This window comes from Spermophilus citellus (genome assembly GCF_964194105.1).
Source record: "Spermophilus citellus genome assembly, chromosome: 15".
Lineage (NCBI taxonomy): Eukaryota > Metazoa > Chordata > Mammalia > Rodentia > Sciuridae > Spermophilus > Spermophilus citellus.
The window spans coordinates 97,095,545-97,234,952 of NC_138195.1; the positions used below are offsets into that span (position 1 = coordinate 97,095,545).

A 139,408-nucleotide genomic window follows, 5' to 3' on the forward strand; every position below is an offset into this window, starting at 1 on the left:
CAGGGCTCAGGTCAGGCCCACAGTGGTACTCCAGGCAGTTCTGGGCCCAAGGCCTGCAGGGTCAGGTCTGGTCCACAGTGGTACTCCACGCAGTTCTGGGCCCAAGGCCTGCAGGGTTAGGTCTGGTCCACAGTGGTACTCCAGGCAGTTCTGGGCCCAAGGCCTGCAGGGCTCAGGTCAGGCCCACAGTGGTACTCCAGGCAGTTCTGGGCCCAAGGCCTGCAGGGTTAGGTCTGGTCCACAGTGGTACTCCAGGCAGTTCTGGGCCCAAGGCCTGCAGGGCTCAGGTCAGGCCCACAGTGGTACTCCACGCAGTTCTGGGCCCAAGGCCTACAGGGTTAGGTCTGGTCCACAGTGGTACTCCAGGCAGTTCTGGGCCCAAGGCCTGCAGGGCTCAGGTCAGGCCCACAGTGGTACTCCAGGCATTTCTGGGCCCAAGGCCTGCAGGGCTCAGGTCTGGTCCACAGTGGTACTCCAGGCAGTTCTGGGCCCAAGGCCTGCAGGGCTCAGGTCAGGCCCACAGTGGTACTCCAGGCATTTCTGGGCCCAAGGCCTGCAGGGCTCAGGTCAGGCCCACAGTGGTACTCCAGGCAGGTCTGGGCCCAAGGCCTGCAGGGCTCAGGTCAGGCCCACAGTGGTACTCCAGGCAGTTCTGGGCCCAAGGCCTGCAGGGCTCAGGTCAGGCCCACAGTGGTACTCCAGGCATTTCTGGGCCCAAGGCCTGCAGGGCTCAGGTCTGGTCCACAGTAGTACTCCAGGCAGGTCTGGGCCCAAGGCCTGCAGGGCTCAGGTCAGGCCCACAGTGGTACTCCAGGCAGTTCTGGGCCCAAGGCCTGCAGGGCTCAGGTCTGGTCCACAGTGGTACTCCACGCAGTTCTGGGCCCAAGGCCTGCAGGGTTAGGTCTGGTCCACAGTGGTACTCCAGGCAGTTCTGGGCCCAAGGCCTGCAGGGTCAGGTCTGGTCCACAGTGGTACTCCAGGCAGTTCTGGGCCCAAGGCCTGCAGGGCTCAGGTCAGGCCCACAGTGGTACTCCAGGCAGTTCTGGGCCCAAGGCCTGCAGGGCTCAGGTCAGGCCCACAGTGGTACTCCAGGCAGTTCTGGGCCCAAGGCCTGCAGGGCTCAGGTCAGGCCCACAGTGGTACTCCAGGCATTTCTGGGCCCAAGGCCTGCAGGGCTCAGGTCTGGTCCACAGTAGTACTCCAGGCAGGTCTGGGCCCAAGGCCTGCAGGGCTCAGGTCAGGCCCACAGTGGTACTCCAGGCAGTTCTGGGCCCAAGGCCTGCAGGGCTCAGGTCAGGCCCACAGTGGTACTCCAGGCAGTTCTGGGCCCAAGGCCTGCAGGGCTCAGGTCAGGCCCACAGTGGTACTCCAGGCAGGTCTGGGCCCAAGGCCTGCAGGGCTCAGGTCTGGTCCACAGTGGTACTCCAGGCAGTTCTGGGCCCAAGGCCTGCAGGGCTCAGGTCAGGCCCACAGTGGTACTCCAGGCAGTTCTGGGCCCAAGGCCTGCAGGGTCAGGTCTGGTCCACAGTGGTACTCCAGGCAGTTCTGGGCCCAAGGCCTGCAGGGCTCAGGTCAGGCCCACAGTGGTACTCCAGGCAGTTCTGGGCCCAAGGCCTGCAGGGCTCAGGTCTGGTCCACAGTGGTACTCCACGCAGTTCTGGGCCCAAGGCCTGCAGGGTTAGGTCTGGTCCACAGTGGTACTCCAGGCAGTTCTGGGCCCAAGGCCTGCAGGGTCAGGTCTGGTCCACAGTGGTACTCCAGGCAGTTCTGGGCCCAAGGCCTGCAGGGCTCAGGTCAGGCCCACAGTGGTACTCCAGGCAGTTCTGGGCCCAAGGCCTGCAGGGCTCAGGTCAGGCCCACAGTGGTACTCCAGGCAGGTCTGGGCCCAAGGCCTGCAGGGCTCAGGTCAGGCCCACAGTGGTACTCCAGGCAGTTCTGGGCCCAAGGCCTGCAGGGCTCAGGTCAGGCCCACAGTGGTACTCCAGGCATTTCTGGGCCCAAGGCCTGCAGGGCTCAGGTCTGGTCCACAGTAGTACTCCAGGCAGGTCTGGGCCCAAGGCCTGCAGGGCTCAGGTCAGGCCCACAGTGGTACTCCAGGCAGGTCTGGGCCCAAGGCCTGCAGGGCTCAGGTCTGGTCCACAGTAGTACTCCAGGCAGGTCTGGGCCCAAGGCCTGCAGGGCTCAGGTCAGGCCCACAGTGGTACTCCACGCAGTTCTGGGCCCAAGGCCTGCAGGGCTCAGGTCAGGCCCACAGTGGTACTCCAGGCATTTCTGGGCCCAAGGCCTGCAGGGCTCAGGTCTGGTCCACAGTGGTACTCCAGGCAGTTCTGGGCCCAAGGCCTGCAGGGCTCAGGTCAGGCCCACAGTGGTACTCCAGGCAGTTCTGGGCCCAAGGCCTGCAGGGTCAGGTCTGGTCCACAGTGGTACTCCAGGCAGGTCTGGGCCCAAGGCCTGCAGGGCTCAGGTCTGGTCCACAGTGGTACTCCAGGCAGTTCTGGGCCCAAGGCCTGCAGGGTCAGGTCTGGTCCACAGTGGTACTCCAGGCAGGTCTGGGCCCAAGGCCTGCAGGGCTCAGGTCTGGTCCACAGTGGTACTCCAGGCAGTTCTGGGCCCAAGGCCTGCAGGGCTCAGGTCAGGCCCACAGTGGTATCCAGGCAGTTCTGGGCCCAAGGCCTGCAGGGCTCAGGTCAGGCCCACAGTGGTACTCCAGGCATTTCTGGGCCCAAGGCCTGCAGGGCTCAGGTCTGGTCCACAGTAGTACTCCAGGCAGGTCTGGGCCCAAGGCCTGCAGGGCTCAGGTCAGGCCCACAGTGGTACTCCAGGCAGGTCTGGGCCCAAGGCCTGCAGGGCTCAGGTCTGGTCCACAGTAGTACTCCAGGCAGGTCTGGGCCCAAGGCCTGCAGGGCTCAGGTCAGGCCCACAGTGGTACTCCACGCAGTTCTGGGCCCAAGGCCTGCAGGGCTCAGGTCAGGCCCACAGTGGTACTCCAGGCATTTCTGGGCCCAAGGCCTGCAGGGCTCAGGTCTGGTCCACAGTGGTACTCCAGGCAGTTCTGGGCCCAAGGCCTGCAGGGCTCAGGTCAGGCCCACAGTGGTACTCCAGGCAGTTCTGGGCCCAAGGCCTGCAGGGTCAGGTCTGGTCCACAGTGGTACTCCAGGCAGGTCTGGGCCCAAGGCCTGCAGGGCTCAGGTCTGGTCCACAGTGGTACTCCAGGCAGTTCTGGGCCCAAGGCCTGCAGGGTCAGGTCTGGTCCACAGTGGTACTCCAGGCAGGTCTGGGCCCAAGGCCTGCAGGGCTCAGGTCTGGTCCACAGTGGTACTCCAGGCAGTTCTGGGCCCAAGGCCTGCAGGGCTCAGGTCAGGCCCACAGTGGTATCCAGGCAGTTCTGGGCCCAAGGCCTGCAGGGCTCAGGTCAGGCCCACAGTGGTACTCCAGGCAGGTCTGGGCCCAAGGCCTGCAGGGCTCAGGTCAGGCCCACAGTGGTACTCCAGGCAGTTCTGGGCCCAAGGCCTGCAGGGCTCAGGTCAGGCCCACAGTGGTACTCCAGGCATTTCTGGGCCCAAGGCCTGCAGGGCTCAGGTCTGGTCCACAGTAGTACTCCAGGCAGGTCTGGGCCCAAGGCCTGCAGGGCTCAGGTCAGGCCCACAGTGGTACTCCAGGCATTTCTGGGCCCAAGGCCTGCAGGGCTCAGGTCAGGCCCACAGTGGTACTCCAGGCAGTTCTGGGCCCAAGGCCTGCAGGGTCAGGTCTGGTCCACAGTGGTACTCCAGGCAGTTCTGGGCCCAAGGCCTGCAGGGCTCAGGTCAGGCCCACAGTGGTACTCCAGGCAGTTCTGGGCCCAAGGCCTGCAGGGCTCAGGTCTGGTCCACAGTGGTACTCCACGCAGTTCTGGGCCCAAGGCCTGCAGGGTTAGGTCTGGTCCACAGTGGTACTCCAGGCAGTTCTGGGCCCAAGGCCTGCAGGGTCAGGTCTGGTCCACAGTGGTACTCCAGGCAGTTCTGGGCCCAAGGCCTGCAGGGCTCAGGTCAGGCCCACAGTGGTACTCCAGGCAGTTCTGGGCCCAAGGCCTGCAGGGCTCAGGTCAGGCCCACAGTGGTACTCCAGGCAGTTCTGGGCCCAAGGCCTGCAGGGCTCAGGTCAGGCCCACAGTGGTACTCCAGGCAGTTCTGGGCCCAAGGCCTGCAGGGCTCAGGTCAGGTCCACAGTGGTACTCCACGCAGTTCTGGGCCCAAGGCCTGCAGGGCTCAGGTCAGGCCCACAGTGGTACTCCAGGCATTTCTGGGCCCAAGGCCTGCAGGGCTCAGGTCTGGTCCACAGTAGTACTCCAGGCAGGTCTGGGCCCAAGGCCTGCAGGGCTCAGGTCAGGCCCACAGTGGTACTCCAGGCAGTTCTGGGCCCAAGGCCTGCAGGGCTCAGGTCAGGCCCACAGTGGTACTCCAGGCAGTTCTGGGCCCAAGGCCTGCAGGGCTCAGGTCAGGCCCACAGTGGTACTCCAGGCATTTCTGGGCCCAAGGCCTGCAGGGCTCAGGTCTGGTCCACAGTGGTACTCCAGGCAGTTCTGGGCCCAAGGCCTGCAGGGCTCAGGTCAGGCCCACAGTGGTACTCCAGGCAGTTCTGGGCCCAAGGCCTGCAGGGTCAGGTCTGGTCCACAGTGGTACTCCAGGCAGTTCTGGGCCCAAGGCCTGCAGGGCTCAGGTCAGGCCCACAGTGGTACTCCAGGCAGTTCTGGGCCCAAGGCCTGCAGGGCTCAGGTCTGGTCCACAGTGGTACTCCACGCAGTTCTGGGCCCAAGGCCTGCAGGGTTAGGTCTGGTCCACAGTGGTACTCCAGGCAGTTCTGGGCCCAAGGCCTGCAGGGTCAGGTCTGGTCCACAGTGGTACTCCAGGCAGTTCTGGGCCCAAGGCCTGCAGGGTCAGGTCTGGTCCACAGTGGTACTCCAGGCAGTTCTGGGCCCAAGGCCTGCAGGGCTCAGGTCAGGCCCACAGTGGTACTCCAGGCAGTTCTGGGCCCAAGGCCTGCAGGGCTCAGGTCAGGCCCACAGTGGTACTCCAGGCAGGTCTGGGCCCAAGGCCTGCAGGGCTCAGGTCAGGCCCACAGTGGTACTCCAGGCAGTTCTGGGCCCAAGGCCTGCAGGGTTAGGTCTGGTCCACAGTGGTACTCCACGCAGTTCTGGGCCCAAGGCCTGCAGGGTTAGGTCTGGTCCACAGTGGTACTCCAGGCAGTTCTGGGCCCAAGGCCTGCAGGGTCAGGTCTGGTCCACAGTGGTACTCCAGGCAGTTCTGGGCCCAAGGCCTGCAGGGTTAGGTCTGGTCCACAGTGGTACTCCAGGCAGTTCTGGGCCCAAGGCCTGCAGGGTCAGGTCTGGTCCACAGTAGTACTCCAGGCAGGTCTGGGCCCAAGGCCTGCAGTGCTCAGGTCAGGCCCACAGTGGTACTCCACGCAGTTCTGGGCCCAAGGCCTGCAGGGCTCAGGTCAGGTCCACAGTGGTACTCCAGGCAGGTCTGGGCCCAAGGCCTGCAGGGTCAGGTCTGGTCCACAGTGGTACTCCAGGCAGTTCTGGGCCCAAGGCCTGCAGGGTCAGGTCTGGTCCACAGTAGTACTCCAGGCAGGTCTGGGCCCAAGGCCTGCAGGGCTCAGGTCAGGCCCACAGTGGTACTCCACGCAGTTCTGGGCCCAAGGCCTGCAGGGCTCAGGTCAGGCCCACAGTGGTACTCCAGGCATTTCTGGGCCCAAGGCCTGCAGGGCTCAGGTCTGGTCCACAGTGGTACTCCAGGCAGTTCTGGGCCCAAGGCCTGCAGGGCTCAGGTCTGGTCCACAGTGGTACTCCAGGCAGTTCTGGGCCCAAGGCCTGCAGGGTCAGGTCTGGTCCACAGTGGTACTCCAGGCAGGTCTGGGCCCAAGGCCTGCAGGGCTCAGGTCTGGTCCACAGTAGTACTCCAGGCAGTTCTGGGCCCAAGGCCTGCAGGGCTCAGGTCTGGTCCACAGTGGTACTCCACGCAGTTCTGGACCCAAGGCCTGCAGGGCTCAGGTCTGGTCCACAGTGGTACTCCAGGCAGTTCTTGGCCCAAGGCCTGCAGGGCTCAGGTCTGGTCCACAGTGGTACTCCAGGCAATTCTGGGCCCAAGGCCTGCAAGGCTTCAGGAGAGTCAGGGTCTCTGGGTAGGGATGGGTGGCAATCCTGATGGTCCAGGGCCTCTAACCTGGAGACGGGAGCCCCGGGGCTTGGCTGGGTTAGCCGGCCCCCAGGTCTCTGGGTCTTCTTGGTTGAGGTAGCCTGTGATGACTGTGTGTGCTAGCCCCAGCCCCAGGCCCAGTCCCCAGCTCCCAACCTCTAGCCCTTATCCCCAGCCACCCATCCTCAGCTCCCACAGCAGCCTCCCCTGCCAGCAAGGCCAAGAGTGGCTGTCCTTGACTCAGGGAAGCTGACCCAGCCTGTCCAGGGAACTGTCTCCTCCTCCGCACGCCAGGTGTCTTGCTTTGCTTCTCCTGGGAGACCAGAGGATACCCCATCAGCTTGGCAACTAAAACAGGCTCAGAAGGGGTGTCTGCCAGGCTAGGAAGGACCGCAGGAGCCCCTGTGTGTGCCCCCCAGCGTGTGTTCTCCTCAGCGGAAGATCTGCGGGGCCGCCTGGGCCTCCAGCGTGGGCAAAGACCCGTATGGGGCCTGATGGCACTCCACGTGCAGTGCTGGGTCAAGCCAGGGAAGAAGCAGGCTGTTCACACCCCTGCGGGGCAAATGGCGGTGTTCTGGAGTCTGGCTGGGTGGCCGGGAGGGCTCTGAGGGGGGTGCTGTCCTCACTGTCGCTCCCCTTGGCTCCACACAGTGGCCCAGGCCCAGGCCCCAGGCCGTGCACAGGTATGAGGGTCTTCATGTGGTTCCTTCCCTCACAGTGGGGTCAGAGCCAGCAACCTGCCAGGGGTCCCAGAAGGCCCCTGAGGAGGTGACCTGGAGCTGAGCCTCCAGGAGGCAAGGTGGTCTGGAGAGTTCTCTTCCACTTGGGAAGAGGGCCAGAAGAGGGTCCACTCATTGCTGGCTGGTCCTGCAGTGCCATCCCCCCCCCACCCCACAGGACTCCCTCATGCCCTGGGCAAGTGGAGTCCAGCTGCCCAGGAGTGGGAGGCCAGGGCAGAGCCAAGCTGCTTGAGATGTGGCTGGAGGAGATTTGGGCCAGCCATATCCCAGCCCCCTCCTTATTCCCTGGTGCAAAAGCAGAGAGCCAGGGGCCCATGTGGAAATACGTACCCACAGCACTCAGAGAGGGTGCTCCCTCCCAGCCACAGGTCTCCAACACATCTGAGGCTCAAATCAGAAACATGGAGTCCAGTGCTGATGTGCACTCCAGGGGCTCTGCATTCCAGGCGCAGGCACACCCAGAAGCCCACACACTCGGACAGCTGCTCAGGGAGCATGTGTCCTCTCAGGCCATCTGCACATTCAAGTCTCAGCAGCATTTTGGTGGGGGTCAGGTACCACGGATTGAACTCAGGGGCACTTGACCACTGAACTACATCTGCAGCCCTATTTTGTATTTCTTATATAGAGAGAGGGTCTCGCTGAGCTGCTTAGTGCCTTGCTTTTGCTGAGGCTGACTTTGAACTCTCCATCCTCCTGCCTCGGCCTCCTGAGCCACTGGGATTTCAGGCATGTGCTACAGTGCCTGGCCAAGTCTCAGTAGCTTTTGGATCCAAAATAATAAATGGAAAACTTGAGAAATAAGCATTTAATAAGTTTTAAGTTGCATGATGATCTGCAGTGTGATGGAATCTCTTGCTGCCCTGCTCTGTCTCCTGAGACCTGACTTGTTCCTTTTAATGGATCCATGCTGTATATGCAGCCCCCCTGGTAGTCACTTAGCACTTGTATCACTTTCAGATTGCGTGTTGAAGTTGGGCAGTGTTATGTTCAGGTAACGCTTATTTTACTTCCCAATGGCCCGAAAGCACAAGAGTAGTGTTGCTGGTAATTCAGATACACCAAAGAGAAGCTGTAAAGTCCTTCTGTTAAGTGAGAAGGTGAAGGTTCTCAAAACCACATGTTGAGGTAGCTGAGAGCTGTGGTGAGAATGCATTGAGTTATCCCTTGGTATCTGTGGGGGAGCCATTCTGGGGCCGCTCAGGGGCCCCGGAGTCTGTGATACTCAAGTCCTTGTAGATTCACCCACAGAGACTTGGGACAGACCCCCGTGGGTAAGGGGAGCAACTGTATCTGGAAGTGGGGCCTTTGCAGAGGTAAGTAAGTCGAGATGAGACCATACTAGGGATACAGTGCAGCACAGGCAGCCTCGTAAGGCAAGGGAACGCGGACAGGCCTGGAGAGTGCTTGAGAAGACGGAGGCAGGGGACGACCCGAGGCCACTAGTGCTGCAGAAGCTGAGGAGAGGGAAGGTCTTTCCCAGGCCTCCCGAGGAAGCAGGGCTCTGGCAACACCTTGATTTTGGACTTCTGGGCTCCAGGACCATGTGAGTATATATGTCTATTATTTAAAGCCACCCACTTGGTGGCACCATCTAGTTGGTGGCACTTTGTGACACTGAAGATGGACACCAGTGAGCAGATGGCATTGAGCTGCTGACAGTTTCAGTGCCCCGTGCTGTGGAGGGCAGACCTCCCTGAGGGGTGCTGTCCATCTCCCATGTCATGGGCCATACCATAGGTGTCTACACCCAGGCGGAGGAGGGAGAGGGCTCAGAGGACTAGCATGATGGGAAACTTCATTCCCAAAGTGACATCTGTGTCAGCCACTGCAGAGAGAAGAGCCGACGCTGCTGACTGTGGTTGCAGGCTGAGGACGTGCTGTGAAGGCACAGGGCAGGAGGGCCACCACGTGCCCAGAGAGGGGTGGAAAACAAGCCAGAGTCGGCTCTGCTCTTCTCTCTCAATTGTTTTTTTTTTTTTTATTGTTGTTAAAAGTTTGGTACTGGGGTATTTGCTCTCTGAGCTACATTTCCAGCACTTTCTATTCTATTTTGAGACAGGGTTTTGCCAAGTTGTTGAGGCTGGCCTCAAATTTGCCATCCTCCTGCCTCAGCCTCCTGGGTCTCTGGGATTACAGATGTGCACACCACACCTAGAATTTGATGTATCTTGTCTAGCTGTGGAAGAATCAAGCAGACCACAGACAGGCCTATTAATAATATGTTGGTGTAGTTTCCAGAAATAATCTTGATTTGAAAGCACTGATGGGCATGCAGAGGACGAAGGTGTTCTTTAAGAAGCTCTCCTGGTCAATTCTGAGATGTCCTTCTCTCTCAAGCTATCCTTGAGGAAAGGTGTGGCTGTGGCTTGGCTGTGCCCATGGTCACGAGGTCACAAGACGAGGAGCAAAACACCCTAAATGTCCTCTACTGGCTACCGCCATTTGTCAGAGGTGACAGCTGGTGGAGTGCCCTGTGATGGGCACACTGAAGTGCGGGCAAGGGGACCCCACAGCCTCCCTGGGGGCAGGGCTCCTGCAGCCCCCTCTGGCAAGTTCAATCTGGTTTGTCACAAGCTCTGGGAGCTGTGGGCACAGAGTCTCCCTCATCCTGGCCTTGGCCACTGACCAGGCCCTACTCTGGGTGAACAGAGACTGTCCACACCTGTGGCTACTGACCAGGCCCTGCTCTGGGTGAACAGAGACTGTCCACACCTGTGGCCACTGACCAGGCCCTGCTCTGGGTGAACAGAGACTGTCCACACCTGTGGCCACTGACCAGGCCCTGCTCTGGGTGAACAGAGACTGTCCACACCTGTGGCCACTGACCAGCGGCCTCAGCGAGGCCCCGCTCAGCGGCTTGTTGAGGTGGAAACTGGCCAGCTCCTCAGCTTAGGACTTCGGAGAGTTCTCCTGGAGGTTGGACTTGACTCCTTCACTGGGACCAGACGCTGCCCCCTGCAGCTGTCACCCTCTGTCCTGGGACCTGACTGCCATCCCACATTCTCTCCCCAGCAGCCAGCTCTGCTGCCTAGGCCCAGGTTTCCTCAGCCTCCATCCAGAGCCTGAGTCTGTCCAGGTGCAGCAGCCCCTGCAGGACAGCCAGCACCTGGAGAGCCCACTGCCCCAGGCCCAGCTGAGTCCTGGGTGCCCGGACCTGCCCAGATGAGCCTCTGGCAGGGTCCCCGCACTGATGCCAGGCACAGAAGGGAGGGCGCAGAGTTTCGACTCTTAAACATGAACATCAGTGAGACAAGTCCTTAGTCGAGCCTGCACAGCTTCAGGACGGGAAGATCCCCGAGCAGGGCTGCTCTCCATCCTGGGCGTCCCGCTGGGGACGCTGGGTGGAGCCCCTGTGCCCTGGGCATGGTGACCTGGGGCAGGCCCTGTCCTCACCTGCTTCGTCAAGGGTCAAGGGACTTGCAGCCGGCTGCGCAGTTTGGAGAGGCAGCTCCCGCGCAGTCTGAACCTGGAGTCGTCTCTCCTACAGCTCCCGTGGGAAGACTTCGCGGTGAGCAGATCTAACAGTGAACGGCAAGCCGCGTCTCAGACAGAAGAGAGTCGGTGCCAGAATCACCCCAAAGATGGGGACTGATTTTGAAGAAGCCAGCGATCCAAACTGACAGAGGAAAAGGACCAGCCACAGAGCAGGAGTCCCGCTGGCCTCCAGGGGCGGAGGCTCACTAGCTGACACCCTGAGGTCTTCCGGTGCGCTCCCTGGGAGGCAGGACCAGCGCCCACGGAGGCTGGATTTCTTTGGGAATCCAACAGATGAATTCTAAATTTTACATGAAAAAATTGAAGTCTCTCAGAGCTGAAGTTTGAAAAACAAGTACAAAAGGGATCGGTTAGATAGACTTTACGGCGTGTTGCCAAGCCATGATCAAACTCGTACAGAGTTGGGTCCAGTCCAGGAGGAAACACATACAAAGGGACCCCAGTGACAGATGTGGAGGGGATAGAGGTGGCCCCACAGCCTGCAGGAGCCAGGGATGGAGCAGGAAGTGGTGCTGCGAATCTTGGCTGGGGAGTAAGGAAAGCGGGTCACTCTCTGGTTCTCACCAACAGTGTCCCCCAAGGCCTCCTCTCAGATGCCCTGTCTGAGCAGGAAGAGAGGCAAATTTGAGGGTTCCCCAGGCCCCCGCCCTTAGCTTCCTGTACAGGGTTAGGTTCTGAGGAGTGGGCCAAGCAGGACGATGGCTCCCTCGGGAGTCCTGAGGAGAGCTGCTCGGGAAGGGCACTGTGAGCCCACGGGCATCAAGGGCTCAGGCTCCTCCCAACTGTGGCTGTCCCCCTGACACGTGGTCCTCCCATGTAGAGGAGGTGGCTGGGAGGAGGCGCTCCGCCCCTCCTTTCATGGGCTTTCCTCTGCCCGTGACTTAGTAAATGGCACACCTCTTGCAGGAGGGCTGGGAGGGTGGTCTCTGTACAGGATGGCTATGCACTTAGCCCAAAATGGAAGGCTCTGCTGCTGAGATAGTCAGTTCCCTTCAGTGCCCTCAATAGGCCAGGGCACGGCCCAGGGAGGGGACAGGGATTGTGAGCTGTCTGCAGCTCTGCCGGCCCACTGCCGGATCCCCACAGTCCCGCGTCAGCCCAGTTGCCTTGGGCCATGGGGCTCTTCCTCTCAGGGACAGGAAGAGAGGCATCCCGGTGAGCAGCCTGGGTCACCTCAGCTCACGGTGGGGCACCAGGGTCTTGGGGGTGGGTCTCCAAGTTCGTCAAGGGTGGCAGGACATGCAGGGCTGGGCTCCCCAGGAAAAGTCCCCCTGAGCCATCTGAAATGTCCACCCACCCCGACAGCCTGGTGGCCTGCTGCTGCAGCGCTTGGAGTGGGCCCAGCTGTCTATGCTCTTGGGGGACAGTCCTGAGCCCAAAGAGCAGAGCCCAAAGGCCTGTGTCCAGGCAGGGTCCACCTGGTCTCTGCTGGATGTCTGAGCCCCCGCCCCTCCCCTCCCTACCCCAGTGTTCCTCAGCCTGGGGCCTGGCTCAGAGCAGGTGCCCAGGGAGAGGGAGGACCAGGAACACTAGAGAGGACAGTGTATCCACCTTGTTACCTTAACACCATCTCTTGCCTCCTGTCACAAAGAATTAGAATCCGTAATAAGAGCATTTAAGGGGTCCCCTGTAATTTGGCCCATCAGCTCCATCCCGCCCATTAGCCAACTGTGTGGCGGAATTAATCGAGTCATTTCTCTCTGGCCTGGGTGAATTGTGATAAAAATGTCAAACGATTAGATTATATTGGCCGCAGTGCTGGTGTGATTGAGTGGCGAGGTGGGCACGTCCCCTGAATCACCCTGACAGAGGAGCCGGGCTCCCGGGACTCGGGGCAGATCCCAGAAGCCAGGGCGTCATCCTGGGAGGACTTGCGGTGGGTGAGCCGGGCTGCTCCTCAGGACACTCGTGGCCCTGGGCCCCTCAGAAGGGGCCGTGGAGACCCTGGGTTCACGCTGAGCCCCCAGCTCCACCCAGGAGGGTGGCCTCGGGTGGGGCCCAGTGCCTGTGTGCGCTCTCCCTGGGCCCTGGGACTAGGGTTGGCAGTGGCCGCTGGCTGCAGCCTCCCTGGCTTGCCCTTCCCAGGGACCATGGCTGCTTCTTTTTCAGGGGTGAAGACATATTGCAAATTGATCTCACAGTTGGAAACAGGATAATTAAGGCCGTTGTTTCTCTCTTCATCATCGTCATGATAAAATGAGGGCACAGAGGCTTGTGACGGCATGGAGCCGGGTGCGTCTTAATGCAGGGAATCTTAATTGAATACAGATGGCTAGGCTTGAAGTTGCTGAGCTCTATTCCAGAGATATGGGATAACGATGCCATTTAATCATCTTTACAAGATATAAAATTACTGGCTTCTCCAGGAAGATCATTAAGGAAAACAATTGCTCACAGAAATTGAAAATAGGGTTTTAATTATTTAATACAGAAGTTAAACTATTACAGACCAGGTTGGACAAGGCAGCTTAATGGGAATTTATGGACAAGTGTCTGTGAGCATTTTAGTTTTATTAACCTCCCTAATTCCTTAATCCAGAGCAATCCAAAGGCTGACCGGCCAGGTGGGTGAGCGCTGGGGTGTGGACTCGCTTCCCTGAGGGCCTGAGAGTGCCAGTGGTCATCCAGGGAAGCCCAGGAGCACCCCCTTCCGGGGAGAGGTTCCGGAGCCCAGAGAGATTCCCAGAGGGAGTACAGACAGGCAGGAGGCCACGTGGGGAGGGCGGCCCTGGAGCCCTGGGACCGGCAGACGAGGCCCGGCCTCCCATGCTGCGGAGGAGGCAGTGGAGGCTGGGAAGGTGGGTAGAGAGCTGGGCCTCAGGCACTGGTCTTAAGGTGGAGCTGCCAAGGACGTGCCCAGGGCTGCCCCTCAGGACTGAAGAGGAGGTGCTCTGGCGCCGGTGGTCAGCTCTCCCCTAATCCCCGGAGGCAGCGACTTCAGTGGCACCCGTCAGGTCTCAGGTGTGGTTGGGGCCAGGGCTGGCAGAGCAGAGCCCTGACCTGGGGGCCTGGTGCTGATTTGGGTTGGCAGGGTTGCAGCGCACCCCTCACCCTCCCTGAGGACCTGGACTGGGGCCTGCAGCTGGACACGGGCTTTGCCTCATTCCTGCCTGGCTGCAGGCGCTTTGGGCCAGCTTGAGGGCTAGGGCTGTTGGGATGGGTGGGACCCGGGCTAGAACCTTGATGTGGGAAGTCCTCCCCACGGTCAGTGAGGATACTGTTGCTGCTGGTGCCAGGGAGAGGCCTGGTCCTGGCCCGGACGAGGCCTCACACTTGCCCATGAGGGAGGCTTTCCCCTCTTACCTACTCTTTTTTTTTTTTCGTATTTTCCAAATTTCCTATAATAAAACCTTTTGTTAATAAAAGCCTTTGTTTTAAAAGTATGGAAAATTTCAAGAGAAAAACTAAGGACATTAATGGTGGAGGTCTAGGTGGGGGGTCAGGCCTCAGGCCCTGCTCCTCCCCGCCCTGCCCAGGGGCACCTCTCACCTCCCAGGAGGCACAGCAGGTGCCCGCTCAGTCTCCAGGAGAGAAGCTGGGCTCTGGAGTGGCCTGCTGGAGGCCGTGAGCCCAGCAGGGTCTAGCTTGGTCCAGGTCCCTAATGTCCATCCAAGGTGCATCCCTCAGCTTTGATTCCAGGAGGTGACTCCTCTCCTCCCTGCTGCCCCAACCCACGAGGGTCACTGGCAGTGGACAGCCCAAGGCTGGGCCTGCTGGGGAGGTCGTCTTCTGGAGGCCAGGCCCTTGAGCCCAGCGCCCTTTGCTGACCTGGTCTCTCTGCTGTGTTCAGAACCCTCAGAGCCGGGCGCTGTGTCTCAGGCCATCCACCATTCGAATTGCCTCCTGTCTCCCATTATTACCAATAAATCCCTTGAGATCTTTTTTCTTCTTATAGTTTTAGGGTTACATAAATTTCACCTATACAATTTTTTCATGCGTGAATATATTACAGAAAGCCACTTCTGCTGTAGAAGCTAATTGATAATGTGATTTGTTATGTTGCCGGCACATAATTCAGAAAGTTATTTTAGGGCTCTGATGCGTGGAGAGCACTTGTGGTCCATATTTCTCACTCGGGGTGGACGCGGCCTGCGGAAACAGATGTGCTGCTGCAGGTGAAATATTCTCAGAAGCTTTTACCCTTGTTGTTTGGGTGGGTGCCAGCGTTTCCCTGGAGAAAGCTCATATTTCCAGGGCGTCTTTGATTTGAATTTATTCCCTGGTCATTAGTTAGGTATTTCATAAAAGCCAGAACAAGTATGTGTAGATGTTTGAAAAAAAGGGAAATCCACCAAAGAAGAGTCGCACATAGGATGGGGAATGAGTCCCTGCAGGACGGGGAAGATGTGCGTTTGACACATTTTTATGTCAATCAATGATTGACCCCAGGAAGCTGCAAAAGCAGTGCTCAGCCCCTGCCCTGTTCCATGTTGTGGCTTCAGTGACTTGTGGTCCACCCTGCTGGAAAATAAGTGGAGAAAGCCTCAAAGAACCAAATGGCTCCTCGTCCTCCATGTCAGGGTGCTGTGGCAGCACAGGGAGCCTGGCACTGCCCCGGTACAGCGCAAGTCAGCCCCGGCTGTGGGTCCTGCTCCATGGCTGCCCGTACCCCAGGTCAGTGCCACCCCCTGGTGTCCCAGCACTGGTGTGGACCCTTGATGTGCCCACCAGAGGCCCAATACAAAGATGGTGCTACAAAGGAGGCACCAGCCCATAGACACAGACGGCGGGCCGACCGACGGCGGGCCAATTGCGTGCTGCCGTCCACACTGAGGGCACTGGGAGGAGAGCACAGGGTCCCCCTGCTGCAGGCAGGGCACCTGGCCCCTCCACCTCCCTGGGGGAGGCTTTTGCACAGCTGCAGGAAGTGGCAAAATCAGGACCTGACCTTGACTCAAGTTGCTGCAGAGCCTCATGAGACCTTCCGTCCGCCTAGTGTAGAGCTGACACTGCCACAATCAAGACCCAGAACTGGTGGTCACAGGCTGCCTCCTGCCACCCCCTCCCATCCCTGCCCAGGGCAGCCCTAGTCTGTCCATCACGACGCTTTCATGGCTCTGCGAGTAACTTTGTGAGGTACAGTTGACACTGGAACCCTCGTGGCCTCCCTGGCTGTGGGCCCAGTGGCTCATTGGGTGATGACTGCTCTGGTTGGGGTCTGGAATGTCCCCAGAGGCCCATCTCCCCAGGGTGGTACTTTGGGGGGTGAAACCTTTGGGGGGCCCAGTGGAGGGTCTTCAGGTTAGTGGCCTCGAGGACCATGAAGTCAGCTCTGCTCTGGCATCCGCTGCCCACCACAATGGGCCTGGCCCCCCACTGAGGCACAGTGGGGCCTCCGAAATGGGAGCCAGAACACCCATCTCCTCACAGTGAAGGCAGGGACAGGCCGGCTAATGCGGTGCCTCCAGGACGGGCAGGCTCAGCTCACCTTTTGCCCGCCGGGTGAGGTTGGGTTTCCGGCTCCTGATGCTAGGACCGTCCTGCTGGGTGTTGGTGCAGCAGGGCAGCAGCAGGTTTAGTCTTGTAGGACCAGCTCGCTCCCCAGAGGGCCCGAGCCTCCCTGTGCCCGACAGGGGCTGGGCGCCCCTTGCCGGCCTCTTCTCTGGCAACGGCACTGTCCCCTCGGCTACTTCAACGTCACCGTATCCTGGTGTCTCGTCCCAGTGGTGATTCACTTGGGCTTTGGAGGCTGGTTTTTGATCCCATGTCCTGACCCAGGAAGTCTCAGCATTGCACCTCAGTGTCATGTGCCATAGGGGACCAGGTGGGGGCTGGCCAGCAGGTCCAGTCTTGAGGGATGCCTCCTGAAGGTGGGAATGTCCCCAGGGCATGGGCCCTGCAGACACTTCCTCCCCTCCCTGCGCACGGGGAGGGCCCACCCTGAGCTCTGCCCTGCCTGCTTCTGCATTTTCAGCCCCAGAATGGAGAACAGCTCCACTGTGGGGTTGAGATATGACCTGACTGTCCCCAAGGCCCATGTGCTGGAATGTGTCCGCACAGTGAGGCACTCAGAGGGCGGGAGCTCGTCGGCCTGTGGTGTTTGGCCATGGGCCAGGATCTGGTGCAGGCCAGATGCAGTGATGGGGTACAGCCCACGACCCTGTGGCTTTAAGAGAAGAGGGACCAGAGGAGACACAGGACCTCTCTCTCCTCCTGCCAGCAAGGAGCCAGCACCAGGCTGGTCCACTGAACCTCCAGAACTGTGAGCCCAGACTCTGAGCCACCCAGCCTGTGACATAAAGTCATTAGCCATAGAAAGGGCCAATAGGCCCCCTGGACCCTGGCGGACCTCCAGCAGGAAGCTGGAGGGACAGTGGGGGTGCAAACTTGGCCTGGGGGCTGTCCTGCCTTCTCTCTCCTCGGTGGAGAGCCCTCGAGGAAGGCAGGCAGCGGGCCTCCTCAGCCCCATGGGAAGGGGCCGCCCAGTGCTCCTGCCGGCCTCGCTGGCCCAGCCAACAACATCAAAACGTGTTGGGACTTTAAAAAGGCCACTCAAGGGGCTCCCCACCCGGAGCCACAGCCCCCGGGCGCTAAGATGAGCACAGCCCGGGCACAGCTGCTACCAAAAGGCAGGAACAGTGCCCCCTTTCAGTTCTGCTGGTGTCTGCGCCCAGGGCCATGGCAGGAGGCAAGCGCCCCACGGTGGGGCTCCCATGGTGGGCTGACCCTCAAGGGCTGGGGTCTGGAACCACACTGCAAGCTTGTTTTTACTGTTTATTTAAACACCAAACCAAAACCCAGCTTGTGGTCTGACCACTTCTGTTGTCTGAGAGGTGGAGCAGGAGCTGGGGGAGTGGCCCTGATGGTGGTGGTCTCTGGGGCTTGTCATGGGCAGAGGCCTGTCCAGGGCTGGGGGAGCCTCAGGTGGAGGCCAGGCCAAGGAGTCTGGGGCGGGGGCAGAGCCCAGGTGGTGGCTTCAGAGGAAAGTGGGACAACCTGGAGCACTGTCACACAATGGCTTGGTTCGGCAGCCCGTAGAGGACCAGGCCCAGGGTGGTGGAGAAGGACTCCACACTGGGGACCGGCTGGAGGGGCACGGCCCGGTCCTGAGAAGCCTCGTCTGTGGAGCACAAAGGGAGCCCTGAGGGCCTGGGAGTGGAGGCAGCGTGTCCACCCCCACTGAAGGTCAGGGCACAGGGGCCTGGCGGGCTCCCAGTGGGCCAGACCCCAGCTCAGGCCCTTGTGAGCTCCACCTGTGGTGGCTCCGCTCAGGCTGCAGCCACACGAGGGGACAGTGGCAGGATGACTCTGCTCCCCACCACGACCTGCTCTAGGTGGGCATGGCCCAGGACCAGGCTCTCCGACTGTTCCACACGGTCAGTTCAGCCTCACCATATCAGGGCCTTTCCGAACACCTGGGTCAGTACCTGATAGCGGGGGTCACCTGGGCACGGTGTGGAAGTAATGGCCATCCCTGCTCAAAGGCCAGGAGCCTGGGAAAGTGTCCAGTGCTATTTCTCGGGGCTAGGAAGGGCACTGCCCCACAGCACCCTGCTGATCCCTCACTCACCCACTCCTACTATCACTCAGTTACTTACACACTCACTTACTCAGATTCACTCACTCACCCACCCACTCACCTGCTCACCCACTCACTTATTCACTCACCCACTCACCTATTCACTCACTCACCCACTCACCTATTCACTCACTCACCCACTCCTATCACTCAGTTACTTACACACTCACTTACTCAGATTCACTCACTCACCCACCCACTCACCTGCTCACCCACTCACTTATTCACTCACCCACTCACCTATTCACTCACTCACCCACTCACCTATTCACTCACTCACCCACTCACCTATTCACTCACTCACCCACTCCTATCACTCAGTTACTTACACACTCACTTACTCAGATTCACTCACTCACCCACCCACTCACCTGCTCACCCACTCACTTATTCACTCACCCACTCACCTATTCACTCACCCACTCACCTATTCACCCAATCACTCACCCACTCACCTATTCACTCACTCACCCACTCACCTATTCACTCACTCATTCACCTACTCACCTATGCACTCACCCACTCACCTATGCACTCACTCACCCACTCACCTATTCACCCACTCACTCACCCACTCACCTATTCACCCACTCACTCACCCACTCACCTATGCACTCACTCACCCACTCACCTATTCACCCACTCACCTATTCACCCACTCACCTATTCACCCACTCACTCACCCACTCACCTATGCACTCACTCACCCACTCACCTATTCACCCACTCACTCACCCACACACCTATTCATTCACCCACTCACCTATTTATTCACTCACTCACCCACTCACCTGTTCACTCACTCACTCACTCACCCACACGCCTATTCACTCACCCACTCGCCTGTTCACTCACTCACTCACCCACTCACCTATTCACTCCCTTATTTACTCACTGTACCAGCCTTCACATTATCTCACAACTAACTGCCTTCTGGGTGCTCATGTGGGCCACCGCCAGCTGTGATCATTCTGGGGTAACCCTCTTGGTCAGGGTAGGTCACCCCTAGTGTGTGGCTCAAAGCCTGGCCTGCATGTTTTCTGATCTTGCTGCATCCACATGTGAAACATTTCTTTGCTGTTCCACATGCTGGCATCAGGGTCTGCTTGCTCTGATCGGTGGGCTTCATCTCATCTGTGAGAACAGTCACTTCCTGTCCCCTCCTGAGACTGTGCCCATGATGCTGGGAGGCTGTGGGGACTCAGAAGCACTACGGAGGCCACAGAGACTGGTCCCTGCGACTCCAACAGGACTCGCACCTCGGCCTGGAGGTTTCATCTCGTGGCTGGGCTGACTGTCCCTGCCCTGGGTGTAGGGGGACCGCAGGCATCCCTGGGCTTTCCAGCTCTGTAGTTCAAGCCTGTGATGCTGAGAGGAAGTGGCAGCCCAGCACGGGCCTGTTTCCCCAAGGGCTTGTGCTGGGTCTTGCCAGCGCTCCTCTGCGGAGGGTGCAGCGCCTCAGCTCGCACTGCCCGCTGTGCACGCAGCAGCAGCATCCTGCAGGACAGCTCTCTCTCTCTCTCTGGTGCTTAGCTCCTGGCTCAGAAACCCACTTCCTCAGCAGAGGCAGGGGCACCTGTCCCTGCAGGGCTCCAAGGACACCACCAGCCCAGGTGGCTGAGCCCAATGACAGAGGCAGGCAGGGGAGTAGAATTGCAGGAGGGAGGGGCGAGGAAGGTGGACAGGTGCTGCCTTACCTGGCTCAGCCATCTCACTGCCTTCCATCTTCTGAAGGAGCCGGACGGTCTTCCCAATCGGCTTGCCCAGTGCCAGCAGATCTAGGGCAGAGCAGAGCCCTCAGATGGGCTGTGGACGCCTGGCAGGCTTCCAGGGCACCCCAAAGGGCTCTGGGCGGCCAGGTGTCCACTCACTGTCCCACAGGACGCTGGCCCGCAATGCATTGTCCTGCAGTGATGTTGGCCACTGGTTGGCCACGATGCTCTGGACCCCCACCAGGCTCAGGAGGATGGCAGTCTGGACAGGCTTCTCCAAGGACAGCTGTGAAGTGCTGTGGGGACCCAGCACTGAGTGAGGGTTGGAGAGGGTGGGAGGTTGCCCTGAGGTGGGCAACTCTGGATGACAGGTCTGACTCTGGATGACAGCTGCTGCTCCTCCGTCCCCAGCCCCCTCAGCAGGCCCTGAAGCTGTGGCCAGGCCCGGGTTTCTGGAGAGTCCCTTCGCCACCCTCACTGCCCGAGACACGGCCTCCTGCACCACTCCCTGGAGCCTTGGCCGGGGCAGCATGGGAGCACATCCTGGAACCTCAGAGCCCTGTGGAGCTCTGTTGTGTCCGGTACAGGAATACTGTGTCCTCCTGCCCTGTCACTGTACCAGTGGGCACTCTCCCTGCTGGGCTCATCTGCTGCCCCACCCCAGGTCCTGCCCATGGGCAGGGACTCCAGGCACCTTTTGCTCTCCGAGACCTCCTTGTGCCTCCGCAGGCTCTCATAGGACCGTGTCAGGTGCAGCAGGACCATCATCTGGCACTCTGCAGGCACAACAGGGCCGGCTCAGCCACTGCCGAGGTCCATGCCACCAGAGAACCCCGGAAGATTGCAGAAACACTGACCATCAGCCTGAGGCTTGCACTTCCCATCCAACAGGCCTTCCTGCTCAGGGACCCACTGACCACATCTAGGCCAGACACCAGGAGGTGGGGATGGGCACTTGGCCCCCCAGCAGTTCCCTGCCAGCAGCATGGCCTCTGCCTCCTAAGGTGCTTCGAGCCCTGCTGTTCCACAGTGATGGAGGGCTCAGACCTTCACCAGTGCAGAGAGGCCCCAGCTCTGGCCTGGGGTTCTCCCCTAGGTGTGTGGTAGAGGAGGCCACAGGAAGGGCCAGCCAGAGATGCTGTGGCTCAGTGTGCACCGCTGGAGGGCAATGAAGGCTGATCAGGGGCCTCAGCTTGCTGGGGACATGGGACATTCTGGGAGGTGAGGCAGTCACTAGAGGACATAGAGGGCAGCCAGTCACCCTGGGCAGGTGTGCCCGCTGAGATGGGTGCCAGAGTCCAGAGTGCAGCTGGGCATGACCGTCTGCAGGAACCCCCATGGATGTAAAGGGGATGGCTGTCCACTTGCCCCTGAGGCCTGGCTGAGAGGGACTTCGGGGCTGTTCCTCAGGCCGCCTCTGTCAGGCCTTGTGCAAAGTGTTTCTTCTACTTCCTGCACCATCTCACTTGGAATCAGGCCCTCAAAAAGGCCTGGCCTGGACCCCTGCCTGGGATAAGGAATGGGCTTCCAGGTGCTGCCTGTGGCTGAGGCCCCAGTGACAACTTAGAGGGGTGGGGGTTCTGCTGGCCCCACCCGCGTCTCCTGGTGCCTGCCCAGAGGCAATGGGGGCTGGAAAGGAGACTTGGGCACCAGGCGACTGTGGTGGCCATGGGCACCCTGTTGTGGGACAAGCATCCAGGAGCTGGCCATGCAGCCACACGTGGGCCAGCACATCTCATGAGGGCAGGAAGGGATACTCCAGAGGTCCCCGAAAAGGCCTCCTGCGGTCCATGCACAGCAATGGGTACCCCAGCAGCCCCACCAGGAGCAGCTCCTCATGGGGTGGGCCAGGCTGCCCCATGGGCACCCCGGCAGCTGCAAGCCCTCTTGTGAGGGGTGTCCAGCCTGGTGTCCTGTGGTAGGCTACACCCCTTCAGTGTGGGTGGAGTGTGGTACTGCATACAGGCTCCAGACACTGGGCCATGCCTGTCCCCTGGTTGTGCCCCTGGGGACTCCTCTCAGTCCACCTCCCCGCAAACAGCCGGTGTCCTTCCTTCCCCTCCTGCTGAACCACTCCTGCAGTTCTGTTGGAGTCCAGTTCTGCACCCAGGGCACAGGGTTCCACCTGGAAGGCCCTCTGTTAACGGTGGATGGTGAGAGAAACACCTTCAGACTGGACGGAGGCTGGGGAGAAGAGCTGTAGCCCCAGGCCCCCTGGATCCAGCAGCCCAGCCCTGGAGGTGACACAACCCCAACACTTGACCCTGGCCTCTAGGTCTGGTGATCTGACTTTGGGGCCTGAGAAACAGAGGAGGGGGCTGAGGACTGCAGTCTGGACCTCACCCACACGACCCAGGAGTTCAGGACCCTGTGGCTGCCACACTGGAGCAAGCCAACCGAGGGCTGCAGGGCCAGGCAGAGGAGGCCTGACTGCAGACAGGAGCTTGTGGCTGGAGGTGTCGGAAGAGGGGGTGTGGGGCGGGGCCGCCCCCCCACCCCCCAGCAGCCCAGGCCTTTGTCAGGTGGGGCGGGGTCTGCTCTGCCTCCCAGTGTGCTCACAGTGCACCTGCAGGTCCTGGTAGGTCTGACTGTGGTGGAGGGCACTCACCCTGCAGGTTCATGGCCACCAGTCTCTCCACTAGTATGTGGGACAGGAAGCTCTCCATCCCGTAGAAGAAGAACCCTCTGCAGCTGCCCAGCGCCTGCTCCCACTCTGCCTGGCTGCATGGGCGGCGAGAGGCGGGTGCTGTGTGGCCAAGTGCTTGGGCCAGGCCTGCCCCTCCTGGGGATGCATCTTGAAGCAGGGTGTGTTCTCTGCCTTTGACATGCCACCCCACATCTGCCCTGGAACCCAGCTTATTTTCATTTTCTCATTGCCCATGGTGGCTTCTCTCCCATGGACTCCGTCTTAGAATGGAATAGACACTCAATAGGCAGGGTTGGCCCTGGAAAGTACTAGAAGGGGCTTCCTAGACAGCCAAGCCCAGGAGGTCAGGGAGGAGGCACCTCCAGTATCCTTAATATAGGAGACCGTGGTGAGCCAGGATCCTCACCTCCTATGCTCCCTGCCACCTGCCCCACACCCACACCACACCATCCACAGGCAGTGGTGATGGGGGCTTGTGGCACAGAGCAGCCTGGCCTGGAGATTGTAGTGCTCCCTCCCTGCCGGTTGCTCTTGGGGTGTCAGGCCTGCGCCTTGGAGCTCAGACCCTGTGGAACTCTGAGGTCAACTAGGGACCCTGCTGGCCCCCACCCTGGTGTGTGATCCTGGGGCTCCAGGCCCAACTTCAAAGTGGGACAGCCATGGCACCCCCCCACCCCAGCTCTGTGCCTGAGGTCTTTGCAGGATAGACCTGGTAAGAGGAGGGGAGAGAAGGGGCTATGTGAGGGTGCCCAAGCGCTTGACCACTGGGGACTGGCTACTGGAAACCCAAATCCGAACCTTGGACAGTTCTGATTTCCCAGATGCCCCGACCATCGCAGAGTGTATGTCTCTTGGAATCTTTCCAGAATATCCCGAGTCACAGAGACAGGAGTCACCATCTCTGCAGGGAGAATTGGAGGGAGACAAAGTCCAGGCTCTGACCCTGGGACCTCCAGGACTCGGCCCAAGCCCTCTCACCTCCTTGAATGGGGGTCAGATGGAAGGTCAGCCCTGCCCCTCCCTTGGGGAGAGACTGCTAACAGCAGTCTAGCAAAAGAGAGAGAGGGAATGTTCTCTCTCTCTCTCTCTCTCTCTCTCTCTCTCTCTCTCTCTCACACACACACACACACACACAGTGTTCGGAGCAGCAGGAGGCTCCAGATGCCATGTGGGGTCATTTCCAGGGGGTTGGAGGAGGAGCAGTGGCCCTGGAGCACTCACCAATGACACTGATGCTCGGGGCCTCATCGAAGGGGTCTGTGACGACTGGATCTCAGTCAAGGACAAGCAGGAGCACAGCGGGGGATCTCAGGGCCAGGAGCACCCACCCCTCAAAGGATACACCTGAAGCCGTCTGAGTCAATGGTGATGCAGTCTGGCGGGACAACCCGGAGCACGCCCTGCAACAGCAGACGTGTTGGGGCCGTGGGCGGGGCCCTGGCACAGGCAGCAGTGCTGTGGACCCAAGCCCAGCGCGCCCCTGCCCGACTCCCTGCCCTCATCCCTACCTTCACGCCCTTCTTTGCGGGGCTTTTCCTCTTGAAGTCTCTGCTTCTGCCCTCCTTTTTCACTTCTGTTGAAGACAATGAGAGCAGGGCTGTGCTGCTGAGCCCTTGCAGAATCGGCAGGAGCACCACTGATTGTCAAGTCGGAGCAGCAATAGTTTCTGAAAGGCAAAGCCTCACAGGGCTGGGGAAGGCCCTCAAGAAAGGACCAGCCTCCAAAGGCTCCCAGGCTCACCAGCTGCCCATTGGTATAGCGTAGGAAGCTCTCCAGTGTCCTCCGGGTGCAGAGGCCTCTGTGGGAGGACTCACAGCCCTCCCTTTTCCATGGCCCCTCGAGGCTGGCAGATTTTCTTGGAGGCTCTGTGTAGACAGCTGTGTACCCTTTCCCTTCTCTGCTGCCAGGCCCTGGGCTCCCCGTGGCCAGATCCACCAGCTGAGACAGGCGCTCTCCCACCCGTGGCTCCCTCTTGCTAAAAGTGCCTGGAATCTCTCAGTCCTTCTGCTGAACAGACACCTCGCTTCCTGCCCCTGAGCTTGTGGAGCTCCTGTGCTTTGCCCAGGGCCTCCCGCCTCTCCCTGCCACCTGGCTGGAGTGGGACAGTGAGGTGTCTGCACCTGGCTCACCTCACTTAGGCCACATGCTTTGGCCCCTCCACGTGGTCCCAGACAAGGTCCCTTCTTTCTGCAGGGGCAGTGCCATGTGGGCCTGAGTGCGACGTCAGCCACTGGCTACACACTGGCAGCAGGCCCCATGTCCCCGCTGCTCTGAGCTGCGCGGAGCTGCCCTCGACACGAGGCTCGGCCGCCCACCCTCCTGCAGGCAGCGGTTGTGGCAGATATCGTGGCACCTGGCCCAGTGGGTCTTTGCTCAGCCAAGTCTGCGGTGGCTTTCCTGCCCCTCCCCCAGGCACAAGATCCTGAGCACCCAGGAGCGTTCACGCCTGTTCACACCTGTCCCGGCTGCACGGCCCTCAGCGTGAGATCCAGGGTGTCTGTTTCTGTCTCTTTAGCGGTTGCTGAGGGCTTTGACTTTGCAGTCGCCTTCAAGGGCATCCTGCCACCTTACACGCAGAATGAGAACATTCCAGAACACTCCCTTACCTCCCGTGTTCTTGCATGTTGAAACTCCTCAATCAGTATTATTTTCTTCTTTGTTTTTGCTCAAATCTTTTTGAAAGATTTTAAAACGGGAAGAACTCATATATCTCTGTGCATCCCCTCCTTTCCACCACGTCTGCTGGTGGGAGGTCTTTCCCTGACCTGTGGGTCCCTGTGCCAAGGTTTCTCATGCTCATCTGACCTTTGTCAGGGCCTCTCCCCTGGTTCCCTGTCCCAAGTCCACTCATCCTGGTATCCCAGCTGCCGCTTCCTCTCACCCAGGGGACCCCAGGCTTTCTCTGGTCATCCCAGCCTTGCTTTGGCCTGAAAATCTGCAGGAGCACCCCAGGGCCTCCGAGGAGCACATCGGGGCCTCCTTTGTCTCAGTCTGGGTCTCAGTTGTTTCAGTTGGAAGGGCAAATCTGGTCCTTGTTACATCATCTTGCACAGAAGCAAACGTGTAGTCTACTTATTTTGGTTAAATGTGGTATATACTGAAGTGCAACCTATGTGCCCAAGCTGCACATGCCCCCAGAGTAGAGGTGGGAGAACCTTCACAGACCAGGAGAATCTGTGCAACCAGCACCAGTGACAGCACCATCGAATCCCGAATCCCCACGGCCATGCTGTCCAGGCTGAGCCCGTCCCCCTGGCCTCCCCTGCAGCTGCCACCAGCTAGCTTAAGTCCCTTCACATGGCTGGTTGCCCACCACCTCCTGGGACGGTGTGTGCGAAGCTCTTCCTCCCTCCTGTGGGCACCTGTGAGTGAGCACAGCACAGAGCAGCACAGAGTGGCTGGATGTGGCTGGGCGTGTTCTGAACGACCAAGCACCTGGGATGAGGTGGCAGGAGTTAACATTCTCCTGTCTGGAGAGCACCTGGGACATTTCCATTCTAAAATCAAACCCAGAGGTGCCTGGGCAGCTCTCACCTGGCTCCTCGCGGTGGAGGCGGTTGAATAGCATTTGGAGAGAGAACTCCCGTGACACCGAGGAGGCCGCCCCCTCGTGGAGCACAGAGAGTCCTTCCAGCGGCAGCTCAAGGAGGTGCTTGTCTGCCACCAGGATCACGTGGCTGGGGCCCTCAGGCTGAGCTGCAAGTGTGGAGGGGACAGAGGCTCCTGGGGGGGGGGCGGCAAGCCCCAACTGGTAGCTGGGCACCTGGCCTGGCATGTCAGCGCTGAGACCCAGACCTCCCTCCTCAGGTGTGGGGTCCGCCGTCGGCAGCTCAGGATACTGTGTCCTGGCACTTCTGGGAGTCAGAGTGCTTTTCTGGCAGGGTCAGTGACCACCCCTGTCCTTGCTCAAGGATTCTTTGTGGGTGACAGAAAAGCAGACAATGACATCTGCTGGGACAGGTCTGTGAGCACAGCCAGATGTCCCCAGGTTGAGGAACAAGAAGTGGGCCTGTGGGAAACAGGGACAGGCCTGGGAGCCAGCAGTGGCCAGGCAGGGCGAGGTGAGGGTGCAGGGGCCTCTCCTGTGAGCTCTCTAGGGTGGGCTTGGCAGCACTCTCTTCCCATCCCTCACTGGCCTCCCCCGCCCCACAGGGCCTCTGGTCCGTGCCTGTGGCTCTGGGCACCTCATGCCCAAGGGTGGGGTGCACAAGGGTGGGGTGCACAAGGGTGGGGCGTCCCTCTCAGTGTGCCTGACAGCTGCTGTGCACAGAGCCTCCAGGGCCTCCCCACTCAGCCTGGCACCCAGGGCCCTGGGGGGCCTCAAGTTGGGGCCAGCAGATCTGTGTGGGGCTCCTGGTCCACCTCAGCTTTCCCCGGCAGGAGGGTGAGTCCCAGCCCACCTCCCCTCTTCCCTGCACCACAAGCTCCCACGGCCGGCCCTGTCTCCCCTCGCACCCCAGCTCCCCAGGGTGCCGGGGCCTGCACCACTCCACACACCTTGTACAACAGACGTTCTCTGCTCTTTCTCTTTGCCCTTTGACTTCCCTGGGTCAGTCACAACCACAGGCATCTGTGTTCTGAAAGCCAAAGCTACGCATTGAGGCTCAAACCCAGACAACACCACACACAGAACAGAAGTGCCCCTCCGGCCTGTGTCTGGACAAGGCCGTGAGAGCAGAGGCTTTCTCACTGTGGGGGGGTGGTCTTCCTGGGCCAGGGCTGGGCTGGCTTCCCAAAGCGTGAGCAGAGAAGGGCTCAGGGGGATCTCTGCTCTGCGGCAGAATGCCCATCCCCCCAACCCCCTGATTTCCTCCCAAATTAGATCTGAGGGGCCAGACCTGGACCCCGGGCCAGCTCCTTCTCCCTGCCACGTCCAGCCTGGGGCTCACAGGCGTGGCAAGGCCCTCCTGCCACATGCCCAGGGCCTCTCTGGAGGCGGAGTCTGCATGGTTCCCCCTCTGCAGTGGCAGAGAGCTCTGCGGTGCCACGGCCTCAGACCTGAGTCTCCAGGGGAGCAAGATCCAAGGAGAGAAGCCCTTGACCCCTGCCACCCTCAGTGGCCCTGTTGGTGGGCTCCGCGAGTCCCGGGTGTTGGAGCTGGCCACCAGGAGGCTGGGCTGGCCCCCGCATTCCCGCGCCCGCACCTCTGCGTGGGCTCCCAGGAGGACGCACGGAGCCCCAGCTCCCACACTCCACACAGGGGAGGCCCCCATCGACCTCGCCCAGCCCTGCCACCGCCCCAGGGAAGTGGCCGGACATGCTCAGCAGCCAAAGGCCACGCAGGCACCTGGACTCAGGGAGGCTGAGCAGGGGGAAGAGCGGCTTCAGGTATTCCTCCATGGGCGCCAGCACGCCGCTGGTCCTCTGCTGGCTGCTGCCCGGCTCCTCAGCGTGCGGGCTGTCTGATTCCTGCCTCAACCCGAACCACAGCCTGCCATCAGGAGGGCTGTCAGGGCCCCACCCCACCCAGGTCAGCCGAGAGGGAAGACCCACGGGAAAGGACCTGGCTCCTGTTCCTCCGACACAGCCTGGTGGACGTGGGGCCCAGCTCAGGGCATGGGCAGACCCTGCCCTGTCACACACCCCACCTCTCCCGGGCCCCCAGAATTTCATTCTGAAGCCACTCTGACACCCGATTCCCCTCTGGTCTCTGTTTATACCAAGGACGGTGCCACCTGTGGGGACAGGACGCTGTGAGATGACCCTGGGCACTGCAGAGCCTAGTTGGGTGGGCCCCCTCCTCAAGGGTCTGATGTGGTCCAAGGATTCGAGAAAGAGCCCTCACCACAACCTGGGTGGATCGATCCTCACCCACCTGGGCTCTGGGCCCAGTGCCTGCCCGTCCCACCTGGTTCCCTGACCTGGGGCCTCACCATGCCTGTGTTGTGGGTGGTGTCCTCACTGAGTATCTGATCCTGGATCTGCTCATAGAACTGCTGGGCACTGGCCAACAGGTCTGAGAGGGCAGCTGGATTCACAGTTACACGAATGACCTTGCAGTGGCCTACGGAGACCCAGACACACCCATGGTCCCCATCCAGGGCTGAGCCGAGCCCCTGGGAGGGTGAGGAGGCAGGTTTGTCAAAGTACTTGGGAAGGACTCCCTGTGCAGGCACCCAGCCTAGTGCTGCTGTCCCCAGAGGGGGCTGCAGGATGGGTGGACCTTCCTCCTTGTGGAGCCGCCCGTCCTCCCGGGGCCACAGGAGGGGCAAGGTTGTGGTGCTCAGGAAGAGGGGTCAACAGGTGGTGGGAGGCTTCAGGTGCTGCAGGGAGAGCAGAGCAGGGTGGTGGAGCCAGTTCCTCCAGACCCCGGGAAACACCTGGGTGCCTCTTCCTCGCCCGTTCTGGCCTGGCACAGCTGCCCCAGTGGGGCACCGGGCAGGCATTTGCCTCCTGGAAGTGAGAGGCCTGCAGCCCAAGGTGTCTCAGCTGGCTTCCCAGAGCCCACCTGCAGAGCACCTGTCCAAGCCCAGACTCACCACCCACTTCCTGCACCTTCCCCTTGGCTGTGGGCTGGTGCTTGGGTCTCTCGTAGGCAGCGCCGTACAGACGGGTCCTGGGGCAGGATGTAGGGGTGCAGGTGAGTCCCCACAAGAGATGGGGTCAAGGCTTGTGGGTCCTGGGGAAGCCTGAAGGGACCAGTTCTGCAACCACACACCCCGACAGGTGCCCTCCCATTGTGAGTGGAGGGCAGAGGCTGGGCCCAGGGCTGGCGTCAGACAGAGCAGGCACAGCGGTGTGGGGGACTTCTCAACCAGCAGTGCTGGTTCTCCTGCCACTGGGGACGCTCTGTGCAGACCAGCAAGAGCAGGCTGTCCAGCTGTCCAGCTCTCTGCTGCACTTCCACAGCGACCTCAGGTCCTCAAATCTAGGCCCACCCAGACCAGACACAAACACCCCGTGTGGGGATGGATCTCAGAGGTGGCCCCACCCCTCAGAGAAGGGGCCTATGTCCCTCTACTGCAAGTGGGCCGTCCCAGCTGGGTCCACACCTCCCCAGCGGACTTCTCCAAGGGAACAAGGCCTCACCTGTCTTGTGAATGGTGCAGGAAGAGGACTCGGTAGGTGGGTGGAATCTCGTGCAGGAGATTGAAATGCTGCTCTGTTACACAGAGGTTCTGCCAGGCCTGTGTGAGGGGAGGCAAGGATGCACTGAGGACCTGGGGCTGGCTTCCACGGCTTTTCCACAAGAAGCAACCATAGCGGTAGACATCCTGCAGAGCCCGGGTCCAGAAGTCCTTCCCACGAATGGGAGTGACTCATGGCCACCACCAGGGGGCAGCAGGGAAAGCCATTGGCCAGTCAGAAATGTCCTATTCTGTCCACTTGTTGAGTGAGCAACTGGATTTGTACAGAAACCCAAACAATACAATGGAGCACCTGGCCAGTCCTCCTCAAGCCCCTGCCCCCGTCCTGCCTCCTGCACCACATAAGTGCATGCACACGCAGACTCACAGACACACAGTGGTCCCTGGGGCCCTGAAGGAGGCTTTCCCTTGCCCAGCCCTTGGGGTGCTCTGTGGGGCCCTGGACTGTGGTCAGGGGTGGCTTCTGCCATTGTGCCCAGGCCTTTACACCCTGTGTATTGTGGGCCTTGGGCACTGAGGGTCCCGAGTGACAGAGACTCTGCACCCTGGCTTCTCCCTGTAGTGACAGATGGCTGCTCACCTGGGCTAGGGGGTCTGGGCGGCCTGTGTCCTCTGTGTGAGCAGCCCTCCCTAGTCCAGCTGTGAATGCTTGCAGCTTCAGGTCCAAACTTTTCAACTATGCCACAGAAAACCCACCTGAAAAGCAAGGTGGCTCTTTCTCCATGGGCCGTGCCCATGGCAGGTGAACAGATGGTATGGCTGGCCTCACTGGCCGGCCCTTCCCCAGGGTTTTTGAGCAACTTCTGATGGCCCAGGCTGGCCCCTCTGCCCAGTGGCTCATGTCCAGCTCCAAGCAGGTGGCTCCTCTTTGCTGCCACATCTCTGATCCACTGCCGTGAAGGTGGCCATGAAGAGCCCTCCAGCATGTGTTCTCTGGAGCACAGTGAAGCATTTCTGTTGGGCCCAGAACCCAGCAGAACTGCTGGGGACCGCCGGGTCTGCCTGTTCTCCAGCGGGATTATGGTACCACCTTCAGCCAGGCTGACCAAGAGTCACCGTCAGAGGCCAGCCCCCATTTTCTTTTTTTGATACCTATTTTTTAGTTGTAGTTGGATACAATGCCTTTATTTTAGTTATTTATTTTTATGTGGTGCTGAGAATCGAACCCAGGGCCTTGCACATGCTAGGCGAGCACTCTACCGCTGAGCCACAACCCCAGTCCCCAGCCCCCATTTTCTATTTAGCTATTCCAGTGGGTGTCTGTTGGTATCTGACGTGGTTTTAAATTTTGCATTTCCTTGAAGACTAATGAACTCAAATACACTAAAAATGTAACTGGGCCTGTGAGTACATTTTGTCAAAGCCTAGTCTTGGCCTGAGTGTTTGTCTTGTCAAGCAGGGATGCCTGCCCTTCAGCAGGCAGGACAGGACCTAGCCAGTGGTATGCCCGAGACCTCTGTGTCCCACTCCACGGCCCCGTGGAGCTTTTCCTTCAGTGCACACCATCAGTCACTTCTCCCCTTCCGCTGTTCGTGCTTCTCTCTCTCCCCACAAGGGAAGGAGTGTCACCTTGGCAGGAGCAGGACCTGGCACAGCTGCAGGCTCCCCACCAGGGGAGCCCAGGAGGGCAAGAGTGGCAGCTCTGTGGCTCACCTGTGAGGTATTTATAACACCAGGCCAGCCAGGTCATTCTTGCTGACCCAAGCTCAGGGGAACAGAGACAGGGCAGCAGCTGAAGGAGAAAATGGTCTCCTTCGTCCACACAGAGGAAAGGTAGCTTAGTACCTGGAGCCCCCAGCCCAGGCACATGGACCTCTCTCCATTCGTTCCACTCGTCTATGAACACGGACCTGTCTCCGCTTACTTCCTGGTTCCTCAGTCAAGATCATGGGGCCCTTCTCCATTTACTTGCGCTTCACCAACCTCACACAAGGCACCCTCTCCATGTGCTCTGTACTTCCTCGTCCCTGGACACGGGACCTCTCTCCACTTCTCATTCTTCATTCCTCCTGCAGGGTTTGCAGTTTCGTTATCTAGGTTCTTTGAGTGGTTTCCTACATGGTTTTCTACGTACTCACTTTCTGCCTTTTTTTTTTTTTTTTTGATGCCACTGAGAATGAGAAGGTATAATTTACACAATTTCCATTCTTCACTACTGTTTGTAGCTGGCATATAAAAATACAAGGAATGTTTGCAGATTGATACCTTGTAGTCTTTAACACAGTTGCTTACTTTTCATGGTGATTCTGATTGATAATCATAGTCTCTTTAGGACAGTTGAGGCTCACAATCATGTTGACCATGGGTTCTATTATTTGATCTTCTGTCTGAATATTTTCTATTTTTCTGGAGCATCACATATTTTTTTTTCAGAATCATTTCTATTTTGGGGTGATGTGGTGCACAGTCCTTTGTTACCTTTTTGGTGTCCCGTCTTTATGTTGCAAACATTGGAATTCCGTCTTTTCTCTCCTTTTCCTTTGATAGGTCTCAGTGTTTACTAGTCTTGCTGCCCTCCTCAGGGGGCCAGCTTTGCAGATGTTGGTTTTCTCTGCTCCACAAGTGTTTCCTGCATCCAGTCTGCTGTCACCTTCATCTGCTCCCTTCATGCTCTGTTGATGTGGCTGCTGGCTGCTTGGCCTCTGGGGAAAGCCAGAGTCGTCTCTGGCCTCCTTCTCCTCTTCCAGGAGGCACCCCTCCTCAGAGCTCTGCTGGGGCCAAGTCTCCAGGTCTGCCCTTGGACCATTTCACTCTCTGTTCCCTAAGCTCCGTGGGATTCCTTGCCGACGCGGGGGGTGATTCTGAGCGTGCTGTCTGGCTTCAAGGCCGTGGTGCTGTGCACAGGCCTCATGGTCACTGATTCCCAGTCTGATGGTTGTGTTTGGAAACTGGGCCGGGGATCCCAGTCTCCTGGGTTGGCTGAGGCTGTGTGGCCCAGTGCTGGTGGGTCTGGTGGACATTCTGCTCGCTCGGGCATCAGTGGGGCAGCAGGCTCTGGCTGTCTCTAGACCAAGGCCACCTGGGCCCTGCACAGCCTCTGGATTCCCCTCTGCCTGACCCCAGGGACTGAGACAGTCTGCAGTGTCCCGCTAGGACCTGGGTTTGCATGACTCCTTTGTTTCTGTCCATGTTTTGTGTATTTCAAAACCACACTTCTTGGTGGACGGTGACTCCTGGTGGGGCTGGCCCCTGCACCATCAGGAGTGCCCCTCGTGCCAGTGATACACTGTCCCACGTCTGCTTTCATCTGATTCGTCTTTCTGTGATTTATGTGTTTTTCACTTTTACTTTCAACATTTCTGTGTCCTGATATGTAAAGTGCCTATTTAAGTAATGTACAGATAGATTTTTTTTCTCTTTTCTTTTTTTAAAAAAAAAAACCTCAGGGGGCTGGAGTTGTGGCTCAGTGGTAGCATGCTTGTCTTGCACATGTGGGGCACTGGGTTCAATCCTTGGCACCCCATAAATAAATAAAATAATAAAATAAAGGTATTGTATCCGTATACAACTAAAAAACAAGGAAACCCAGGACTGGGCCCAGGGCTGTCTGCCACTGAGGGACAGCTTCAGCCCTTTTTATTTTGAGACAGGGTCTTGCCAAGTTGCCGAGGCTGTCCTTGAGCTCGAAACCTCCTGGCTCAACCTCCCTAGGAGCTGGGCTGCCAGGTGTGGAGCACTGTGCCTGGCCTTTTTCTTTTATCCAGTCTGACTGTCTTGTCTTGGATGTGGAGTGTCTAGTCAATTTATATTGTAACTACCATATATATATATTGCTTTTTCCCTACTACTGAACTCTCCTTGGCTACGGGGACCATCTCTTTTACATTTTTTTTCCGTCTTGTGGACAACGGTTGTGTTGTACTGAGCTGGCCACACATGTGTCCGTGCCACCCTCGGGGTGTAACAGTCATCTCTGTGGCTGTGGCTGGATCTTAAACTGTCTGCTCTTTTGGGACTGTGCAGCCTCCCATTGTGGCTGCAGCACTTCGCCCTGGCCCCTTCTCCATCCCCTCTTGCCGATTTCTGCTTCTGTCTGGGTATTCCTCCCTGCCTGAGCCTCCTTTCAGCTTTTCTTTTGTTTTATTGTCCAGTTGCATTTTTATTACAAGGATCTGAACATGCCCTTATTTGCCTTCATTCTGAGCCTCCGTCTCTGGGACTGGCCGCTCTTCTCCAGCCGTGGAGGCGTGCAGGTCTCTCTGGCTGCCTGAGGGCTCTCTCTGTGCTCTCTGCTCCCACGTGCCCAGGGTGATTTTCTGGTGTCGTCCAGTGGGGGGTTGGTGGGGGTCGGAAGCCCACGCTCCCCAGCATTAGAGGCTCTTGGCTTCCAGCCTGGGCACCCTGTGCTCTGGTGACGATGCAGCGAGAGCATGTGCTGGGCCCTCTGTCCCCAAGCCTCCTCTCCTGCTGGGCCTTCTCCTGTCTGTATTCCAGCCTCCAGTCCAAGCTGAGGCTGCCATTCTGTTCCTGAAACCTGCACATCTGACTCTCCATCTGTGGTGGCCTCTATGGACGCTTGTGGGACCAGAGGGTCCTGGAGACAGCTGGAACCCCTGGTCTCCACTCAGTTTCCTGGGTCACTGCCTTCCGGAAGCTTTGAGGTGGACTCAGTAAGCCCTGGACACAGCTGGGTCCCCCAGTTGGTGCCTCGTGCCCCCTGGGACCCACAGCCTGGTTTTTCCACCCCCGGGGCTGTGCTGATGTACTCTTTGTTGAGTCCGTCCTAGCCAGCGACCTGGGACTGAGGATGGACGCTTGGCTCACTTTCTGTGGTCATTTCAGCTTAGCTACTTCTCACTACTGCCGCAGCTGGGACTATGCACTGGCTCTGTGGTGGTGGCCATGGCCTTACCTTGGACGGAGCCCTCCTTCACTCTGTCCCAGGTCTGTGCTCTTCCGTGCCCTGGCTCCATGCTCCACACTGTGGATGCCATGACCTTGTCCCCACCTTCCCCACGAGGCGCGCACTGCCCTATCCCCGGTCCCGGGGCCCGGCTGGCAGCAGCAGCATGGGGCCCGCCCCCCGGCCGGTGTGCTGGCGTCCAGTAGCGCTCACTCAGGTCCAGCCTCCTTGCTCGACACTTTCTCTGCTCTCAGGACTGGGCCAGCCTCAGACCTCCAGCCTCTGCTCCCGTCTCCCTCCTGGATCCAGGAGACAGGGTTTCCATTTTGGGCTGAAGGCACAGGTTCTTGGAGGGATGATTTGCTCCTATTGGTAACACCTGGAGACGTTGTCTCAGTCGGGATAGGAGTGGAAATGCCCTGGTGCTTATGGGGGGCAGGGCTGCTGCCCAATATCCTCCAGCGAACAGGAGGCTCCCCTGACCCCATCAGCACAGAAATCTAGCCCCAAATCTCCTGAGAAGAGTGGATGCAGGGAGCTGGAAGCAGTCAGTAGGAAGAGGCCAGGAGGACCTGGCCAGGCGCTCCCACTGGTGTCCAGGAGGTGAAAGTTCACCTTTTCCCTCTCAATGCTCGGATTAAGCTGTGGTGTGAGTAACAGGTAGCTGCTGCCCGCTCTGGAGCCCCTCAGCACAGTGCGGCCACAGGGTTCTGAGCAAGCAGGGCTCCTGCAGACCCCGGTGGAGCACCCTCATCAAGACCCTCCCCACCCTAGCACTCGCAGCCGCCTTCAGAGTGAGGGGTCACCATCCCACAAGGCCAGAAGGCCACGAGGCTCAGAGAGGTAGAGAGGCCTCCCAGAGCCACACAGCCCAGAGCCAGTAGAAGAACCTGGGCCTGAGCCTGCATGATCTAAAGCTGCCCTCTTGGCACTGGGGCAGACGGGAGGGGGTCTGCAGGGTGCAGGAGATCACCTTGGAGATGGTGGCCAGCCTCTGCTCCACGCTGGCGAGCAGGCTGGTGGAAGTCTTGTCTTGTAGCTGTAGCTGGTGCCGGAGCTGCAGCAGGGCTGCCAGCTGGGAGCTGCTGGTGTTGGCGGCGGCTGTGGACAGGATGCCCCGCATGACCTCGGAGGCTGTGCAGCTCTGGAACAGATCAGCCAGGTACTGTGGGGGGAGGCTCACTGGGCTGGACAGAGGGCAGTCAGACTGTGTGGCACACTCCCCCGACAGCCACGCCTCTCCGGGCCATGCTCTCTGGTCTCTGTGCTTGCCCACTGTGGGGACTGGGGGGAGCTCAGAGTGTGTCCACTTGAGCCCCAAGCACCTGTGGCTGGACTCTGCAGCTTCAGGCCCAGCCTCCTTTCAGCCAATGGCTGTGGCCAGGCCCATTGGCCTGCAGCTCTTTCCTCTAATGGAGCCTATTCCCATGATGACAGTCCCAGCCAGAAGGGGCCCCTGGGTGCTGGGGGACGCCTTCCCTACTCTGAGCTGCAGACACACAGGGCAGAGCCATACCTGAGACAGTGCCAGGAACTGGCAGGTGGCCACAGGGTCCAGGGTGCCGATGCATTCCACCATCTCTAGGCTGGCGGCAGCTGCGATGCCCAGGAGGCCTCTGTCCAGGGCTACCTGCAGGCACTGCAGCAGCACCTCAGAGGTCTGGGCCAGGTACCTCTGGGCCAGCACCATCCTCCTCTGCAGGTAGAAAGGGCTCAGGCTCAGTGCTGTGCAGACAGAGGCCACTGGGGGCAGCAGCAAGGCACATACCCTCAGACTCTCGCCCTTTTTGCAGTTCCCCTCGGGGGCTGCTCCGAAGGCTGGCAGGTCCCTGAGAAAGGCCTTGGCACTCTTGTTCTCTGCTTCTTGCTCTAGAGATCGGAGCCTGCTCAGCTTAGCGCCCACCTACAAAGCACATAGCAGGAGGCAGAGGGCACTGTGGATTCCTGCTTGGTCAGCAGGGGCCCCCAGGGTCACTGTAGACCGTGGTCTGGCCTCCCACTGCCCGGAGCCTGCCTGCCCTTGTCCAAGCCTGGTTTAGTGGACTTGGGAAGGTTTTGGTCTGAGGGCCTGAGCTGATTGCCAGCTGCCACCAGGTGGGGAGGTGGCACCCAGGGAGACCAAGCACCCTGGTCTTGGGACAGAGGCATCATGCTGGCGTGGCAGCACCAAGCTGAGGTGCCCACCTGTGCTCTGGGAGCTCAGTCTGGCCAGGAAACAAACAGAAGGAAGGGAAGGGGAAGGACAGGTCAAGGGAGAGTGGCCGGGGAACTGGGGCTGATGGTGAGCCCTGGGTGTGTGTGGCCCAGGGTCACAGTCCTAGCGGGACACTGCAGACTGTCTCAGTCCCTGGGGTCAGGCAGAGGGAAATCCAGAGGCTGTGCAGGGCCCAGGTGGCCTTGGTCTAGAGACAGCCAGAGCCTGCTGCCCCACTGATGCCCGAGCGAGCAGAATGTCCACCAGACCCACCAGCACTGGGCCACACAGCCTCAGCCAACCCAGGAGACTGGGATCCCTGGCCCAGTTTCCAAACACAACCATCAGACTGGGAATCAGTGACGATGAGGCCTGTGCACAGCACCATGGCCTTGAAGCCAGACAGCACGCTCAGAATCACCCCCCGCGTCGGCAAGGAATCCCACGGAGCTTAGGGAACAGAGAGTGAAATGGTCCAAGGGCAGACCTGGAGACTTGGCCCCAGCAGAGCTCCGAGGAGGGGTGCCTCCTGGAAGAGGAGAAGGAGGCCAGAGACGACTCTGGCTTTCCCCAGAGGCCAAACAGCCAGGAGGAAGGAACAGGTAAGGTGAGACCGGGCCTGGGGTGGAGAGGTGTGTTTCATGGGGCCTGGTGGCCCCATGTGCGGGTTGATGCATCTCTGGGGACAGCCTCTGCGGGCCAGGGTGGTTAACACCATCACAGGATGCGACACCCACTCCAGCTCACACAGACCACGTTCAGAGGCACCTGGGTAGGTGCTCATGAACACTGGTGAGTGAAGAGCCAAAGCTCCATCAGTTCACCCTTAGGCGCAGGACAAATGAGCTCGGGGATCACCCAGGCTCACGGTCTCCTGCCAGGATTTGCACTGGTGCTCAGCCTGGTGGACACAGCTGGGCTCTGGGCAGGAAGAGGTGTTCTACAGGAGCCAGTCAGCAGGGAAGCCCTGGCTTGTGCCCTGGGCTGCCATCCTGGAGGAGGAACCACCTCTGTGTGGGCTCTTGGGAGGGTACCTGGTGCATTCGGGGCCGTCACTGGGGTCCTGAGTGTGTAGGCTGTTCCCACCAAAGCACCAGCCCTGCCCTGGGGAGTAGACCAGCCCCCTACCCCAGGGATCGGCCCTGCCCTGGGGAGCAGCCTCTCCCGGGCCTGGGGGGTTGAAGTGAAAGGTCCTCACAGCCCTTCTCGGAGGTGCCTGGGCCCACGGGCGGGCGCAATGGGAGCTGAGCTTTGGTTTGGCTCCCTGGGTGGTGCCTGTGGGTAGAGGGCCAGGGGCTACACTGGAACCCTTACGATGGCCAGAGGGGTGTGTGGGGGGTGCTTCTGAAGCTCCCAGGGGCCTGTGTGTGACCAGGTGGGGAGGTGGGGAGACCCCAGGGCAGACCTTCTGTCATCTCACCCCAGGTTTCCGGCGGAGCCTGGACTGGGAAGCGGGATCACCTACCGAGAAGCCGGCTTCCCAGCAGAAGTCGGGACCAAGAGGGTCTGCCTGCATGGCCAGCAGGTGCAGGGCCCTCCCGGCCAGGCCCAGGAGCCGGGCATGGATCTCCACGCAGCCTGCGCTCAGCGGCTGCAGGCTCTCCAGCTGTGCCAGCACCGAGTGTGCCAGGGTGCGCTTCAGCATGAACCATTGCTTCAGGGGGAGGAGAGGCTTTGTCAAGACCCGGGGCCTCTCTGCGGCCGTCTCCCTGCCCACCACACGGCGCAGCCCACCAGCCCTTAACAGGCCCTGGGAGGTGGGGTGGGGGGTCTCCAGGGCTTAGGTGTGGGAAGGCCAAACAGTGTTCTTATATAACCTTGACTGGCAGCTCACTGGAACCTCAAGTTCGATTTCAGGGCTGTCTTTGGTTCATTTGTATTTATGTCAAATTGGTTTGATTCATATTTCATGATATCTAAGCAAATGTAAAATGGAAGGGCTCATATTTCCTTCCAAATATCTTGCATATTCAATTCATTTTTTGTTTTTGCTTTTGCGGTACTGGGGCTGGAATGGGGGCCTTGTACTGCTGGGCAAGCCTGTACCCCTGAGCCACACCCCAGCCTGCCGCTGGGTCTTTTTAAGTGCAGTGTGGCCCTCTGCTGTCCCTCTGCAGCCCACTGGCCACTCAGCTGAAGCCCGGCGCTATCACACCATTAGTCTCAAGACCTGGGGGACAACCCTGAGGTGGCACAGGGAGCACCTGGTCTACTTAGCCAGGTGAGCCCTCAAGTGACCAGATGACTGCTCTCCTCCCCAGGCTGGGAGCTCACAGCTGTGCAGGGCTGGCTGGGGTCCCCACTAGAGCCAAGGGTGCCCTAGGTGTGACTAGATGGAGGGTGGCCCGGCCCAGGCAGCCCCTGAGGAGATGTGTGCGGGGCTGCGTGGTCACCCGGCCGGTGGACGTGTAGTCGCTGGTGCTCTGCAGGTAGGTCTCAAGCAGCTTCTCCAGGGACCGTGGCTCCAGCTGCTCCAGCCCCTCCTCCCACATAAGCTGCAGCATGTCCAGGGACACCTCCACCAGGCTGAGCTTGTGGCGGGCCAGCTTCCTCATCAGAGGGGTGTTGGTGTTCTGCAGCTGACAGAGCCAGGCGGGCGTCAGGGCACTGAGCACTTTCAGTGCACCCGAGCCCACACTTCAACAGTGCTAAGGGGCAGAACGAAGCTGTGAGCATCTCAAGTGTGACACGCACACTCAAACCACCACCACCGAGGCCACAAAGGTGCCCTTCCATGTCCCTGGCCCTGGCCACCCCACATGCCACTGCCTCCGGAGCCTCTCTCCTAGGCAACCCCTGGGGCTTTCAGTGAGCTGCCTCTGTACCACCCTCTGGTGTGCCACCCTCTGGCCCATCTTGGTGCGGCCGTTCTAGGTCTCTCCATGCTGTGGCCACAGGCTTATTACTTTCCGAGTCAGTCGACCCCACTGTGTGGGCTACTAGAACCCAGCTGCTGTGAGCACGGCACACCGGTGTTCCTCTGGATGGGCACATTCTCTCCGGGACAGGAGGGCATGCCTGGGGTGGGGTGCCAGGCCACCCCGCGGCCCAAGTTTCACTCCTCTCAGGACTTCCAAGGGCCTTCCAAAGCAGTCCTCCAGCTCCCATGCTCACGGCCTGAGGGCTCCAGCCTCCCCACACTCCTGCCACCATCCTCACAGGCGCCCGGGTTCTCACCGTGGTAACCTGGATTTTCTGACTGACTGACGATGCTTGTCTTCCATGAGCTTATTTATCATCTATACAGTTCCTAGAGGAGATGTCTAAATTGTTCAAATATCTCCCTTTTTTTGTGATGCTGGGGTTTGAACCCAGGGCCTTGTGCCTGAGAGGTAAGCACTTTACCATCTGAGCTATATCCCCAGCCCTATTTTCACTTGTTTTTGATTGGGCTACATGTTTTCTTAATTAGCTTTTGAAAGTTCTTCATATATTCTGGATAGGCTTTGCAAATATTCTACTCCTGCCCCATCTGTGGCTTCTCTTTTCATCATTCTCTTAACAGTATCTTTTGAAGAAAAGTCCAGCTTTTCAATTTATTCTTTTATGAATCATGCTTTGGGTGTCAAATAAAAGAAACCTTCAATCAGGTGTGGCAGTGCACACTCGTAATCCTAGGAACTCAGGAGGCTGAGACTGGAGGATCACAAATTTGAGGCTGGCAACTTAGGGAAACCCTTAGCAATTTAGTGAGAACCTGTCCCAAAATTAAAAAAAAAAAAAAAAATATATATATATATATATATATATATATATATGTGTGTGTGTGTGTGTGTGTGTGTGTGTGTGTGTGACTGGGGTTGTGATTGAGTGGTAAAGTGCATCTGGGTTCAATACCTAGTATCCCCCCCAAAAAGTGGGCCAAATCTGAGGCCACAGAGGTGTTTTCTGTGTTCTTCTAGATGTTTTATAACTCTAGGTCTTCTGCCTAGGACCACAAGCCATTGTGAGCTGACTCTTACATGCAGTATGAGGTAGGTCTTGGACTTCTGCTTTCTGGACATACGCTTCCAGTCATTCTAGCACCATTTAAACACTGCCCTTCCTGCTGTGGACAGCTTGGGCTCCTCTGTTGGGAGCCAGTCCCTGATGTATGTGTGTGCCAGATTGATCTGTTGGCCTGCTCTTACTCTAAAAATATACTCTCAATTCCTGTAACTCTATAACAGGACTTAAAATCAAGTAGCATTAGATGTCTAATACTGTTCTTTTCCAAAGTTGTGTTGGCTGTGTAAGGCCTTTTGCATTTCCATATGAAATCTAATATCATTCTATTTCTATTAAAAATTCTGCAGATCATGTAGGGAGAATTGACATCCTAGCAATTAACTGTTCTGATCCATGAACCATATGGTTCTTCATTCACTTAGGTCTTTTAATTTTTCTCAACAATGCTTTGTAGTTCTTAGGGTACAAATTTTCACATTTTGGGGGTAAAATTTCATTTTTTTAATGCTACCACAAATGATACTATTTTTTAATTTTTACTACCTGATTGATAGTTCCTAGTTCATAGAAATATACGATTGATTTTTGCATATTGTTCTTCTGTCTTGTGACCTGATTAAACTCATTGGTTAGCTTTAACTTAATTTGCTTATGAGCTTTAATTTAGCTTTACTAGTAGCTTTAATGTTTAATCAGTACATTGCAAATAATTTTCTCTACCATCATGTTACTGTCAAGCTTCTTCCTACCCAAGCTGGATCCTTTTACTGTCTTTTTCTTGACTTATTGCATTGGCTAGAATTTCCTAAATAATGCTGGATAAAAGTAGTACAAAGATACTTCCTGGCACTAGTCCTAATTAAAAGAAGGAAACATTCAGTCTTTTGTCAATAAGGATGACTTTAGCTACAGTTTGTTAATAGATACCTTTCCTTGGGTTAAGGGAATTTCCCTCTTCTGTACATGGATTTTTGTGTGTATGTGTGGGGGGGGTACCTTGGATTGAACTCAGGGGCACTTGACCACTGAGCCACATCCCCAGCCCAAGTTTGTATTTTATTTAGAGTCTCACTGAGCTGCTTAGTGCCTCGCTTTTGTTAAGGCTGGCTTTGAACTCGCCATCCTCCTGCCTCAGCCTCCTGAGCTGCTGGGATTACAGGCGTGCTCCACAGTGCCTGGCTTTGTCAAACAATATTCCTGCATCATATGGTTTTTATTTATTGGGTCAAAAATATGCTGAACCACATTTTTTAAATGTAAAATTATTCCTGAGATAACCCTAACTTGGTTATGATGTATCACCTTTTTTATATGTTGTTGGATTTAATTTTCTAGATTTTTGTTTAGGATTTTTTGTACTTTTATTCATGAGAAATATCGATTTTTTTTGTTGTTGTTTGCAATGTCTTTGTCTTATTTTGGAATCAGGGCAATAGTAGACTCATATAAAAGTTGGGATGTATGCCCTCTTTTTCTACTTTCTGGAAGGATCTGTGCAGAGCTGGTATTGTTTTTCTTGCATATTCGGTAGAATTCACCGTAGAGTCACCTGAGCCTGGCTTCTCCTCTGTGAGAGTACTCCCAATGCAGATGAGATCCCTGGGCACAGAGCTGTCAGTCACCTCTTTCTTCCAGGGACTTGGTGGGTCATGCTTTAAAGGAGTCTGCTCACCTGAGTTGCCAGTTCATGACGTTCCCTTTCTATGCTTTCACTCTCTGTGGAGTCTGTGGCAACGTTGCCTCCTTTTTGATATCAGCTACATATGTCCTTTCTTTTTTGTCGGATCAAATTGACTAGAAGTATATTAACTTATTGGTCCTTCAAAGAACCAGCTTTGGCTTTGTAGGCTTCCTCTTTTCTGTTTTCTAATTCACTGATTTCCACTCTGACCTTTTAATTTCTATTCTTCTACTCATTTGGGTTTAGTTTGCTCTTCACTTGTTAAGGTGGAGAGTGGACTGAGATCTGATCTTTTTTCTTTTTGCAGGTGCCTACTGCTGCAAACCCCAGGTCCCTGCCCAGGACTGTGCCAGAAACATATTTGCAATGATGGACATTTTTTCCTTGAATTCAAACACTTTCCCTTTTGATTTCTTCTGTGGCCCATAGCTGTGTGAGTGTATGCTTTTTAATTTCCAACTATTTGGGGCTTCACACATATATAGCTTTTGATTTTTTGAATTGAGGTAAAAAGTATCTAACATAAAAGCAACCATTTTAAAGTGTAGAATCAGGGGCAACCACATGGTGCAAGCTTCAGCTCTTGTTCCTGAACATGTTCATCCCTCCTGGGAAAGGCCTTGTCCACCAGGTCAGCCTTCACCTTCCTCACTGCACCCCCCACACCCCCTAGTCTGCTTCCAGTATCTGTGGATCCATCCATTTCAATTTTAACTCCATTGTGGTGCCAGTGCATGCTTTGTCTGACTTAAATCCTTTGACTTCGTTAAGACTTGTTTTATGGTACAGAATCCAGTCTGTGTTGAAGGTTCTTTGGGCACGTGAGAGAAGGTTATCCACTGTTGTTGGGTGGGACACTTTATAAAAAGCTATCAGAGCCTATTGACTGACTGATTCAGATCCTCCAGTCCTTTGCTCATTTTCTTCCTACTCATTCCACTAATGATTGAAAGGAAATTGAAATTTTTCACCATAATTGTAGATTTGTCTCTGTCTTCATTGTAATTTTAAAAAATCAGGTTTTACTTAATTTTTTTTTTTTTTTTTAGAAAATCAGCCACTTTGGAAAGTAGTATGGAGATTCCTCAAAAAATCTGGAATGGAACTAGCATATGACCCAGCTATCCCCCTCTTTGGTATTTATCCAAAAGAGTCACTATAGTGACACTACATTCTCATGTTTATACAGTGCCGTCCACAATCACCAAGTTAGGGAACCTCGGTGCCCACCTACATGGGCTAATAAAATGTGGAGCATATACACAATGGAATTCTATCAGCTAAATAGAAGAATGAAATCATGGCATTTGCTGGCAAATGGATGGAACTCAGCAGATCCGAAAAGTTGAGAGTCAAATGTGAAAGCTAGAGAAAAGGAATTTAAATAAAAGGAGGAGGAATCTCATGAAAACAGGAGGAGGAAGAGTGGAGTAGGGGGTGGGGGTTGAGGGGGAGAGAGGAGGGACAGCAGGAGGCCACTGGCCCAATGAGGCTGTGTGTGGACGTGTGGACACATCACAGTGGAGGCCCTTTATGCCTAACCCTAATGCACCAATTTAGGAACAATAAATAAAGGGAAGGAAGACCAGAGAGCAGAGGGGGGCAGGTAGGAGGAGGGGAAGGGGAAGTGCTGGGGACCCTGGAGTAGGTCACCTTTGGTGTGTTCTTGCCAGGCACACGAGTGTCTGGAGAGCCAGGTCCTCCTGCCTAGTCCCGTGCAGGGCAGGGGAGCAGCTTCCCCGGACCCACTTATCTGACCAGTTGCGGCCACCCCACTTTTCCTGGGTCAGTGCTGGCTTGAGATACTTCCCACCCTCTCTGTCCTTGGGTCCATGTGCTTTCTGGCAGGTGTGCAGTGGTTTTGCTTCCTTACATGACCTGGCCACTGCTCAGGGCAGGCCCTCTCTGCCCTCGCCCAGTACTCCAGGCTGCTGCCGTTTCTCAGGGGGCTGCAGAGAGCAGGCACTCTTCTGCCCTGTTCCTACAATCCTCCAGGCTGCTCTGCCCAAGCTTGAGCAACTGGGCTGACCAGGCTCAGCTGCACATGCTGGGCACCTGACCACCTAGGTGCAGCACTCTCCTTCCTTGGGCTCCATCCCACAGGGTCTGGCTGCCTGCTTCTCAGCTCTCAGCTCTGTCACCTGAACTCGGGTAGCCGTCCCCACTGGGGCTTCCTGCCATGGCTGTGGCAGGCTTGGACTCTGGCTCAGGGCTGTGGTTTGCCATGTTAATGCTCAGCGTTCTGGCAGTGCAGGCCTCATGGGTTCTGCTGTGTTCTGGTTGTGTAATGAGAGTGTGAACCTAGTCATGGCTGCTCCTCACACAGAAGCATAGGGGAGTGAGCATGCAGATGGCCGGCGGTGCTCACAGAGCCTGGCCACTCACCTCTTGAAGGGCCAGCAAACCTCGGATCCTCTGAAACAGCTCTTCCTCTGCAGCCACGGCTTTCTGGATCAGGTCGTGTGCTTCCAAGTAATGTGTGACTTTTTGTTCTCTATCTGTCTCATTTTGGGCACAAAACCTTTACAAGACATGAAGGTGGAATTAGGAACAGACAGGTTAAACGTGCACCTCTGGTACCAACGAGTGTGGAGTGCTTCATCTCTGCATGCCTGAGCTGCTCACTGCTCAGCACTGAGGGCACTGTAATGAGACACTTACATGTGAAGCCTTCTCAGAATATTTCAAAGCTAAGGTGAGCTGCTGGAATGATGTGGCCTGCAGTCTGACCCTCTGCCTACAAACCAGGGGTCTGCCCAGGAGACGTCTGGGGAGCATCCCACAGCACCAGGAAAGGTGCTGGGTTAGACTTGCCGTGATCAGTTGTCCCCCACAGCACCTGCACAGCACTTGCATGGGATGGACACGTGGGCATCCAAGGTCAGTGGAGCATCCACCCAGGCCTTGCTGGAGGAGTGGGTCCTGCCCTGGGAACGGGGTGTGTGTGGGTGTGAACACATTGGAGTGGAGGTGTGCATGTCTTCAGGGTGCCCCACCTGGGTGGGAAAGGAGCAGGAGGAGAGCAAAGTGTGACTCCAGACAGGTGGGCCAGGGCAGAGGGAGGAGCTGCCCAGGACCCCATGGGACTGCAGGGAGACGGACAGAGATGAATGAGGGCTCAGGAGGGAGGCAGTGGATATCCTCCATGAAGGGGCAAAGGCTGTGGCTGGGCCTGCTGTGGGCAGCAAGGCCCTGGGGTGCTGCACCACAGGTGGAATTGGGAACAAGGCCCTCACCTCTTTATCTTTGCACGCTGTAGTTTTATATTGACACAATTCTCCTCATAGCCACACTTAATAAAGTCTTCTTCAATTTTCAGCAGTTGATCATCCATCTCCTTGAACAAAACCCAGCAGTCAGGAAGTTTGCTGTGCTCGGAGTTCTGGGTGATTTGGATCCGAAGGTTCATGCTCCTGTGGGGACAGAGGGGGCTCATGCATCTGCAGGGACAGAGGGGGCTCATGCTCCTGCAGGGACAGAGGGGGCTCATGCTCCTGCGGGGACAGAGGGGGCTCATGCATCTGCAGGGACAGAGGGGGCTCATGCTCCTGCAGGGACAGAGGGGGCTCATGCTCCTGCGGGGACAGAGGGGGCTCATGCATCTGCAGGGACAGAGGGGGCTCATGCTCCTGCGGGGACAGAGGGGGCTCATGCTCCTGCGGGGACAGAGGGGGCTCATGCATCTGCAGGGACAGAGGGGGCTCATGCATCTGCAGGGACAGAGGGGGCTCATGCATCTGCAGGGACAGAGGGGGCTCATGATCCTACAGGAACAGAGGGGGCTCATGCTCCTGCGGGGACAGAGGGGGCTCATGCTCCTGCGGGGACAGAGGGGGCTCATGCATCTGCAGGGTCAGAGGGGGCTCATGATCCTGTGAGGACAGAGGGGGCTCATGATCCTGCAGGGACAGAGGGGGCTCATGATCCTGTGGGGACAGAGGGGGCTCATGATCCTGCAGGGACAGAGGGGGCTCATGATCCTGCAGGGACAGAGGGGGCTCATGCTCCTGTGGGGACAGAGGGGGCTCATGATCCTGCAGGGACAGAGGGGGCTCATGCTCCTGCAGGGACAGAGGGGGCTCATGATCCTGCAGGGACAGAGGGGGCTCATGCATCTGCAGGGACAGAGGGGGCTCATGCTCCTGCGGGGACAGAGGGGGCTCATGATCCTGCAGGGACAGAGGGGGCTCATGCATCTGCAGGGACAGAGGGGGCTCATGATCCTGTGGGGAGAGAAGAGTCATGTTCCTGTGGGGACAGAAGGTGCTCATGCATCTGTGGGGACAAAGGGGGCTCATGCATCTGTGGGGACAGAGGGTGCTCATGCATCTGTGGGGCCGGAGGGTGCTCATGCGTCTGCAGGGACAGAAGGGGCTCATGCTCCTGTGGGGACATAGTTCTGTCCAGGTATTTGGCTTTGAGGTTTCTATCTAGAATCAAAAGCCCAGGACCGTGGTGATGCTCTCACGCTCCAGTGTCTGCACAGGGAGACTTGGTCAAACACCTTCAGCCTTTCTCACACACTGCAAGTCATGCAGTCCCATTCCTGGGTCAGACACAATGAAGTGAGACTAACAGTCCTGCTTCAGACAGGATATCTATTTGGCAATTAAAAACATGTCCCTAAGTCACTTAGAAGTTAACAGAACACCATTGCCAAAGGTCTCAGACTAGACTGAAGGGACACTGCCGGTGGGACTCGGGTGCATGCACAGGACAGCTGCGGGCAGCTCCTTCTGCTGCAGTGAGCACTGCACGGAGAGCAAGCAGAAGCAGATAAAACCAAGAGCATCCCCACTGCTGTGGTCCGTGAGTCAGAAGCTGCGGCTTCTCACAGAGACCCAGTAAGTGGAGCCCATGATTCTGCTCAGAGACAGAGGGAGGCTCCAGTCGCCCACCACCACTGGCCGAGCCTGAGAGAGGCTTCTGGGGCAGGGAGAAGCCCACACCCAAGCTGGAGGGAGCACCCCTGCGCACTCTGCCCACAGCACCTCCCCAAGCCAGGCTGCGGCCCTGAGCAAGCAGAACCCAGGGACCTTGAGATCCTGGAGACTGTAGAAAGGGGTTGTGGCCCAGGCAGGAAGGTAGCCAGCGCCCTCGTGGGAGCTGGCACTCTACCTGGCTTCCAGGTCCATGGTGAAGAACTTCAGTGTGTGCACTCGGTTAGGCCTGTCTTTCTGGAGGTTGCTGAAGGCATCTATGAGCTTCTTATATAGTCGGCAAGCCTGGGGACAACCAGCCATGGTGTCACTGTGCTGCTCAGCAGGGCCAGGGACCGAGCCGCCCCTCGCCGGGCACCAAGGCTGCTGCACCCTGCATCTTCTCACCGCAGCTTCTCTCCCATTGTCTTCTGAGGACAAGACGGCGTCGGCCAGAGTCAGGGTCAAATTGTACCAAAACTCCTCACTTCCGCCCAGGCACTGGGCCTTCTCAATCATCCTCTTAGCTTGTCCATGGTTCTTCTCCCGGTTGGCCAGCTGGGCCAGGAGTAACAGGCACTGTGATTCTGCACAAGGATCATTGAGCTCCTAAGGACACAGATGTATGGAGAGAGGAGAAAGTATGGGTGGGCTTGGGTGGCCCTGGGAACACAGGTGACGCTGGGACTTCTCTGGCAGCTGGAGACGAGGCCCCACCTCTGCCCTTGGAGTAGGACCTTTGTATGTGTTAAAACCTAGCTCAAGGCCTTGGGGCCTGTCACAGCCCTGCAAAGCTGAGGACCAAGTCCTGTTCCCTGAAGTGCTTTCCAGAGTGACTCCTGCCTGCCAACAGAGGTGGTCACTACCTGGGCTGGTTGCCTCCCAGCCTGGACAAGAGCCCATAGAGAGCTGCAGGTGCCTCTCCTGCAGGACTTCGTCTGCTGTGGGTTCCCCGCTGAGGATCATTGTCCTGCTGCCCTGAGGTCTGGAGCCTTCTCGTGGAGATGCTTTGGGCCTGCTTCCCACGCATGCCTACCTCTTGCTCTAGCATCACTTAGTTTGGGTACATGATGGATACCACGTGGCCCCCGAGGCTCAGATGTGAGTGTGGACCAGAGGTGCTCTCGGAGAGGAGGTGTGTAGGGTGCTATCTGGGCAGAGAATGCCAGCTCCCTGAGACTCCTGGGCAGCTGCTGGACCCTGCCTGACCCTCCTCTTTTCGGGTTCCTGCTTGGGGAGAGGGCTCTGAGTTTAGGCCTGGACATTCCTCAGTGTCCAGAAAGGCTCAGGTAGCTCAGAGGCCAGCCTTGTCCTCACTGCCCCGTGGGCCTGCCTACCGCCTGGTAAATGCCAGAAAGGAGGGAGATTTATGGTAAGAACAGGAGGAAGAATCCAGTGGGGACAGCCCCTGGACATCAGCGCCCCGTCAGCAGAGCAGGAAGGCTGCGTCCCCTGGTGCTGGGCAGCACTTTCTGAGAAGTGTGGAGTCCTGTGCAGCTTGGAGGAGACAGGAGCTGCACACACCTGTCCTCTGACACCCCCCACCTGTGCCCTGCCTGATTACCCTCTACCTGTCCCCTGCCTGATACCCCCACCTGTCCCCTGACACCCCCCACCTGTCCCCTGCCTGACACCCCCACCTGTCCCCTGACACCCCTCACCTGTCCCCTGCCTGACACCCCCCACCTGTGCCCTGACACCCCCACCTGTGCCCTGCCTGACACCCTCCACCTGTCCCCTGCCTGATTACCCTCTACCTGTCCCCTGCCAGACACCCGCACACACTTGTCCCCTGCCTGACACCCCCCACCTATTCCCTGCCAGACACCCCCTTACCTGTCCCCTGCCTGACACCCCCACTTGTTCCCTACCTGACACCCCCTCACCTGTCCCCTGCCTGACACCCCCCCACTTGTTCCCTGCCTGATACTTCCCCACCTGTCCCCTGCTAGATACCTCTCACCTTCCCCTGCCTGACACCCCACCACCTGTCCCCTGCCTGACACCCACCACTTGTTCCCTGCCTGACACCCCCCACCTGTCCCCTGCCTGATACCCCCCTACCTGTTCCCTGCCACACACACCCCCACCTGTCCCCTGCCAGACACCCCCCACCTGTCCCCTGCCTGATACCCCCTACCTGTTCCCTGCCACACACACCCCACCTGTCCCCTGCCAGACACCCCCCACTTGTTCCCTGCCTGATACCCCCCCACCTGTCCCCTGCCTGATACCCCCTACCTGTTCCCTGCCACACACACCCCCACCTGTCCCCTGCCAGACACCCCCCCACCTGTCCCCTGCCTGACACCTCCTACCTGCCAGACACCCCCACACACTTGTCCCCTGCCTGACACCCCCCACATATTCCCTGCCAGATACCCCCTCACCTGTCCCCTGCCTGACACCCCCACATACCTGTCCCCTTCCTCACACCCCCACACATCTGTCCTGACACCCCACACACCTGTCCCCCTGCCTGACACCCCCACAACCTTTACCCTGCCTGACACCCCCACAAGCTGTTCCCTCCTGGCACCCCACACACCTCTCCCCTCCTGACACCCCACACACCTCTCCCCTCCTGACACCCCACACACCTCTCCCCTCCTGACACCCCACACACCTCTCCCCTCCTGACACCCCACACACCTGTCCCCTCCTGACACCCCACACACCTGTCCCCTCCTGACACCCCACACACCTCTCCCCTCCTGACACCCCACACACCTGTCCCCTCCTGACACCCCACACACCTCTCCCCTCCTGACACCCCACACACCTGTCCCCTCCTGACACCCCACACACCTGTCCCCTCCTGACACCCCACACACCTCTCCCCTCCTGACACCCCACACACCTGTCCCCTCCTGACACCCCACACACCTGTCCCCTCCTGACACCCCACACACCTCTCCCCTCCTGACACCCCACACACCTCTCCCCTCCTGGCACCCCACACACCTCTCCCCTCCTGGCACCCCACACACCTGTCCCCTCCTGACACCCCACACACCTCTCCCCTCCTGACACCCCACACACCTGTCCCCTCCTGACACCCCACACACCTCTCCCCTCCTGACACCCCACACACCTCTCCCCTCCTGACACCCCACACACCTCTCCCCTCCTGACACCCCACACACCTGTCCCCTCCTGACACCCCACACACCTCTCCCCTCCTGACACCCCACACACCTGTCCCCTCCTGACACCCCACACACCTCTCCCCTCCTGACACCCCACACACCTGTCCCCTCCTGACACCCCACACACCTCTCCCCTCCTGACACCCCACACACCTCTCCCCTCCTGACACCCCACACACCTCTCCCCTCCTGACACCCCACACACCTGTCCCCTCCTGACACCCCACACACCTCTCCCCTCCTGACACCCCACACACCTGTCCCCTCCTGACACCCCACACACCTGTCCCCTCCTGACACCCCACACACCTGCCCTAACTATAAGAGATGGAACCCGAGCCTGACCAGGCTTTCTTGGTGTCATTACATCTAAGTACTCTCTCCTGGAATTCTTCAGAACAAGTGACAGGCGGTCTGCTTCTGGGGCTCCATCCCCACCTACAGTCAGGTGGAAGGCGGGCCCACTCATCGGAAGGGGAGTACCAGTGGGTCTCCCCCAGCCTGACTTGGACAGGGCAGCTGTCTGTGCACAGAAGAGACCCATTGCATCCAGAGCAGGAGGCTGCCAGGGTTGAGCCCCAGGGGCCACTTCGGGCTGCTGGGAGCAAAGCAGGACTTCTCCACACACAGTAGAGAGGAGCACGGGGTTCCTGAGCTTGGGGAGATGAGCTGTGCAGCCTGTTCGGAGGCTGATTGGAGCCCTTCCAGGGGGCCCCCTAGGGACTCCAGCAAGGCCACAGAAGCTGGGCAGCCCAGACCCTGTGAGGACACAATTAAGCAAGGCAAGACTGGACCACAACCGCCAGGGCCAAGCGGCCCTGAATGAAGTCAGCCCTCCTGGAACAAAGATGCTCTCTGGCAGGAGATACCATCCCGGGCTCCCCATGCACAGCCTGAGAAGTGAAGAAGAGTTATGTAGCCACAGAAACCCAGGGAAGAGTAAGAGGGGCAGCAGAACAAACAGGAGAGACCAGAAACAGGGACTTTCACACATGCCATCAGTGCACTAAGGAAAGTAGCAGGAAGACGGGCAAGGGACAACAGAAAAGAGCCTTCCCCAGAGAGGGGGTCCTGCGAGGCGTGGTGTGGGTATTCCTCCACAGAAAGACACAAAACCAGCCTCAGAGGGGACAGGCCTATGTCCCAGACAGAAGCATCTCACCTGTGCAGTGGAGGGAGCTGCCTCAGATGGCCACAGCTGGGGCTCCTTACCTGGAAAGCCAGGTAAGCCTCTGACAGGAGCAGCCGTGCAGGCTGGTACAGGTTCATTTCCAGCAGAGCCTCCGCCTTGAGCAGCCACAGCTGGGGATAGGACGTTCCCTCCAGACCCCTCCCGGTCTCTCCATTTATCTTCAGAATCTGTAAGACACCACAGGACTGAACCCCACTGACGCACCCTGGCCCACGAGGCACAGAGGCCAGTTGAAGCCACAGGCGCACAAAGGCCATGCTCTGTGGGGCTTCTCCAGCACCGGCCTTGGGGTGCTCGCGGTCCCCCTGCGCTCAGAGCTCAGGTCTCTGGGCGCTGCCTGTTTCTCTGACAAGTGCTGCCACCTGGACCTCTGTCTCTTCTTATTTTCTCCCTCAAGCCCACCCAAATCTACCACCGGCTGGGAGGCTCTGCACCCCAGGGCCCAGGCACCTGCCTCAAGTGCGGACCCTGGTTCTGAGGAGTGCCCCAGCCTGGCATTCCTCGGAACCAGGGCTCTTGATGCAAGAGCTGCTGTTTGGGAAAGTGACTTTCCCTCTGGGCAAAGCCCTGGGATGAGCCGGATGGCCTGGGGGGAGCCGGTAGTCAGACAGCGGTCCTTGAGGGGCCAGCTGGCTGCAGGGGCTTCCTTCCCAGGATGTGCTCTGCTCCAGGGGAGTCCCTGCTCCCTGCCTGCTCTCATTTGCTGCCCGGGCCCCTGGCAGACTTGCTCCATGGTGGCCTGGGTGCACATGAACCTCGTCTTCCCTGGGGACCTGCAGGGTTCCAGGGAGGATGGCGTTCCATTAGGTCTCTGGGTTTCCACAGGAGTTCATGCAGTAAGCACTTAACTAAATTCTGGCTCTCTGGTGCCCTCCATAGGCAGGCCAGCGGTCAGGTCACCAGCACACTGGGCTTCGCACTTGGTTACCTTGTCTTGGGCTATGAGTGGCTTCACCTCTTCTGGGTGGCTTGGAGCCTCAGGCTCAATCAGCACTGGCAGGCTTTCTTCCAGAACGGGCTCCTTGTTCTTCTCCTTTCTCAACGCGATCTCCTTCCTGCAGCTGGTGGGAGGTGAACATGTAGCAGGTGAAGTGCGGCGACCACTTTCACGGCAACAGCCACTTTCATCAGTACCCAAGAGATGGTCGCCACGGCCACAAGAAGCTGTAGTCCACACTTTTAAAGAGACTAAAAATGTCCCTGGGATTTGGCCACACTCTGGCTCCCAAACTCGTGTCTTGGGCCTGTTTTCTCCACAAAACAACTAGATCTTCTGATGTAGAGGTCTAATAGCAGACCCCAGTCTCTACACACCCAAAGCAGATCTCCTGCCACCCCAGGCAGAAAGACTCGGCTCCCCGGGGCTCAGCGCCCACAGGGAGCACCTGGGCAGCCTCCTGCTACTCACTACCAGCCCCTGGCATGGCATGTCCAGAGCTGTCCTTCAGAAAATGGACTAGCCTTCGAGAGCTCAGCCCAGGCCTGCCCAACCTCTCAGCCCACACAGGTCCCTTCCTTCAGGACCTTGGACACTCCTTTCGTCCAGGAGTCTCCTGACCACCTTCGCCTAGAGTGGGGTCCCCCACCTCTGGCATCACTGAGCGGAGCACACCTCACCCTGTTCCACAGCCCCCCTTTGTCCTGCATGAAATCATGAGCCCACGGCAGAGGGGAGGGGCTGCCACACCTAGGGCTGCCGCAGCTGAGACCTCAAAGTCAGCAGGGGACTGTGAGAGGCTGAGCCAGGAGCAGCCCCTGGAGACCCCCACACTTCTGGAGGCTTGGCAGCTCGAGAGGCCAGTGAGGCCTGGACAAACGGAGCATGCAGCTCGAGAATGCAAAAGTGATGTTGGACATGGACACTTGTCACCACGGGCTGCAGAGTGAAAGGTGCGGACAGCACGATTCCCTCCAGGAAGATAGTGTGAGTTTTACATCATGGGGAAAGTGTGTTTTTATGCTGATGAGGTACATCACCAGAACCATGTATCATTGCAGGAAAAGAGCAACTCCCAAGGGATGTCTGGATCCTGGTGGGTCCAGCTGTGGGATAGCTGACCTCTGCAGACCTCTAGAACCTGGAGTGACAGGGCTGGCACCCAAGCTGGTGCTTTCCCAGGCCCTCCTGAGCGTCCACCTGACTTCTGCGTGCACACCCCCGGCTGTCCCGGTAGGTGCTGCCCACCAGGACTTCCAGGCCATGTGGCTGCCTGAAGTCCCCTGCCTGGCCCTTCTCTGTAGGGGAGCTCTGGCCCTAGCTGCACAAGCCCCCAGGAGTGAGTGCCCCACTGCATGGGAAGAGCACGCACCTGGCCTGCTCCATGTCACTGATGTACGTCTGCCCGACCACCGCCTCGTGGTGGGCAGCCGCTGCGGTCAACCTCAGGTCCCAGCACACTCGGGCAAGCCTGGGGGCAGACGGATGGGAGAAGAGACAGTTACACAGGCTGCAGTCAGTGGGGGCAGGCAGCCCTTGGGCTGAGTGAACTTTGTGATCTGGTGGATGGAGAAGATGCAGGTGCTTTGATAATGTTTTCAATAACTTTTAAAGCTAAGCAAAATCACCAGGGGAAAAACTGTCAAAGCTCAGTCGCTTGCTCACACATTATCTTCCCTGTGTCATTTTCCACCACTGTCACCTTCTGGAGGAGGGCCAGGCACAGAGGTGCCACAGAAAGCTGTCTCTCCAGTGGATGTGACTGCAGCCTCTGGGTGAGTGGAGAGAGCGTCCAGGCACAGCTGTGTGCTTGGCCTCCACCCCGTCGCCATGTCTGTCCCGTCCTCCGTCTCCTGCTCCTCGAGGGCACAGTGCCCCCCACCCCTAGTGTGCGCTTCCTGAGCATCACGTGGAGATCTCATGCCACCATTTTTACGTCAAGTGTCTTGACATGCCTAGATCATAAACCTCGGGATTCATTGTTTACACAAATACCCAGCCTTAGAATTCACACTTCAAAAGGTGGTTTCTGCATTGCTTTGGGCACATGTTCAGCCTGGCCACTTCAGTGTTGCCAGCTTCCCTGGAGGCACAGGAGGCAGATGCACCCACCGAAGGTGGTAGAGGTCTGCCAGGCTCTTGCTTTCCACCACTGCATCTGCGATGAGGACGCCCAGCTGCAGGACCGGGATGGTGAGCTCATGCAGAGACATCTTCTGCAGGGCCTTGACCAGGAGGTCCAGGTAGTACAGAGTGTACGTCTGCAGAAACACAGTGAACACGGTCACAGGTGGGGAGCAGTGGCAGCCTCCCTCCTGGGGCCGAGCAGGGGCCTGGCACGCAGGGTCAGCAGGTCCTCCCTTCTCCTTCTGTCCTGTGCAATGACCAGTAAGCATCAGCACCCGAGAGCCGCTAGAGACCTCACGGGGGCACACCCACTCCTGTGTTCAGTCATGAAATCCACGCTTTGCTCCCCTTCTTCCCACTGGACTCTACTGGTCCATCAAAACCAGGGTTTCTTCATGAACACACACAACCACTTTAAAATCAGACCTAGGAAGTGGACAACCGTGTTCTGTGGGTTGGAGCTAAGCACTGAGTGATTATGTTTTATGACTATGTTTATGGGAGTGGTGGAGCGAGGAAGCAGCAGGCGCTGAGGTCTGCAGGAAGGTGCCCAGGGGAAGTGGCCAGGCTCACGGGGGCGGAGGGCTGGAGGCTCCCACCTGTCGGCCCTGCTGCTTGCCAGGCCCAGGCCGGGGGCACTGCAGGTCTGGACACACAGATGGTGTGCTGTGGAGGTGGGAGGTACCTGAGGCCTCTGTGAATTCCATAAGGGGATACCTGCAGCTCCTCCACTTGTTTTCCTTTCCATGAGCAGGCCCCCTAGGCGGGAGGACTTGGGCGCTGCTCACGGATGGCCACCGGCTTCCTCCCAGGACCCATCCAGTCTTCTTCCCACACCCTGGGGACACAGGCTCACCACCAGGGTGGCACAGTGAAAGGAGGCCAGCTTGCTGCTCCCACAGCACCTGCTGACCCACAGTGCAGACGACTACTACCACGTGGATTGTATCAGGAGGGCGGACCTGGCCACAGAGCTCTGGCTGTGCTGGGTGGGGCTGGAGGAAGGCACAGGCATCCCCAGGCCACTTGGCAGCCAGGGCCTCCCCATTGTTGAGGACTCCCGCGGGCTTTGGAGACCTTCTGGAAGGCAGGGATGCCTTTCAGACACGTGGGCTCCAAGGCACCTGTAACAGTGTTCCCAGATGTGCCAGCTGTGGACTGGAACCTATACCATGTCCACCAGCAGGAGAGAGGGCCAGCAGACCATGTCTGCTCACTGTGGCAGATGCTCTGTAGCAGAGGGGAGTGGCCACTGTGACCAGAAGTACAGATGGACCCAGAAAGAAGCTGGCCCAAAGGTGATGAGTCCATGACTCAGTTCCTATGAAGCCCCAAGCTGGGCAGACAAAGTGGGCTGGACTGCAGCCCAGAGACAAGGTCCTCCTCCAGGACCTGGGAGACCACATGGCCAAGATGGGCTGTGTGACCAGGAGGAGGGTGTGTGCAGGACATAATCCTGGGGTCCCTAAGGAGGGACGTGACAGGGAGAGGGGCTGTGTGGCCACGGTGTGGAGTGGGTGAGGAGGCAGGCAGGAACCTCCCCTACAGACAGGGATCTCTGTGGTTGAGGCAGCTGGTTTGTGTCTGGTGTCTGGGCACGTGACCCTGGGTGGGGTGTGGGAGGAGGGCATCCTGGTGGACGAGTGCTGTCTGGCCAGCAGGTGGACTGCCCTGGGCGAAGTCCTCCCTGCCCTCACACCTGCCTACCGGCTTTTGGATCGTGGCGGAGTTCACGGTGAAGTCACTTTTGTCCTGCTTGAACACCGCCAGCAGCTCCTCAGGGCAGGAGTAGAAAGCCCACTCTTCCGCACTGGCTGGCAAGTCTTCGAGCTGCTTGTTGGGAGCCGAAGCCTGAGACTGGAAAGGAGAGAATGCGGATTTGCTTTAAAGAATGAAGTTCAAACCAGTCACCTCCATGGCCCCGCCAGGACCAGGGCAGAGGGTGACCCCCTGGGGGGCGTACACCTGCCGTCCCTGGTGCCCAGGGCACACGGCGCCCTGCCTGCCCTCCGCCTCTGCAGCTTCTCTGCTGGAGCCACATCCGACTTTCTGTGCACCAGGCAGCTTCCGACCTCACTGCCCAGTGACACCGGGGACACTTGTGGCCCTCACGGCACAGGTTCTGCCTGGGCCGCCCAGGCTCTGCAGCCCACGGGGTTGGACATGAGCTCACACACTTCGGGCTGGAGCCTACTGAACTTCCGGCCACATGCAACGTGTCACCTCTGCTTTGACCCAGGGAGGAGCCAATATTTTAGGATGAAATGTCCCATGTGCCCTAGCGGCTTCCTAGGTGAAGCACTGCACTTCTCACCGGTCCCCACCTCCCTGGCCTCTGGGCTGCTGTTTATCGGGCTCATCAGGGAACAGGGTTACTGTCACCCTGGGTGAAGCACGTCACTGTCTCCATTGTCCAACACAGAGGAGGTTGCAGACCCCACTGGGAGTACCGGGGAGGCTGGGAGGCTGTGGGGCCTTGCCTCTGTCTCTGGGGAGGCCATGTCTGAAAGAGAAGGCACCCTCACCTGCTTCCCGTCCTTGATCTTCTCCTTCTCCTTCTCCTTCTCCTCCTTCCCCTTCTCCTTCTCCTTGACCTTCTCCTTTTCCTCCTTCCCTTTCTCCTTCTCCTCCTTCCCCTTCTTCTCCTCCTTCCCCTTCTCCTCCTTCCCCTTCTTCTCCTCCTTCCCCTTCTCCTCCTTCCCCTTCTTCTCCTCCTTCCCCTTCTCCTTCTCCTCCTTCCCCTTCTCCTTCTCCTCCTTCCCCTTCTCCTTCTCCTCCTTCCCCTTCTCCTCCTTCCCCTTCTTCTCCTCCTTTCCCTTCTCCTCCTTCCCCTTCTTCTCCTCCTTTCCCTTCTCTGTGACCTTCTCCTTCTCCTCTTTCCCCTTCTCCTTCTCCTTCTCCTTCTCCTCCTTCTCCTTCCCCTTCTCTTTTCCTTTCTCCTTCTCTTTTTTAGATAATGACATATACGAACTGGCTGCTGCTAGAATTCTATTTTCTAGAAATGATTTTCCGGCTGTCAACAAAGAAACCTGTGGAAAGACAAAATCCAAGTTGGCAGTATTAGAAGCAGGGCTGTGCCCACCCCCCTGCACCAGGTGGAGGGGCCCTGGCTCTGAGGGTGCTGCTCTGCTAGGGTCAGGCTGGGGAGCCGCTGCAGAGCTGAGCCTCCCGGGAGGGCTGGGCCCCCAGCGGCTATGTGACCCAGGCCTGTGAGCACATGGGTGTCCCCCAGGGGTACTTCCCCACTGTAGGTGCAGCTGGACATCCTCACACTGAGGCTTCTATGGACAAACCTTGCCATCCCCCAGAATCTCCCTCTTGGTGGCCAGGCCTGGGCAAGGGCAATGGTGGCTTCAATGGATAGGGGCTGCTGGGACAGAGGCCCATATTCCAGATAGGACTTGGGTGGCCAGCAAGGAAGGCACAGCTGGCCCTTGAGGGGCCTTTCCCCTCCACAGGTCCTTAGTGCAGACGTGTGGTGATGGTGGCATCACTGGAGGCTGGGCTTGGAGAGCTGGGGATAGGTAGACTCCAAAGTCCTTCCTGTAGCTGAGGGGCCCCTTGTTCCTCCACCCTGCTGGGGGCTCTAGGGTCACTTGGTCTCAGGAAACCAGCCTGTCCTGGTGGACACTGCCCACAGGGCCTGGGATAGTCACACATGGGCAGTCCCCAAGGGCTGGAGACCAGCCAAGAGCTGCCTCTGGTCCCCACAGGGAGCCGTGGAGGAGAAAGGCAGAGGTGGCCCTTCATGGCTGGGGTTGGGGTCAGAAGAAGGTTCCAGAAGACACAGCTATTGACAGGAAGACTAGGCTGCTCTGTGGGTGGCCTCAGCTGGGACACTGTGGGCACAGGCCCGGCAAACAGGGCTGGGGTGGGTTTGGGGAGTAGCAGGGGCTGGCTCAGAGGGGGCCCAGGGAGCACACCAGGCCAGAACAGTGCCAGCAAGGTGTCTCTCAGGGGAAGGACATGGGTCACCAGAGCGGGGTCTGCCCTGTCCAGGACCTTTGGAGAGTCCCAGGAAGACTCCCAAGGAAGCAACAAGCATGGCCTGCACTGTGGCCCAGAAACGCACGCCAAGCACCTGCCAGATGTGCCTGAGGAAGGTGTAGGCCGCCAGGCAGTCATCCTGGTAGTGGGTGGAGCTGGGGGTCTCTGTCAGTGCCCGCAGGATGTGCACGCGGGCCAGCGCTTCCAGCTGCTTCACATTCCATGGCTGCTCCCAGGAGACGGGCTCCTCCTGGCTCGCAGCGTCTTCTGCTGGGGTCTGAATGGAGGTGCACTCCCCTGCAAACAAGGTGCCTGGGCTGAGTGCACCTCCAGACATGGGGTGCTGTGGGCCAGGGGCCGCCCCTCTCCTGCCTCCTACTCGCTGGCTCCTGCCCAGCCACCTGCCCTCCACCAGGCCCTCAGGTGGCGCCTCCCTGTGGAGGCTCATCAGAGCCGACTGCTCCCCAGTGTCCTGACCCTCTCACGGGCCTGGAGACCAGGAGACTCCTGACTCCCGTGCCTGGCTGGTGTCCTGCAGCCCTGCGGTCTGCTGTCAGACTAGCCGAGGCAGGGCCATAGGCCAGCTGCAGAGTTTTCCCTGGCTGGTGGGTGGGGGTCTGGGGCCCTGGCTAGTGCAAGTCGCAGGCAGCACAAGGTGTCTAGAACCTGGCCTGAGCCAGCCGACCCCAGGCCTGCTGCCTGGGACACAGCCTGGGGCCCAGCTGCCCTGGGCCTGGGGCTGCTCTTGCTGAAAGACACTCCCTCTGTCGAGGCCGAGGTCTGCCACCCTAACGTCTCCCTGGAGCAGCGCTGTGCTCTCAGCTTCCTGGGGAAGCATCCCTGGGCTGGACGCAGGGCTCCTCCAGGTGGCCATGGTGGTGGCTTTCCTTGCCACTTCCTGACCACTTCCCTCGTGGCCTGGGGTCCCTGAGAAGAACTGTCCATTCTGACAGCAGGCTCAGGCCTGTGGCCACTGGGCCAGTGGCCCTGACCCGGCCAGCACCAGGGAGACTGTGGGCTGCACCTGTGTCCCTGCACCTGTGACTAGGGCCTCAGCTCTCCTTCGGCTTAGGTTGGGTCATGGCAGGCCGGCAAGGTGACCTGGGACTCCTCATAGGGAACTCTTCCCTAGTGTCCTTGGGTCGGTGCCCAGACAGTGGGGTCTATAAGCAAGGCTCCCCGTGTTTCACCCAGGGCCACCCTCGGCCCCCACACGTGTCACAGACAGGGCCCTGGGAGTCAGAAGCCTGTGGGGAGGAAACCAGACGCCCCACCTGAGCTGACTGGAGGGTGGGGCACAGGAGGTGCCCTCCTGACTGGAGGAGCAGATGGCCCCTCTGCCTGTCTGTGATCCCAGAGAGACCAGGCCACCTGCCCCTCTCCTGAGCATGGTCACAGGTGGTCAGGGCCCCCTGCCCCCACAGACCATCTCCTAGCTGACCTTCACTGGGCACAGTCTTGGTGTTCACCCCAGTGAGGACTGGGCCAGGCTGACCAGGACCTGGCACCCTGAGGGGAGAGCAGGGAGGACAGACAGGCGTGGCGTCCTCACCTTCCAGCCCAGGCTCCCACTCAGGCTCCAGCTCGGGGTCACCCCTGGTGGGCTTCATGACCATCAGGATCTCCACTGCCCAGTTGAGGTGGAGGAGCACGTCTTCGAGAGGAAACTGATGGAAGCAGAGCCACTGGCTGAACTCCAGGATGTAGTCCACCTTCTGCCACTCACTCTCCGGCTTCTTTGGGATGAGACAGAACAGCAGGCTAAAGGTGCAACACTGCTGGTCCAGCATGTGGGAAACTGGCACGGAAGAACCAGCCGACGGCCTGGAACCGTCACTGTGAGGACCACCTGACACTCATTCTGCTGCGGTCACCACAGAGACCTCTTCCACTGAGACTTGTGGCTCCAGAATGGACAGTATGTGGCAGGAGAACGTGCACAGACTAAGGCCTGGCACAACACTGGGCCCATGACCTCTGCTCGATGGCAGCTGTGTGGCTGGCCCCGCAGGGCTCAGCAGCACCCAGCCCTGAGCTCCATCTGCACACAGCTGCTCCCCCAGGGCTCCTTGCCCTCTGCCCTGGCCCAGCCAATAGCATCACTCACATCTGCAGCTGTGCTGCCCGTGATCTGCATTCTCTGAGCACCCACCTGTGCCCATGTGTTCATTCCACAAGGCCCGTGGGAGGGCAATGCCAGCCAGGCACCCAGGAGTCACCCTCGTGGGTGTGGAGTGCGGACACACGGGCGCCTGGCTGGGGGGCCATCCACTGGGGTGCACAGCTGTCAGGATGGGGCCATGGGCACCAGGGACAGGCGTCATCGAGAGGGCATGAGTGAAGGCCAGGGAGCGTGTCCAAGGGAGCACTCCAGGCAGGGGTGGGAAAAGGCTGACTGGGCAGTAGGTGGCAGGCCTGGGCTAGGCCACAGCAAGTGACAGGAGAGCACAGAGGGCAGCTGAGAAAAAAATGGAGTGGACTAGAGAGAAGGACGAGGTAGGGACAATTGCTCACATGGGGTGACAATGAATTCCATGGCCAGGGTGGAAAGTGGCAGTGCATCCTGGGTGTGTGTGATGGTAGAGAAAGACCAGAGACCAGGGGCAGGTGTGTGTGGTCCTGCAGGTGTGGGGTGGGGGAGGGTGCAGATGCCAGGGGCAGGTGTGTGTGGTTCTGCAGGTGTGGGGTGGGGGAGGGTCAGATGCCAGGGGCAGGTGTGTGTGGTCCTGCAGGTGTGGGGTGGGGGAGGGTCAGATGCCAGGGGCAGGTGTGTGTGGTCCTGCAGGTGTGGGGTGGGGGAGGGTCAGATGCCAGGGGCAGGTGTGTGTGGTCCTGCAGGTGTGGGGTGGGGGAGGGTCAGATGCCAGGGGCAGGTGTGTGTGGTCCTGCAGGTGTGGGGTGGGGGAGGGTCAGATGCCAGGGGCAGGTGTGTGTGGTCCTGCAGGTGTGGGGTGGGGGAGGGTGCAGATGCCAGGGGCAGGTGTGTGTGGTCCTGCAGGTGTGGGGTGGGGGAGGGTCAGATGCCAGGGGCAGGTGTGTGTGGTCCTGCAGGTGTGGGGTGGGGGAGGGTGCAGATGCCAGGGGCAGGTGTGTGTGGTCCTGCAGGTGTGGGGTGGGGGAGGGTCAGATGCCAGGGGCAGGTGTGTGTAGTCCTGCAGGTGTGGGGTGGGGGAGGGTGCAGATGCCAGGGGCAGGTGTGTGTGGTCCTGCAGGTGTGGGGTGGGGGAGGGTCAGATGCCAGGGGCAGGTGTGTGTAGTCCTGCAGGTGTGGGGTGGGGGAGGGTGCAGATGCCAGGGGCAGGTGTGTGTGGTCCTGCAGGTGTGGGGTGGGGGAGGGTGCAGATGCCAGGGGCAGGTGTGTGTGGTCCTGCAGGTGTGGGGTGGGGGAGGGTCAGATGCCAGGGGCAGGTGTGTGTAGTCCTGCAGGTGTGGGGTGGGGGAGGGTGCAGATGCCAGGGGCAGGTGTGTGTGGTCCTGCAGGTGTGGGGTGGGGGAGGGTCAGATGCCAGGGGCAGGTGTGTGTGGTCCTGCAGGTGTGGGGTGGGGGAGGGTCAGATGCCAGGGGCAGGTGTGTGTGGTCCTGCAGGTGTGGGGTGGGGGAGGGTCAGATGCCAGGGGCAGGTGTGTGTAGTCCTGCAGGTGTGGGGTGGGGGAGGGTGCAGATGCCAGGGGCAGGTGTGTGTGGTCCTGCAGGTGTGGGGTGGGGGAGGGTCAGATGCCAGGGGCAGGTGTGTGTGGTCCTGCAGGTGTGGGGTGGGGGAGGGTGCAGATGCCAGGGGCAGGTGTGTGTGGTCCTGCAGGTGTGGGGTGGGGGAGGGTCAGATGCCAGGGGCAGGTGTGTGTAGTCCTGCAGGTGTGGGGTGGGGGAGGGTGCAGATGCCAGGGGCAGGTGTGTGTGGTCCTGCAGGTGTGGGGTGGGGGAGGGTGCAGATGCCAGGGGCAGGTGTGTGTGGTCCTGCAGGTGTGGGGTGGGGGAAGGTCAGATGCCAGGGGCAGGTGTGTGTAGTCCTGCAGGTGTGGGGTGGGGGAGGGTCAGATGCCAGGGGCAGGTGTGTGTGGTCCTGCAGGTGTGGGGTGGGGGAGGGTGCAGATGCCAGGGGCAGGTGTGTGTGGTCCTGCAGGTGTGGGGTGGGGGAGGGTCAGATGCCAGGGGCAGGTGTGTGTGGTCCTGCAGGTGTGGGGTGGGGGAGGGTCAGATGCCAGGGGCAGGTGTGTGTGGTCCTGCAGGTGTGGGGTGGGGGAGGGTGCAGATGCCAGGGGCAGGTGTGTGTGGTCCTGCAGATGGAGTAAAGGCGTAGGGTGGAGCAAGACACTTCCCAGAGTTCTGCTGCAGGAGGTCTACAGCGGCTTGGCTCAGGGCTCCCTTCAGCAGCCTTTGCCCTAGCAGCCTCCCTTCTTGGGGCAGCTTCTACCTCTCTACCAAATGACGTCCAGCAGGAGAAAATACTGAGATGAGCTCCCGTGGTTCAGAGCAAGGCCAGGGCCTCCCTGCACCCCTGGTAGCAGAGCCCTGGCCTCTGCATCGGCACTCTGGGCCCTGTGATGGGCCTTGCCTAGCAAGCATAAGAACTGTATTTGGACCTGAGCCTCTTCCTGACCAGTCCACCACCCGCTTGCTGAGGGATGCCCTGGACCCAATAGTGATCCGAAGGCCTCTTGGTGGGATGTGCCTAAGGCCTAGAAACAGCCATAATACAGAAAACCCCTTTCAGATGCTTGCTGATGGTCCAGGCCTTTCAACCCACACCCGGACACCTCCAGCCCCCATGGACAGATTTCAGGTGTGTCCCTCCTGGGCCTCCCTTGGGAACCATTCGCATTGAGTCAGTGGCCAGCACCCACCCTCCCCTGGTGAGTGTGTGTGGGTCCTGCAGGGACAGGTGTGTGTGGTCCTGCAGGTGTGGGGTGGGGGAGGGTGCAGATGCCAGGGGCAGGTGTGTGTGGTCCTGCAGGTGTGGGGTGGGGGAAGGTCAGATGCCAGTGGGGGAGAGTGACCCACTGGAGGCAGGATGCCTCTGGGGTTGGGTGGGAAGGGGGCGGGTCCTGGAGGGCTGCATACAGGTGCTGTGGCCTAGGGGCTCCAGGGTAGTGAGGCATCTCCCCTCGGGGCCTCACCAGTCCTCCCACGCTGGAAAGGGCAGCTGGAGGGCCAGCCAGCCTCTCGGCAGAAGGGAGGCCTCCCGTGGCGGCTCCCTCCAAAGGCCTGGCCAGTGAGTCCCAGTGGTGGGGCTCCTCCTCGTGTGCCCAGGTGGGGCCCGGGTGGGACTGACCTGCAGTGCTTTGATTGCCTTCTCATAGCAGGTCAGCTGCCCACACACGGTCTTTGAGTTCAGGGCCAGACGGTGCCACATGTGGGCCAAGTAGTCCTCGCTTTCATCCTTGAACTTCTGAATTTCCATAGTAAAATTCTGGCCAAGTTTGGCTTTCACGATGACCATGTGTTTGAAAATCAAGCTGCAGAAGGAAGAGGGAAGTTCGTGGGGAAACTCCAAACATACACGGGCACCCAGAGCTCAGTCTGTCTGTGCTCCTGTCCCAGGCAGGAGGCCAGAGGGAGCCCGAGGCCTTTGGGAGGGCGTCCTGGGCAGCAGGGGCCAGGCACTCACAGGCGGTGGGCGGTGCGTGGCAGCACGTGCACAGCCTCATCCAGCACCTTAAGGCCACCCTCCCAGTCATCCTGGTCAGCGTGGCTGTGGAAGAGCAGGCCATAGAGGGCAGCACGCAGTGTGAGGTCATCCTCAGCCCCTGTGGCAGGGAAGAGCAGAGGCCTCAGAGGGGCCAGGTTACCCCACTGGCCTCTGACCTCCTGGGACCCTCCCACCGCTTCACCGTCCCCCTGATTGGGAGCCTTCCTACACAGGTGCTGGAAGGCCAGCACTTGCCCTGTAGCACAGATGTGAGGAGTGCTGCCTGCTCCTGACCCAGGTACCCTCCAGGCAATAGAACCAGAATTTTGTGTCCCTATCTGGTCTCTGCTGCTTTCTCCTGTGGGTCTGGGGGATCTTGCTCTAACAGAAGCGGCCAGGAGTGTGCGTGCATTAAAGGTCAGCATGTGGGACTCAGGGTCACCCTAAGACCGGAGGGACTCAGGTCACGCAGCACGTCTCCAGGATGTGGGTATCTTATGCGTCCCCAGTATGGACCAGGTTGGACCCGCACACAGCCTTGTCCACCCCTGAGGTCATGGCTGGCTTGGTGCTTGTGCCCTGCATTTGTGACCCGCCTGCAGTCCCCGCTCACTCAGAGAATGGGCTCGGTCAGACTGTGTGAGCTGGACCACTCTGGCTTAATGTACTGCCCACCCTCTGCAGGCTCAGGGCCCAGCAGGCCCACCCTTCCAGCCTGGAAGCTCAGTGGCTGGGTGAGGAGCCTGTCACTTCCAGGGTCCTCCTTGATGTCCAGCCCCTCCTCCTCCAACTGGCTTAGTTGCAGTGGCTTCTGGGGCAGCCTGCACCCCCTGCTGGCCATTTCCTCTGCGAGCTGTCACCTGGGTGGCTTTGGGTCACACCAGGCCAGACCCAGGTCCACTCTGGCACTGGAGCTTCTCAGACGGTGAAGTCCTCCACGCCTGGTCCCTCCCCAGAGATGCCAGCACTTTTCTTGTCATTTAGAAACAATGTCACAACAAGGAAAGCAGACACTCCTTCCTCCCAGTGCCCGGTCCAGCACCACTCGGGACAGGCTGCAAGGTGCTGAGAGTGGGCTGGGCCTCCTGAGCCGTGCCCAGGGCCGAGGCTGCCGGCGGTCCCAGCCACAGTGGGGAGCACGGAGCTTCCTTCTCTTTCTGAGGCGGTTCTCTTATTTCTCCAGAGCAGGAGTGCTGGGGCCAGAACCGAACATGCGCTCGGCTGAGAGAGGGCCCTGCAGCAGTGCCCAGAGTGGTGTCCATGGTCTGCTGGCCCTCTCCTGACCCAAGTGTGGCTGCAGGAGGTGGTCCACTTCTGAACCTGGGAACCACTCTTTGAATTTGTCACTTAAAGCATGGCCAGCTGAACAAGTGGAGGTGCAGGGTGGAGATCTTGCCACTCACCTACCTGGAGGCTGCACTCCAGCAGCGTCTCAGCATGGAAGAGGGCTGAGTGGGCGGAGCTGGCCATGGGGCCTTGGGCCACACCATCCCTACTATTGCAAGCCTTTGTGCGCCACAGAACCTGACAGTTCTGCTGCCAAGTTGATGCCAAGTATTTCCCACACTTTCCTTTTTAATTTTCTGCATCTGTGGGAAAGTGTGCCCCTGGCCACAGGTGGCCTGTGATGCCCAGTTCTGCTGAGACTTCCTTCTGCAAAGCTCTTTCATCTGCCGTTGGTTTCCGTGGGAGGAGGTCCCCCACAGGCCTGGCTGCTTCCTGCTCCGGGGCTCTCTGCATCTCCCTCATGCGGCACTCAAGAGAGCCTTTCTGCAGGGCCTCAGTGCTTGGCTCACATCGAATTCTCCACAGACACATTTTTAAAAATTTTAAGTCAATTTTCTCTCTAAGTAGACTCCACAGTGCTCAAGGCTGGGACCACCTTCCTTATCTAGGGTTGGAAGACCCACCCAGCACAGGCCAAGTCTCTTGACAGAGAGGGAGGACCATTTTTAGGAGATAACCAATTGCTCTGTGAACTGGACCTGGAATCGTAGAGTGCCGTTCTAATGATCTAAGGTCAGGTGCTTCTTTTCCTTCTTTGGGAGTCTATCTCCACACGATTTAATAGCAAGTGTGATTTATCTGTCAGGATAACCTGGAGGCCAGTGCTGGCCCTGGACTTGCAGGGTGTGGCCCTGGAGAAGGCTGGAGCACAGCCCGGGGCCTCTGTAGGGTCACTGTGAAGGTGCCGAAAAGACACGCCTTGCAGTCACAGAGACCAGGCCGCCTCCTGCACGGGGCATGGGCTCTGAAGGCACAGAACACTGGAATCGTCCAAATCCTTTCCTCCCCTCGCCCAGAGCATGGGAGTCCCGCACCCACCAACCTGGGAGAAAGTGGCCCTCAGCCGTCACCCTGCTGCTCTGGAAGTCCGCCGTGGGCCACTGATGCAGCAGCAGCGTGTTTCCTTTCTCCTGCAGGAGAGACAAACGGCGCACACTCTGGAGGACTGTGGTGTGTGCTTTGGGAGAGGCCCACTCTCTCCAGGCCTGTTCCACACAGTCCTGAGCTCCAGCCAGAGCAATCAGGCAAGAGAAGCAGGTGAAAGAAATGCAAACAGGAAACAGAAGAGTTAAATTCTCTCTGTTTGCTGATGACATGCTCCTATATCTAGAAGACCCAAAAATATCCACCAGAAGATGGAAGTTGACAGAAGAATTCAGCTACATCACAGGACACAAGATCAACACTCATGAACCCACAGCCTTCCATGCTCCAATGATGAATCTGCTATTCCATTTACAAAAACCTCCAAAAAAATGAGAATAAATCTAACCCAAAAGGTGGAAAATATCTATAATGAAAACATTAGAACATTGAAGAAAGAGATTGAGGAAGACTTAGAAGATAGAAACACCTCCCATGCTCTTATATAGGCAGAATTAACACTGCTAAAATGTTCATGCTACCGACAGTCACCTACAGATTGAATGCAATCTCCATAAAAATACCAATGATATTCTCCTCAGAACTAGAAAAAAACAGTCCTAAAATTCACTTGGAAGAATAAGAGACCCAGAATAGCCAAAGCAGTCCCAAACAAGAAGAGCGATGTCGGAGGCTTCACGGTACTCGATGTCATATTACTCTGCAGAGCTACTGTAGCCAAACACCAGACAGACTCAGAGACCAGCGCAGCTCAAGATACAGACTTTCAGTCATCTGATGCTCGACAGAGGGGCCAAAATAAGTGTTGGAGTAGAGATGGCCATTTTAACAAATGGTGGCTGGAAAGCTGGATATTAATATGTAGAAGAATGAAATTAGATCCCTAGCTCTTATTCTGCACAAAAATCAACTCAAAATGGATCAGAGACGCAGGAATGAGACCAGAAGCTGTGCTACTGCTAGAAGTAAACAGACCAGTGATCTAACACGTTACCGTAGACAATGACTCCCTCAACCAGGACCCTAAAGCCCAAGAAATAAAACCCAGAATCAATAAATGGGATGACATCAAATTAAAAGCTTCTGCACAGAAAAAGAAATGATTCAGAGCATGAGGAGAGAGCCGACAGAACAGGATGAAATCTTTGCCAGATACTTTTCTAATGGGGGATTAATATCCAGAATATGTAAAGAATCCCCAAAACTTCACATCAAAAAACTGAATAACCCAATCAATAAATGGGCAAAAGAACTAAACAGACACTTCTCAAAGGAAGAGATACAAATGGTCAACAAATACATGAAAAAAATGTTCAACATCTCTAGCAATCAGGGAACTTCAGATAAAAAATTTATTGAGATTTCATCTCACTCCAGTCAGAATGGCAATCATCTAGAATACAAACGATAATCAATGCTGGCAAGTGTGATGCATTCTGTTGTCATATATAACAAATTAAAATCAAGAACAATTAAAAAAAATGCTGAAAGAGGGTAACACGTCAACCCAGATTCTACATATAAAGAAAATGCCCTTAAGAATGAAGATAAAATAAAGGTATTTTCAGAAGAAAGATTGAAAGCATTAATCACCAGCAATAAATGCTAAAGGAAGTTCCTCAACCTGAAGGCAAATTATACTAGGTGATAGTGGTATCACCAAAAAACAATGACTAATGCAAAAAATGGTCAATGCAAAAAACAATAATTTTGATATTTTCCTCTTAATTTTTGACATGAATCATATAACTCTAAAAATTAGAGCAGTGTCTGTGTGACATAATAAATTGCAAATGCAATATTTTAAAAATGCTGGTGAGGATGAGGGGGAAAAGATACACTTGTACGTATTTGGGAAGACTGCAAATCAGGGCGACCACTCTGGTAAGCAGGATGGAAACTCCTCAAAAGGCTAGGAATGAAACCACCAGTGACCCAGCTGTCCCACTCCTCGGTATGGATCTGAAAAGAGCTACATCAGCACACGGCAGTGATTCAGCTACTTCAGTGTCTATCGCAGTGCACAATAGCCAAGCCGTGGAATCGCCCGGGTGCTTGTCAGCAGATGGATGGACCCAGAGAAGGTGGTTTACATGCACAATGGAGTCATACTCGGCCATCAAGAAGAGAGAAATTATGGCATTTACGGATAGATGGGTAGAACAGGAGCCCGCCATGCTAGGTGGGAAAGCCGGACTCATGAGGGCAAGGGCCCCAAATTCTCTGTGGTATGTGGAGCTAGATAGAGCAAGATGCAGGGTGGGGGGGAGGGAAGGTGTGTGGGACCACCCCACCACAGGGAGCCAGCTGTAAGTAGACCGAAGGAAGGCCAGAGAGGAGGGGAGGGGCTGGGAAAGGGCAGCAGGAAGTGCAACTGGTAACAAACCACAGGAACCACAGCTAGACTGCACAGGTCATCCTCACCAAGGGCGCCACCAAGACGAGATACACCCCATAGCACACACACCACACACTCACTCCACTCCACCCACACCACACACCATCCACTCCACACACCCACGCCACACAGAGCACACACCCCACACCATACAGGACAAGCAGACACCGTCACCTGCCAGGCACTACACACCATGTACCCATGCTCCATGCCACAAATATAATCACACACGTACCACACACACCATGCAGACCAGTCCCCTGGCAACCTGCATCTTGCAGTGATGTGAAATCTCTAGTGAGTCTTGGTGCTGACCCAGTGTGATGGAAGCACACTGGGAAGAGTGTCTGGACACAGAGGAATGGCGTGCAGAGGCCAGGTCACTGCTCAACAGAGGAGAAGAGCAAAGGCACCATCTGGCTCAGCCCTTCAGACCAGCAGGACAGGCGGAAGAAAGACCAGGGAGAGGAAGTGCAGAGCCTCGGGGAAGGCCCTGGCAGGGTGGCTCTCAGGCTTGGGGACCGCTGTGTGGCTGATGTCCATGAAGGGCTGAGACAATCTGTGCCTAGCCACCCAAAGGTAACAAGGTCGACCCCCACAGAGCTGCTTAAGAGGAAAGCACGGTGTGGGGGAGGCCCCGGGGGGCCCCGAGGTCAGCGCCCGCCTGCGGGGACCTTGAACTTGTGGTAGTGGCTTGGGCAGGCACCCCACCCTGGGGGACCTCCGGCTAGCCCACACCCCTGCCCACCTGCTTCCTGGCCTCCGTCTTGTTGATGATGCTGATGAGCTTCTGGACGGCCGCCTTGGCCTTCTTCCTGTTGACAGCTGAGGATAGGAGCGGCAGCCAGGCATTCCAGTAGTGACGTGCAGCCAGCATCACCAGGGCGCTGCTGCCTGCGAGGCCCCCAAACCTGAAAGCACATTCCACACCCAGAGGGAGCAGGTGCAGGTGGCAGGTTGCTGGCCACACCTCCCCGAGGGGGGCGGGGGGGACCGGGGGGTTCCCGGTGCCACTCTGCAGGTGCTTGTGCCCCCTCAGTGAGGCCTCAAGCCCACCCAGCCAGTTCTCCCTGCACAGCAGGGCAGCAGTGGTCTCCTGGCCACCTCTCCTCTAGCGCCCAGGCCTGGCCTGGCCCTTGCTCAGGCCACTCAGGGGCCTCTGGTCAGCACTCCTCTGGATGGCCCCAGGGTCACTCGGGGCAGCCAGTGGCCTCTGGTATCCCTGGGCCCCTTTTCAGGGGGCACAGTCCTCCCTGCACCACCTGGCTGCGCCTGGGGCTTCAGTGCCCCAGCAGGCACCCCGTGCCCGGGCTGCGTGGTGCTGTCTGCACACCTGGCACTCTCCACAAAGGCCTTGGCGGCCACCAGCCGCAGCTGCTTCCTCCCCTTCAGGTTTTCCATGATGCTTCGGCCCTGGATGCAGGTAGCTGTGCACAGCATCTCCGCCACCAGCTGGGTCTCCACCCTGGGGCAAGAGTGCTTGAGGAGGGAGGCCATCTGTCACAGGCCTGCGTCCCTCCCTGGGAGTCTGTGGCCTCACCTGTGGCCCTGGAGATGGGGGCACCTCCCTCCCTCCTGTGTGCAGCCCCCACCCCCTCAGAATTGGAGTAGCCACGGGGATGTGCCCCACTGGCTGGGGGCCAGTGCCTCTGGCCTCCGGGGCCCTGCCGTGGGCTGGAGCACACATGTGGCTGGGGTCTTGGACACTTGCCCTGGTTGCACTCAGAACCCACAGGGGGAAAGGCCACCGGGAGAGCTGGGCAGCCATGCTGGGGTAGAGAGCATCACCAGGACCCCTGGCTGTGGAGGGAGCCAGGGCCTGAGAGTTAGCTTTGGTCAATGGGCTCTCCATGACTGGGCCTGGTTAACTCTTGAGAGTGACCTTCTGAGAGACCCCAAATCAGGACTAACTGGCTGAGCCTAGTGATCCACAGAACTGAGAGCCATTAACTCATTTGGGGGCCAACTGTGGGCAGCAGTGGGCCAGCAGGTCCAGCCGGGCTCTGTGTGCTGGGCCAAAATGAGCTCTTCCTCCGGTGGTGCTCTCGGCACCCAGCTCAGCTGGGACATCCTCCTGCAGAGCCCCTCAGAGCCCTCTGAGCATTTCCTGTGGCCTGGGCACCTGCCAATCACACACACTCAAGTGTGACCCCCACCATGGCAGGGAGCACACCCTTGCCATTCAGTTCAGAGTTCTCCCTGTGAGAAACAGGCTGGTCCTGGAGAGATTCTTTCAGGGACCAGAGTCCTGGAGGCCAGCCACACCTGGCCCTTCCTAAAGCAGACAGAGGAGGAAGGCGCTGGCTTTTTCCTGCAAGGATCTGCCCTGCAGTAGGAATCTGGTCGGAAGGGACGCTGAGGCTGAGTGATGAGGGCCAGGGAGCTGAACACACTTGAGGTGAGCACGGCTCGGGTCCATGCTGTGTGCTGGCATCCTGGAAATCAGGGTGGTCTTTCTGAGGCAGTGTCCTCAAGGTGAGATCTGTCCTTGGGGATCTTTGAACCTGTGCCCTTACGGATTTTCCTACTCTGTTCTCCTGGGGGCTGTTAAACTCTCCGCGACTGCTGTGTAGCGTGCCCGGCGGTGCTTCACCACTGAGGAACACCCCCCTCCGATGCACCTGGGCTGGACCGCGTCTGGGGGATGCAACCCAGCGGCTGATGGAGCCTGTCCTGGGGGAGCACTGGGAGAGCTGGGGGCACTGCTGGTCCCTAAAGGGGCACTGGCTCCCGCAGGGTTAAGGGCCAAGGCTGCCCTCTGCTCCCTGCTCTCCTGTGCTCCTGCTCCTCTCCACTCTCCTGAGTCTTTCCAACCTCTCCCGGCTCATGTTCAGGAGACCTCTTGGTGGCCGTAGGGACACCAACACGACCCTCGACTCAGACGGGGTTGCTGCAGGGCGACCCGACAGCTCTGAGGACAAGCTGTGGCTTCTCTTCCCGTCCTGTGGCACTGCTGCCAACACCGTTCCCTTCTGTGTTTTCATGGATCCCACCAGGCAGGGTGAGTTCTGCTCCCGTCAGGTGTCCTTTGCAGAATTCAAGAACTGGGGAGGTGGGAGGCCTTTTGTGTACCACCTGGGTGTTCAGTACTTCCCAAGCCTGGTTCCCATTTAGAACCATGTTCCTTTGGCTTGAAGCCTCTCCCCCCCACAGCTGCTGGAGCACACCCCCCCAGACCCCCGCAGTGGGCAAGTCCTGTGGTGAGCAACGGCACCAGTCTCCACGGGGGGCGACAGTGGTCCACTGATGATCTGCCCAAGACCCAGTGCAGACGGCAGCTTAGTCTCTGACCTCTCCTCTTCTCATGCCATTCATTTGTAGGTCATGGTGCTGGCGCACACGCCAGGCCTCACCCCGAGGTGGGAGTTCTCAGAACCCAACTCCCAGGTCAAATGCCGGCTCTGCCTCATTGCCAGTGGGTGGCCCAAGAGAGAGAATGAACCTCTGCCTGCCCCAGTCTCCTCGTCTGCAGTGTGAAACAGGACACCTGCCCACTCAGAGCAGCCCTCCAGGGGATGCCGGTCACAAGGTTGCTTGTCACCTTGTTCTGTCCACGTCTATGCACCTGGGAGTGTGGGAGACCCTGGACCACAGAGGCAAGGGGTTAGTGAAGCTGCAGGTCACATTTCTTTGATGACTCCCAGATCCTCACTGGGTGTGTGGATGTGGCCCCCAAGATGCTGTTTGAGCAGGACCACACGTTGCCCAAGCTCACCCTTGTGAGAATTTGGTCAAGCTCTCAACTCTTGCCCACATGGGCTGACCCCACCATGCCACGAGAGCCAGGAGGACCTGAAAGATGAGACTGGCAGACGGGGCCCAGGCCAGGAACACAAGCCCTTGGAGGTTCTCCTGAATCCAGCCGCAGAGGGCTCCTCCCAGCCTCAGGTTTGTCGCTCAGGAAGGCCCTGAGGGCAGGACTCTGCAGCAGCCCACGAACCCCTCATATTCAGAAAGGGGACAGTCAGGCACTGTGATTGCCATTCCAAATGAGAATACAGAAGCAATAGAGGGGAAGGGAGGTGTCCAGGGTATGTGGGGGCAGGTCCTGTGGGAGACAAGGCGGGAGCGGGCAGGTGGAAAGTCAGTGTCACTGATTCTACCCATGCTCCTTCCATCATGACTTGACTGGTTCAGGCATATCCTAGTGTCTTCAGAGTGACCTTCACAAGGCTGTCTCTGCTGGCCATGGAAGACCGTTGATCCAAACCCCCTCGGTGCCCCAAACTCACATGACCCCAGGGGACGGTGCCAGGAGGCGGGTCTGTGGGTGGCCTGGAGGACATGGGGTGGAGCTGCAGATGGGATCCGAGGGCCGCCTGGCCTTGTGCCTGTGAGCACGCAGGGAGGAGGTGCTGTCTGCAAGCTGTGTCCTGAGCTGTCTTCCAGCCTTGGAGCAGAACAGGAGCAGGGGCCTCCCTCCTTGGTAGTCCTTGGTCCCAGCAGTCTGGACTGACACCCCCTGCTCTATGCCCACCCTGCCTATAGGCAGCGGGTCACACCCGGCCTCAGGGTCCCTCTTGACACTGAGCTTTGTGGGGACCTCTGTGGGGAGCTCTGTGGGGAGCTCTGTGGGATGGGGAGACAGGAGGTGGAGGCCATCTGTGCTCAAGGGCAGGCCTGGGTGGAAACTCACAGGATGACCTGGGGCCCCGCCAAGCCACAGCAGCCATCTTAACTCAACATGCTCATGTGCCCACACCCTGGTCCATATCCTGATACCTGCGCATGCACCTGGCTTCTCTGGGGGCCTTGCTCCTGCCTATGTCACCGATAGAAGGTCATTACGGAGGTTACTTACGGACCGAACACCCTCAGGTACTTGATGCCCAACTGTGTGGCCATCTGACAGCAGGTCATGGTGATCTCATGATCATGGGCCGCATAGGCAAAGTGGGTCAGCCTGGTCAGCGTCTGCAGCTCCACCAAGGGCTCTGACCAGCTGCACTCCGAGGCCATTTTCACCACCTTCCCAGGAGGGAGGACCAGAGAGAGGGGTGTCACGTGGGTGACAATGACTCCCACAGCCTGTGGCTCACAGCAGTGAGTCTGCTGCCAGCCTGGAAAGCCACGGGATTCTGAGGCCTGGACACGGCCAAGCATTTGCTAAGCTTAGGTCATTCGGTGTAGCCATTCCAGACACCCCTGTGATCGGCAAACACCACTGCACTGTGGACACCACACTGGCCACGTTGCTGTCCCCGACACGTGGTAGCTGCTGTCCCAGTACAGTGTGCAGGTCCCCATAGATGCCTCTGCCTGTGCAGAGAGCTTGGCCAGGGTGGAGGCCCAAAGGCACACCAAGACAAAGGACCACTCCAGACAGCAGCTGAGGCTGTGGGCTTGGAGGGGTCCACAGCGTTCTGTGGGAGAGTGCCGTGGTAAGAAAGTGGGTAGGCTTGAGTTCTGCAGCCCCAGGCAAGACCCTCTGAGGCTGGTTTCCTAGTCCCTCTCTGCACTGAGCTGTCAGGCCTCTAGGACACCATGACACCCACCTGGGCCAGGGGGGGCACGGTGAAGTCCATGAGGCCCAGCCCGTTGCAGGAGTACATCTCCAGAGCTACGAGGACTCTAGTCACAGAGCTGATGTCCTCGCTGGTGCTCTGTGGAAAGCAAGGGGCACTGAGTGTCCATAAGCCCGAGCACAGGGGAGGGCCGGCAGGGAGGACCTGGAGTCTTCCTGAATTTCAACCTGAGTTTCATGGCAACAATCATCCTGGGAAGTATGTAGTCATTTGGACTTAGGCTACATTGTATCCATCTGCCTCCAGGTTGCTTCCCAAGTAATGACCAGGCTGTGGCTGAGCAGGCCAGAGCAGGTCAGGCAGTGCTGGGGGATGGGGCTAAGGTGGAGGCTGAAGGGCCTGGGGCAGCAGCTGCCCAGGCAGGGGCTCCTCCTGCCTCTGGCTGTACAGCCCTCCCCAGGCTCCCATCTGGATGCTTCACTCAAATATCCCTCCTGCCTCCTCTCCTGGCTCCTTCCCTGCTGTCCCCAGTGACGGGGCCCCATAGGCTCTGTCTGTGGAAGCAGGGTTGTTCTGGCCCATCCCTTTCCAGTTCTCCCCCACACCCTGGTGTTCCCAGCCTGGGGGCCTTGGCACCTGCCAAGGAGGTGACCATCTGCTGATGAGTGGCGCTGAGTGTGGGCAGTGTCTCCTGAGGTCCAGGCTCAGGCCTTGCAGCAGGCTGGGTCCTGGCCCTTGAGCACAGCTGGGGCGGTGGTCTCAGTGGGAAGCTAGCCTCCAAACCTCACGAAGGGCAGTACTCCCCACTCTGGTCAGGCCTGGGGCCCAAAGGAGAAGGTGGCCTGCAGGTGCCCCATGGGCCCTGCTTGCACACACCTGGCCCGCAGTGACCACTGGGCTCACCTGCTCGTCGGTGCCCAGCCGTGGCCCGATCTGCTGCTGTGCCATCTGCTTGGCCTTCACCCAAGTGGCAATGAGCTGCTGCCGCACACTGGTGGGCACCACCTCCTCGGGCACACTCCCGCTGGTCTGGCTCAGCGCAAACTCGCAGACCTGCAGTGCACAGGGCCTGCTTCCCAGATCTGCCTCAGGCAGAGGCGCGATGTCCCCACTGAGTGCCCAACAACACAGAGGCAGAGCTGCTGCCCAGATGGCTCATGCTTCCTTGCTGACCACCACCAGTGCTCTGGCTGCCACCCAGGGAGCAGGTCAGACCCACATTCACGCCCTCAGCAAGTGAGGCCAGGCATTCCCCCGCTGCTGTGGCAGGTATTGGATCTGGACATGGACAGCCAGGGCCAGGACCCTGCACATGTGCCCTGAATCCACTGTGGATTTTCTCATGGTGACAGGACAGGGCCTGTGGACTGGCCTGCCGAGTGCCTGTTTCCTCACCTTCACAGAGGCTGAAGCCTGTGTGAGGGTCACTGCTCAGAGCCCGTGCAAAGCAGTGAGCACGGCCACCAGAGGTGGCCACTCACCAGCCAGGGCTGGCCTCTGAGCCCTGGCATGGGTTCTGGTCCTCCAGACTGCAGAGGCCTGCAGCTTCCATGTCTTCCCCACGCCCCCCATGTCCCCTCCATCATGGCCCCCAGGCCCCCCATGTCCCCATGCCCCATGTCCCCTCCATGCCCCCTCACCCCCACGCTCTCCACTGTCCTCCCACACACACCCCCACGTTCCCTCCACCCTCCTTGTGTGAGCTCCAGGCAGCCCTGTGGCACCCACAGGAACACTGCCAGGTGCCGTGGCTCAGCGGGCTGCTGGCCTCCTGTCCGACAGCAGATGGGTCTGTGATCTCTTGGGCTTTCACTGCAGGCTCAGCATTAGTGCCTGGCCTAGCTGCCTCAGTCCAAGAGGCAAGCCTCCCTCCCGCTGACCCAGGCCACTCCAGCCCTCCCCAGCTCCTGTTCCAGTCCAGCTCCTCCTGCCTGCAGGTTCCTGGTGCTAGTCCTGGTTCCTTCAGGAATGAAGATCCGAACGAACCCTGCCATGGCCTCCCAGCAGCCTGTGCTGGCCTCCCTGGCTCCACAGTCACACCCCTTGTACCTGCTGAGGCCGCAGCAGGAGAGCTGCCTGGGTCCCCGTCCTGGCGTGGGTCCTGGTCCTCCAGACTGCAGAGGCACGCAGCTTCCACATCTTCCCTAAGTCCCCTCCATCATGTCCCCCATGCCCCATGTCCCCTCCGTGCCCCCTCACCCCCGCGCTCTGGTTTTCGTGTGGCCGCACTATCTGCCAGATGCCTGGGAGGGCATGGGCAGAGGCTCTATGACTGTCCTCCCCATCTTCTCCCCCATGTGTGTCCAGGCTGCTGTCCACGTCCCCTCCCTTCTCTCCCCTTGCCTTGGGCCTGGGGAAGGTGTACCTCCACTGCTGTTCGGATCTCAGTGGCAGCCGCCGAGTCCAGGGGGGTGTGAAACGTGTTTGGTTTCGGGAGCTTTTTTGCCTTTTCCGGTGTCTGGGTGGGGATCCAGCTGATGATCAGGCCTCGAGCCAGGGCACTGCAGAGCATCACCAGCAGGACCGCGTCCCTAGAAGACAGGGTAGAGGCCCAGGCCCTCGAGCCCCTGCAGAGACGCTGGGATCTGTGGTGACCACTTGTGTTTAGGGACCCATCTGCCAAGATGTAGCAGAATGGAGCCACCCACTGTCCTCAGGGAAGCTCAGGGTCTGTGGCTGGGATTGGGGAAAGAGCGGGAGTCCCTGCTGCTGATGGGGAGGCAGGACCCAGGGCCCCTCCTGCCGAGCGGGACACCCTTGCCAAAGGATGGGCTCCCGAGTGCCCAGGGTGGGCTGGCAGGGCAGAAAGGCCACTGTACCCATGCTCGTGTGCCAGGGTGTCCTGGAGGCCCTGGGAGATATCCAAGTCTGATTCCCAGGTGTAACGGGCCAGCTGAAGACATTACAGAAATAGGGCTTGTGGGACACAGTGGTCTCCACACACCAGGAGTGAGAAATCAGCCTGGCAGACGCTCGTGGGCAGGGGCATGGCAGGGAGCTCAGCTTCAGGCTGCCCGTCTCTCCTGAGCCATCTGCTGGACCCCAGGCTGCAGCCTGCGCAGCTGGTGGACTCATGCCCTGGGAAAGGTGAGTGCAGCACGTGGCACTATGTCACGAGATGCTCTGCATTGCTCATCACTTAAAGTCATCATGGACATGTGGCTGCAGCCTCGCCCATTCTAGCTCCTACTAGAATCTGGTGTAAAATAATTAAAGTCCTGTTGTTCAGACCAAAAAGCAAACCAACAAAAAATACATTAAAATTGATCTTTCTGATTTAACTGGGAAACCAGTCTCTCAAGTTCACATACACCTGGATGTGGGAAACCCAGACACAACCGAAACCCAGGAGAAGGTGCATAGGCAGCACTCTCCCCCATCTTCAGAGCATAGGCCTGGCCCCTGCTGACTGCTGTAGGACCCAGAGCAGACATGCCTGACCCCACAGCTGCAAGGGTCTTGGGGCTCCATGCTCTGCCAGTCTGCACCCACCACGCCACACCCACCCTTGGTGGTCAGAGGCCTTGATGATGCTCAGGAGCTTATGCAGGGGATCCACCAGCTCCCTCTGCCGCCCGGCCACGATGAGATGGTGGTTGTGGTTCAGCATGTAGACGGCGGCATTTTGCACCACCCAGGCCTCCCCGATCTCCAGCCCGATCTCCGCCGAGCGCAGCCAGTTGTTCATGGTGTACTCCGACAGGCTTTCTATCCAAGTTCTGCAAATGCACACCCACCAGCATTGGCCACAGGCAGGTCTTTCCAGAGGAAGCCGCTGCCAGCTCTCCTGGGTCTGGAGGGGTGCTCCAGCTGTGTGTGCTTCCCTCCCTGAACCCCACAGCCCTCTGCACCTGCCCCTCAGTTTGAGGGGTGGGACTCTTGGCCCCTCCGTCCTGAGTGCCACCCTCCTGCTCTTCCCATGTGTGAGCTCTCCTCGGCCACTGGATCCTGCCACTCACCTGCTTGGAGGAGAAGCAGCGGGCCGAAGCCTGGCCCACCCCGGCAGCCGCCCTTGCCCCCGGCCTCGTCACCCTTCTGCAGTTTGCCTGCCCTGTCACACACAGAGCTTCTCCCCCTCTGTCCTCTGCCCCTATTGCTGACCCTGGGGACTCACGCTCACCAACAGTGGGAAAAGTGAGAAGAGCTCACTGGAGCGGGAGAGTGGGGTCTATGTAAAGGCACCTCTGCTCACTCTCCTCTGCCAGGCTGCACTGCCAACTGCACACACCCTCTGTGATCCTGGTCCGTGTTGAACACTCTGGTCTCTTGTGTGACAACGGGACTGCTTTGTCAGTTGGGAGGATGTTCCCACTGCAGCCCCAAGGGTACAGAGGGCCCTTCCACCCTTAGCTGGCACATGGGCAGGAGTCGCCACCCACCTGTAGGTGATCCACTCTGGGTTCGTCTCTGGGGGCTCAGGCACGTAGCCAGCTGGGTGCTGGCTCAAGTCCTCAGGGGGGACAGCCTGGTCATTCAGCTCTACACCTTCTGTGTGCAGCAAGTGGATGGTGGCCTGGAAGAGAGTGTGTGGCTGGAGGGGTCACGGGCAGGCAGGGCCCAGCCCCAGGGAACAAAGAGCCAGGCATCTCTCCTTAAAGCTAGGGTTCTGAAACACAAAACACAGGAGTAGACTCCTGGGTAGAACCGCCCCCCACACACCTGTCACCTCACTGCAAAGACACACCTTGGGGAGAGAAGAGCTAGTGTCAGCACAGCCCCACCCACCACCCCTCCACAGATCAGACGCTTCTTCCTGCTACCAAAGGCCCAGCCATCTCTGAATCTCCTGATGGCTTTGTGAATCTGCTTTCCAGAAAAGGGCTGCTAAGCCCACGGGGCTGGGAGGGAACTTTGGGAGAAGTGGGGCTGGCGCTGGCTGGATAGACCCCATGGTCACGGCCACCCGTGTCCACTGTCTGGGGGCCAGCTTCCTGAGCACAGAGCTTGGCTTCAATCCGTGCCATGGACCCAGAGCCTCAGCCAACAGATCAGCAAGGACTTCCTGCCCCTGAGGGACCCCAGAGGAAAGAACATGCACGGGCTTGGAGAATTCTGAAGTCACCGCCAGCCAGGCACAGGCACAGGCTGGGAGCTCATGCTGGCCTTAGAGTGGGCTTGGATCCAGCTGGCTGCCTTCTACCTGGCTGACTGAGCCGGGCAGGCAATGTGTCTCAGTGCCCACACAGGCAGGGGGTCAGGGCCAGGCCCCGGGTGGGGCCCAAGGGAGCACCCAGCAGAGATGACAGCTCCTCCAAAGGCTTCCAAAGTCCTCTCCAAATATAAGTCCCCAGTGGAAAGACCATGACCTGTTGTGTCTCTGTGCCTTCGGACTCACCAATCAGAAGTTATTTCTCACAAAAGATTACAGCAATACACAGCATGACAGGTTTTGATTGGCATCTTCCTCCTAGAAGAGCTTCCAAGGACTTGGGAAATTTTCCTTCCCTGACCCACTGTTTTGGGAGCCCAGGTGGGGCCTACGATAAAGATCTCCAGTGTGTTGACAAGATACACGGGTGCTGTCACCCAGGGTCACGGTGGGCCCCACAGACCAGCAGCAGCCCTGGGACGCACCTCAGCGCTGATGAACCCCACCTCTGCGAACTTGCGCAGAAGGCTGTGGGGCCGCTGCTTCGGCAGCACCCCTTCTGACTGGCCCCAGTTCTCCTGCACAGAGCCTTCTGTGGTTCGCTTCTTCCTTCCTGGGGAGGTGGAGCAGGAAGAGGGTGAGGAACAACTCAGGAACTCTGTGGCCCTGTTCCGGGGTCTCCTCAGCTCCCTATAGGGTGCCCTAGGTAGGGGGCATGCGCTGTCAAAGGTGAGGATGGTGTCAGACTCATGTCCAGTGACAGGGGGCGTGATGACAGTCAGTGGCAAGTTTGTTGCCATTACAACTACCATGAACTGTCATGTGAGCCTTGCTTCAGTGTCCATGGGGACCCAGACCAGGACCCTGAGGACCCCAAGTCCCTCTGTAAACAGCGTGCTCTTGATATACCCTGCAACTTCCTCTGTGTGCTTTAAGTCATCTAGGGACAACTTAGGCACCTCACACAGGGTGGGTGAGCTGTAAGTGGCTGTCACACTGTATGGTACAGAGAATAGTGACAAGAAACACGTCTGACATGTTCACAACAGATCAAGCTTTGTTCAAGGGTTTTCAGACCTCGACTGGCTGAGTCTGGGTACACAGGGCCCAGGGACATGGGGGGCAGGCTGCACACACATTCAGAAACCCCACTCTCATTTGAAGGCTCCTCTGGACCTGTGTACCGACCAGACTCCTTACTGTGGGGCCAGTCTGGCCTCTCCAGGAGGAAGCCCCCTCCCCTGTGGCCCTCAGAGGGAGGAGCCTGGCCTTCTGAGGCACCTTTGTTCGGGGTTGCCCTGTGCGAATACCTCTCTTCTGCCTTGGGGACTTCTTGGCCTTGATGCTGTCATACAGCAGGCAGAAGCGGCTGGCTGTCCGACACACATCCCACACCTCTTGCTTCCGAGCAACCTTGGCCAGCTCTGCCCAAATCTGGATTCTGCTCTCCAAAACACAAACAGGGGAGGAGCAGGTTCAGGCATAGCTGGTGAAGGTAGCAGACACACAGGTGGCTGCCCTGGAGGAAAAGCCACGCTCCAGGACTTTGGGTCTGTGCTCCAGCTGGACAGCTCTAGGGCCAGGAATCAGGGGCAGCTCCCAAATTCCCCTCCCAGGGGTAGGGGAGGCCCTCTTGGGTTGATGCCATGGTCTGCCCATCACGCAACACTGATGGCTGCAGCATGTGTCCCCTAAGGAAGAGGGAAGTCTCTCGCTGGCCACACACCTGTGGGCTGTGGCCTGTTTCTCTCAAGAACAAGCAGGCCAGGCCTCATCCATACCCCTCCTGGAGTTCACAGAGCTGGAGGCTCTCCCAGGTGCACATCCTTCTAGGAGCACCTCCTGCCAGAGGCACACCCTCCCAGGTGCACGACCTCCCAGGAGCACATCCTTTCAGGTCCATCTCCTCCCAGGTCCACCTTCTCCCAGGTCCACATCCTTCCAGGTGCACGCCCTCCCAGGAGCACCCCCTCCCAGGTGCATGCCCTCCCGGGTCCACCTCCTCCCAGGTCCACCTCCTCCCAGGAGCACCTCTTCCCAGGTGCACATCCTCCCAGAGGGAGACCACCTTCCAGGTGCATGCCCTCCCGGGTCCACCTCCTCCCAGGTCCACCTCCTCCCAGGAGCATGTCCTCTGCCCCAACAGGCCCTCCTTACTAGGCTCTGCTTTGAGCTTCTGTTCTCCAGAAAAGTCCCTTTCCTTGCTCACCTCTCCTGGTCATTCTCGTTTCCCAGACGCCGCAGATGCCCAGCAGCCTTGTCCACACTAAGCATGTGATGTCGAGCCTTTGCGAAGAGGAAGGAGAATCTGCCCCTGGTTTTCCCAGTGGAAACTGAGAAAGAAAGCAAAATGTGAGGGTCGACATCATGTGCTGAGGAAAGGGGTGACAGGAAGAGCAGCTGCATTCAATGGGAACATTGGTGATAACAGCAAACCGTGGCACCTGCCCTGCAGCAGCTGGCTCCTGGGGCTGAGTCTGTGCAGAGTCGGTGCACATTGCTGTGTCCTCTGACAGTCAGTCGAGCTGACCGCGTTGTGTGTGGAGGGGCAGAGGTGGTCTGGGAATCCCACCTGACCCCTCCTTGCCACCCACTCTGTGACCGGGCCAACCAGCCAATCGTCCCATCAGAAGCATCGGCTCTGCCCCAACTCTCAACCCTGACCCTCCAGCAGCCCCATGGTCCCTCAAAGCCAAGTAGTTTTATCTGCTTCAAGTAGGAAGTTCTGAGCCCATTGCTCCTTTTTCCGACAAATAAAAAAAGGGCACCTAGAACTGAGCTGCATGCCCAGGGCTGGGCTGCCCAGGGTAGCTGCTTGGGGACCCAGAGGACACTAGCCTGTCTCTGGCCCAGGAGACGTCTGGGCAGGAGATCGGGCCTCAGGGATGTGCTTCCCCTGGGCTGACCTCCTGCCCTGTCAGACGGCACAGAAGACTCCAGAAGCCAGCTCTGCCCTCCTTCCCCAGGAGCACCTGCACCTCAGCAGGGTCCCAAACTCCTCCTGCTGGGAGTGGGTGCTGCTGGGCCCCTCAGGTGAAGGGCACCTGCCCCCAGGCTCCAGCAGATCATGCTGAGTGTGATAAACCTGGAATGCCACCAGATGTGCACAGGTGACACCAACAGACCTACAGCTGCTCCTCAGTCTCCTGAGAACAGAATGAAACCAGGGAAGGAGGTGACCAGGGGGACAGCCCCATGCTCCTCTCCCTCTTCTTGGACATGATATACGGACCTTGCCGGCCCCCTCCAGACCACTGCTCCCAGGCTCCAGTCCCTGTGTGACCTGGTGTCAGAGCATGGAGCTGAGAGGACCTCCAGAGGCCAGCAGGCGCCCCAGCCAGGCTCAGGCTGCCTGGCTGCTCCAGGGGAGCTGGACACAGGGCAGGCACCACAGGCCCCTCCTAGCCACTCACTGCTTGCCTTGGAGAGGTTTGCTGTGCACCCCATCACCTACACTGGCTAATCCTTGGGGATGAGGCCCGTGGCTGAGGTGAGTGGGGTCAGCCCAGGCTGACCAGAGTGATCACTAATATGGGGGGCAGCCCAGGACCCACACCCGGTCCTGGTGTTGGACCAAAGAGGCTGTGTCCTGACTCTGGAACTCAGGACCTGGAACGCTGCCTCAGGTGGGCCCCATCTGACCATGCCCCATGAGAAGAGAGCATCAGACAGAGAGGAGCAGTCAGGACAGCAGAGGAAAACCACCTACAAGCCAGCAAGTGGGCCACGCTGCCTCAGCTCCACCTAGGACTCTGGTTGTGGCCTTCTGCTGTGGCCGTGAGTGTGCATGAGCCCTCCAGTGCTTGGAGAGAGTGAGGTATCCTGTTGCAGGTGGCAGAGTACAGCGGGTTCAGGGTGCAGGCTTGTGGGGCTCACCTTGTCAGGGGTCAGCCTGGAGACAGCAGGGGGCCCAGAGGCTCCCCCGCAGCCAGGAACCTCCTAAGACAGGAGACCCCCAGACCTGGCGTGGAGAGAGGTGCTCACCTTTGGCTTCATTCTCGCTGTCCAGCACAATCTGGAAGGTGTCAGGGGCCAGGGCCAGGCCCGCATTCACCAGGAGGGCCCGCTTCTTTCTCACACTGTCCTTCGGGATAGCTTTTTTTGCCTGCAAAGAAAAGAGCAGGTTGTCTAAGTGGCCCCTGCCCTGTTGGCACCAGAGCCCCTCTAGCTTCTGCCATCAGGTGGGCCCTGGGCAGTCCCTCCTGGTGCCCTGCACCTCAGCCTGTATTCATGCTGGGTTAGCCTGGCCCTGGGTTCCCTGGACAGCCATATCTCTCCCCCAGGTGGCCATGTCTGCACCTGCTCGATGACCATGATGGCCCTGTCCTCAGCACGCTCAGGAGACTGGTACAGCATGGTGCACAGTTGCAGCCGGGTGAAGGCCATCTTGAGCTTGTCCTGGTAGAGGCCCAGTGTGTCCAGGCGCATGGCCTTCTGCAGGTGCTCCATGGCAGGCTCTCGCCGGTCCTCGTCCTCTTCGATGTGCGCCATCTCCATGTGTACTTGGCAGCGGAGCAGAGTCATGAGGCTGGGGGAGAGGTGGCATGCATCAGGGGGCGGCCGGGCTGTCCTCAGGCATGCAGGGCTTGTTCCGCCCTCCGTGGGAGGCAGGGAGGAGCATGGCTTCCAGGGGCCCTGGCTCTTTGGCCTCCTTCCAGTTACACCTGCCTAACCTTGAGGTCTCATGAAGGGGCCAGAGAGGTGAACGCTGCGGACCCAGGGAGACCTCCGTCTGAGCCGGCTGGCAAGAGCTGCCACACCCAGGCTCCTGCAGGAGGAAGCAGGGGGCACATGGGCTGCTGCCTGCGGGGACGCTGTGTGGAAGCACCAGGGAGGGGCTGGAGAGTGCAGGACCCCTCTGCTGGAGGTGCTGGATGTCACTGCCGGGCGGGTGGGACGCAGCCCCATTTGCCCACCTCCAACCTGCAGTCCATGGTCTTTGCTCAGGTTCTTCTAGACACTCTCTGTCCACCTGCCAAGTCCTGTGCTGGGTCCAGGTGGGGCCGGGCAGGGGGCCACCTAGAGAGGCCCTTCTGTCTGAGCAAAGCCCTTGCCACCAACAACACATGGAGGGCCACCTCAGCCACTGCCCCGAGGTGCAACGTTGACACACTCAACAGACTGCTGAATGAAGACCCCCCGGGACTTTCCCTGAAGATAGAGAAGTACAAGTGACCCGAACCTATGTGACGTCAGAGGAGACAAGGAAGGCTGTGAGCCTGTGCAGAGGAGCAGAGTGCCTGTGGTGTCAGGTGTGGTGCTGGGGCTCCACAGCCCCCGGGAACCAGGGAGCCTGAGGGTGGCTGGCCTGGCAGGTGGACGCCCAGAGCCCCAGGAGGAAAGGAGGAGAGAGAAAATGGTCCACCTCCAGAGCCAGGAAAAGCATTATGTGACACCTCTGAGTCTCCTAGAGAGCCCCACAAAGAACTGAAGTAAAGAAAGCACTGCTTGATTGGACGGAAAAGCAAGACTCAACCCTCTGCCTTCTAAGAGACATGCTCTTAAAATGTCTTGCACTTTAAATTCAAGTAAACAAATAGGATCAGAGTCCCAGGTGGGAAACAAACAGCAGACACGTGTCAGGCCAGGCACCTGCCAGAGCTGGGGGTCAGAAAGCAAAGCTCTCAGCATGAAGCCTGGAAGTGGAACACCCCCCTCGAACAATCAGCAGCCGATGTGGGGCACTGGGAACTGTGGGAAGCCTCCCTGGGCTTCCAGCAGGGCCACAGCACTGCCCCCCCCCCCCCCCCCGCCTCCACCATGACACCCGGAGAGCAGCCCGGCCCAGGGGCTTCGCTGGTGAGCTCCAGAACCAGATTCCTCTGCAAAGCGCTCCTGAAATCCCTTTGAGCTCACCACCTGGGAGTCAAACTGACACCCGGGAGCTTTGAGCAGCTCATCTGTGGGGAGACTCTCTGTAGTCACAGGCGTGTGAACGGTGCTCCCCCCTGGCCTGAGGGGTGAGAAGGGGTCCCGGCGGAGGAGCAGAGCAGGACCACAGCAAGAGCCTGTGTTCCCAGGAGGACAGGTCCCAGGCTGAGGCAGCCGCACGCCTGGACACGCCAGAGCTGTGTGAGCACTGGGTGCGCCCCCACCACCACGGCCACCAGGAGGGTGTCCTGGAGTCCCCTTCCCACAGCTGGCCAGCCCCTGAGCATGCGTCACAGATTCCCACACTGTCCTCCTGTACCTGTGCTGTAGTCTAGGTAGACAGTGTCCCCTAAAGCCCATCAGAGGTGGACTGACCAGGGGGTGAGACCCTGGACGTGGCCAGTGGAAGGCGCCAGCTGAATGGACTAATGGGGAGTGTGGCCTGGCAGGTGGGCTGTGGCTGGAAGGGGGTCCCTGGGCTTTGCCTGTGGGGTCTGCACTTTGTCACTTTGTCCATGTTGAGAGCGCGCCTGGCTCCCTGGCTGTCCTGAGCTGCTTTCCTCCTCCACTGTCTTCCACCATGATGATCTGCCCCACTCGGGCTCAGAGCTACCGAGTGGCCTTGTGTGGACTGAACCTCTGAGACCAGGTTCTTGTCAGGTCTCTTGGTCATGGCCACAAATCAAGCTGACACAAGGTGGATGAGGTGAGCATTCAGTACTCATCCCATGGAGAAAGGGGCACTGCCCAGTGAGCACAGCAGGTGGGCTCCCCACGCCCAGGAGGAGCATCCACCCATCCTACCAGTGTCCGTGTCCGGGGCCAGCCCCGGCCCACCTGTCCACCTTCTCCAGGATCTCCGCCACGGTGGTCAGTGGCTTCCGCAGGTGGTGCCGCAGGCTGTGCTGCAGCAGGGGCAGGCAGGTGTTCCACTGCGTGGTGCACACCACGTGGATGGCCTGGGGGTCGCCCAGGCGGATGGCACGCTGCAGCACCACGTCCAGTCTGCTAATGATGCTCAGCTGGGCCTGGGGACAGCGGGCGTTTCCGGGAAGGTCAGAAGCCTGCTGCCCTTACCAAGCCCTTCACAGCACAACCTGGGGGGGCTGGCCTGGGCAGGGCCGAAGCCAGTCCAGGGGCTAGAAGGTGTGGGGTCAGATGCGAGCAGAAGCTCTGAGCCTTCCACAGACCCACTGGGCCAGGTCGCCTGAACCTTCCAGAATGCGCCCCCCCCCCCCCCCCGGCCGGGGCAACGCCCTCACCTGCCCTGAGCTGAGGGTGGAGCCAATACTGGGGCCTCACTACCCTGTCCTGGCTGCCCAGACCCAAGCCATAGTCCCAACCTCATGAACGGAAGCCATGCCCTGAGGTCTTGGAGGCAGGCAGGGGCACAGCTGTGCAGGCCACAGGGCCACACTCACTGCCTTGATTGCAGGTCACTAGGACCTGTGGGCATTCATAGCTGGCCCCACACCCAGACCCCAGCACGTGGCAGCCGACCAGCAGCCCACCTGTCCCTCAGGAGCTCAGCTCTGCCAGGCAGACACACAGGCAGATCATGGAGGAACCAGGCCTGCAGGCAGTGAGCGGCCCCCCTCCTGTGCTGGCCCCTGAAGCACACTCCCTGCTGGCCTCCCCTCACTCTGCTCCTCCAGCGCAGCTGTGGTCTCCCAGAGGGACGCCTGCAGGTGCTGGTGGCAGGAGGGGGTCCCTGAGCCCCTCCCATAAGCACCTGGGCCCACCTCAGCGTTCACAGGGCGCAGAGTTGGAGGCCTGCTCACTGAGCAGCAGGCTGAGTGAAGGCCACTCCTCTGTGGCAGCGAGTGCTGCCCCAGACCTCAGACCCACTGCTGAGCAGCGACAGAAGCCTGAGGTCAGCTCACCCACTGAGGCTTCCACAGCCCCTGCCTGAACAGGGCAGTGAGGGTCACATCCAACCCTGTCCTGCTCAGGGACTCCATAGCACCATCCCTCTGGTCTCCAGGCCAGCCGGGCCCCTATTGAGGCAGGGGGTGGCTTTTACTGCTCGCCCCTGGACAGGACAGAGGCTGCAAAGAGTCCTGGTGGGGACGGGGAGGCTGTCACCCAGACAAGCCCTGGTGGGGACGTGGAAGCTGTCACCCCAGACAAGCCCTGGTGGGGACGTGGAAGCTGTCACCCCCGGCAAGCCCTGGTGGGGACGTGGAAGCTGTCACCCCTGGCAAGCCCTGGTGGGGACGTGGAAGCTGTCACCCCTGGCAAGCCCTGGTGGGGACGTGGAAGCTGTCACCCCTGGCAAGCCCTGGTGGGGACGTGGAAGCTGTCACCCCTGGCAAGCCCTGGTGGGGACGTGGAAGCTGTCACCCCTGGCAAGCCCTGGTGGGGACGTGGAGGCTGTCACCCCTGGCAAGCCCTGGTGGGGACATGGCAGTTCCACACAGGACAGAAGAACTCGGGGTCTAGGAAGTCACATCGCAGCCTCCAACCGACAGGGAGGCCAAGGTGTCCCGGGGCCACTGTGGACTCTGCAGGGCTGGTGTGTCCCAGGCTCAGTGCAGGGAGGAGGACTGCCGGTTCTGGAAGCTCAGTGTGTGTAGGCCCAATGCTGGACCCCAGGGTTGAGCCCTCACCCACTCCTGGCGGGGAGGTGAGGCACAGCTGGGCAGCACCCAACCTGGGCACCAGCACAGAGCCAGGGCAGTGAGCACAGGGACCAGGTGCCTCCCCAGTGCCCGACCACCTGGCCCAGACCTGGCTCTCCTGGGGAGCCACAGATCATAGCGCCGTGCGCCATGACTCTGGGCTCAGACCTACCTCGACAGCTGTCCGGAGGTAGATTCTCACTTTATTTTCAAGTCTGGAGGCTTCGAGTTCACACTCCAGGCATTCAATCTCAATCAGCTTCCCGGGGTCCTGTAAGTAACAGCGCTGTGTGTGAAGAGCTGGACGAAGCCAACCCACACATTCGCCAACTTTGAGACCACTTAAGACACCACCGCCACACCAGGCAGAAGCCCACAGAGGAGAACCACACGCCGAGGCGAAGGCACATCCGAGAACCTGGACACGTTCCCCAGACACAAAAGCTCAGGGAGCAGGGGGAGGAAACCTCCACCCCGTGCCCACCTGCTGTGGGCTCGGCTGCAGAGGGGACTTCGCAGAGGCTGGCCCTGCTTCTGGAATCAGAGCCTGATGTGCCCACCGTCTGACAACCCCTGCATGTCCAAAGTACCACTGCGAGTGCGACTAGGTACGTGAGCACCGAGGATTGTCGCCTGTTGCCTCTTCTCTCGGTGGCCAGCATCTTCTCATCACTGACAGTGACATCCCCAGCATCAGCAGGCGTCGTATGCTGGTGAGAGGTGCCTGCCTCCCCTCACGCTGGACATGGGCTTCTTGCAGCAGCAGGGACAGGACCTGCTCTCCCCAGGATGGTGGTATGCGCCTTGTCCCTGGCATGGGGCCATTTGCACTTACTGTCATCACAACGTGATTGGGTTCAGGGGACAGACCCTACTGATGCCACGCCACGTATTCCTACTCATCCCTCCTTTCCTAATTCCTTTTTCTCTTCTTCCGTCTTGTTTGTATCCACTGACTCTCCTTCATGGCTCCACTCCACCTGCATGGCTGGGTCCCCAGCAACAACAGCTGTACCGGTTGCCAGTGTTGCTCCGGTGGCCTTCTCAAGACGTTCGTGCACACAGCAGCTTCGCAGAATCCTGCAGTCCCTGGGTGTGCGGCACAGTGCTCTGGCCAGCACAGTCCCTCCTGCCCTTGGGCCACGGCTGCCTCAGGCCCAGTGCCCCTGCCTAGAATCCCACAGGACAGCCTCGCTGGCCTCTCCAGATGGCTGGCTCCCTTTGCTGCCCTTCCTTGCCCTGCACAGACCCAACTTTCCCTCAGGTCCCATCTTCCAGTTGCCTGAGGAACTTCCTTTGGTTTCTGGAAGTGGAAGGCAAACTTTTTCGGCTTCTGATTATCTTAATAAATCTTAGGAATCTCTGTTTTCAGTTTTGAAAGTATTTTCCCTGGGTGCAGATTTCAGGATGGATGCCTCTTGTTTGGGTAGAGATGATCTCTGTCTTTTGGTCTTATTGCTTGCAGCAGGAAATCTGCTGTCATCCCAACTTCAGTTCCTCAGAACAGAACATCTTTTTTGAAGATTATCAGACTCAGTATCTTCGGCCATTAACCCCTCAAGCACCTTCCTGCTGCCCTTTCTCTCCTCTCCTTCAGGGATTCTGTGGTGTGTTTATTACTCTGCGGGAAGCTGCCCAGCCCCACTCATGGGCAATGTTTTCTTCTCCACATTTCTCCTTCCTGGGTTTCATTCTGTTTCCATTACAGAACCTTCAGGTTTACTAATCTTTTATTCTAAAATGTCTGACCTGTTTAAACTCTATCCAGTGCAGCTTCATTTGAGAGAGTCTTCAGCTCTAGAAATTCTGTTTGGGAGTTTGAATCATCTTCCTTGATCCTATTTAATATGAAAGTTCAAATCTTTACCTTCTTGAGCACCTGGAAAACTATCATAACTGTTTCGGTGTCTGTGTCCACTAATCGGCAAAGTTTCTTGGTTGAGGGGTTCTGATTGGTGATTCTCTTCCTCTTTTCCTCTTGGGGCGTCTGGCAATTCTTTCTTGGATGCCAGACATCGTCAAGTTCACATTATTGGGTGCTGTGGACTCTTGTATTCTGTGTCTTTGAGATTCGTCCTGGTACCCAATCACACCACTCAGAAAGAGTCTGTCCCTTTATTTTTGTGTCCCAGGCTTGTTATGCATGACCTGAGCAGTATGCAGCCTAGGGATAGCTTTCTCACTTTGGGGACAAATGCCCGAGTCTCCAGGACCTGAGGTTTTGTGCCTGCCTGGTGAGAGTGGGAACTGCTCCCCACCCTGCAGTCCGCCTGCAGACACACGCCACGGCATCAGAAGAGGCCTGAGGTGGCGGGAGGCTGTGGAGCAGGGATCCTGGAGAGAGACCAGGGCTGGGCAGCATACCCTGCCTCTCTGTGCTCAAAGCCTGGGTTCCACTTCTAGGAGATTTGTCTTGTAGAGACAGAAACAGAGGCTCTGGGGGAGCACGAAGGCTACTCAGCTGGTGAGGGTGGAACTCGGTCGGGTGCCATCCAGTGTTGGATGGCAATGCTGAGTTTGGGTCCCCACATTATGAAAACCCAAAAGATGGGCATGAAGCCCACCAAAGAACTCGGCAAACTGCTTCAAGAACAACTGACTCCCAGGCTAAGCTGGTCCTGCCCAGGTGGACCTGACTGTCGGTCCACAGGAAGCCTCATCTCCTTTTCAAAAACTGTCTCCAGATCACGGCAGCCAGGAGAAGAGTCGACTGCTCTTTGCTGAAGAAGCTGTTTCTTCTGTCTGCATGTCTCACAGCTTTATCTGGTCATAACTCCTGAGGCCGAGGGGGTCTCCCTCCAGGTAACTCGGACCAAGCCACAGCCTGTGCTCAGTCAGGATGGAGTCCAGGACCACCCCATCCGCACAGCTGTCCTCTGCCCTTCCACACTGTCCGGAGGCAGGGACCAACCCAGCGCGCTCTCTTCACAGCCAGGGTGCACCCTCTGAAACATCCCCTGGAGGGCAATGTTGCCGTGCGTATCACAGGACCTCAGCAGCGAGAGTCCTCGGGGACCTAGTTGGTGAACTTACCTCAGGGAGACCCTCAATGCAAAAAAGGCTTAGACCCAAAATGTCCCTCAGAGCCCTTTGTGAAGTAGGCAAAAAATGATTGAACCGTCCCTTGGCCGAGGCAGAGACCCAAGGCTGTGCTCCACGTGGAATGTCACACAGCCCTCACGTGAGGGGCAGCTGAACGTGGAAAAAGGGGGAACCCAGAATGGCAAGGGTCGGACCATCCCCACCGCTCCCACACTCAGCCCCCTGTGCTGGGCAGAGCCCAGGGAGCGACTGTCACCAAGCCACTCACTTTGCTGTCCATTTTCTTCAGGTCTGAGAGGCAGTCAGAGGTGATGTCTTCACATTTCAAGGTCAGAGAGAAACGAGCTAATTCGAAAAGCAAAAGCATTCTGGAAAGAAGCAGATGGGCACTGGTTCAACAGGGGACCGAGCACACGGATGGGGCAGGTGGACAGCCAGCCCCTATTCCAGCACAAGTGGGGAAAAGTGAAATAAGAGATAAAACAAGGAAATCAACTAGCTAATGAATGGGTCCTGGAGAGGCCCCAGCCAGCCCCACCAGGCCCAGGCTGCTCTCTGCAGTGAGTGGCCTCCCAGTGCAGCCTCTGCGGGTCTTCAAGTCGAGCGCACACCTGCAGCAAGCCTACACTGTGTCACCAAGGCCTCCAGCACAGCCCCAGGGAGTGCTGTCACCTCCACACGGGCAGGCAAGGGGCAGGCAGGAGTAGGTATGGGGGGGGGTGCTGCAGGGAGGATGCCTGGGCTCTGGAGCAGAGTCCTCCCTCCCAGGGTCAAGCCCTGGCAGTCACCCACAGGGGCCAGCTGTGTGAGTCAAGAGGAGAAAAACTGAAGGGTTGGTTACTGGTTTTCAGTCACCACACAGTTTGAACAAACAGAATGGATCCCCCTGCCCAGAACTCCAGACACACAAGCCCAGGGGGGCTCAGCAGAGCCTGCAGCGAGTCCAGAAGCCTCCATGGCCCTCTGGGCATCAGGGAAGGACCGATACCCCCAAGAGGCTGTGCTGCAGTGCAAGTGGGACCTCAGCCTGTGGACACCACATCCCCTGGAGCTGACAGCAGGACACAGGTCGCACACTGGATCCCAGGGAGACCCTGCCTGTTCACGGAGACGTTGTGCCTGTGTTACCAGATGTGGTGCCCAAATCAGCAGTCCACATGGCAGCAGGTCCAGGACCACGCTGGGTGGAGACCCTTCCTCCCTGTCACAGGTGCAGGGCTCGCCATAGCAAGGCCACCTGCAGTCCCTCTGAGCACCTAGTCTGGGACCCCAGGAAGCAGGAAAGGACATAGGCACCAAGGCCGCAAACAGTGTGAGGCCCTGGGTTGGTGGGAAGAGCAGCCCAAATCACTCTCATATTAAATACATAAAGAAACTTAAGAGAGTAAACGGTGAACAGGGGCAGTGGTAGTCATAGTGGAGCTCAAGAGTCCAGACTTTGACAGAAAAGGCTCCTAGAGTCTGATTGGACTCATTTATACCCACTTTTAAAACATCAGGTAAACAGAATGAACAGGAAATTAACAACAACAAACAATGCCTATAAATATTTAGAAAACACACTCCATTTCAAAGTGGCGAGAGAAATGAGGAGTGAAGTGGTGGCAGGCCATTCTTCAGCAGACAGGCACAGACAGCACGCCTGCGGGAGGGGGGCACTAGCCACTCACGTGCCTGTCAGATAGCTTGGGCAAAGAGCACCCAGCACCCCGTGTCCACAAACATCCCGTGGGGGACATGAGCAGACCAGGATAGCCTGGCTCCAGCCACAACTCCTTAGAGGATCTGACCACGGATGTGGATGTCCCTCCTGGGACACCTGTGTGTGTGCACCTGCTCCCCCCAGGAGCCACTGCTGACCTGGCCCACCTGCAAAAGGGGACTTCAGCCCTCTGCTCTGCCCGTCTCCTGCCATAGGACCTGCAGGTCCTGGTCCAGCCTCCAGTGCGCCCTCCTCTGAGAAGACCCTGATGTCCTCACTGGACTGTCCAGGCCTCCGACCCTGAGCTCGAGCTGACTCTTTCCTTTCTGCGATCAAACGCAATGCCACCAGGTCTGGTATCCGCGGGCACAGAATACTGTCAGCACCCAGTGGGCTGGGAGGTGCTGCTTCCCTGGTCCAGCCCCAAAGACCTGAGGTGTCCAACATCCTGCTCTGGGTTCAACAGGACTCTTGCCCACGGACACAGCCAGAAGGCCAGCACGTCCTGTTTTACACTGCAGAGTTGTGGTCATGTGTCACACAGCCATCGATGGCTCACAGTTTCCTGGACAGTCTCACCCAGTGCCACAGGCTGCCAGCCCTTTGGACTTTCCTCTTGCTCACAGGGAGGACCACCCTCACTCCGTGTGCCTCCTCTTCACTAAAATACGCAGAGACTGTCCTTCTAATGAGACATGTCGTGGGGGCAGAGGCCAAGCCTGGGGTGCACCCTTCTGGGGAACACAGTCCAACATACCGTACCCCGGACCCATGATCAAATGGCAAACTGAAAAAACACCCCAAACAGTTGTTTTCAGGCCAAGGGTCACAATGCTGCTTATGTTAGGGGTGACTGCAAGTTAATAAGAGTCTCAGAAGACCCCAGCCAAAAGATGAGGCTCAAAAGGTGAGGCCGAGGCCCACAGAGGCGGCTGCATGTTAAGCCGTGCTGGTGATGAGTCATGCAAATGAAACCGAAGCAATGGGGTAATCTGCCCCCAGACCCACTTGTCTCCAACACAAAGAGCTGTTCAGGAGCTACAACAACTGGGGGATGGGGGGACCCGACCCCTGCCACCTGCCCTGGTGGGGAGAAGATTTCAGAGCCCTCGGGCTGCCCAGGCTCAGCACCCCTCCTGGGAGGCAACCCTGGACAAGTGCTCAGAGGGCTCCAGGGAGCTCCAGATGTGCTCAGGAAAGACGGGCGTCCTGCGACGCCATGGGCGTGAATCACGGGCTCTCCCACCTGGTGGATTCAGACACGTGTGAAAGGCTGCGACACTCGGCAATGCCTGTGCTGATTTTGCCAAGTGGGATGTGAGGTCACATATCCCAGGTGCACCAAGCAACACAAACCTCCAGAAAGAAAGACCAGAGAGGGATGCATTAAAATCTCTGCTAGCTTTTGCAGGTGCTTCCAGCGGCTTGTTCTGTATCTTTTCATGTGTTCCAGCACTTTCTGAGTGCTGCACAGAGATCCCAGAGACTACACATTGGAAACACAAACACTCACTTTTCTCCTCTCATTGCAGGAAAGCGCTGGATGTTACACAGACCTATCTGTCTGTAGGCCCTCTTCAGAATCGAAGAGACGTCTTCCGGTAACTCATTTTTATCCAGCTTTCTAGAATTAATTCAGAGAGCAAATAACCAAAGCATCCTTACAGATGTTTATTATTATTCTAAGGGAAATGTTAAATCCATGAACCTGTATTTCCCAGTGAACATAGGCCGAGCCTGTCCCTCCTGCTATCTACCCACCACTCCCAGAAAGGTTTTCACTCCTCATCTTTCCTCACCTTCTAGGAGTTATTTCACTGAAACAAACAAACAAACAAACAAACAAAAAAACACCTTGGAAAAATTTACATGGGCCACCAAGACAGAGAAGCACTTCACCTAAGACCACCGGCACAGAAGCCCTGGTCTCCTCTCCTCCTCACAAGAGAGGAGGCCAGACTCCCCTCGGCAACGCCCCACTGAGCTGCCTAGCCTGCCTCCTCCAACCCTCTGTACCCAGGTACACTGTGGCCTGATGGTCCTCGGCAGGCAGAGTCCCTGGCCCCAAGTCCTCTGGCTCCTGCAGCCCTGACCCCCACCCACTGACACAGGACCCCCGTGGGCGGGCGGGACAGGCTTCTGAGCTCAACCCTGGAAAATTCAGCCTTTGCTGCCTCAGGACTACTCACGCTTTGAGGGAATTAATGTGGAAAGACACTGACAGGATGATGGAAGTTTTCTTTTCCATCTTTAAGTGAAACTCATCCATTAATTCATGACAAACCTGTTATAAGATGGAACAGGACGAAGAAGGTAATTAAGTAGTGATTCAGGTTTGTGCTTAGATCTTATTTTCTTCTTGCTGTAAAATCAATTCTTGTAATTAAGATGTATTTTCTCATTGAAGTTTTATAGCTTTTTATATATAACTTAAGGTGATCCCTATACCTGAAAATAATAGCCAATGAATAATATAAAAATTAACGCTTTAGGGACGCAATCCTATAGTAATCACTTATACCTTTACAAATTATTGGTTAAACTTGAAAAACTTCCATGCTGTTACAAAAGGAATATGTAAAGAGAAATAATGAGGGCAAAGATCCTGTTTTGTTTTTTAAAAAATAATGGCTATGTCCGTCTGCTCTCAGGTGAATGCCCATGTCTTTGTTTTGCTCAGGTGTGAACGTACCTTTCTTTTAAAAAAAGAGAGAGAGAGAGAGAGAGAGAGAGAGAGAATTTTTTAAATATTTATTTTTTAGTTTTTGGTGGGCACAACATCTTTATTTTATTTTTATGGGGTGCTGAGGATGGAACCCAGCGCCCCACACATGCCAGGTGAGTGCGCTACTGCTTGAGCCACATCTCCAGCCCGAGCGTACCTTTCTATACTCTCAATTAATGGCCTTGTTGGTGGTTTTCATGCATAGCTTTCTGAACAATGATCTTCAGGGAAACTACTGCTGATATCTGTTTTTAAACACGTACACTCACCATGACGGAGTATATCTGCTGGTACTTGTGGGGCACGTTGGCTTTTATGAATGGCGCTGCAGTCAAACAAAACTTGGCTGCCTCCTCCTTTTTCCCAGCTTGCAGGTAACACTCAAGAAGTTCCCTTGGTAACAGAGAGGGTGGGTACTGAACCTCCCGAAATGTCCTTCTGTGCAAATGCCAGGCCTGGGTCACCTCCTCTCATAGCTGTGTGTCTCGAAGAGTTTAGAAAGAGGACCACAGTGCGACCAGGAACTGGTCTGCAGGAGGGAGAGCCACTGCCCCACACACGAGAGGGAGAAAACTGTATCCTCCCGAGGGGACAGGGAGCTGTGGCCTTGTGAGCACCTGAAAGATCTCATCTATACTTACTTTGTTTTAAAATCTCCCCACACGGCCCCGAGTGGTGCCCCTAACCCACAGCCACAGACTTGGACTTGAGTGGGGATCTCCGCGGTCAATACAAGTGGGACCCTGTGGCCACAACTGCCCAGCCACCGAGACAGGCCCTGTTTCTGTCCAGCTGGCCTGCTGGCCAGGCCTTGCTGACCATCTGCCCCTGTGGCTTCTCAGGCCAAGCCCGTGTCTGTCCCCTGTGCTGCCTGGCAGATGCGCAGGCTCTCGATGGCTCAGGCATTTGTGAGAAAGCCCCCCACGCTGGGCGCTGACCACACCAGGACCACACTGCCTTCACTTTGAGTCTGGACGTACATCTCTGTTTTCTGGGGAAACACCCCCAGGAAGACTCACCCATAGATTTCAAACCTCTGCCGAGGTGCAAACCCAGTCCCAGTATGGAAGGGAAAGTGGGGCTCCGAAGGGAGGCTGGCGGGGAGGCTGGCGGGGAGGCTGGCAGGGAGGCAGTCAGGGAGGCTGGCAGGGAGGCAGTCAGGGAGGCTGGCAGGGAGGCAGTCAGGGAGGCTGGCAGGGAGGCAGTCAGGGGGGCAGTCAGGGAGGCAGTCAGGGAGGCAGTCAGGGAGGCAGTCAGGGGGGCAGTCAGGGAGGCAGTCAGGGAGGCTGGCAGGGAGGCAGTCAGGGGGGCAGTCAGGGAGGCTGGCAGGGAGGCAGTCAGGGGGGCAGTCAGGGAGGCAGTCAGGGAGGCAGTCAGGGAGGCAGTCAGGGGGGCAGTCAGGGGGGCAGTCAGGGAGGCAGTCAGGGAGGCAGTCAGGGGGGCAGTCAGGGGGGCAGTCAGGGGGGCAGTCAGGGGGGCAGTCAGGGGGGCAGTCAGGGGGGCAGTCAGGGGGGCAGTCAGGGAGGCAGTCAGGGGGGCAGTCAGGGAGGCAGTCAGGGGGGCAGTCAGGGGGGCAGTCAGGGAGGCAGTCAGGGAGGCAGTCAGGGGGGCAGTCAGGGAGGCAGTCAGGGAGGCAGTCAGGGGGGCAGTCAGGGGGGCAGTCAGGGAGGCAGTCAGGGAGGCTGGCAGGGAGGCTGGCAGGGAGGCAGTCAGGGAGGCAGTCAGGGGGGCAGTCAGGGGGGCAGTCAGGGGGGCAGTCAGGGAGGCAGTCAGGGAGGCAGTCAGGGAGGCAGTCAGGGAGGCTGGCAGGGAGGCTGGCATCAGGGAGGCAGTCAGGGAGGCAGTCAGGGAGGCTGGCAGGAAGGCTGGCAGGGAGGCAGTCAGGGAGGCAGTCAGGGAGGCAGTCAGGGGGGCAGTCAGGGGGGCAGTCAGGGAGGCAGTCAGGGGGGCAGTCAGGGAGGCAGTCAGGGAGGCAGTCAGGGGGGCAGTCAGGGAGGCAGTCAGGGAGGCTGGCAGGGAGGCAGTCAGGGAGGCAGTCAGGGGGGCAGTCAGGGAGGCAGTCAAGGGGGCAGTCAGGGAGGCAGTCAGGGAGGCTGGCAGGGAGGCAGTCAGGGGGGCAGTCAGGGAGGCTGGCAGGGAGGCAGTCAGGGAGGCAGTCAGGGAGGCTGGCAGGGAGGCAGTCAGGGGGGCAGTCAGGGAGGCAGTCAGGGAGGCAGTCAGGGAGGCTGGCAGGGAGGCAGTCAGGGAGGCAGTCAGGGAGGCTGGCAGGGAGGCAGTCAGGGAGGCAGTCAGGGAGGCTGGCAGGGAGGCAGTCAGGGGGGCAGTCAGGGAGGCAGTCAGGGAGGCAGTCAGGGAGGCAGTCAGGGGGGCAGTCAGGGAGGCAGTCAGGGAGGCAGTCAGGGAGGCTGGCAGGGAGCCAGTCAGGGAGGCAGTCAGGGGGGCAGTCAGGGAGACAGTCAGGGAGGCAGTCAGGGAGGCAGTCAGGGGGGCAGTCAGGGAGGCAGTCAGGGAGGCAGTCAGGGAGGCTGGCAGGGAGGCTGGCAGGGAGGCAGTCAGGGAGGCAGTCAGGGGGGCAGTCAGGGGGGCAGTCAGGGGGGCAGTCAGGGAGGCAGTCAGGGAGGCAGTCAGGGAGGCTGGCAGGGAGGCTGGCATCAGGGAGGCAGTCAGGGAGGCAGTCAGGGAGGCTGGCAGGAAGGCTGGCAGGGAGGCAGTCAGGGAGGCAGTCAGGGAGGCAGTCAGGGGGCAGTCAGGGGGGCAGTCAGGGAGGCAGTCAGGGGGGCAGTCAGGGAGGCAGTCAGGGAGGCAGTCAGGGAGGCTGGCGTCAGGGAGGCAGTCAGGGAGGCAGTCAGGGAGGCTGGCAGGGAGGCAGTCAGGGAGGCAGTCAGGGAGGCAGTCAGGGGGGCAGTCAGGGGGGCAGTCAGGGAGGCAGTCAGGGAGGCAGTCAGGGAGGCAGTCAGGGAGGCTGGCAGGGAGGCTGGCATCAGGGAGGCAGTCAGGGAGGCAGTCAGGGAGGCTGGCAGGAAGGCTGGCAGGGAGGCAGTCAGGGAGGCAGTCAGGGAGGCAGTCAGGGGGGCAGTCAGGGGGGCAGTCAGGGAGGCAGTCAGGGGGGCAGTCAGGGAGGCAGTCAGGGAGGCAGTCAGGGAGGCAGTCAGGGAGGCAGTCAGGGGGGCAGTCAGGGAGGCAGTCAGGGAGGCAGTCAGGGGGGCAGTCAGGGAGGCAGTCAGGGAGGCAGTCAGGGAGGCTGGCAGGGAGGCAGTCAGGGAGGCAGTCAGGGGGGCAGTCAGGGAGGCAGTCAGGGGGGCAGTCAGGGGGGCAGTCAGGGAGGCAGTCAGGGAGGCAGTCAGGGAGGCTGGCAGGGAGGCTGGCATCAGGGAGGCAGTCAGGGAGGCTGGCAGGGAGGCAGTCAGGGAGGCAGTCAGGGGGGCAGTCAGGGAGGCAGTCAAGGGGGCAGTCAGGGAGGCAGTCAGGGAGGCTGGCAGGGAGGCAGTCAGGGGGGCAGTCAGGGAGGCAGTCAGGGAGGCAGTCAGGGAGGCTGGCAGGGAGGCAGTCAGGGAGGCAGTCAGGGGGGCAGTCAGGGAGGCAGTCAGGGGGGCAGTCAGGGAGGCTGGCAGGGAGGCAGTCAGGGAGGCAGTCAGGGAGGCAGTCAGGGAGGCAGTCAGGGAGGCTGGCAGGGAGGCAGTCAGGGAGGCAGTCAGGGGGGCAGTCAGGGAGGCAGTCAGGGAGGCTGGCAGGGAGGCAGTCAGGGGGGCAGTCAGGGAGGCAGTCAGGGAGGCAGTCAGGGAGGCAGTCAGGGGGGCAGTCAGGGAGGCTGGCAGGGAGGCAGTCAGGGAGGCAGTCAGGGAGGCTGGCAGGGAGGCAGTCAGGGAGGCAGTCAGGGAGGCTGGCAGGGAGGCAGTCAGGGGGGCAGTCAGGGAGGCAGTCAGGGAGGCTGGCAGGGAGGCAGTCAGGGGGGCAGTCAGGGAGGCAGTCAGGGAGGCAGTCAGGGAGGCAGTCAGGGAGGCTGGCAGGGAGGCAGTCAGGGAGGCTGGCAGGGAGGCAGTCAGGGGGGCTGGCAGGGAGGCAGTCAGGGGGGCAGTCAGGGAGGCAGTCAGGGGGGCAGTCAGGGAGGCTGGCAGGGAGGCAGTCAGGGGGGCTGGCAGGGAGGCAGTCAGGGGGGCAGTCAGGGGGGCAGTCAGGGAGGCAGTCAGGGAGGCAGTCAGGGAGGCAGTCAGGGAGGCAGTCAGGGGGGCAGTCAGGGAGGCAGTCAAGGGGGCTGGCAGGGAGGCAGTCAGGGGGGCAGTCAGGGAGGCAGTCAGGGGGGCAGTCAGGGAGGCAGTCAGGGAGGCAGTCAGGGAGGCAGTCAGGGAGGCAGTCAGGGAGGCTGGCGGGGAGGCAGTCAGGGAGGCTGGCGGGGAGGCTGGCAGGGAGGCTGGCGGGGAGGTTGGCAGGGAGGCAGTCAGGGAGGCTGGCAGGGAGGCAGTCAGGGAGGCTGGCAGGGAGGCAGTCAGGGAGGCTGGCGGGGAGGCAGTCAGGGGGGCAGTCAGGGAGGCAGTCAGGGGGGCAGTCAGGGAGGCAGTCAGGGAGGCTGGCGGGGAGGCTGTCAGGGAGGCTGGCAGGGAGGTTGGCAGGGAGGCAGTCAAGGGGGCAGTCAGGGAGGCAGTCAGGGAGGCAGTCAGGGAGGCAGTCAGGGGGGCAGTCAGGGAGGCAGTCAGGGAGGCTGGCGGGGAGGCAGTCAGGGAGGCTGGCAGGGAGGCAGTCAGGGAGGCTGGCAGGGAGGCAGTCAGGGAGGCTGGCGGGGAGGCAGTCAGGGAGGCTGGCGGGGAGGCTGTCAGGGAGGCTGGCAGGGAGGTTGGCAGGGAGGCAGTCAGGGAGGCAGGCAGGGGGGCTGGCAGGGAGGCAGTCAGGGGGGCTGGCAGGGAGGCAGGCAGGGGGGCTGGCAGGGAGGCAGTCAGGGAGACTGGCAGGGAGGCAGTCAGAGAGGCTGGCAGGGAGGTTGGCAGTGAGGCTGGCGGGGAGGCTGTCAGGGAAGCGGCACCTGGACTCACAGCATCAGCTCCGCCCGCCATTCCTTGTCTTCCTCCTCTGTCTGGTTTAACACGCTCACGATCTGGGAGAGGCTGGGGATCACATACTGGTGGCATCCAGGCTTGAGGAAGGGCCTCACCATGTGCCAGTAGAGCACGGAGGCATTGTACACCAGGAAGTAGTACCTGCGGCCAAAGGGATCTGAGCAGCTGGCGGGCGGGATGCAGACGCCTCCAGCCTCCAGCTGATGGAGGTGGCCCCTCAGGAGCACAGGATGCAGAGCCATCCCTGGGGAGGGTGGCGGCCACTGTGAGCAAGCCGAGGTTCCAGACCAGGGGAAGACCCAGCCACGGCTCCTCAGTTTGCACTGGCTCCTGGAGGTGCCACCACCCTGCCTGACCTGGAAGATGACCAGGAATCGGCTGGGCGCCAGCTGACTGTGCAGACTCTGGTTTCAAAGCCACACTGACTGTGGTGTGGGAAGCACCAATAGAGTGGGATCTGGGGACTCGGTGTCCAGGGGCATGGATGGCCAGCCCACAGGGGACACAGAGGGTGGCCCCGGGAGCCAGGGCACCACTCAGAGGGATGCCATAGAGAACGACGCTGACTGGCCCCATGCAGGCCAAGGAAACCAGAGTAGCAGGCGGCTCTGTGGGGATTTCTACGAATGTGGTGGCTGCACCTGCGAAGACGCATCTACCACCACCAATCAATCCACCGACAGCACAAGACACAGGAAAAGTGCTGGGAAACCGACAGTCCAAATACATGGGTCCACAGGGCCACCTTTGGTGACTGTCTTCACACAATCCCTTAGAAGAGGGCTCAAGCTTGCCTACCTGGGTTCCCCTTTTGCAAAGTTTATAGCTTTCATGTACTGAGTCACGCAGTTTTCAAATTCCTCCTGAAACGGCACAAGAAGGCACAGCTCGATTTGGCTCTGCTCAGGTCACTTCTGTGAACACCACATCCCCACGCAGTGGCCCAGCAGACAGGCAGCTGCACCTGTCACGCACCTGGCCTCCCTGTGCCCCCCTCCCTCAGCTCAGGGACAGCTGCAGGGGCAGAAGGCAGAAAGACCATGACACTACCATGCCAAGGTAAAGGGTCACACACAGGACCAGACACCTGAGAAAACGCTGGACGTTGACATCACTGTGAAAATGAATTTGGAGACTTAATTCCCTTCTGCTCCAGCCCCTCAGCACTTGTCTAGCCTTCTAGAGGCTGCTGAGCACCAGCCCTCTCACCAGGTTGTCTGACGACGTAGGGGCACACAGCTGGGCCCTGCACAGGTGTGCTCGGCCCAGAAACTGGGTGACTGGCCCCTTCACCTTGAAGTACATTTGGATGCAGTCCTCGCTCATCTCTGGCTGCCCCATCTGCAAGAAGACACAATGAGGGCAGGAAAGACCCTCTTTGGGTGGAGGAGCCTTGACTGCAGACAGGGAAAGCAGGGCAGGCCCAGCGGAGTTTCTGTCCCCAGGAGCACCCATCAGCCTCTGCATCTTCATGCGCCCAGAGCCCTCCCCACCAGCTGCTGGGGGCCAGTCACCTTGAGGGCCTGCTCTGCACACAGCACGAACAGGTCCGGGCTAAAGCTCTCTGAGGGGTCGAACTCAGACTTCCCCATGTTGGCAGACTTGATGAGCTGGTAGGCTCGCTTCAGGGCGGCCTGGTCTACGGGGCAGAGGGTCCCCGAGAAAGTGGGGGTATGAAGAGGACAGCCGCGGCCAGGCTCTCCTATGTTCCCCTGGCCTGTCCTTGGGACAAGCGGGGACATATTCCCTGGAACCCTAGTCAGGCCACCCAGAGCCTCGCCAGCCTGTAGTCAGGGGCAGGGATCACAAAGGGCCAGCCACTGCTTAGAACAGGGAGGAAGTCCTGGTGTCCGCCCTACCGCGGCCCTCCAGGGTCTCCACCTCCCAGAGTGGGGTCCAGAGGTCTCCTGGGGCGGGGTGCTCCCCTCCTGGGGGCCGTTTCCCGGACCTTCCAGGTGTAGGGTCGGGGTCCACTGCCTCCCTGGAGAGGGGTCCCTGGGTCCTCTCCTCCAGGGGTCTGGGGTTCTGGGTCTCCTCGAGGCGGGGGCGGGCCCACCTTGGTGGCTTTCGGTGCGGGCCAGCTCCTGCGTGATGACCAGATCCATGGTGCCGCTCGCTGCCTACAGTCAGTGGTCAGTCGGCCGCTGCCCGGCGGACCCAAGGTTGCCTAGCACCCGGAGGGACGCGGGCCGGTGGGCGGGGCCGCCCAGGGCGGAGCGGACCTGCAGGCGGGGCGGGGCGGGGCGGGGTCGCCCGCCAGGAGTCCACAGCTGAGGTCAGAGGTCCCAGGGTAGCGCAGAGCCTGGGCGGGAGCAGCAGGTGCCCCGCCCTCCGCCCGGGGCAGCGGGGCAGCGCCTGCTGAAGGGCGGCCTCTGGCTCAGACCCCGCTGCGGGAGGACCTTGGATCAGCCTGAGAAGGAGCTGCAGGCTCTGCTACCCCGAGGATCGTCCCTGTGATAGCGGGAGGTGTCCCCGCAGATGGGAGGTGGAGGGAGGAAAGAATGGGAGGCCTTTGGTCTGGAGAGGGGCCTCTAAAAGTAAGACGCCCAAGCGCTTTGACAGTTTGCAGGCGTTTTGCGGTGCAGTAAGACCTGGCAAGTCAAGGACCGCAGCAAGACGGCAGCCTGAGTGAACTGGCCCAGAGCAGGATGCGTTCCCCACCCAGAGCCACAGAAAGGCACCACTTAAACCGGTACCACGTGCCCCTCCTGGAAGGGGCCAGGGACCAGGAGGTGCGTGATCCTGCTCCATGGGCGGGCTGCCAGCTGACCAAGGGGCCCATCAGGAGAGGTTTGCCTGTCTTGAGCTGGGAGGCCTTGGCCTGTGGGTGCTGCCGCTACACAGGTCCCTCCCCAGAGCAGGAGGCCCCAGGCACAACCCAGACAAGGATCCTTCAGGACCCCCATGAGCCAGTTCCAGAATCTAGGCAGAGACACAAAGGGCTGTGCAGCCTGGATGGCCCTGGGAAAAGCAGGGCAGAGGGCCACCTGTGTCTGCAGCCTAGGGTGGGCCAGGCTGGGCCTGGTGCGCGGCAGGCACTGAGGCTGGAGTCAGGAGGAAAGGCCACTCCTCAAGCCGCAAGGCTAGACGGAACGAGGGGCGTGGACCGGGAGGAGGCTGGGGTCCTCCATCACCAGGCCTGGTGCAGAGACGGGCAGCCTAGGATTTGGAGAATGAAGACCATTCTTCCGCCGTGGAGCAGGTGCCATGTTCTAGGCCACCAAAAGCAAAGTAAGAGAAAAACGAGACCACCCAGCCTCCTGGAAAGCCACCCTCCGCTCCGCCAAGGGAGACTGGAGTCGGGGAGGAAAGGCCACAGTCCCCCAGAGAGGCCTCGAGGCGGTCATGTCAAGGGCAGAGAGGAAGCCATGAGCCTAGTTCCCACGGCCAGTGGCTCAGATGGCCGCAGGAGCGGCAGGAGGCCCAGCGCCAGGAGGCCCAGCACCAGCAGCACCTGGGTGAACAAAGATGGCCTGGAAGCCCCAGGAGGGCCGGCCGAGGGGCAGGGCCGTGTAGTGGTGGGCACGGCTCGGGCTCACCCATGCGGGTGCGACTGGCACGCCTGGCGGGGGGATTTGGAACACAGTCCAGCAGGCACCTGCCCGCCATCCAGAGGCCAGCCCTGGGCGCGGCCGAGGCCGGAGTGTGGATCTGCTGAGCCTCCAGGGCTGAAGCGCCCGGCCAGGCGGAGTGGCCCAGCCCGCAGTGAGGCGCCTGGAGCAGCCACACAGCGCCTCGCCACAGTGGCCCAGCGCCCTGAGAAGACCAGACCTGAGGGCCTGCGGCCTGGGCCTCACCCATGGGCAGGCTGGTCCCGGGGCTTCACATGGGATGGGATGGTCCATGGAGGGCATCTGAGGAGCCGGGTCTGTGGCACGTGCTGAGGAGACAGATCTATGGTGGGCATCTGAGGAGACAGGTCTGTGAGGGCATCTGAAGAGATGGGTCTGTGGTAGGCATCTGAGAAGATGGTCAGGACCTGGTGGCGGGTGCCTGAGGAGATGGTCCGTGAAGGTGTCTGAGGTTGGTCTGTGGCGGGCGTCTGTGATTGGTCCGTGGGGGTATCTGAGGAGATGATCAGGCAATGGTCCGTGGCAGGCATCTGTGATTGGTCCGTGGCGGGCGTCTGTGATTGGTCCGTGGCGGGAGTCTGTGATTGGTCCGTGGCGGGAGTCTGTGATTGGTCCGTGATGGGAGTCTGAGATTGGTCTGTGGCGGCTTCTGTGGTTGGTCGGTGGCCAGCTTCTGAGGAGATGGTTTGTGTCTGGTGTCTGTGGTTGGTTCCTGGCCAGTGTCTGAGGTTGGTCCGAGGTGGGCGTCTGAGGTTGGTCCGAGGTGGGCGTCTGAGGTTGGTCCGAGGTGGGCGTCTGAGGTTGGTCCGTGGGGGGCGTCTGAGGTTGGTCCGTGGGGGGCGTCTGAGGTTGGTCCGAGGGGGGCGTCTGAGGTTGGTCCGAGGGGGGCGTCTGAGGTTGGTCCGAGGGGGGCGTCTGAGGTTGGTCCGAGGGGAGCGTCTGAGGTTGGTCCGAGGTGGGCGTCTGAGGTTGGTCCGAGGTGGGCGTCTGAGGTCGGTCCGAGGTGGGCGTCTGAGGTCGGTCCGAGGGGGGCGTCTGAGGTCGGTCCGAGGGGGGCGTCTGAGGTCGGTCCGAGGGGGGCGTCTGAGGTCGGTCCGAGGTGGGCGTCTGAGGTCGGTCCGAGGGGGGCGTCTGAGGTTGGTCCGTGGGGGGCGTCTGAGGTTGGTCCGTGGGGGGCGTCTGAGGTTGGTCCGAGGGGGGCGTCTGAGGTTGGTCCGAGGGGGGCGTCTGAGGTTGGTCCGAGGGGGGCGTCTGAGGTTGGTCCGTGGGGGGCGTCTGAGGTTGGTCCGAGGGGGGCGTCTGAGGTCGGTCCGAGGGGGGCGTCTGAGGTTGGTCCGAGGGGGGCGTCTGAGGTTGGTCCGTGGGGGGCGTCTGAGGTTGGTCCGAGGGGGGCGTCTGAGGTTGGTCCGAGGTGGGCGTCTGAGGTTGGTCCGAGGTGGGCGTCTGAGGTTGGTCCGAGGGGGGCGTCTGAGGTCGGTCCGAGGTGGGCGTCTGAGGTCGGTCCGAGGGGGGCGTCTGAGGTTGGTCCGTGGGGGGCGTCTGAGGTTGGTCCGAGGGGGGCGTCTGAGGTTGGTCCGTGGGGGGCGTCTGAGGTTGGTCCGAGGGGGGCGTCTGAGGTTGGTCCGAGGGGGGCGTCTGAGGTTGGTCCGTGGGGGGCGTCTGAGGTTGGTCCGTGGGGGGCGTCTGAGGTTGGTCCGAGGTGGGGGTCTGAGGTTGGTCCGTGGGGGGCGTCTGAGGTTGGTCCGAGGTGGGGGTCTGAGGTTGGTCCGAGGTGGGCGTCTGAGGTTGGTCCGAGGTGGGGGTCTGAGGTTGGTCCGAGGTGGGGGTCTGAGGTTGGTCCGAGGTGGGGGTCTGAGGTTGGTCTGAGGTGGGCGTCTGAGGTTGGTCCGAGGTGGGCGTCTGAGGTTGGTCCGAGGGGGGCGTCTGAGGTTGGTCCGAGGTGGGGGTCTGAGGTTGGTCCGTGGGGGGCGTCTGAGGTTGGTCCGAGGGGGGCGTCTGAGGTTGGTCCGTGGGGGGCGTCTGAGGTTGGTCCGAGGGGGGCGTCTGAGGTTGGTCCGAGGTGGGCGTCTGAGGTTGGTCCGTGGGGGGCGTCTGAGGTTGGTCCGAGGGGGGCGTCTGAGGTTGGTCCGAGGTGGGCGTCTGAGGTTGGTCCGTGGGGGGCGTCTGAGGTTGGTCCGAGGGGGGCGTCTGAGGTTGGTCCGAGGGGGGCGTCTGAGGTTGGTCCGAGGTGGGGGTCTGAGGTTGGTCCGAGGTGGGCGTCTGAGGTTGGTCCGTGGGGGGCGTCTGAGGTTGGTCCGAGGGGGGCGTCTGAGGTTGGTCCGAGGTGGGGGTCTGAGGTTGGTCCGAGGTGGGCGTCTGAGGTTGGTCCGTGGGGGGCGTCTGAGGTTGGTCCGAGGGGGGCGTCTGAGGTTGGTCCGAGGTGGGCGTCTGAGGTTGGTCCGAGGTGGGGGTCTGAGGTTGGTCCGAGGTGGGCGTCTGAGGTTGGTCCGAGGGGGGCGTCTGAGGTTGGTCCGAGGGGAGCGTCTGAGGTTGGTCCGAGGTGGGCGTCTGAGGTTGGTCCGAGGTGGGGGTCTGAGGTTGGTCCGAGGTGGGCGTCTGAGGTTGGTCCGTGGGGGGCGTCTGAGGTTGGTCCGAGGGGGGCGTCTGAGGTTGGTCCGAGGTGGGCGTCTGAGGTTGGTCCGAGGTGGGGGTCTGAGGTCGGTCCGAGGTGGGCGTCTGAGGTCGGTCCGAGGGGGGCGTCTGAGGTCGGTCCGAGGGGGGCGTCTGAGGTCGGTCCGTGGGGGGCGTCTGAGGTCGGTCCGAGGGGGGCGTCTGAGGTCGGTCCGTGGGGGGCGTCTGAGGTTGGTCCGTGGGGGGCGTCTGAGGTTGGTCCGTGGGGGGCGTCTGAGGTTGGTCTGTGGCGGGTTCTGATGAGGTAGTTCTACCTGATGTGGTTTGGAAACTGAATATCTTTCTCTCTGTGTCCTGGAGCTGGCCCTCTGAGGTAGGGGCGTCCATCCTGTAACCTGGCCTCCTCTGCGTTCCTGGCAGCTCTAGGCTGCGGGTGGTCCTGAAGTGGCACCCCCTTTCTCCACAGCAAGGTCCTAACTGGGCCTCTCCAGAAATCTTCCCCATGGCTGGTTTAGGACTGTCAGCAAGCGTCTCTGCAAAAGAGTCCAATGTAGACAAACTTCCTATTTTCCTGTCGCCCTGTTTACTTGGCCACTGGCGGGGAAGATACCTGCACTCCAGGTGCTGGACACCCCTTACTAGTTTTTCACAAACATCCAGGACAGTCGTTTGTAGAAGTGTGCAAACAAGGCCTCTGGCCTTGAGCTGGGCTTCACAGAGGTGTCTACACTTTTAAGAGAAGTCACAACTGGGCTCCATGGTAACAGCTGGCAGGGGGACGAAAGAGGGGGGAGAGAAGCTCTCCCCTTCCCAGGTGCTGCCCTTGACGGGTGAACGTGCCCAGAACAGTGAGAGAAAAAGCTGCTTTTATGTGAGCTTCTGCAGACTGTGAACTTCGGAGCCCCTCCCCTTAGATGCTGGGGATAAAACTCTGAAACTCCCTGAACTCGGGGTTCAGGGGATTGATGGATTACAGCAAAAGCTGTGCCCTCTGAACCTGGCTGCAGCCAATAGAACTGTCTCCTGCTGTCTTCGGTGCCCTGCCTCGTTTGTCCCCACAACAGTCCACTAGTTTCTGCACAGTGGGCGTCCAGCAGGTAGAAGGGCTCTGGCGTGGCCCTGGCCTCACGTAGCAGGACGTTTCTGAGTCTTGGAGCACTGGACACTGGAGCCCGCAGTTTTCTAGGTAGCCAGAGGGCCAAGACTGTGGTGCGCGTCGCTTCCTCGCCAGATGGTCCTTTTTTGCCAGGACAAGTCAGGCCAGTCCAGCCTGATTTTCTTGTCCGAGAAGCAGGGGTGGGAGTCAGGGTGCTGTGATGGGTGCTGTGGCTGTCCTGGAGCCCCACTGCACTCCTGCCAGTCTCCCTCCTGCCCGGCATCCAGAGCACTGGGGCAGTGGCGCCTCCCTGCTGCTGTCCCATGGACCTGGGCCACCCCTCGCAGCAGTGGTGTTCAGCAGCCTGGACGTCCCTGAGCCCCAGAGTTCCAGGGTTTCTGCAGAGGCCTCATCAGCCTCCAGCCTGTCGATTCCCCAGAGGGGGGTGCGAGGCTCAGGCATCCATCCTGACTTGGGGTTGTGCTGACCAGCCCCATCCAGGAGCCCCCGAAGGAACCAGAGATGCTCCTGTTATTACCAGGAGACCCTAGGGCCACAGTCCTGTCACCAAGGAGACCTCAGGACATAGTCTTGTCACCAAAGGGATCTTGGGGACACAGTCCCGTCACCAAGGAGACCCCAGACTGGAACAAGGCCTGGTGTTCTTTCTCATTGTCACATGTCTGCTAGAGCCAGAGGCTGCAAGCCCAAGGCCGAGGTGTGCTTGGGGCTAGGACCTCTTGAGGCCGGGCCCCAGGCACAAAGAGGGCAGTCGCCTTCCACGCTCACCTGCATCATGAGGCAGGAACCTCAGATCAGGGCCACCCTGGTGCCCTCATGCTGAGCAGTGGCCTCTGTAAAGGCCCTGCCACATTCTGAGGGGGCCGTGGGGAGAGGGTCCCTGGACAGGTGTCAGGGGACAGGAACGTAGAACACCTCCTCCAGAGTGTGGGATTCCCCACGTTTGCCACTTCACCATCTGAAAAGAGGAGGGCTTCACTGAGCTCTGAGGCAGCACTGAGTGTATCTAAGGGACCGAGCGAGGAGGCACAGCTTCTCCCAAGGCATGGGGAGCGAGTCCACAGAGCCCCTGGGGGGACACACCTGGAAGGGAATCTGCTTTCAAGGGTCCCAGAATCCTAGCTCCTGCAGTCAGGCAAGGAGAAGGGGCAGGAGAGACGCTGGCCATGGGTCCCCACTCACACCAGTCCTCAGAAGAGCAGAGCTCTCCCCTGGGGGGGCCAGAAGGGGGCAGGAGGGGCACTAACAGGTGGTTCTGCAGGAAGAGTCACAGCCTTCCTGCCTTCCTGGGTGTACACGTGCCAGAGGCAGCCCGTTTCAGTTTGCCCTGGGGTCCACCCAGCTCATCACCTCCTACACCTGACCAGCAGGCCCACACCAGCTCACCACCTCCTCTACCTGACCAGCAGGTCCACCCATCTCACCACCCCTCCACCACTGGCTGAGTCCTGGGCAGCAGGCTCCCGTGGGGTCCTGGGAAGTGGTGAACTTCTGGCGGCCAGCCTGGTGCACAGGCTCTTGTGGGCACAGGCCCACCACACACCTCCCCAGGAAAGGGCTGCACACACCATGCTGGGGAGGCGTGTGGGCCTGTGTCTGTGCTCAGGAGTATGTGTAGCCCCTTGCTGGGGAGGCGTGTGTGTGTGCCTGTGCCCATTAGTGTGTGCACACCTCGGCTGGCCCTGGAGGTGGGGACAGCCCTCTTGCCCCCAGGCATACTAGAGCACTGTTTGTGCCGGGCTCTGAGACCCACAGAAAGCAATAGTGGCAGAAGGCCCTGCAGCCTGGGGACCAAGGCTGCCCCTGTGGTCCAGCAGCCAGGAGGAGCAGCTTTGTGCTTCCAGGTCAGCAGGGGGAGCAGCTTTGTGCTTCCAGGTCAGCAGGGTCAGACGAGGCTCCCACTCACCCTCCATCTGTTCCTTTCCCAGGGGGGCAGCCCTGGGACAGGCCACCTTGGCAGGCACTGTGGGCTTGCAGCTCCCCAAAGGGCTGTGAGAGGCTCCATGCATTTGCCCCCAGTTTCCCCAGGAGACTCGCCCAGCGTCCCGGGCTTCCTGGTGTCACAGGGCCTCTCCTGGCCTCTGCCTCCTCCCAAGTTTCTCCCATGGGCTGTTTTCCCTGGACTTTCTTCTTTGACCGATCTCAGCCCCTGAGCCTCTCCTTGTTGGTCCAGCTCTGCCAGGACCGTGTTCAACAAGCCAAGAGAGACTTCCCAGGGCTGCTGCCCTCCATGGCCAACAGGTGGGAGGAGCCCTGGTGGCCCAGGGCTGGTGATGCCCGATGATAGCGCTGGGTGACGTCCATGTGCTGGAACGCCAAGAGCCAGCTCAGGGTCCATCTGACGTCCCTCCACGTGGCATCCCCCCTCATCATCCCCCTGTGGCCTCACTCAGGGCTTCTCATGCCTCCTCAGGACACCACAGGGTCCCTGGTGGGCACAGCGGCCTGTGCGTGTCTTGTGCCCGCCTGCCCTGCTCTGAGCCAGGAGGAGGCAGGAGGGGTGCTGACAGGCCCCCAGGACGCTCCTCTCTTTCTCCCAGAACCTTTAGTGGGCCCTTTGGTCATCATGGCAGGCACAGCTTCCAACCAGGGCTCCGCCTCAGCTTACCTGACGCTGGGCCAGATGTGTCCTTGAGCCATGGTCCTGAGCACCACAGGCTCAGTGCTGCTGTTGAGCAGCGTCCCTGGCTTCTGCCCAGTTGTGACAACATTGCCAAATGTCCCTCGGGGCAGAAAGGCACTGCTGGGAACCCCTGGGAAACTCCTCATTGCCCATCTATGTTAAGAGAATAAGAAGCTTTGTCCCTCTTAGGTTTTGCGAAGGGGGCCCTGCAAACTAAACTGACGAAAGACAGATGAACAGGATGCAGATTTTCTTGATGCTGCTATTTTAATTTTGGTGTGTCTCCAAGAGTCTCCCAGGAAAGGAAGGGAAATACAAGGAAGCACTTGGGTACCCTGAGAGCTCAGAAGCCACGTTAGCAGACAGTGATGTGTTTGTGGACGTGTGAAGGACGAGGGAAGAGGGTGGGGGCTTCTAGGGGCAGTGATTGTGGGTAGGTAAATATACGAGGGGAAAGTAAGGGAAGGTGGGGTGATTCCAGCAGATTCTAAGGGCACCATCTCCAGGATGGGCCATTCCACCGGAGCCGGAGGAGACAGGCCACAAAAGGAAGCCATGCCCAGCTCCTAGGTTGAACGGGGGACGTGAGGAAACCTCCCGGCACCTCGGCCTCCTGGTGGCCTTCAGCTCAAAATACTCTTCATGCCAACGTGGGGCATCCTGGCCATCTGTGTCCACCCTCAAGAACTCTGGCGCCCAGCGTGGCTGATGTCCCCGTCCACTGGTGTGTCGGCTCGTGTCCTGCTGGTCAGGACCACTGGCTGTGCCTTCACATCAGTGCAGGAGGGAAGCGTCGGCTCACGGAGGAGTGGGGATGCCCTGTTCTGTGGCCCCAGCTTGGGTTTTCTTGTGGGAAGGGAATGCAGATGTCTGTTGGGTCGCAGCTGCCCTTTGGTCAGTTGGTCATCTTGCCCTTTCTGGATGGTGTCCACTGGGCACTGGGTCACGTCAGATGGACTCGTCAGACACGTTGTGTGGGAAGGAAGTTCCCTCTTTGTGATATGAAACCCACATGTTTCTCATACCTCATTTTTGTTTTCTTTGATTTTTGCTTATTTTGATTTTTTCAGCCACCATGTTTAAATTAAAAGTGGTTGAGTTGGTAAGGCTGCCCCCCAGGCCCCTCACCTCAGTGCCCCATGCTGCCACCCTGCCGGCTTTGTCTCCCTGAGCTATCTGTGATGATGATGAGAGTCCTGGACGTGTGAGAGCCAGGCACATCCTCGCCCGGTGTAGTTCTGGTCTGTGTCCCTGCCCGTCCGTCTGCGCGGGGCCTGCGCCTGCAGTCTTGAACGCTCCGACTTACAATATGCTTCAACATCTGCTGCCAAAGCCAGCCTCCGACTGTCTCTGTTCTTGAGATCTTCCAGGGCCATGTTTGCATGTTTATTTCTATGCAAATGCTGAGTCATCTGGTCTAGTTAAAAACACACACAGGGCTGGGGATGTGGCTCAAGCGGTAGCGCGCTCGCCTGGCATGCGTGCGGCCCAGGTTCGATCCTCAGCACCACATACCAACAAAGATGTTGTGTCTGCCGAGAACTAAAAAATAAATATTAGAAAATTCTCTCTCTCTCTCTCTCTCTCTCTCTCTCTCCCCCTCTATCACTCTCTCTTAAAAAAAAAAAAAAAAAAAACACAACACAAAACCAAAACACACTGCTGGCTCCTGCATGGGGACCGTATGCAAGGTGCAGCCTGAGCGAGCGAGCGGCTCTGGCTCCAGGGTGTCTCTGCACGGCTTCTGGTCCAGCAGGGTGCGCTTTCACCTGCTTCCTCTGGCCCTGCTAACCTTTCACGGAGGCTTTGTGTCCTCATGTTGGTACAAGAGGTCTCCTAAACAAAGGACCTAGAGGCTCACCCTTTGCTCTCTGCCCTTGCACGATTCACTGCCGTGTGTGTGTGTGTGTGTGTGTGTGTGTGTGTGTGTGCAGTGTGTATCTGGGTATGTGCAGATATGCAAGCGTGCACATGTGTGCATGCTTGTGTGGGTGTGTGTTCATGTGTATTGGGCATGTGTGTGTAAGCACATATGTGTAAGGGACGTGTGTTCTTGAGTGCATGTGTGTCAGGGGCCCAGCATGTTTGTGGGTGTGCATACCTGAGCACGAGTGTCAGGGGCCCAGTGTGTGTGGCTCGGGTGGATGTGTGTGTCAGGGCCCAACCCTATGCCTCACCTTGAGGGGCTACAGAAGAGCCGAGAGTCCAGGGAGAGGTTCTCTGTGCCCCTCCTCTGCTCAGAGCAGACCCTTCCAAGGGCTGAGCCCTGAGGCTCCTTGGGGGAGGAGACCCTGGCAGGTTGAGCAGCCACTGAGAAGCCAGTGGACCTGTTGCCCAGTCGTTCCCCCACTCACTGTCCCATGGAAGTCTTTACCCTCTCCTCCCTGAAGTGACACAGAGCCTCCAGTGAACTGGGGACGTGACTCGGAGATGAATGTGTGCTCAGCGTGCACGAGGCCCTGAGTTCCAGCACCACACACCCACAGGAAGCCTGATTCTGTTTCTCTGAGCCCGTTTTGTGAGCTCCCGAGCAGACCAGTGAAGAAGCTCTCTCCTCTGGCTCACCTGCCTGTGGACAGCAGTCCCTGTTTTTCCTGTGGTTCTCTCCTTCATCTGGATTTTAACGTCTGTTATGACCCTTTCTTCTCTCTTCCAGGGTCAGTTTCTCATTATCATTCTTATTTTGTGTACATTTTCTTTTCTTGTTTAGATTTGCTAATGCTTTCTCTGTTTTGTTGTTTCATTTTTTATTGTTGGTTGTTCAAAACATTACATAGTTCTTGACATATCATATTTCACACTTTGATTCAAGTGGGTTATGAACTCCCATTTTTACCCTGTATACAGATTGCAGAATCACATCAGTTACACTTCCATTGATTTACATATTGCCATACTAGTGACTGTTGTATTCTGCTGCCTTTCCTATCCTCTACTATCCCCCCTCCCCTCCCCTCCCCTCTTCTCTCTCTACCCCCTCTACTGTAATTCATTTCTCCCCCTTGTATTATTTTTCCCTTTCCCCTCACTTCCTCTTGTATGTAATTTTGTATAGCCCTAAGGGTCTCCTTCCATTTCCATGCAATTTCCCTTCTCTCTCCCTGTCCCTCCCACCTCTCATCCCTGTTTAATGTTAATCTTCTTCTCATGCTCTTCGTCCCTACTCTGTTCTTAGTTACTCTCCTTATATCAAAGAAGACATTTGGCATTTGTTTTTTAGGGATTGGCTGGCTTCACTTAGCATAATCTGCTCTAATGCCATCCATTTCCCTCCAAATTCTATGATTTTGTCATTTTTTAATGCAGAGTAATACTCCATTGTGTATAAATGCCACATTTTTTTGTCCATTCATCTATTGAAGGGCATCTAGGTTGGTTCCACAATCTTGCTATTGTGAATTGTGCTGCTATGAACATCGATGTATCAGTGTCCCTGTAGCATGCTCTTTTTAGGTCTTTAGGGAATAGACCGAGAAGGGGAATAGCTGGGTCAAATGGTGGTTCCATTCCCAGCTTTCCAAGAAATCTCCATTCCTTAAAAAAAGAAAAAACCAACAAATAAATGATCTCATACTTCATCTCAAAATCCTAGGAAAAGAAGAGCAAAACAACAGTTTCATTTTATTTTAATTCTAAGAATCAGCTTTTGGATTTATTTACTGATCCTATCATTTTCTGTTTCCCAGATCATGGCTCCTTAAGTCCTGCTAAATCCTCCCCTGGCTTAGCTGAGTGGTATTTCATGGATCTTTTTTTTTTTTTTAAAGAGAGAGTGAGAGAGTAGAGAGAGAGAGAGAGAATTTTTAATATTTATTTCTTAGTTCTCGGCAGACACAACATCTCTGTTGGTATGTGGTGCTGAGAATCGAACCTGGGCCGCACGCACGCCAGGCGAGCGCGCTACCGCTTGAGCCACATCCCCAGCCCTATTTCATGGATCTTGAGTTCACTGTCCACCTTGGCTGTGTCTGCCCTCTTGCTCACCAACAGGTGGCAAGGCTGGGGTTTCCCAGGGCTCTGTCTCCACTGCACCCAGTCCCTCGGAGGATACTGGGAGTTGGTGCTTTGTGGGCGAGATAGTGAAAGGTGAGTGGGGTCTGGCCCTGGCCATGCCCACAGAAGAGCAGGTGCCCCTCGGGGGAAGATGGCCCTCTGCTCGATCGTCTTTGCACACCACGTCCCTAGCTGCTCGAGGCGGCGTCAGGGGTCTGAGCAAGGAGTCACGTGAGGCTCATCTTCCCAGAGAGGCAGGCAGTTACCTTGAGAATCAGTGTGCACTTGGCCATGTCCACGCCTGGGTCTCCTTCCTGGATGGCACTGTCCTCACCACTGCTGGCCAGTGCTCTGTAAAGAGAAGATCCGTGGTAGGAAGCGATCAGCGTTAGAAATGAGGCTTTCTGGTCACCCTGTGGATTCAGCGTCTGGCCGGGTTGCACTGGGAGCCACATCTTCTCTTCTGCACTTAGGCAGCTTCCTCTGAGGCACAAGCAAGGTGTGCGGTTGCCCGCGGGTGCTTGGGGTGCTTGGGGACACCCACGCTGGGGTGGCAGCATGTACTGTGCTGTCAGGCTGTGCTTCCCCAGGGAGCATCCCTCCCATTCTCACACATCTGGGTGTGTGCTGCTGGCACATCCAGCTCTGGTGCACAGGGACTTGTGGCCCTGAGACCTCCTCGGTCTGTGCTGTGCTTTCTTCCTGGCACGCAGCCACACCTGGCAATGAGAGCACAGCGCTGCGCCCTCTTCTCTCCTGCTCTGTACTCGGGTCTGCTCACAGGCAGTGAAATGGGGTCTCAGGGTCACACTCTGAAGAGTCCTGACAATGCACTGAGACTCAGTCCTCCTGGGATGCCGTGGCCTGTTGCCCCGTGGTGGCCCTGGGTCTGCCCCAGAGGCACTGCCTGACTCTGCTGTGTGGTGCTGGAACTGCCTGCAAGGCAGCAACAGCTACTGAGGTATTATTTTGCCTAAATCACACCACCCAAGTCACATGGGCGCCGGGCAGCACCTCAGAGCCTGGCAGCTCTGGAGCATGAAATCCGGCCCCACTCTGCTCCTCTCCTGACTAAATCCTCAGCATGGCACCCGTTCTGCCTGCACCTGGTCGGTCAGCAAGGCTTTGGTGTGGCCACTTTGCTTTTTGTCTGTTTGTTATCTTGCAAATTTAAACAAGGGCTTGATGTGAACAGAGGGGACATACACTGAAAGTCCAGCCTGGACTCCCATGTCGGGTTGGGTTGCCTGGGTGCCCTTGCAATGAGACCATGGAGGAGCTGTGAGAGGACCTCATGGCCTCCTGGAGCCTAGTGGAGCCCCTCAGCATGGTCACACAGGTAGGGCCCCGGTTCCTCACACTGTGCCCTGGCTGCTCCCTGGGCTGGAATTCCCGGGAACACTGCTTCTCAGGCCTGGGCCTTGGACGAAGGAGCCCGCGCGGCTTGGCTTCAGCCTTCAGCCCCAGGGCTGCAGACACCCCAGGGACTTCTGACTGCACCACAGAGAGGACTTGTGGGACTCCAAAGAAGTGTTGGAGGTCATTACTCACATGCTCAGTGGCGGTGGCTGGCAGGTGCCATGGAGAGCTGCCCACAGCCACAGCAGGGGATCATGTGGGCTGGGCTGCAGGCCCACTGTGTGCAGATCTGCTCCAAGAGGTGTGAGCTCGCTCCCTTACAACCAAGGTCTCTGCTCAGAGTCTCTCCCCAGGATTGGAGAGAAGGGGAGGGACACGTCCCTCGCTGCCTCCCTCCTCACCACACTCTCTGGCGGCCTTCTGGCTGGCCTGCAGCTTTCCCGTTATGATGGGTGGTCACTCAGATACAGGCAAGTCTCTTGAGCATGGAAGTTGGAAGCCACAAGCCACATGGATGGCGGGCTGAACACTGTTGGAATAGAGGGTGTGCTGGCTTTGTCCCCATCCCAAGAGTGGACTGAGGGAGGGGGCTCAGTGTGCCTGCAGACAGTGGCGGGCAGGAGGCTGGTGTCCCCCATGGCTTGTCCAGTGGGGCCTACTATGGGTTGCAGACAGGTTTGGGGGACTAGCTGCGGGGCCTTCAGCCCAGGATTGCCCCACCTCTCCTGACTGATCTGCAGTTACTGAACCGTCCTTGAGCTGATTTTGTCATCTTGAATTTTGGAAGCTTCATCACACCCTGGTTTTCACATCCTCAGTGTGGAACTGTGTGCAGCCTCGTCTGAGAAGAGCTCGTTCGGTCTCCCTTTCCCAGTTCTCATTTTGTGCATTAGATTTTCTGAAAAGAATTTTTTTCTTCCAGTCAATTATCTGCAGTTTAGAAAATCCACTCTGGATTTTTCTTTACTTAAATAAGATCTCAGACAACCAGTGCAGGCAGAGTCTGTGGTCACGAGACAGCAAAATCAGAGTTTGAAAGCCCAACCCGAAACGGAGGCACAGATACTGGAGAGACGCCTGTGCCTTGACTCTCAGGCTCAAGACGAAGCCAAACCTTAAATACCACACTCAGATATCTAACCGAGCACCCAGTAAGAAGAAAGCTGGCTCGTGTCACTGCCACAGAGCCGCGGGAGGGTACCTAGGCCACCCATCCACACACGTCTCAGAGAAGAGCAGCCTTAACTGAGATGAGCACAAGGAGGGACAGAGCAGCCCTAAGGGGAGAGAGGCAGGAAGGGGGAGACCATGCCCCCACACTTGGGGAGCAGACCCATGACTGAGCAGGCGGAAGGTGCCAACGCACACCCAAAGATGAAGACACCGGGCATGCGCTCTACGTGAAGCGCCCCGGGGCTGCGCCTTCCTCGCCCTCAGGTTGCAGCATGCCAGTCTCCATAGCACACATGGGGATGGTCCAGGAGCCGTCTACCCACCCAGAAAACCAGCCCAGTTTCACAGGGAAAATGTGAGAGATGTTGGAAGACAGGGAGACCCAGCCTGGGAAAAGGAGAGCTTTGGCTCAACTTGAGGAGGGGTAGGGTGGAAATGAAAACACAAGCCCACCTGCTGCGTGAATATCTTAAATAAAACCTTAGCGGGTGACAGCAGCAGCACAGAAAACTACAGTGTGCCATCAGAGTCCACCATTCAACACCCAAGCCTGCTATTCTCATTCAGCTCACTACTGGCTCAGAGGGAAAAACCGAATCACCCTAGAGGTACCGAAAGGGCATTTGATCAAATCCAGCAGCCTGCCTTGATCCAAGACTCTGAGTAAATGAGGGGCACGTGGGCACAAGAGCCCGCTTCATGGCACCATTGTGCCCTGCGAGTCAGGAGGGGGCCGCGCTCCACGCCAACCTGATGCCATTTGAAGCAGGAGGGGTCAGATGAACCCCGGGAGAGAGTGTTGAGCTGCCCAGGTAGGATGCCCTGGAGGGTGCTCTGGACACCTGGGAGCACTGATCCAAAGCAGAGTGCCTGGCAGGCCCGGCACCAGGTTAACTGTGTGATCGTATCAAGGCCCATGACAGGAAAGATGAGAATCGTCTCCACTTAGAAAGGCGCAGATGAGAGCCCAGATAGGAGCCCATGAGCGGGCAGGAGAGAGATCCCAAGAAACTTTACGTGTTCTGAAGCTTTACGTGTTCCTCCTAATGCCTATTAGGAGGCTAGAGAATACAGAAATACCCATGTTTTGGGATAGAAGACTCAATGCTGTGAGGTGACTGTCCTCCCTAAGGGCCTGTGCACTGGTGGACCTGGGAGGACCATGTGAGGCAGCTCAGGTGTGCAAGAAAAGGAAAGTTCATCCTCTGGTTTGAGAAATGAATACATGTGAATCTGTGAATGTCTGCAGCAGGAGCGAGGACAGAGGGACCTCAGCTGACAGCAGCCCAGGGCTACAGCCAGCAGCCCATCACCAGGTTGCGTCCTGCAGCCGGCAGTGCCAGACCCGGATGACGTGGACTGCACTGCTCTCCTATACCCAGTCCATCCGGGAGAAATCAACAAGCTGCAGAGAAAGGCCCTTGAGTCTAGAACCTTCCAGCAGAATTCAGGACTGCAAACACCTCTCATGGGCGAGACCGCGGGATGGACACAGAGCCCAGGGAGGCAGCGTTGGCCCCGAACGACCTCTAAGATCTCCTCCTCCTGCAAACCAGCAGAGGGAGCAGTCCAGGGCCAGCACAGCAAAAGCACCCGTTTCCTCATAGGCTCCGGCACATCAGTAAGGAAAGCTTGTCAGCGGTGACCATGGAGAAGCGGGTCAGCTGGGTGTCCCTGGAACCCAGGAGGTGTAGGTCAGAGGCTGAGGGCTGGGCTTCCACCAGGGTGAGGAGGATGCTTTCTCCCAAGTCTCCCAACGCACGTCCTGAGGCAAGTGAGGCCAGCTCTGGGGCCTGCCAGTCAAAGTCCTCATCCTCACACTGACTGGGCCTGGTGTGCACTGGCCCTGGACAGCTCCTTGCGATTCTCACCGCAGTGTGTGAGGTGACACTGCTATTCCAGCTCCGTTCCCTAGAGGAGCTGGTTTCCTGTCTCACTGTGAGGTTTGGGCACAGCTATTCCTCAGCTGGCAGCTGAGGGGCACCCGGGTCTGGTCATCCCTGACCAGAGATGTGGGCAGGCTGGCTTCCAGGACAGGGCCTGGGTTCAGGACTGGGTGGAGCCCTTCTCAGTGCAGCTGCTGCCCAGAGGGCAGCTCCTGCCTCCGGAAAGCCAGGCAGGGGCAGGCCGGGGCTGCGCAGTGCGTGCAGGGCAACTCCCCGTGCTTGGTTGGGCAGGGGTAGGTCTTCACTGGTCTGTGTCCAGCCAAGCAGCACCAGGTGCCACGGCCCGCCCCCTCAGGTATGCCTGAGGCTCCAGCTTGTGGCAAGGCCCAGTTGAGAGCTCTGTGGAGGCCTATGTGGCTGACAGTGGGCAGAAGAGGGCCCTCCAGTTCGCAACTGCCCCCTTAAAGAAGCAGCCACCTTTCCACCCTGCACATCTGTGAAGTCACCTCCTACCTCCTCACCTCCTCCCTCAGGTGCCATGGCAGGAACATACCTTTAGGAAATGGGTGTGTTGGGGTGAAGGGCCAAGGTCTGGGTGCAGAGCCCATGGGGGCCCTTCAGGGTCGAACAGCCATCCCAAGAATGTTGTGTTGGCATAGTCAGGGGCAGCCCATGGGTTCAGGTCAGCCAGCCCGTGGGGCCCTGTCCCAGCCAGAGCTGTAGTTCACAGGCCATTCCCAAGGGAGTTGTGATATGGATGCCCCAAGTGGCCACCTTGCTGCAGTCCAGTTTGTCTGAATGGAGGATGGGGACTTGTGTCCTCAAAGAAGTTTCTACAGAGTGGTGGGTGTGGCTGGGCCAGGCCTGGGCTTCCCCAGAGATCTGATCCCCTGGGTCCTGGGACCCAGGACCCACATGGGACAGGGCTGTCACATCTGCAGATGCTGGTTGGGGATGTGCCTCAGCCTGCAGAAGGCCCTCTACTGCCAGGGGGAGGTCACCCCATCTCCCCCACACTGGGGCTCCTGGATGCTTCCTACAGCCAGGAGCTGGCCTACAAGCAGGGCACAGCTGCATGTATGCAGAGAGCAGGGGCACGGGCAGGCAGAACCCCAACTCAAGGGCTCAGGGCCTCCGTGTGACTGTGGGGCCACAGATCCAGCTGGCTCCTGCCCTCTTTTACATCCATGATGAGAAGCTCAGGCCCCCAGGGCTGTTTCTTCACCCATGAATCAGGGACCCTGCACGAGTCCAGGGCTGTGGCTGGGGGCCCCACCTGTGTGGAGAGCTTTCAGCTCTGACTTTGAGCTCTGACCAGAGGCTGCCTGTGTGGTGTTCATCGCTCTCGAGAACGGCCTTGACAGCCTCCTGGCCACTGCGCTTCTTGCATTCAGGAACAAAGTCCTCACCTCTGTCCAATCTCTGCATCCACTCTGGGGAGTCACGGGCCGCCTGTTTCAAGGTACCCTTTTCTTGTATCTCCCCCCTCTTGGAACAGCCTGTTGTTTTCTGAGCACCAAGACCAGCAGGCAGCTGTTGAAATGCAGGATCAGCTGGCTGTGCCAGGACACACGGATCGGAGAGGAAAATGCCACGATGCTACCCAACAAAGTCGGAGACTGTTGAGCAGTTGGTGGTGATGGGCTGCGCTGGGCTCTGCCCTCCTGGGCACCCCCACGCCCCCCTTTCTAGACAAGGGAAATGGCCCAGAGGACCCGGTGCTCACCCCTGAGCCCCAGCACAGCCTCGGGCCCTGAGGGCTCTGTCGGTGCGTCTCCCCGACTCCCTGCCCACTTGGCCTCTTACTCACAAGTAAGACCCATGTCTGGCCAAGGCTTGTAAGGTGGTGAGGTTGTTAGACTTGCACAGAGCTTGTGTGTAGACTTCTGGGTATTCCAGGGGGTGATGACCACCTGTGGGGTGGATACCATGGAGCCCTGCAAGCCCCGTGTGGGGCCGGACCATACCTCCTGCAGATCTTTGGCCATGTGGTGGTATGCGTGGTGTGGCCAGGGTGGCCGTGGTGACCTCTGGGCAGGTCTGGAGCTGTCCCCTGGTCCTCTTGTCACTGAGGTGGACAAGCAGGCTGGTGACAGGGCTAGAGACCTCTCAGGGTGTTGCAGCACACCTGCAGGAGGGTCGGGAGAGCAGACATGTTCCCTGAAAGCACCTACTTTAGCACTGGCCATGGGCCCACCTGCTGGGCCCACCTGGCCCGCAGAGGGGCCTGCACCCCTTCCCTGTACCCTGTGCTCCCCTTTGACCTGAATGCCCCTGTGAGGTGTAGGTGGACACTGCATGGACATGACTTGGGTCCTGCTGCAGCCGGCCCATCACCCTAGTGCTGCCTCCCCTCGCTGCTTGGCTGGATGCAGCTCTTTGTGGGTTCTGTTTCTGGAGAGCTGCTGGTCACAGGTCTCCTTTCTGGCTGACCTCTCTATCAGGCTTCTGAAAAGGGTGACTGGTCTTCTTGTCCAGTAGACTTGGGTCAGTCAACTTCAGGGTGGGAGTTTTCACTTAGAAGACCCTACAGTGCAGGGAACTTTGTCCCTCTCACTGGGGAGCTGCCCCTTAGTCAGAGGGTCAACTTTGTGTTCCCTCAGGGCCAGGCCTGGCCACACTATGTCAGGGGAAAATGGGCACTTCTTATGTCACCATTTGAGCAGCAGCCCTGGCTGGTGGTGTGGTCAGGAGAGGCCACACACTGAGCATGCTGACCCAAGCCCCAGAGGGACCAGGCACAGCAGCTGGGCAGACCCCGTGTGCCAGGTTGTGTGGGCGGAGGGACATGGCAGAGGCTCTGCTCGCTTTACATGGGAGCATTCTGGGCTCTCCCGCCTCCAGCTGCCTCTGGCCCACGGGGTGGACCCCTCCTGGGCACCAACCTGCTACACCTTCAGGTCAGCTGGCCCAGGCGTGACTTGTAGTCCTCTGGGACATTTCCTCAAAATTGTGCAAAGCCATGGGTCTGCTTGTGGCACCGAGGCCCACTTCTGATCTGCAGGGACAGGCATGCCACACACACCTCCCCCCGCCCCCCCCCGATGTGAGGCTTTGCATGAAGAAGGATGTGGACAGCATGTGCTTGGAGGGCAGGAGCTGGGTCTGTCACCTGACTGTCACCTGCCTGGGTTCTGTACTCCTTTTACTCAGAGAAGGTGTTTGGGGCTCCTGCTGTAGGAGAGGGCCCTCTGCAAAGCCAGAGGCCCAAGGGAGGAGCCCCCAGCCCAGTCAAGTGGCTCCTTATGAAAGGCCCTAGGGCCAGATGTCCCACTTGCAGGGACACCCCAGACGGAGCCCAGAGGGTCCCTTCGAGGGAGAGGGCCCACCTGCAGTCAAGAAGCGGGTGGGGTGGCAGCAGCAGGCACCTGGCCCGGATTTGCTCAGAGAGGGAGGAAAAGGCACTTGCTACTGCCTACAGAGCCCCAGCTTTTATTTTTAAGCTCTTTGAAAGGTGGAAAAGATGACGTCACCAGTGTGTCGGAGCAGCAGGAATGCTGGACTGAAGTCACTAAAAGGCAGACAGAGGACAAAGGTTCTGCACAGACCAAAGCCACTGCCTCTGGGTGCCCTGGGGACCCCCATACACCTGTCCTGAAGGCCTCTCACCTCCTCCTGAGGATGTGGGGCTGGTGGGAGCAGGGGAGTGGGGGGGGCTTCTCTGTGCAGCCCCACTGGAAGGTCTCCCAGCAACAGCAGAGCTGGGGCAGGCTCACTGGCCAGTGTCCTCTGAGAGGAGCTGTACTCTGGAAGCCAGGGAAGTGTGTCATGAATACGAATATCTCTTCAACGAGCTGGAAAATGAAAGCAGCTCCTGTGTTAATTTTAAACAAGGGGCATCAAGAGCATCACAGGAGGGTGGCCCCAGCCAGCCCTGGTTCCCTGACGGCCTTATTGTTGAAATCTAAGGGAACCTTCTATTATTTGCTGAAATATTCATAGCAGTATGAAAAATTAAGCATTAGTAATTTGTTTTGTATTCATTATTTATTAAGCTTATTTTTCTTTTGGTGAGGAATTTCCAGTCTTTTCCAAGAAAAAAAAATGGGCAAGAATTACAGCCCTTGTATTTTGAGCTATGGAAATTAAAATTTGAATAATCTCCGTGTCCAAAAAGAAAACTGAAGAAAAAAAAGTGTTTATAAACCAGATAGATGGAAAATGAGAAATGAAGGAACTTTTTGTTGTTCGTTTTATAAATGTAAATTTTGTTCAGATACCTCTCCAAAGTTCATTCTGAGCCTGATTGGCCCCTGGGTAGTCACCTCCCCTGCATGGTGGATGCCCAGACTTGCTCATGGTCATTCCTTCCTCTTGTTCTGTGCCAGTGTCCAGGGTCACAGGGAACAGCCCTGATAGGTGCAGAGAGAGGCAGCCTGCTCCTGCAGGGGAGTGAGAGGCCTGGGTACAAGTGGCCCCAGGCAACCCTGCCCTGCCAGCTCCCTCCCTCCAAGATGCACCAGAGCATCAGGAGGAGGAGGAGGAGTGGCCATGGGAAGAGGGGGTAAAACAACACAGAGTGATTCTCTCAGGATAAGGGGCCAGGAGTCTGAAAGCAAGGAGCTTGCAGGGCTGTAGGAGCAGGTCCTTCCTCAGCCACCAGCCTCTGGGGCTGCAGTCTCCTTGGCTTACGGATGAATCATCTGAACTCTGCCTCTCCCTGCTTGGCTTTTCCCTGGATGTCCCTTTGGGTCTCAGATCTCTTCCCCCAGTCTCATGAGGACCCCATCTTCACACTTACGGCCTACCCTAAATCCAGAGTGATCTCACCTGGAGACCCTCAACCTCATTATGTCTGCAAACATCCTCTTTCCAAATTGGCCCCGTTGGATGGGCGTGGGGCCCGGACTGGGCATGTCTTACAGAATTCCCTCTGCACCTCGGACACAGGCACAGGTTGCTGGGTACTCGGTCCCAGGTTGTTCCAAGATTCTGGTAAGGAAGAGACTGGTCAGAATGCAAACGAGAGGCTGCCTTGTGAACAGGTTCCCAGGACATCCCCGGTTCAGGTTGGGAAAGGAAAGGCCTGTGGGCCAGCGTCCTGTGAGGTTCTGGTTCTGTTATGGAAATCACACTCAGCAAGAGAGCAAGCACCACTGAGAGGGTTGGAGACCCAGATGAGCCAGTGCTCTGAAATTCGACATCATTTTTTAAGCCTTTCTGGGGCCACACAGCCCAGGGACCAGCCGCAGGGGACATTGCTGCCCCTGAGCCCACCACAGGGGAGCCCCCTGGCTGCCTCAGATGGTGGAGTGCCTGGTTCAGCCTCAGCTGGCAGCACCCCTGCTGGGTTTTATACTCTGCCTACTCATCTTATTCCACACACAACACCCTCCCCAGCAGGGTGTCAGGGCCAGACCAGCTGCAGACAGGCTGTTTGGGACTAGGCAAAGGAGGGACACAGAAAACAACTGTGAGAACAGTTGTCAATTTAGCTGACACATAAGACAGCCCCTGCTGGGCCTCAGGCCCAGCCCTCGCCTGGGGCCAGTTAGAGCCAGGAGGCCCAGAGGGTGCAGCCCAGCTCCCTTTCCCCTGCTGCTGGGCATATGGCAGGGCCTGCCCACACCGTGCCCTTTCTCCTGTAGGCCAGGGCCCAACACAGGCTGCCAGACCCTACACCAGGAAGGCCTGTGGGCCAGCGTCCTGTGGGGGTTCTGGTTCTGTATGGAAATCACACTCGGCAAGAGAGCAAGCACCACTGAGAGGGTTGGAGACCCAGATGAGCCAGTGCTCTGAAATTCTGGGCCCCAAGCTGAGGTTACACAGGGCTTTTATAGGACATTCGACATCATTTCTTAACCATGACAACACTGGTGGGTTTGAATTCTTGTCCTAGGTGACCAAAGACCACGTACAGGGATTTACAATAAGTAGGTCACAGGTGCAGAACAAAGACATAAACATCTGAGAGTGTTATCACAAAGTGGCCTCAGGCCCAGCCTGAGGTTACAGTGTAGACAGCAGTTGATTGGCAATGGTACCTTACAATTTACACTAGCTATTAAGTGATGCGGCTACATTCCTACAGAGCTCAGACAGTTACAAAGTATAGGCAGTGGCTCTTCATCAAGATGTTCTTATCATTTTGTTTTGTATCAGGTCTGATTCCTCCATCACAATTCAACAGGTCTGAGAAAGATTCCTGGGGTCTGAGGAAGGGTTTCATGTCACTTGCTGTTGTGGTTTAATCTCAAACATACACAGAAGCTACAAGAAATGACCTTACACGAAATGACCATTGTCCTGTTCACCCAAATCCATGCTGCTTCCAGTGCCCCTGATGGTTTTACCCCACTGCTCTGCTGACCTGTGAGTGTGTGTGATTGTGTGCATGCAAGTGTGTGGACATGTGCATGTGCGTGTGTGTGTGTGTGCACGAGTGTGCAGGCGTGCCCCCTAATCTCTGTGGAAGCAGGTGGAAGACTGAGGACGTCATGCCAGTGTCAGGCCAAACACTGAGTGTGCTTTTCCCAACAAGGGCAGATTTTCTCAGGAATCAGAAGTCAACACCGTTGGAGTCCAGCCCAGAGTCCATGCTCTGAGTCCATCCACTGTGCCCAGGTGTGCTCTGTGGGGCCCTCAGGTTCCCTTTCATTCCGTCCCTGATCTTGGGCCGTGGGCTGTTTCCCAGCCCTGCTTTGTGTTTCTGGGCTTGGTGTTTGCAGAGTGTGGGTCTGCTGTCCTGTGGTACCCTCCTGTTGGGGTGGACATGCTGATTCTCCCCTTGAGCCTGTGACAGTTTTGGTAGATTGCACCTTTCCAGTTTTCCTTCACCCATTATTAGTGGGAGCCCTTTCCTGCCTTTCCTGGCTTCCCCTTAGGGCTGGGGGTCTTTGGACCGCCCCTTCATTTTTGACACTGTGATTGGTGCTTGCTCTTTCTATCCTGGCCCACCTTATAGGGATGTATCAAGACTGTATTGATCTTTTTTTTTTTTTTTAAAGAGAGAGAGAGAGAGAGAGAGAGAGAGAGAGAGAGAGAATTTTTAATATTTATTTTTTAGTTCTCGGCGGACACAACATCTTTGTTGGTATGTGGTGCTGAGGATCGAACCCGGGCCGCACGCATGCCAGGCGAGCGCGCTACCGCTTGAGCCACATCCCCAGCCCATGTATTGATCTTTAAAAGGACTAAGTTTTGATTTTCTCAATTTGCTCTTTTTATCTGTTTTCCATATTATTGATTTCTGTCCTTATTTCATTACTTCCTTGGCTCTACTTATTCTTTAATTTTTTAATTCCCCTCAGTTTTGCAGTTCCAGCCAGAGGAGTTTGGGTTCCTGACCCTGGTTAACTTTGAATGCCGACTGACTGGGCTGAGGGGCTGGAGGAAGCGACCTCTGAGTTGTCTCTAAGGGCATTTCTGGAAGAGATAGGATTTGAACTGGTGGTCTGAGGGAAGAAGAGCCACCCTCACCCACATGGGTGGGCAGCATCCTGTGTCCTGGGGGCCTGAGCAGACAGAAATGTGGCGAGGATGTTATCAGCTTTGGCTCTCAGCTCTGGTGCTAACAGTTATCAGACGTCCCAGGACAAAGGGTGTCCTGGGTACACCCACCGGATAATTGCAGAATGTTCTTAGCACTGCAACAATCTAGCTGCAAAAATGTTTCTTCTAGCTCTGTAACTTTTTAGTGCACAAAGAAGCCTCTGACAACTTACAAGCCTAGAACAATTCACAATGCCCTTATGGCTCAACTTCCTGATTCTGAGACTTCATAATGGACTTGCAGAGCTAGTTCTGGGTCACTTTCCCCCATCAGAGTGCACTGTCCCACTTGGACCCACCTTTTGTGAGAATCCCCCGTGTCTTCTTTGTCTCTGTGTTTTTATTCATCTCCTGTTGCCCCTACTTGAGAATCCTCTGTTGATACTGAACAGGTAGTGACCGAGTTCCTACTGACATCAATTTAAAATCGATTCCCCTGTGATCCAAGAACACACCATGTGGTTTCAGTGTTCTGAAATCCATTGAGATTTGACTTTGGCTCAGTGCCTCAATTGTTTAGGCAAGGGTTCAAGGTGCAGAAAGTGTGTTCTGGGCCTCATCAATGTCCTGAGGAGGATGTGGATGGTGGTCACTTGGAGTTTTAGCCTAATGCTGATAGCGCCAGTTACCGTGAGCCCTTGCTTCCCAGATGCTGAAGTGAAGAGAGAAGAGCAAAAGGCTTTATTGAAGGAGAGCAGAAAAGAAGGGGGCCCAAAAGGCGGAATCCGCGGGAAGGGGAGTTCCTCTCCCTTCTATATCTAAGGTCTTCTTTCGTTCTTCTGCATTTCTGACCTTTCTTTCGCTTATCTCCCTCTATTCTTCACATGGTGGGGCATGCAGGTGGGAAGGCCACAAAGTGGAAGACAGGTGGGCACTGGGTTGGGGGAGTGAAGGGGCAGGAAGGACCTAGAGTGATTTGATTAGCATCTCCCTGTCTTGCTGGGAGCTGTTTCATTAACAGTTCTTTGGGATGGGCCTGGGCCTTGGAAACATTAACATTTCAGTCTCCCAGGTGCTCTTGTGGTTTCCCAGGCTCAGATGGACTCTATTTTCTTTATTAGACTTGATATAACTACCTGTCTTTAAATCTGGCTTCATTGCTTCATCTGCTTGTTCTGTGAATTAGTAAGAGAGGTGTGTTTAAATATCCATTATGATTGAAACTTGTCTGTTTCCCCTTTTAATTCTCATTATTGCTTTATTATTTTGAAGTACTTTTATTAGTGCGTACATATTTGTGATTCTCATGCCTTACTGGTGAATTGGCTTTTTATCTCTGGTAGTACTCCTGGTCTGAACTGTTTGTCTGATATTATTAGTAAGTAATTAATATTAATTTACACTAGATATTTTGTGTTTTATTATTGGCATTTTTCTTTTTTCATCATTTTTCTCTCAAATGATGTCACTTTGTAGTTAAAATAATATCTCCTAAATAGCACAAAAAGCTGTTTGATATTTTTTTTTTATGTGTTCAAATCTAGTCTGACAACCTCTGCCTTTTACTTAGGGGAATTAATCCATTTATATTTCATGTAACTACTGATGTGGTTGGATTTATGTCTATCACTTGGTCATTCGTTTCCTTTGCCTCTGTTTTTGATTCTTGATTCCTTTTTTCCTGCCTCCTTTAAAGTTAATTGAATGTATTTTAGTGGCTTTCTACCTTTACACAGCTCTCAGAATTAGGATGTAAGTCCTTAACTTTTCAGCTCAGCCTAAGTGTTAACCCACATCACCAGAGCCTGAAGCCCCTTTCAGCAGGGCAGCTCTGGGGCCACCTCCGGGTCCCTCCTGCCTCTGTTTCAGGTGTCTTAGATCTGCTTGCACCATGAACTCTGAAACAATGTACTGTCATTTTGATTTTGAACAGCCACGTGTCTTTTAAATTACGGAGAGTAAAGAGATAGTCCTTGGCCTTCCCTCACGTGCTACCACTCCTTCATGCTAGCCGTGGGGATCTGTCCACCGCCTCCACCCATCTGTGACGCGCGTTTCTGGTTCCCATGCCTGAACACGTGCTCATCTGGAGACAGGCCTGTTTGTCTTTATTTTCGGAAGCTGCCCGCTGGGTCTAGGGCTCACATCCCTTGAAGCTGCTCTTCTCTTGACTCTGGCTGCTTCAGGGTGGTGTTGTGGTTTTCAGGAGTTTGACAGGATGTGTTGAGGCTGGGGTCTTTGTATTTATTCTGCCTTGGCTGTGCTGGGCTTTTTGGATTTGTAAGTAAATTTTCATCAAATTGAGGAAACTTTCAGCCCTTCTCTCTCTGAAACCTTTTGCTCCATGGTCTTTCTACTTCTGGGACTGGGAATACATGTCTGTCCGGCCACTTATGTTATTAACCTGCATGCATTTTAAAACCGTTTTTTCTCTCTGCTCTTCAGTTGGGTGATTCTTCTGATGTGGAGAGGCACTGGGGGGAGGGTGGTGGGGTTGGAGTCAGAGCTCTGCTGCACCCACGGTGATGACGGAGCCCGTTCCTGCTGGGTTCACTCACAGGGGCTAGGGTTCTTTCAACTGCTGTTAGAGGCCAGGGCTCTTTGCTGCAACAGCCCACAGAGTGGGCCCCAGTCCTCCCAGCAGCTGGAGGAGCAGAGAGGAGCCCTGCCACCTGTAGCAGGGGGACTTAAGCACAGCCCTTCTGGGGGCTTCAGCATCCAGGCTCCCTGTCAGAGGTGGCCGTGCAGGCTGCCCCAGATGAGCTGGGTGCCCTCAGGCACAGACAGAGGCCAGCACCCTGCTCTGCAGCCTCCCAGGACAGGCTGATGCCACATGACCACTCCTGCCAAAGGGCGTCCCCATCCTTGGGGGAGGGGGGCACCTGGCTTGGGTGGTCCAGCTCCATCACACAAGCTCCAAGCTTCCAGGGTGGGAATGATCCTCCCTTGGCTGTGCTGACCTCTGGGAGCAGCTCTGGGCCTCCGTTGGCTGGACCTCTCCCTGGTGCCCCCTTCAGAGAGCAGTGAGGTCACAGGGCCACCTGAGTGTTCTGTTGTCTGAGCGGCCAACCAGGTGGCCCCACCTGTAGCATACTCCAACTGCCGCCAGGGGGTGGCCACGGGCCAGCCCAGCTCTGGTCTGTGCCGGTCTGACTGCTGGAGCCGCCTCCTCCTTCCTTCTGCTTCCTCTCTTCTCCTCCTCCCGCTCCTCCCCTCCTTCTCTTCCTCTTGAGGATTCACCTTAGACTTAGCCAAGGTCCCTGCCTGTGTTATGTCAGCCCCTCCTGCCACTGGACAGATCCCTGTACAAATGAAGCTGTCCTGCAGGGCGGGTTGCCTCACCTCAGAGCTATGGAAAGCCACATGGCACAACCTTACATCACTGGCTCCCTGGCCAGGGGGGATTTGGGGGCCACCTGGGGGGACAGCAGGACCTGCTGGGCTTTTTCTGCAATGGCCTGGTTTTAGCTGTGACATGGGGAGATGCTCTGGGAAACAAGGTGGGTTCCGGCACAAACAACTCAGGGCCAAGTTCAGATAAGAATTTTCATGTTCAGAAGGCCAGTGAGTCTGGGCGCCAACCGGGTGGTCTGGTCTGGATGCCCTGGTGCGGGGTGTTGCTGGGGCAGAGGTGGAGACCTTTCTGCTGGCCTTAGGGGTAGGAGGCCAGAGGACTGGGGGAGGGGTCTAGAAACCCAGGCCGAGCTGAGGAGGCCTGAAGGCAGGCGAGGCCCAGGGCACACCCTGGAGCAGGGCCCTGGAGCCAGGGGTCTTATCAGAGGACACCCTGCAGTACCCAGGGGCAGCTGAGAGGCGGGCCAGCTGGAAGCACTAGGCCCAGTGCTTGCTGAACCAGGAGGGCTCTGCAGAGCTGGGGAGGGGTAGTGCTGGTCCTTGTGTACTATCCCTGCCCATGACAAGGTATTGGCCAGAGTCCAGAGCCCCGTCTCTATCTATGAGATCTGCCCTTGCAGGCTGACTCTGGGAGCAGAGGTGGTGAGGGAGCTGGCTGGGACACCAGATGTTTATTTGGGTCAGCACTGGGACCAGGGAGGAAAATGGATCACGTTGTGGAGCTGTGGCCCTCTGGGTCCCTGGATGCCATAGCCAAGTCCCCATGCCTGTCCCTGCGCCTGCCCCTGCCCCTGCTCCGTGGCCTGACCTGTGAGCTGACTCTGCTGCGCAGCCTGGTGGGGCTGGGGTGGGAGTGACCGTGGCCTTGATGGACCAGAGTCAGCCACACCGAAGTGAAACACAGTTTAATATTTTACTTAAAAAAGAAACTTGGAGCCACAATAACCAGCAGCACCGTGAAGGCACTTGTCTGAGATCCTCACAGGGCAGTAGCTCTGGTTCCCCTTTCCTCTCCCTAGGACTCCTCCCAAACCCGAGGCTTCTCTCTCTGGCTCTCCCTCCTGTCTGAGGTCTGGATAGGTTGTCTTCCCCAAAGCCAATTCTCTTGCAAATTCACCTCTGCCAGGGCTGAGAATGCCGGCCTGCTGCCCAGGAACTGTCCTCTGGCTGGGGGTGGGGGAGACTGTGGTGCCCTTATCACCCTTGGCTGTCTATCAAACGCCTGTGACTGCATCCAAGGGAACCTCGTGGACTGCTTTCCCAAACTGAGCCTAGAACTTGCCCCTTGGAGGGAACAGAGTGCCTGGATCACCAGAGTGGGCAGCCAGTGCCCAGAAGCATTCTCGGGGTGGGGGGGCAGGCACAAGGGGGAACTACCCGACTTCCCTCCATGCAGGTGTGGAAGAGCCCTGAAGAGGAGCCCCAAGGGCATCAGGCCACGTGAGCTAAAGAACACTAACTAGACTGTCTAGGCACTGCAGTGCTGAAGTCACCTGGGTTGGGAGAGGGAGTAGGAAGGTCCCTGGACCCCAGGATGACCCAGCAAAGGAGCATACACGTAACACAGATGCACATGTGAACACAGGCAGCATGCACACACTCACTGTGTGCTGATACACAGGCATGTGTACACACATGCACATCTACAAACACAGGTGCGAACCTGTGCCTGTAAGCAAGTACACACATGCAAATGTACTGTGTGTGCATAAATACACACAGGTATAAGCACATACACACACATGCACACGAGGTGCACACACAACTCTCACTTGTGCTTCCTGGCTCTGACCCAAGGGCCCAGGAACAGCACCTCCCAGGGGCGTGCTACATACCCAGCCCCTTCCTGGCTTCTGCCGGGTCCTCCAGTGAAGGGAAGCTGGGCTCTGCACACGCGACTCCAGGGTCAGGGCAGAGAGCAGAGGATGCACCCAGATGCCGGCTGGTCCAGAAAGCGAGCGTGTGCTCAGGCAGTGGGGCCTCACCCAAAGGGCTAGGTGCCAGCCCATGGGTACCCACTGACCACCTCTGGGACACTCGACTAGCAGTGACAGTCTCAGTTCCTGAGCTCAGTAGACCCCACAGGGCCACCTGACAGAGCAGCAGGCACCTTGGCTGACAAGAGGGAGGCTCTGCCTGGCTGAGGAATTCCAGCGACAAAGCTCAGGAAGTCGCCACTTAGCAACAGACCGTGGAGATAATTGACGTAGGCAAGAGTCCTCCATGGACAGGGATCTGGCTGGCAGGAGATGATAAATGGGAAGCTCACCTAGTTTCAAAGCATCTCCTCAGAAAACAGGAATTAATTGCTTTTTAATTAACGTAGGCCACATGTATTAATTTTCTGTGGCTGCTGGAACAAATTACCTCAAACTTGTGGCTTTGAACAACAGAAAATTATAATCGCCCTAATTCTGGAGGACAGACCTGACCCAAGCCTCCTGGTAGGGGTGGGGGTATCCTTCTGGAGGTCTGGTAAGGACCCTTCTCAGCCTTGGAGGTGCAGGCGCCCCATCCGTGGCCTCCTCCTCCACCTCCCACCCCTGTGTGGCACCATCTCCAGCTCTGCCCTGGTTCTAACCTCTGCCTCCTCCTCCACCTAGAAGGGCTTGGTCACACTGAACCCCCAGGAAGTGGCCTCCCTCCGCGAGTCTGCTGTTTAGCAGCCTGCTCTCTGTATGCAACCTATTCCCTTTGCTGTGCAGTCCAACGCATGCCCAGGTGACCTTCTGCATGTGACCTCAGAGTGTTGCCTAAGGACAACGCAGCACAATGACTATGGTGTTCTGCCATAAGCAAGTTTGAGAAAAATCAAGGTGGCCCATCCAATGCCTGATGCCCAGGCTCCAGACCCACTGAGACCCAAGGCCCAGGCCCAAAGGCTGCCTAGGGAACTGGCCTCAGGCCTGCGCTTCCCAGGAAATCACTGGGATGTGGGGAGAGATCTGATGAGGTTTGGGCTAGAGGTTTGCCTGGCCCATGGCTGACCTGCTGTCCAGCTGTGCAGGGTGATGGACACACAGGGACAGACACAGTATCTCAGCAAGTCCTCAGTGGGTCAGGAAGGCTGATGACAAAGGAGCCCAGAAGGGGTGGGGAGGCTCTGATGCTTTTGCAGCTTTCACGGAGGTTTCCCTGACTCAAAATAAAGTTATACTGGAAGTATGCGTGGGGTGAGAGGCAGGTGCCGCGTGTGCAGCGCTCCCAGGGCCTCACAAGCTCCTTGCCCCCTGTCCATGGAGAGGTCCTTTGTGGAGCATTTGCTGAGGCTCACATCACAGAAGAGAATGGTGAGCATTCTTTTTGACCAAAACCAAGAGCCCGAGTGTGATTGAGAGCAGACCCCTACAGCCCCCAGGCTCGGGCATCTGATGAATTGCAAGGAAGAGCAGAGGTGGAGGAAGTCCGCAGACCAGAAGAGCCGTAAGAGACAAGCACACCATGGGGAGTGTTTTGGATCCTGAGTCAAACAGACCCTGAAATAACAAGAATCAACACTGTGACAAACAGTGGCGGACCGGACCAGGCTTTCAGAAAGATTCTGCCAGACGTCTTGCAGGACCATTTTTGCCAGAGCCATGTCCTTTAGAGGAATATCCCTAAATATTCACAGATGAGAAACAGGGATGTGCTCAGAGTCCAGCTGGGGCCAGCAGACAAGCCAGCCCTGTCGGCTGGCATGGCAGCTGGACATCCAGGGCTGCTTGTGCCATCCGCTCCACTATATCTGTTTGGAATACCCCAAAATACATGAAAAAGAGCCTGGAGGGGAGCATCGGAAGAGGCGAGTGATCTGGGGGGGTCCTTAGTCCACAGTCACTTTAGAGTCACTTTATCATCAGAACTCTGAGCAGGTGGAACCCTCTGCTCCTCCACCTCTGGCAGACTGGCAGGGGTGCCACAGGTGAATTCAGCTTGCCAACGTCCCCCTGAGGAGGCCTGATGGAGAAGCTTGTCTTGCAGATGGGCTGGGTCCAGTGTGCTCAAGAGGAAGGGAACCTGGGGATCCTCAGCTGCAAGCTGTAAATGAACACAGGATTGCCAGCCAGGAGCCAAGGTGGTAGCTGGCGACAGCTTCCTGCGGCTCTCAGCCATGGATGTCGACTGTCACATGTGCCAGGGCATCCTCCTTGCTGTCCTACTCGGACACTTCCTGTGATGTTCCCACTGATGGGGAGACTTCCAAGAAACTTGCTGTTTTAGTGTTACCTTGGCCGGGCTGGCTTTTGAGCTCCCTATGTTTATTAACTTCTTGGTTCTGATTAACTTAGATTCTGCAGGTTAGCAGCAATGTAATCTGATATTTAGACATTTAATCTGGTGGAAAATTTGCAGGGTTTTTCTCCTGCATTTAATTCTAATGCTTGGAGTCATTTAAAAGAATGTGTTCATCTTGAAGTTCATATCCTGAGTAAGTGCAGCTTTATAGACTCCACAGGAATCAGGTTTGGGACGACAGGTAGTGAGGGCTGAAGTCCAGGCGGTTTGGCCAAAGGTAGGCTCCGTGAGGGCTGAGGTTCTGGTCTCTGGATCCATGATGGACCCCCTAAGGGCTGAGATCCAGGTCTCTGGGTACATGATGGGCTCCCTGAGGGCTAAGATTCTGGTCTCTGGGTTGATGGTGGACTTACCTAAGGCCTGGGCTCCTGGTCTCTAGGTCCATGGTGAACTCACCTAAGGCCTGGGCTCCTGGTCTCTAGGTCCATGGTGAACTCACCTAAGGGCTGGGCTCCTGGTCTCTAGGTCCATGGTGGACTCACCTAAGGGCTGGGCTCCTGGTCTCTAGGTCCATGGTGGACTCACCTAAGGCCTGGGCTCCTGGTCTCTAGGTCCATGGTGGACTCACCTAAGGGCTGGGCTCCTGGTCTCTAGGTCCATGGTGGACTCACCTAAGGGCTGGGCTCCTGGTCTCTAGGTCCATGGTGGACTCACCTAAGGGCTGGGCTCCTGGTCTCTAGGTCCATGGTGGACTCACCTAAGGGCTGGGCTCCTGGTCTCTAGGTCCATGGTGAACTCACCTAAGGGCTGGGCTCCTGGTCTCTAGGTCCATGGTGGACTCACCTAAGGGCTGGGCTCCTGGTCTCTAGGTCCATGGTGAACTCACCTAAGGCCTGGGCTCCTGGTCTCTAGGTCCATGGTGGACTCACCTAAGGCCTGGGCTCCTGGTCTCTAGGTCCATGGTGGACTCACCTAAGGGCTGGGCTCCTGATCTCTAGGTCCATGGTGGACTCACCTAAGGCCTGGGCTCCTGATCTCTAGGTCCATGGTGGACTCACCTAAGGCCTGGGCTCCTGATCTCTAGGTCCATGGTGAACTCACCTAAGGGCTGGGCTCCTGATCTCTAGGTCCATGGTGGACTCACCTAAGGGCTGGGCTCCTGGTCTCTAGTTCCATGGTGAACTCACCTAAGGGCTGGGCTCCTGATCTCTAGGTCCATGGTGGACTCACCTAAGGGCTGGGCTCCTGGTCTCTAGGTCCATGGTGGACTCACCTAAGGGCTGGGCTCCTGGTCTCTAGGTCCATGGTGGACTCACCTAAGGGCTGGGCTCCTGGTCTCTAGGTCCATGGTGGACTCACCTAAGGGCTGGGCTCCTGGTCTCTAGGTCCATGGTGGACTCACCTAAGGGCTGGGCTCCTGGTCTCTAGGTCCATGGTGGACTCACCTAAGGGCTGGGCTCCTGGTCTCTAGGTCCATGGTGGACTCACCTAAGGGCTGGGCTCCTGGTCTCTAGGTCCATGGTGGACTCACCTAAGGGCTGGGCTCCTGGTCTCTAGGTCCATGGTGAACTCACCTAAGGGCTGGGCTCCTGGTCTCTAGGTCCATGGTGAACTCACCTAAGGCCTGGGCTCCTGGTCTCTAGGTCCATGGTGAACTCACCTAAGGGCTGGGCTCCTGGTCTCTAGGTCCATGGTGAACTCACCTAAGGGCTGGGCTCCTGGTCTCTAGGTCCATGGTGAACTCACCTAAGGGCTGGGCTCCTGGTCTCTAGGTCCATGGTGAACTCACCTAAGGGCTGGGCTCCTGGTCTCTAGGTCCATGGTGAACTCACCTAAGGGCTGGGCTCCTGGTCTCTAGGTCCATGGTGAACTCCCCTAAGGGCTGGGCTCCTGGTCTCTAGGTCCATGGTGAACTCATCTAAGGCCTGGGCTCCTGATCTCTAGGTCCATGGTGAACTCACCTAAGGGCTGGGCTCCTGGTCTCTAGGTCCATGGTGAACTCACCTAAGGGCTGGGCTCCTGGTCTCTAGGTCCATGGTGGACTCACCTAAGGGCTGGGCTCCTGGTCCCTAGATCCATGGTGGACTCACCTAAGGGCTGGGCTCCTGGTCTCTAGGTCCATGGTGAACTCACCTAAGGCCTGGGCTCCTGGTCTCTAGGTCCATGGTGAACTCACCTAAGGGCTGGGCTCCTGGTCTCTAGGTCCATGGTGAACTCACCTAAGGGCTGGGCTCCTGGTCTCTAGGTCCATGGTGAACTCACCTAAGGGCTGGGCTCCTGGTCTCTAGGTCCATGGTGGACTCACCTAAGGGCTGGGCTCCTGGTCTCTAGGTCCATGGTGAACTCACCTAAGGGCTGGGCTCCTGGTCTCTAGGTCCATGGTGGACTCACCTAAGGGCTGGGCTCCTGGTCCCTAGATCCATGGTGGACTCACCTAAGGGCTGGGCTCCTGGTCTCTAGGTCCATGGTGAACTCACCTAAGGGCTGGGCTCCTGGTCTCTAGGTCCATGGTGGACTCACCTAAGGGCTGGGCTCCTGGTCTCTAGGTCCATGGTGGACTCACCTAAGGGCTGGGCTCCTGGTCTCTAGGTCCATGGTGGACTCACCTAAGGGCTGGGCTCCTGGTCTCTAGGTCCATGGTGGACTCACCTAAGGGCTGGGCTCCTGGTCTCTAGGTCCATGGTGAACTCACCTAAGGGCTGGGCTCCTGATCTCTAGGTCCTTGGTGAACTCACCTAAGGGCTGGGCTCCTGATCTCTAGGTCCATGGTGGACTCACCTAAGGGCTGGGCTCCTGGTCTCTAGTTCCATGGTGGACTCACCTAAGGGCTGGGCTCCTGATCTCTAGGTCCATGGTGGACTCACCTAAGGGCTGGGCTCCTGGTCTCTAGGTCCATGGTGGACTCACCTAAGGGCTGGGCTCCTGGTCTCTAGGTCCATGGTGGACTCACCTAAGGGCTGGGCTCCTGGTCTCTAGGTCCATGGTGGACTCACCTAAGGGCTGGGCTCCTGGTCTCTAGGTCCATGGTGGACTCACCTAAGGGCTGGGCTCCTGGTCTCTAGGTCCATGGTGGACTCACCTAAGGGCTGGGCTCCTGGTCTCTAGGTCCATGGTGAACTCACCTAAGGGCTGGGCTCCTGGTCTCTAGGTCCATGGTGAACTCACCTAAGGGCTGGGCTCCTGGTCTCTAGGTCCATGGTGAACTCACCTAAGGGCTGGGCTCCTGGTCTCTAGGTCCATGGTGAACTCACCTAAGGGCTGGGCTCCTGGTCTCTAGGTCCATGGTGAACTCACCTAAGGCCTGGGCTCCTGATCTCTAGGTCCATGGTGAACTCACCTAAGGGCTGGGCTCCTGGTCTCTAGGTCCATGGTGGACTCACCTAAGGGCTGGGCTCCTGGTCTCTAGGTCCATGGTGGACTCACCTAAGGGCTGGGCTCCTGGTCTCTAGGTCCATGGTGGACTCACCTAAGGGCTGGGCTCCTGGTCCCTAGATCCATGGTGGACTCACCTAAGGGCTGGGCTCCTGGTCTCTAGGTCCATGGTGAACTCACCTAAGGGCTGAGCTCCTGGTCTCTAGGTCCATGGTGAACTCACCTAAGGGCTGGGCTCCTGGTCTCTAGGTCCATGGTGAACTCACCTAAGGGCTGGGCTCCTGGTCTCTAGGTCCATGGTGGACTCACCTAAGGGCTGGGCTCCTGGTCTCTAGGTCCATGGTGAACTCACCTAAGGGCTGGGCTCCTGGTCTCTAGGTCCATGATGGACTCACCTAAGGGCTGGGCTCCTGGTCCCTAGATCCATGGTGGACTCACCTAAGGGCTGGGCTCCTGGTCTCTAGGTCCATGGTGAACTCACCTAAGGGCTGGGCTCCTGGTCTCTAGGTCCATGGTGAACTCACCTAAGGGCTGGGCTCCTGGTCTCTAGGTCCATGGTGGACTCACCTAAGGGCTGGGCTCCTGGTCTCTAGGTCCATGGTGAACTCACCTAAGGGCTGGGCTCCTGGTCTCTAGGTCCATGGTGGACTCACCTAAGGGCTGGGCTCCTGGTCCCTAGATCCATGGTGGACTCACCTAAGGGCTGGGCTCCTGGTCTCTAGGTCCATGGTGAACTCACCTAAGGGCTGGGCTCCTGGTCTCTAGGTCCATGGTGAACTCACCTAAGGGCTGGGCTCCTGGTCTCTAGGTCCATGGTGAACTCACCTAAGGGCTGGGCTCCTGGTCTCTAGGTCCATGGTGAACTCACCTAAGGCCTGGGCTCCTGATCTCTAGGTCCATGGTGAACTCACCTAAGGGCTGGGCTCCTGGTCTCTAGGTCCATGGTGAACTCACCTAAGGGCTGGGCTCCTGGTCTCTAGGTCCATGGTGAACTCACCTAAGGGCTGGGCTCCTGGTCTCTAGGTCCATGGTGAACTCACCTAAGGGCTGGGCTCCTGGTCTCTAGGTCCATGGTGGACTCACCTAAGGGCTGGGCTCCTGGTCTCTAGGTCCATGGTGAACTCACCTAAGGGCTGGGCTCCTGGTCTCTAGGTCCATGGTGGACTCACCTAAGGGCTGGGCTCCTGGTCCCTAGATCCATGGTGGACTCACCTAAGGGCTGGGCTCCTGGTCTCTAGGTCCATGGTGAACTCACCTAAGGGCTGGGCTCCTGGTCTCTAGGTCCATGGTGAACTCACCTAAGGGCTGGGCTCCTGGTCTCTAGGTCCATGGTGGACTCACCTAAGGGCTGGGCTCCTGGTCTCTAGGTCCATGGTGGACTCATCTAAGGGCTGGGCTCCTGGTCTCTAGGTCCATGGTGAACTCACCTAAGGGCTGGGCTCCTGGTCTCTAGGTCCATGGTGAACTCACCTAAGGGCTGGGCTCCTGATCTCTAGGTCCATGGTGGACTCACCTCAGGGCTGGGCTCCTGGTCTCTAGGTCCATGGTGAACTCACCTAAGGGCTGGGCTCCTGGTCTCTAGGTCCATGGTAGGTGTCCATGGGGTGAGGGATCCTTTGTAAAGGAGGCCAGAGAGGGCTGAGGCCCCAGACTGCAGCCGGGAGCCATGATGGACCTTAGGCCTGGGATTAGACCTTAGGGAGGGATGGGGGGAAAGGGGGGGAGGGAAAGGAGAGGGTCCTGGCTGCATTGTTCTGGTTTCCATGTCACTAGTAGTCAGAGAACTCTTTATTTACTTTTGAGATAGGTCTTGCTAAGTTGCCTGGCTGGCCTTGAACTTGGGCTCCTCCTGCCTCTGCCTTCTCAGTAGCAGGTATCACAGGAGTGCACCACTCTGCTAGGCTCTCACACTCAGCCTTTGTGTGATGCATAGTGAGTTATCAGAAGGGCCCATTCCCCCAGCGAGCCCCTCCTTGTCCTCCTGGCTGGCCAGGCTCTGCTGTCCTCCACTGGGTTCAGGGGCAGACGTAGACTCCCAGCTACTTCCTTTGATGAGGATGTCTTGCAAAGATTACTCTGCAGAGCATACAAGGAGACCCAACCTGTCAGCTCAGGGAGGTATAAATGCACACTTCACAAAGCTCTATCACAGACTCCCACTGGACCATTTCTTAGATTTTTTGAACCCAGATCTGCCATTGGTGGCAGTACCCATGGAGCAGGAGGAGATGGGCAACCTCAGACCTGTCCTGGTAAGCACAAGCTGTGTGGGTGGGAACACCTGAGAGGCCCTCTGGGTGGAACAGAAGCTTCAGATTCCAGGAGGTTCCCAACACAGCTATAGCACATGGCTTCTGCACCTCCCTG

At 58.2% G+C, this 139,408-nt stretch overlaps 1 protein-coding gene across 1 annotated transcript; it reads right to left on the reverse strand.

Annotated features, from left to right (window-relative positions):
• Window positions 1-17,306: 17,306 nt before the first annotated feature.
• On the reverse strand, window positions 17,307-102,438 carry CFAP46 (cilia and flagella associated protein 46; the record flags this gene model as incomplete). Its single annotated transcript, XM_081268263.1, has 59 exons — window positions 17,307-17,471; window positions 19,628-19,708; window positions 19,802-19,938; window positions 20,337-20,418; window positions 22,251-22,363; window positions 23,088-23,190; window positions 23,511-23,555; window positions 23,632-23,689; window positions 23,798-23,862; window positions 25,824-25,985; window positions 26,787-26,866; window positions 27,577-27,856; window positions 28,138-28,293; window positions 28,769-28,845; window positions 29,319-29,416; window positions 35,194-35,364; window positions 35,737-35,916; window positions 35,989-36,123; window positions 37,880-38,068; window positions 38,808-38,993; window positions 44,429-44,564; window positions 45,280-45,456; window positions 47,162-47,268; window positions 47,371-47,571; window positions 51,324-51,470; window positions 52,232-52,364; window positions 53,613-53,711; window positions 54,353-54,501; window positions 56,075-56,224; window positions 56,893-57,396; window positions 58,449-58,651; window positions 59,907-60,090; window positions 63,625-63,808; window positions 63,961-64,099; window positions 66,311-66,398; window positions 69,519-69,681; window positions 70,104-70,235; window positions 73,572-73,738; window positions 74,266-74,373; window positions 75,139-75,288; window positions 76,601-76,766; window positions 77,742-77,954; window positions 78,615-78,748; window positions 79,810-79,937; window positions 80,635-80,765; window positions 81,534-81,657; window positions 83,309-83,429; window positions 83,624-83,852; window positions 86,033-86,223; window positions 87,989-88,087; window positions 91,127-91,226; window positions 94,074-94,184; window positions 94,750-94,844; window positions 95,555-95,678; window positions 100,310-100,474; window positions 101,132-101,196; window positions 101,543-101,674; window positions 101,848-101,972; window positions 102,390-102,438. The coding sequence occupies 59 exons, from the start codon at window positions 102,436-102,438 to the stop codon at window positions 17,359-17,361; spliced, it is 8,334 nt and encodes a 2,777-aa protein (XP_081124389.1). The 3' UTR covers window positions 17,307-17,358.
• Window positions 102,439-139,408: the final 36,970 nt, after the last annotated feature.